This window comes from Mobula hypostoma, chromosome 4, assembly GCF_963921235.1.
Source record: "Mobula hypostoma chromosome 4, sMobHyp1.1, whole genome shotgun sequence".
In the NCBI taxonomy this organism is placed as follows: Eukaryota; Metazoa; Chordata; class Chondrichthyes; order Myliobatiformes; family Myliobatidae; genus Mobula; species Mobula hypostoma.
The window spans coordinates 75335389-75449685 of record NC_086100.1 but is presented as its reverse complement, the minus strand read 5'-3'; the positions used below and the strand labels follow the sequence as shown (position 1 = coordinate 75449685).

At 39.2% G+C, this 114297-nt stretch overlaps 2 protein-coding genes across 3 annotated transcripts; one reads left to right on the top strand and one right to left on the bottom strand.

Annotated features, from left to right (window-relative positions):
- Nucleotides 1–9367: 9367 nt before the first annotated feature.
- Nucleotides 9368–21400, bottom strand: LOC134345411 (E3 ubiquitin-protein ligase MSL2-like). The gene is made up of 2 exons (XM_063046033.1): nt 21124–21400; nt 9368–13189 (listed from the first exon to the last, which is right to left on the bottom strand). Exons 1-2 carry the CDS (start codon nt 21395–21397, stop codon nt 11571–11573), a joined length of 1893 nt encoding a protein of 630 aa, XP_062902103.1. The 5' UTR covers nt 21398–21400; the 3' UTR covers nt 9368–11570.
- A 534-nt stretch (nt 21401–21934) lies between these two features.
- pccb (propionyl-CoA carboxylase subunit beta) lies at nt 21935–112979 on the top strand. Of its 2 annotated transcripts, none has more exons than XM_063046035.1 (15): nt 21935–22055; nt 57172–57291; nt 58372–58440; nt 62617–62673; nt 64110–64223; nt 67100–67210; nt 76391–76499; nt 89714–89834; nt 100808–100889; nt 104309–104432; nt 105342–105449; nt 107019–107119; nt 110248–110346; nt 111215–111314; nt 112699–112979. In XM_063046035.1, exons 2-15 carry the CDS (start codon nt 57271–57273, stop codon nt 112818–112820), a joined length of 1338 nt encoding a protein of 445 aa, XP_062902105.1. In that variant the 5' UTR covers nt 21935–22055; nt 57172–57270; the 3' UTR covers nt 112821–112979. The 2 variants fall into 2 exon arrangements, with proteins under 2 accessions (XP_062902105.1, XP_062902104.1); XM_063046034.1 differs by lacking the exon at nt 21935–22055 and adding an exon at nt 22560–22909.
- The last annotated feature ends 1318 nt before the right edge of the window (nt 112980–114297 follow it).

The following is a 114297-nucleotide window of genomic DNA, read 5'->3' as shown; positions in this document are numbered from 1 at the left end:
AAAGATTGAGCATTACATGCTTCTGGCATCTGTTTGTGGGAGGAGGTCTTTCTTCGTTTGAACAATTGTCAACTAAATGTAGTTTACCAAAAACCCATTTTTTTCAGTATCAACAAATTCGATTTTCTATGATCTCAATTATATACATTTCCTAATAGTCCTGATAAGAACGTATTAGATAAAATTCTTAATATGAAATCATTCTATAATGGTTCAATATCCAATATTTATGATGTTGTTGGGAATGAGAAATGATTCTTTAGACAAAATTAAAAATCTTTGGGAACAAGATTTACAGACCTCAATTCTAAAGAAACTTGGAATGCTCGTCATTCCCTTCAACAATTTAAAGTGGTTCATAGGGCTTATATGAACCAAGGAGAAGTTATCTCATTTTTATAGGGATATATCTCCCTACTGTGATAGGTGTAACAATGGAGAAGCTTCACTTATTCATATGTTTTGGATGTGCCCAATTCTTGGAAAATATTGGAAGTATTCCAAACTTTTTCTGTACTCTTAAATTTTTAAATTTTAAGCCTAATCCTTTGACTGCCCTATTTGGTATTGTTGGAAGGAAAGATATCATTTTGAAGACATCTGATCTGCACATTCTGGCTTTTATCTTTCTTTTGGCTAGAAGGACACTTTTGTTTAAATAGAAGGATGCTGTTCCGCCTAATCATGTTCAGTGGTTACGGGATGTTACGGCATGCCTAAATTTAGAAAAGATTCATTGTTCAATTTCTGAATCTAACCAAGATTTTCAAAATGTGTGGGGGCTGTTTTTAATTATTTTCATAATCTTTGACTTCTTAAAGTACAGAAGTTGGTTGATAGTATATATTTTTTATGTTTTCCCCCTTTTCTCCCCTCAGATTCAACTTTGGTAGTGGGTGTAGATTTTTTTTAATAAAATTGTTTATATTCTAATATACAAATTAATCTAATCCATATGAATATAGAGTAAGGAGTTCATTAATGTGATTCAATATACTGTATCTGGTATTATTATATTTTCTTTTGTTTTATAATATGTATTCTCTTGAACTCTGTATTCTTCTATACAGAAATCAATAAAAAATATTGGAAAAGATGTACTTCTCCTTGTGGGACAAGTCTTCAACTAATCCTCATTATCTAGAAAAAACAAGTATCTGTAATAGGGACTATAAAACATGCCTATTTACAGGGAGAAATACATTGCTTTTGCACTGTTAGGCTTATGTGTGACTGGTTTTGAAGGGATATAAAGCCTTGACATCAACCTCCATTCTGTGACAAAACAATAAAACTCTAGGCCATTCAGGGCGACTAGTAATTCAGTAAGGATGACATGCAACAGCTTCAGTTCAACAGTTGGTCTGATCAGAGGGCATTTTGTGGTATCAAAAGCCACTGAATATGACAAATCTCTGCAAACGCGTGTAATGAGAGGACAAAACTTCATATTTCATGCTCTGAAGAAAGAACTGAAAGCACTTACACATTTGTAAGCGTAGTGACCGCAAATCAACCAGCTATCCTAAAGAATGGAGTTTTTTTAAAAACATCATGCAAGTCTGAAGGGGCATTTTGAGAAATGCAATATACTAGGGAAGTTACAACTCCTAGTCAGTTACCACAGATATTTCAGTTCACTTTCCTAGGTTGACCATATATATTCTCTGATGTCAACAAATCATTAAGATGTATTATTATGAACATTAATTTATCAGAATTTTATAGAGAAAATTGTTAGCTTAGTAAGTTGCATCAACTAATGATTCAACTAATTTACTCTATTAAAGTTCCTGGGGAAATATCATTTAAAGGACTACAATTTCAAACAGTCCACAGCACTATTACTTCCAAACAACCAACAGCTGCACAAGATGTTTGTCACCCTTAGTTACTATACATACCATCTGAAAAACGATCAAAAGCTTACAAACAGCTTAATAAAACTGCTCAAAACCAAAATAGAACACAGACCCTACTTAGCAGATTGCAACATGTAATGAAGTAGTACTTCATTTGCATCGGAGCGAACAAAAATAAATGCACAGAATTCTGAAGTGACATAAAATGGACATTATGCAGTTTCAGAGGAAGGCAATACAAAAAATCCACAAAACACAGACATTTTTAGAAACAGCAGACTAATTTTAACTACATTTCACAATTGATATTCAGTCTCTCTTCTCACTACTCCCTTCAGGAAATGAGGTACAGGAGCCTTAAGTCATACGCCACCAGGTTCAGGAACGGTTATTAGCCTTCAACCATCAGGCTCTCACTCACCTCAACACTGAACTGATTCCACAACCTATGGAATCCCTTTCAAGGACACTACAACATGTGTTCTCAATATTATTAATTACTCCCGCACCACCCCGCCCCCCATATTTGCAGTTTGTTTTCTTTTGCACATTGGTTGTCTCTGTGCCGCTTTTCATTGATTTATTGTATTTGTTCTACTGTAAATGCTCACGAGAAAATGAAATGCAAGATAGTATATGGTGACATATACGTACTTTGATAATAAAATTTTAACATTGATATAAAAACAAATCACCAATAAGATCGTTATTTTCTTTGAGTGCTTTCACTCCAATTACTTTTGCAGTCATCTGTAATTTGGAGAAATTTCCATATACAATCTTTCTTTAATCAACAATATCAGTCCAACCTTACATTTTTTCCACATCACCCAACTAAATTAAATCTGGTATTTTTCTGTCCTGCCAACTCTTGTTATCGAATATTAACGTTAGGAACAGGATTCCAAACATGTGGTACTCTTACCATTAAACAAAATTATGGCTGATCAGGGCGTTCCATTTGCATTCTATCCCCTCTCAGTCTCAGTGTTAACCCACCTATCCATGCATTAGTCTAATAAATCTTCTCTGAGCTACTTCAGATGCATTAACCTTCTATTAACAAGGAGACTAGGCATACTAAGGTAGAGGGTAAAATGAATGCAGCAAAATACAAGGAAATCTTGGAGGAAAACATGATGCGGTCTGCAAGAGAACTGCGATTTGGAAGATTTGTTTTTCAGCAAGACAATGAGCCCAAGCATAAAGCCAAAGCCACACAGGAATGGCTTTAAAACCACAAAGTTAATGTCCTGGAGTGGCCAAGTCAGAGTCAAGACTTCAATTTGTGGCTGGAATTGAAAAGGTCTGTTCTCTCATGATACCCGTGCAATCTGACAGAGCTTGAGCAGTTTTGTAAATAAGAATGGGAAAAAATTGCAGTGCCCAGATAGAGACCTGTCCACACAGACTCAAAGCTGCAATTGCTGCCAAAGGTGCATCTACTAAAGACGGACCTGAAAGGGGCGGGTAATTATGTAACCAATTATTTTGTGTTTAATAATGAATTAACTTGGATCACTTGGTAGAGGTGTTTTCACATCGATCAACAGAAACTTTCATGTCAGTGTCAAAAAAAGCAAAATTAAATCCATTGTGATTCAATGTTGTAAAACACTAAAACATGAAAACTTCCAAGGGAGATGAATACACTTTATTGGTCCTGTAGACTGCTTGCTACTTATAACTGAAGCATAATTTCATACTTTTGTGTTCAATTCTCCTACAAATTAGTATTCAAAATTACTTACTGTATTTGCATACTAAGCTTTTGCACCAATATAACCAATTCTCTGCATCTTAGAATATATTTAATTTTCCCTTCATGATGGACAATCTTCCACTCTTGCTAGCATTTTATTCTATCCAATCAATACCGGCACTCTCCTTTCAAGCACCACGTATCTGTCCTACCTCACACGCTGCCCACAGCCTCACTTCAACATCGCTATGTATTGATGTTCAATTTCTGACCAAAGTCTGATTGCAAAAACTGGGTTAGACATTCCTTAATGGCATTCCTCATCCAGGCAAGATCTCCCACCAAATTATTGTCATTGGAACAAAAAACAGCCAAGTCAGATAACAGGTCCTGTTTACAGCTAAACTCAAGATGAAACATAGCTAAGGATAGCAAGGTCAATTTCACCTTTGCATGCATTTATTTGCAGTAATGCAAAAGCCAATGAGTTGCGGGTAAGGCAAGCGTATTGCACAGCGATGTTGACTTACTCAAAAGCTGTTTGACGAAGTAAAAGCTGAAACCACAGCAATTTCTCCCAAACCATTCTTCAGGAAAACATGCATGAAAGATTGTAATAAATTGTTGTTGTGTGCCAGCGAGTCATTGACGACTCACGACAACCCTATGGACAGTGTACTTGTCCATAGGGTTTTCATGACAAGATACAGAAGTAGATTGCGAGGTCTTTCTTCTTGTGAGTTTGGGACTCGGCCAGATTCAAACTCAGGACCACGTGCTGCAAAGTCCAGTGCAGACACCACATCACCAACCAGCCCAAAAAATGATGTTCGCATAAAAGGTTACTACATTATCTGCTTTGAATTATCCAATTTCCTCCACTCTAGATGGCTGTAATAAATATCAGTCATGTATAAAAGACACATTGCCATTGTAGTGAAACACTGATGGAGAGAATATACTTTATAATAAAGATTTATAAATGTTTCATTCTGGATGTCAAGCTTTGACAAGTCTGAAGCTATTCATATTGATGTAAGAAATGCTAGTTCTCATTTCATTTCCTCCAAGCTATTAAATTTTGTGCAACATTGCTGAAAAGCCTAGAACCCTAACCCTAAATTAGATTCAACATCCATTGCACCAATTTCTGTAAACATGTAACAACTATTCTTATATGACTGCTCCACGTCACTGGATTTATCATCCTTGCCCATGTGAGAGAAACTTGATTCATCCAGTAGTCTTCATAGAACATAGAAAACCTAAAGCACAATACAGGCCCTTCGGCCCACTAAGTTGTACCCAACACGTCCCTACCTAAAAATTACTAGGGTTACCTATAGACCTCTATTTTTCTAAGCTCCATGTACCTATCCAAAAGTCTCTTAAAAGACCCTATCGTATCCGCCTCCACCACCATTACCATGCAGCCCATTCCACGCACTCACCACTCTCTGCGTAAAAAACTGACCCCACATCTCCTCTGTACCTATTCCTAAGCAACTGAAACCTGTGCTCTCTTGTGGCAGCCATTTCAGCCCTGGGAAAAAGCCTCTAACTATCCACATGGTCAATGCCTCTCATCATCTTATACACCTTTATCAGGTCACCTCTCATCCTCCGTTGCTCCAAGGAGAAAAGGCCGGGTTCACTCAACCTGTTTTCATAAAGCGTGCTCCCCAATCCAGGCAACGTCCTTGTAAATCTCCTCCACACCTCTTCTATGGCTTCCACATCCTTCCTGTAGTGAGGCAACCAGAACTGAGCACAATACACCAAGTGGGGTCTGACCACAGTCCTATATAGCTGCAACATTACCTCTTGGCTCCTAAATTCAATTCCATGATTGATGATGGCCAATACACCGTATGCCTTTCTAACCACAGTCAACCTGCACAGCTGCTTTCAGCATCCTATGGACTCAGACTCCAAGATCCCTCTGATCCTCCACACTGTCAACATTAATACTGTATTCTGCCATCAAATTTGACCTACCAAAATGAACCACTTCAAACTTAACTGGGTTGAACTCCATCTGCCACTTCTCAGCCCAGTTTGGCATCCTATCAATGTCCCACTCTAACCTCTGACAGCCCTCCACACTATCCACAACACCCCCAACCTTTGCGTCATCAGCAAACTTACTAACCCATCCCTCCACTTCCTCATCCAGGTCATTTATAAAAATCACGAACAGTAGGGGTCCCAGAACAAATCCCTGAGGCACACCACTGGTCATCAACCTCCATGCAGATTATGACCCGTCTACAACCACTCTTTGCCTTCTGTGCGCAAGCCAATTCTGGATCCATAAAGCAACGTCCCTTTGGATCCCATGCCTCCTTACTTTCTCAATAAGCCTTGCATGGGGTACCTTTTCAAATGCCTTGCTGAAATCCACATACACTACATCTACTGCTCTTCCTTCATCCATGTGTTTAGTCACATCCTCAAAAAATTCAATCAGGCTCATAAGGCATGACCTGCCCTTGACAAAACCATGCTGACTATTCTTAATCATATTATACCTCTCCAAATGTTCATAAATCCTGCCTCTCAGTATCTTCTCCATCAACTTACCAACCACTTAAGTAAGATTCACTGGTCTATAATTTCCTGGGCTATCTCTACTCCCGTTCTTGAACAAGGAAACAACATTCACAACCCTCCAATTCCCCGGAACCTCTCCCGTCCCCATTGATGATGCAAAGATCATCGTCAGAGGCTCAGCAGTCTCCTCCCTCCCCTCCTATGGTAGCCTGGGGTAATTTCATCCGGTCCTGGCGACTTATCCAACTTGATGCTTTCCAAAAGCTCCAGCTCATCCTCTCTACATGCTCAAGCTTTTCAGTCCGCTGCAAGTCATCACTACAATCACCAAGATCCTTTTCCGTAGTGAATACTGAAGTATTCATTAAGTACCTCTATTTCCTCCGGTTCCATACACGCTTTCCCACTGTCACACTTGATAGGTCCTATTCTTTCATGTCTTATCCTCTTACTCTTCATATACTTGTAGAATGCCTTGGGGTTTACCTTAATCCTGCCCACCAAGGCCTTCTCATGGCCCCTTCTGGCTCTTCCAATTTTCTTCTTAAGCTCCTTCCTGTTAGCCTTATAATCTTCTAGATCTCTAACATTACCTAGCTCTCTGAACCTTTTGTAAGCTTTTCTTTTCTTCTTGACTAGATTTACTGCAGACTTTGTACACCACAGTTCCTGTATCCTACCATAACTTCCGTATCATTGGAATGTATCTATGCAGAACTCCACACAAATATCCCTTGAACATTTGCCACATTTCTTCCCTACTTTTCCCTGAGAACATCTGTTCCCAATTTAAGCTTCCAAGTTCCTGCGTCATAGCCTCATAATTCCCATTACTCCAATTAAACACTTTTCTAACTTGTCTGTCCTATCTCTCTCCAATGCTATTGTAAAGGAGATAAAATTATGATCACTATCTCCAAAATGTTCTCCCAGAGAGATCTGACACCTGACCATAACCATTGATTTAAGAATATTGTTTGCCACAGGAATAATTCATTGATAGCATTCACAATCATGTATAAAAGTTATGGGCATGTCTTACCTGGAGACATGAGTATTGTTCAAAGTCCTGCTTTTCAAATATGCCACTATACTGCTGCCCCTTAAATTCACAGATGCAAAATTTCCCAATAGTTATAAAACCCTGAACAATATTCACCCTGAATGAACACCGTTAAAACCATGGATAGCTGGTTATCAGATTACTATTTATGGAAACTTGTTATGTGCAAATAGTCTATTTCCTATTTTATAGCTACTTAATAAGCAGTAAATCTGTTCAGAATATCCATGTTTATGAAAGGAAATTGATTAATCTTAACAACAAAATCTTCAATAGATGTTATTGCATTTTGTCTATTAAGGTGAGCAATCAAGCACACACAGCTATTAATAGACTTATTCATGCAGATATTTTACAAAGGAGAGAGAAACTAAATACAGAAGACTGATAGGCAGATGCTGCCGGAAGAGTATATAGTACAACAGAAGGAACTTGCATTTCCTTAGGGTGACCCAAACAATTAGCTGGTCAGTTACTGTAATTGTTTTTGTAAATGAAGTTGCCAATTATCTTTTCTGTAAATGGTGGAGGGAACTTCATCTACCAGCACATGATAGAAATGTAGATTATCCATTGACAATCCAAAAGCAGAATCTCCTGTAGAGAAACACTAGTAAAATGAACTTAAGAGCTTCCAGACCACTACAGTTAAGTACATTTAACAATCTTAACTTACGTTCTGAAGTCTACAATAATTTATAGCATATGGTTCATTTTAAAAAGTACCAGTTCATTAAATGTAGGATTTTAAGAGGTAACTTAATATAAGCAATTGCAAAAGTAAACTGCAGCTTTCAAAATAAAAGTACGTTATTAAGTGGGAATTGTTGCATCTGACTTGGTATATATTATTCAACATAACTCAGAATAGTGAAGTCTTGTTACAGAATATAAATGAAAAATTTCTCCCCTTTTTAAAAATTATAAATTTTATAAATGAGCACACGGTTAAAAATGCAGAAGGCAAAGCTGGTTGTGGAGGATAGAAGCTTTATCTGGTTGATGGTACTCCATCCCATTTGCATTTTTTCTTTACTTCCTATTCTTTCTTTTCCTAGCATCTAAAAGTCAAGGTAAATGTAACCAAATTGCTGGCACTTCAATAAAGTTGTACTTATTTAACTAAAACAGTACAGAATACAAGTTATCTTTAAAATTGCAGAAAATTCTACTTACCAGCAACTTACCTTTGGCCATGTTGGGACAGGTGACTGTTGTTCTAAACATCAGAGTTATTTGCTTTTGATCTACACACCCAAGTATTCTTTTAAAAAAAATACCCCAAGCAAACTTTAGGGGCTTTAAGCTCTTCCAACAGTTCAAAAAACAAAAAGGCCACTAAACTTAGGGTATGCAAAAACTAGCTCAGCTGAGATAGTAGCTGTGAAGACACACCTAAGCTTTTTCCCTAGGGTACTGAAGAATGAAAAATACTTTTATCCATCCTTTCTAGAACACTGAAAGACTACACATACTAGATTCAGTTACAATGCCTGCCATTATCAAATAGAATTTTGGAGAAGACCCACTTGTGTGTATATACCAAAATTAGCATCAGAAAAGAAGTGCAACATGCTACTAAGATGCAGGTAATCAAGAAAAACTACTAAAGATTAATGGAACAATAATTATCCTCTAAAGAGAAGTAACTTGTAACCCATGTGGAAATTGAGAGAGTTAATCTACTCTCCCCATGCACTGATGCACCAGACTAATGATCTTGTGTGCCCTTAATATTTTATATTTTGAGATGAGCCTTACTATCAAGACCACACAAAAAAGTATATAGGGTTCATTAAGGATCTATTTGATATCACAAGGGAAATAAATTGATGTGACTCAACTGAGCCCTCAATTAAGCATATTTATCAAATTGTTAAGAATTCTTAAGTGTTATTCCCTGCTGCTCACAAATTTGGATAATTTACAAAAACAAGTAATTTTCAGAAACAGTAAAGTTGATAGTGGTAATTGACTTTTAAAGAATTTCTATCCTGTTATGCTAGTTCTTTATCAACTACAGTTTGTTTCCCACCGATTCAAAGTACAAATTTGTTGTTCAATTTTGTTCAGATTTGAACAGTCTTGTCAAAGCCCATAAGAAAATTAAATTGATTAGGTATACTATAATACAAATAATTTGCACCTTTTTCCCAATAAAGTATTGCACCTGAATATAGCTAAACCAGAGTAGTATAAAACTAATGCATTTATTCATTACTTTCTCATACATGTTCCGGAAAACGGCATGAATATACCATCATTTAGAAAAGAAATTAAGGATATTTTTTTCTAGGTTCCTCAATGGAATCTGGACCAACTTTTACCACGGATAACAGGAAAACAACAGTGTTAATACAGCTTCACAGCTTTGCAAAAATGTCATGAAATGAATCCACGGACTTCTTGTGGCTACATACCAGAATCTGTTTTCAATGCTCGAACAGCAAGCGTAAAGTTCATGCGAGAGTTAGGATCAACCACCTACTCGATTAATGGAATTTTTGGTCAGCATACAGAAATCACATTACACAAATACAAAAACATAGCTTCGCTATGACATTAATTTACCACGGATGTCAAAAAAATTAAAAAATGTAGGTGCCTTAGGTGCCAAAAAAAGACAAGAAAACTGAAGAAGCATTTTCCACCATTTACTCTCATTATCAAAAATAGTTTCAATTCTTCTTGCAAAACAAAAAAGAAAAAAAAAACAAAATAAAAATACAGACTGGACACAAAACATCACATTATTCCTATGGCTTCAAAACGCTACTTGACCACATTCACAGGAAATGACACCAGCTACACTATAAAAACAAAAAGGTGCCATTCAAACTCTTTCTGTATGTGAAAATTTTCCTGCACATTTACACTATGTGAGTAACCATTGTTGTGCATGCTATGTGCCAAACCATAAGTGAGGCTGAGGAGTAATTTCATATACATCATTACAATGGTGGACAGTGGTACAAGCAGTTCAGCCACATTGACACATGTAATAGAGTTATGAGATATTAATAAATGGTAAAATATTGTTTTGCTTTTAATGAAAGGAACACCAGAGGGAGATGAGCACATGCACTAGCCCTCGTTTTTGAACTGCCTGAGTGAATGTTATTGTACATATTTATTTTAACTTTATGTGAAGTATGCAACAAATTGCACATTAAGTCACAGGTGCCATCTGTTTGGTTACTCAATTGGATTTATATCAATGTAAAACCTGAATTTGCCAGTGTGGTTAAAATGTTTTATGTTTGTTTATTTTGGTCAGGCATGCTGATAATCAACTATTACCTGCAGTACTATCTGTCACTATAAGGTACAGGTGCACTTTGTAAATACAGGATTATTCAGTAAGTGCTATACTACCCAATGGCAGACAAGTAATGCAGAGGCACTGCTGAAATATGCACATTTGGGTTAAATGTTAAATTTTCACCACTTTGCATCCTGTATCATCAAATGGAGATGGTGGCAAATTGCAGCACAAATCCAGCGCATTATCAAATTATTGTACACCTCTAAGTTTGTAAAATGAGTCCTTCACATACCTTAGACAAACACTTGCACAAAACACCTCTGGCTAGATTAGCAAGCATTTGTGCACAACTTAACTAACTCAATAACCTTCATCTGTACATACTGTTGTTAACATGGATCCAATGCTCTCTCCAATTGTAAGCATTTAAGTGCATGTGTACAGTGGGTAGGGGTCTTCCAGCAACCACCATTCATGACAAAAATTACACATTTAGCACTGCATGGTTCTAATAATACAGCAAGCAAACCTGAGGGAAGAAAGCATATATCATGTGTGCCTAAAGTATCATCCCCATTTCTACTTGAAACTAACTACACAGGTGTAATGGGAGTGTTTTGCTTTGTGCAACTGATCCATGCTAATGCAGACACTAGAAAATAATGAGGCATTTTGTTTTAAATATATTCTTGGGTCATCTAATGACATTACCAAAATAAAACAAAACCAATGTTTTTTTTTTGATTTAGAGAACACAAAAATAATCTGCATATAAAAAGTGACATTATATTCTACATGTTTTTGTTAAACTGTTCGTACTGTAGTTCACCATTTTCTTTTTTTAAATTACACCTTAACCTTTTGCGATTATGCACAATGCATAAGCAGCAACAATGAGGTCAAATTTCTCTTGCCAAAGATCATTCAGTATAAACCACTTGCATATTCCCCTTTTCTAGAGGCAAACCTGATGACTTACATTTACTTCAAGTGATCTATACCCAAAGCACTACGGCAAGTTCAACTAAGTTTCTTTTTCCCCAAATATAGAACTATAGCTGCCTTAAAGTTGTAGTCATCCCCATTAACAGGGACATGCCTAAGGTTTACCAGATCGATTCCAATCTAACAGTCATATCGATAGTCAATAGTTTCATCCAGGCTTTTGTCGTCATGTGGACTGGCAGCTAGGAAAGTAGGTATTGGCGACCCAGTTGTCACATTGATGACACTTGCGCTCGTGCTTGCATTCCGCACCGCATTGCTGATGCTGGTTAGACTGATGCCCACTGTAAGCCTGGTCTGTTCCAAGGCCTTCTCTGGCACGGCAAAAGCCTCCAATTTTTTCTCACCATTGGCCATATACGAGTTCTGGCATCCACGACAAATGCAGTCCAAACAGGCCTTGCGATTTGAGTAACAAGGGCAACGTTGCCCACGACAAGTAAGAACACTTGGGTTTTGTGTAGCACGTCCACACTTGCACCCCTTCTTCTCGGGGGGCTTTTTGTATGCTATTTTTGATGGGCTACCAGGCATTATAGCACTGCTATGAACCTTCTCCTTGGTTTTAGATTTGGTTGCTCCCTGCTTTACTTTTGAGTGTGATTTCTTTGTTCCATATTCTGAATGTTTTTTAACATTTTTACTAGTTGCAAGCAAGGATTTGCCCACTTTTAACGTGCCCCCATTTGGCACCGTGACTACAGTTTCGGTGGACATTTTGGTCTCTCGTTTGGCAGGAATAGGAGCAGCTGCCCCTAATGCCGGACCATGTATAATTCTGGAAATAGGTAGGGGCTGAATTTTTTCACTGTCACTCTCTGACCGGGATCGCTTCCGATTCATCCGTACAATTTTGGGCGTTGCTGCTACACAGGGAATACCATGAGGGGGTGCATTGCTAGAAACAAAAATACTGCTTTTAGAAGGCAAGGAGATAGGTTTGGCATCTAAGTGAGGTCCATTGGGTGTAATAGCCTCAGATATCGATTGTGAATAGTTGCTACAAGCATCTAGATCATTTGCAACATTTTCTAAGTCTTGAAATACATGTCCACCAGTAAGTAACAATGGCTTTATGTCCTCACCATAACTGCAAATGTCAACACCCACTACATCAACATTACTACAAGAAACTACTTCGTTGACTGCCTGCAAATTGTCAGAAATGTCCCTATTTTTGAAATCCTCTCCCGTACAGGATGTATTGAGCCTTTCTGAACTTTCAGAAGAAATATTTACAGTAAATTCGCCAACAGAAAGTCCATTGCAACCAGGCAATCCATTGAAACTAGAGCATGTTAATTCAGTATTACTGGAAACCTGCTCACGATCTTGAATATTTTCAATGATTTGTGGTGTTGATGCCATTTCCAGGTCACTGGTGCATTCCGAGGTTGACGGGGTTGGGGAATTTGATAAGTTTAAAGCATTTGCTGAAGCAGCGGTCCCTTGCCTCTCTTCATCCAATGAGAGGCCCTCCTGCAGCAGGTTTAAGATGTCAGGAGCACCATCCATAACTGTAGTGAGGTGCTGTGAAATTGGGGATTCCGCTACATATTCACATAGTTTTTTGTAGCAACGCACCAGAATGCTCAACTGTTTATTTTCCTCAAACTGTTCATAATCTTTGCACCAACTACAAGAAGGCTTCATCATCATTTTTTTGCCTTTACACATTTTGCAGACATAATGCTGGCAAGTGGAGTTTGTAGGAGCAATTGGATCTTTCAGTAGGTTTCCTGCAAAAGAAAATATTATTATTATATAAGTAATGTTCATAAATGTTAAGTACAATTTTAAAGAAGTTTCTGTAAAAAGTATAATAATCTCCTATATTATTTCTCATCTATTTTCTGGGAAATCCTTTCAATTTTACTTTTTAAAAAATTGTTCATGTGTGTAGACTTTGAGAAACAATGTCCTTCTCTTCCATTTCATAGATCTACTTTCCATCAAGGAACAAGGAGAAAAGATACCTTGTAACTTCAACTGAAATGCATTAAAGTATTAAAGTTTGTGGTTGTAAGAAAAATAATATTCTGTTATTCAAGCATTTGTGTTATTTTCTAAATTAGAGACTAGTGTAAACAAAAATTTAAAGACCCTAGAATACCATTTGTTAGTATGTATGACTCCAGTGGAACAGACTGAAGAAAATGTTGCTCAGGTAATTATCTGTAAAATAGAGATTTCTTAAGAATGATTGTACAGCTACCATTACATTGTAAAACTGGATTCCTCCATTTTTGCAATGCCTGTCCTATCCTGCATCTTGCTCCTTTAATTTTTCAGCCATATTCTGCCTTCACTGACTGTGAATCAAGATCTTATTGTTGTTTGATATGACAAGAAGAAAAAAATTGAACTGGAAGCTTGTTGCCACTTTGGTCTCAATAGCACAACTGTTATATAGGTTTTTACTTTCGGAACAGCGTTCTAAGAGAGGAAATTAGTACAAGTTCATGATCAAAACAATATCAAAGTATCAAACAGTTAATCCACATTTCATCTTTCATCAATCACGTGAGAACAGACTAGCCAATTTAAAATGTGGAAGAACAGCAAAGAAAAAGAAAACAGATGGGTTATTTGAATATATTAATAATTCTTTGACAAATAAAACACTTTAAAGTAAACATTTTCCTTTGTTCACTTTAAGAGGACTGTCTTGTGCATTTTTCAGTATCAACTTTAAAAGACACTCTCCCAACAGTTTGTGATTCGACAGGTTCGCGTGGGACCTGGATAGCAACTTGCGGTTGCTGCTCATGAGCGCAGTAGTTATACTTGCCTTGTGTGACTGTATACTTCTCAGTACACTGCCAGCATTGTTGGTGAGGCCTTCCCACAAAGTGGAGTGCTTTCCAAGTGGCAACAGGGCCACATGCAGTGGAACCCAAGATAATGCCAGCAGACTGTCTTGATAATCTTTTGTAAGTACAAGCTATTAGAATACCTTCTCACTGCTTCCAACTGAGACACTTAGAAACAACCAATTTTTAAAAAAAATTTACAAATCAAAAATAAGTTCAGAACACTTGAAAAGTCAGTATGCATTTTAGTGAACTAGATTAATGAATGGGGTCATACTAGATATACCAACTATAGCTGGCACATCACTGAGAGTGGGACCAGATACAAGATATATCCAGCCCTGCAGCTCAGTGAGTTATGGAATGACCCTGTACTTGGTCCAAAGGTAATTTGCCTTTGACCTCTAGCACGTTTTGTAGTTCTGTGCATGTAATGAAATCTGGAAATCCCTGAAGCTTCAATGGTTCTTTAATGAGTTACCAGCTAACCATGAATATGATCTAACCTTGCAGATTTCTTTAACTGTACTCAAAAACAAATCTCAGTAAGAAGAAATATGAATTGGTTGATAAGTATTGCATCCATTAACATTACTATTCCAACTTGGTTGGGACTGGTATTTTATTTGCAATTGTTTCTATTTACACTTAAAATTAACTTCAAATTCGCAAAAAAAATTACACAAATTGTTAAACATACTTGATGTGAAAAATTAAGTCCAAAACCCAGTGACTGCAGTATTATACAAAAAGATGAAAATACTAAATTTGAAAGAAAAATTCTTTTAAAAGCAATTTTCCTCAAGGGACAGAAACGAGCTATTGCTTGTTGGCCTGGTGAGGGCAAGCCAAAACACTCTGGGACTTTCGTATCAGTTGCTTGAGTAAACACACCACAGACGAATTAATCAATGTCTGATCATAGTACAAGGGCTCATATCATGTTAAAAAAGTTATTGTTGCAATTTTAAAGGATAAATTTAGAAGCTAACACAGTGAAACTACTGTAATGGGTTCTTGCTGCTGGACATAGCAGATCAACTTCTAAAAAGACATTTACAAGTTCTTTTCTTGTTTAATAAAAGAACAAAACTGCTTGACATTTGCCTTCTAAAATGAGTAGTTCTATTAAACATATCAGATAAGTCATTTATTTCTTCTTCATCTGATGAAAAGCCAAGGCATTTTAAATAACAGGATACTTCTTTTAATACATATTAAAAAGGAAAATGCATGGCAAAATAGCATTTTACACTGCAGTAGTCTACAATAAAATCCTACAGGGTATGAAATATATTTTCAAGGAAATCTTTCCAGGGTTTTTTTTATGCCATGGACCTCTATCATTAACCAAGGGTTCCATGGACCTCTGGTCTAGACCATTTCCTTAATGATGTAAAGCCACATAATGCTCATCTTTTAACCTCATCTAATATCACTATCCACTCATCAATGAACACCTTCCAAAAACTATCAGAACGTACCTTGCAATAAAATTAAATGCGCACTATAAACAACTTTACTCACACCTGATAATATTCCACTATTACACAGTGAAAAGATCGCCATTGAGTCTGAAGTACAATTCTTTATTAAACAAGAAAAGAACTTGTAACTTACACTCGAAGTGCTTTCATCTATGATTTGCCCTTCCACTCAGGTCAGAGATAAAATGTAATAATGTCAATTCCCTGGGTATTCCTACCTACCTGGATTCCTTATTGAAAGAAATCTGAAAACGAACAGTGCAGAAAATAGGTTCTGCGCAAGTTAAATACAATATACATTTTCTTTAAAAAATATACTACACCTAACAATTGTTGAACATTTAAATTTTCAGCTGTCAGTTAAATTTGACAGAATAATCACCCAACTGTGGACTAACGAAATTTGCATCCATAGATGGTGCCCAACCTGCTGAATTCCTCCAGCATTATGTATGTATTACTCAAAAATTTACTTTACTCTGACCCACTCAGATTTTAAAAAAATCACACATTAGAAAAGCAGTAAGACCTTGTGTTGAGTTATGAGCAATGAGACTCAGTGAAGATATATTTGCATTAGAGTTGTAGCATGGCTCATCAGAATGTTATTGGTCTTAAAAGCTCGAAACACACTTAAAATTAAAGACGCAAACAACAGGAATTCTGCAGATGCTGGAAATTCAAGCAACACACATCGAAGGGTCTCGGTCTGAAACGTCAACTGTACCTCTTCCTAGAGATGCTGCCTGGCCTGCTGCATTCACCGGTAACTTTGATGTGTGTTGCTTAAAATTAAAGATTTAAGATTCACATTTATTATCAAAGAATGTATAAATTATATAACCTTGAGATTGTATGCTTACAGGTAGCCACAAAGCAAGAAACCGGAAAGAACCCAATTAACAAATAAAAATTAAAGACCAATACAATGTGCAAAGTACAAGTTATTTTACATTTCCTCAATTCCAGAAAGTTTAATGGAGATCCAGTATTCATCCCATAAATTAAGAGTACATGCACAGAATGATTTTAAACAAGAAATCCAGAACACAAGCTCTACTCTTAATATTAGCATTTTGATAAAGCATCATTGACCTGAAATATAAAGTCTGCTTCTTTCTCCAAAGATGCTGATAAGTATATAAACTCAATCCCCTCCATAAATTCTGTTTGACCTGCTGAGTTCTTACAGCTTTCTCTGTGTATGTTGGTCAAGTATTTAAACTTTTTTATTTTACTTAAAATTTACTTTAAGTGATGCAAAGTAAGCATCAGGTCATGTAAAAGTTTCAATTTCAATTAAGCTCAATCTAATCCACTGGTAAATCTTACAGGACTGTTTAACCAATGTATTATGGCAATTGTAACCAAATCAATACTAGTCATTATTAAATCAAAGGTTTATTTAACGTCTTAGGTTCTGCTCTAGACTCTATACCAAATGCACCTGAAGTTTTCTTTGATTAGAAAAATCAAAAACATATCAAATTCTTAAACTTGTATCAAAAACTCACATTTATTTAGATAACACTAAATCTGTTTATGATATCCAACAACTAAAGTGCGTATGAAAATTATTGGGCAAATCAGAACGATTTGTCATAGGCTATTTAACTCTCATCTGAATACTAAGTCTTTGAAAAATCTATCCAATTAGAATACTGGAAAATGTAATAAGCTTGTTTTTTTAACAAAATACTGACATGACAGCAGAGTGTAAATCTGGATACATTTTCCCTTTTGATTTTGTCTCAGTGCATACACATTTTCCAGATTATCCCTGCTATTTTCTGTAATGCATACTAAATGATCTGACTCTTGGCACTCTGCCCAGAGCTCAGCACCCAAACAATGAGGCAGAATCACAAACCATATCAAGAAACAACCAACTGCCCATCTTTTACAAAACTACTTTTTCAACAGAAAAGGTGGGAATACTCTCCCAGAATTATATTTAAAAAATGGAATTTCCAACTTTTACACTTTCTCATCCTGAACAAGATATCATACCAAGGAGATGAAGTTTCTCAACCCAACTTAATGTTAAAGAAAACAAGCATCCCCCCCCTCCACCGAAATAAACTGCTAAAATGCAAAGGATTCTGCTTTGCAATATGAACTTCTTTCTTTTAGAGCACCATCTCTTCATCTCATTCTTCAATTCAGAAATCTAGCTCATTTCTGCATAATTCATCCTTAAATCTAGGGAAGCTACCTCTTGATAGGAAGGGAAATTAAATATTTCAAATGGGAAAGGCTCTCTCTCCTGCGCCTTTAAAAAGATGACTACCTTTCAATCAAACTTTACCCGAGAATTGGACACAGCAGCCTGAACTTTTCAAAATCTACTTGCATTCCACCAACAACTGATCTTGATAATGCCATGAATTCAGGAAGTTATGGTCAAAGAATTGCAATACATGTTGTTGTATGAAGTGTTATGTCAGATACTGTAATATATACAAGCCAGGTGATTAGCGGTAAAGCCACTCTTTACCAGAGTAAATTTAAAAGGGGAAAGTAAATGATTAAAATAGATAATATTGGCTTTATTCAAGATCGTAACATATACCAGAAGTATGCAAAACTATTTACATAGAAACACAGGAAACATACCTGAACTCAGAAACACAATAACATTTAACGCCTGAGCAAGTTCAGTCAATGAGACTTCACCCAATACACTGGCCCCTTGCTCCAAGCACAACTACTTATATTAAAAAAGATTTTCTTTAATGCCATTTATATTCCCCAATCTGAGTTTCATTATTTTGATAAGTTATCTCTAACACACATACACACACCTGGACATCCATTCACCTTTGCCATTTATCTATACTATGGTTTATGTATTACAATAACAATTTCTCCGGTGAAACAAATACCTAGGCTTCTGTTTTCCAGGTCTAGAAAACAATTTAAATGCTGGGAAGTATTTATAATAAATACGCATATACAGTAATTAAAAACATTTCACTATTGGAAATGTTAATGCAAATATTCCACAGAGAAATCAACCTTACAGGCAACTTCATCACATTAAAATATGCTGAAATATTTACAAGACAAAAGCCATAATGCAAGATATCTATGCCAAAAAGAATTCAAAACAGCCATTGGTATAAGGGTTTTATTTATTTTTAAAGGATATCCTGCCTTGACATTAAAAAAATAATGCAGTAGAGGTCGCCATATAAGACCCAATCAGTTTGGAATAACCATTCAGCAAATTGTTTTAGTTAAAAAAAATCAGAGAAACAGCTAATGACAATCAGAGATAAAAGGCAGAAAATGTTGAAAATACTCAACATGTTTGGCTGCAATCTGTGGACAGAGAAACATGAATAACTCATGAATCTGAGAAATTAACTTTGAACTTCTGCATAGATGCAGCTTGTTTTGCCGATTTCCAGCAAGGGCAGTAGTGCAGGTTTTTTTTTAACCATTTAGTGAGACTGCAAAGGTTCAGATGAACAGCAAAAGTACCCACAAAACCACCTTGTAAAGAGGAGTGAAAATGTTTTAAGCACAAGACCTGAGACAGTACGCCTTGATGGAAACAAAATCATGGGAAAAGAACAGTGAAAGACGGAGAGATCTCAATACAAAAGGATTTCACGGAAAATAGCATATGTACGTGTAAAATAAATGTTGAAGGACGATCACGTTATGTTCAATCTATTCAAATATGAGTAAACACACCGTCTTGAGAGGTTGCTGTTTAACAACCATTCGTAAAGTATCTAAAACCATTCCACGCAATGTCATTCAGACCTTATACAGCGGTAGTTAGTACTGTATACTCTTCAGAATATATCAAAATTATAATGGACAGTGTCTGAACCTTACTGCAATCGAGTTCCTCACAAGGTAAACTTGCTTCATTGCAGGCCGAAGTTTCATGAGAAACACGTGTGCGTGTTTACTTTTAGGAAGAATGCACCAGCGACCGGGGATTGTGAGACAACTAAAAGGAATCTGCAACTTTCTGCAAGTTAGCTCACAGAATGTAGTGAATTACAATTTCTATATCTTTAAACTGGTTATAAAAATAACTTCCTCTCGCCGACGCAATGGGCCAAGGGTTTAAAATCAATTTATGCAACAATAGTTGGTCAATGCAAAAGGGAGAAAAGCAATATTATGCTCATCGTTCACTCATTAATCTCCAAAAAATGCAGCACCACTTTTTAAAAAAAAGTTGAGTAAATGAACTACAATGACCTATAAGGAAACTGTTACACTGCGATGAAACCATTCCCTTCTCCAAACACGTGGCGACTTTTGTTTTCAAACCACAGAACGGCAAAGCGCAAACCTACAACCTTATTTCTCCAGATCTCAAATTGCAAAGAAAAGTACAAAGAAAGTGCAAAATAAATTGGGCGTTCGGCGAAAAAAGGACATTCAAGTAATGTTATCTTTGTACTTACAGGCTTGTAGGAAAATTACAAATTGTGTTTGTGATCGATACTATAAAAAGCAGAGACCTGTTGCAACGAAAAACAATCAATCAGTACAGTCATTGCTTACGCCGTACTGAAGCCTTGCAATAAAAACGATTTCGTATGGTAAAGCTGTGGGTGAAAAGCTCCACAGTTTTGACAACACTACAGGCCTTGACTGCAAATTCAGAAAGCACATTGCACAATACTGCAATTAATAAATACAACCCACATGTTATTCTCAATATAATCAAATCATTTAAATTGCTTCACTGTAATAATAGCTAAAACCAGAGACTTCGACAATTAAATCACACAAGGCTGGTCTGGTAGTACAGGCCTCTGCTGCAGTGCAAAATTAATCTTACCCAACTCGGGAAGGAAAAACTGTTTACCCTAAACATTAGTATCCAATTGAACAACAACTTTGCTCTAACTGTTGCTCGCAAAGATTGCTCGACCAGATTTTTACAAAGCATACTGATTCTAGTTTTACTTCATAGCATTGTAAACGGTGATCGATCTTAACCGCACTGGAAAGGATACATGAGCGCAAGCGAAAGGCGGGGGAAGGGGCGACTACGCCACTTGCACTTGATCAAAAGCAAAACAAACACACGCACACATTTACAACTGAACTTGCACCATCCGCATCGGCAAGGTATTAAAGAACCAAATTCTGACGGACTTCTGATGGCAAACACAACAGGCCTCTGGTGCAATGCACAACCCTTTCCTTGAAGTGTTCACATGCACTGAAAATAGAGAAGGGAGAAAAACAGGCTTAAAATAACAGAAAAGCGCGTAGCTGCTTATATAATTGTACAGAATGTTTCGGTTCCCCGTTTCTGAAATAAGAAATTAAAAAAAGGCCTTCATCGTTTCAATTTTCTGGCCTGGTTTTTCTTTTGCATCGTTGAGCACTCACCGCAGACACAGCAGGAGAGGGACTGGCGTAGGTAAGGCAGCAGTTTGTAGATCTCGGGGAAGGAGCCGGGTTCCTGCGGCTCGCACTGCATGATGTAGCGGCAGGTCGACACGTACAGGCTGGTGGCGTTCACCGGATTCATGGCGGCGTCGGAGCGGCCCGGGAGGCCGCTGTGCTGCTGCTGCTGCTCCTGTTGCTGCTGCCGCCGCCGCCGAGCGCGTTTCCGATCGTTTTTTCTCCGACGCCCAGTTTCCGCGGCGTTGCCAATGTCCATTTAACAGAGCGAGGTGTGAGCGGCGCTACCGCTGCCGCGACCTAGTCTCCGGTAGATCGGCTCCTCGCCCACAGCCATAACAACACGGCGGCGGTGCTGCGCTGGAGCCGACTAACCGTGAGCTGCGTCTCCATCCGAGCCGCGCCGACTCGGGGCTCCGCGTCCCTCTCGCGATCCGGTTGGCTCGAGCGCGGGGGGCCTTTGGCGCGCGCCTCTCGCCATTCGCGAGAACTCGCCTCCGCTCAGCCCCCGGCTTCCCTCTCCCTCCTTCCCAGCGACGGCGAGGGCAGCCTGCTTCTCTCCGAGGGAGGGAAAAGAGGGGGAAGGGAGAGAGAGAGAGTGAAGGGGAGTGGAGGGTGGGGTAGGGGGGAAAAGGAATGAGCGTGCCAACCACACACAGCTCAGTCCTTCGCAACCCGCCCCGACATTGCCACCATTACCCTCGCTGCGACGGCTATACGACTCTCCTTGCCTCGCGGGCTGCCCGCTGACGGTTATATCCCGCCCCCTGTTTAAATTCTGCCCAGATTCGAATAAGGGCGCGGGGGTCGACGGCGATGGGCTGCAAAAAAAAATTTAAATGGTGGAAACGTTCGTTTAAAGAGGAAAAAACGGAAAGTGCTCGAGCGCCGGTCACGTGACTGGAAGAAAAAAGAAGGTAATGCGAAGCGCCTTTCCAATTGCCTGATCCGATTCATTTCTTGTTTCTCCCCCGCTAATATCCTCTTTTTTATGACGATGCTTACAAAATAAATATCATCGATTGTAGTTTTATTTGCGTACAATGGCTCTAATAAAAAAGCTATAACTTAGAATAATTTCCTGTTAAGTGTTCACACTGCTTTTTGCATGGTGCATATCTAAGTAAAAATACAAGTGGTTCCTTTTTATAGGGAGGTTGGTAGGGCGGGCACCATCACGGAACCAATAACGAGCATCCGTGGAGGTCCTTCGCCAACGAGCTTGGTATCGCTATTGTGGGGCATGCTGGGATTGTAGTCTTGTGCGAGCAATGTCGGCGGGAAATGTCACTGCAACGCTTCGCATAGAACTACAACTCCTGTTGGACTCGCAGCATTCTTTTTAAATTATAGTATGCGCATGTACCATCTGCTAACTTTAACATGCGTGCCAATATATGTGAACCCGCCTTTCTTCTATTTTATTGGTTGAAATTATCGGCACCTTTGCAGTGTAGAAACCAAATTGTTGCTACGACCGTCAACCAAGTGACGTAACGAGACTAGAGCTAAATCTGGTTTGCTAGGAGCTGGAGCCCCATTCCCGATCATGGCGGCGGGGTTGTCTGGTTTGGGTTGCTCCCGCTCGCTGACACGCGTATTGCGGTTTAGGACCTACACGTTACCTGTTTCCAGTATGGTCGGAACTGCCAAGGAGCACAGGCGGTGGTACTCAGTTAGCAATTTGACCGTACAGGAGAGAATCGAAAGGAAATCACAAAGGGCGATGCTTGGAGGAGGTCAACATAGGATAGATGCCCAACACAAGAGGGTATGTTTGACACATCGGCATTAACGTGAAGTCCTCGTGGGGACATATGTTTGAATATTCCTTTATAAACGTTCCGTTTATTTGCGCGTATGTCCTTAGTCTGCTAGGCAATCTTTCTAATGTCAGAGGCTGAGTGGTATTAATTGATTATATTAATCGCTAATGTTAAGTTAGCTGTATTTGCTAAGTATGGTGGTAGTTGCTTATCTTTTCCTGTATAAGAATTTATCCGTGTTTGCATTGCTTGAAAGGCATCTTTGTGACAATTGTGTAAGAGTTGCACATAAAAATAGAAAGCACTAGAAATTCTCAGCCAGTCAGGTAGCATTTGTAGAGAATGGAAAAAAAGTTAACTTTAGGTCGATCACCCTTCACCAGTATTCCGCCACTGCTTTACTTTTGCACACGTCATTTATTGTACCGGCATGTTTATAATGCTGTAAAAAAGTGCTTTTGTGATTTTCTGTGTGCTTCTGCTCTTTAGCATTTAGTTACCACTTGAATTCGAAGGTTTCACCAACAATAGGCCAGTGCTTCCTTCATGAGGTGATTATGCACCTAATCGATAATTTTACTTTTATTTGTTGGCGACTGAACCAGACGTTAACTGCTATTTGTGTACATGTGCAGTTTTTAAAAGTGTAAAGTATTATTCTTCCTATGGTCAGCCATGGAATCAGCAATAATGTGTAATGCTGAATAGAGGGGATTGCAGTTAATTGGGGCACCCAGTTGTGGCTGCCCCAATTACCTGTGTAGCCAAGTGGTCAGGGCATTGGACTAGCGATCTGGTTATGGGTTCGAGCCTCGGCCGGGGCAGAGTGTGTGTCCTTAAGCAAGGCACTCAACCACACAATGCTCCAGTCTACCCAGCTGAGAATGGGTACCGGCAAAAATGCTGGGGATTAACCTTGCGATAGACTGGCGTCCTATCCTGGGGGGAGTCTCGTACTCTTAGTCGCTTCACGCCACGGAAACCAGCATAAGCACCAGCCTGATGAGCCACAAGGCTCGTGACAGACTTTAATCTTTTAATCAATTACCTGTAGTTAAAAGGGTATAACTGAATAACAAATTATGCTTTTAAATGAAATGTGGAACAAATTAGAACACTACCAATGCTACTACAGTACTATAAAACCATGTATTAGTTCCTAATAGTTATTGACGGAGGAATTCATCCAGTGTACGTTGCCGTGTATGGGGTGTCCATGGAGGGAGTGTGCCTCTGGTGAAGGGGCTTGTCATGTCCATTCTGGGGCAGCTCACTCACCTTTGGTCTCCACCAGACATTCAGCTCTCACCTTTGGCTCTATGTAGCCATTTGCATTCAACGGCGGCTGTGGTAAACCATGTATATATGTTGTAACTTGGTTACTTGTCTGGACACACCCCTCTGCTGACTGCCCCTGTGGCTCCTCCCACAGAGTCCTGTATAAAGGTGTTCGCCTTGCCCCTCCCCCTCAGTCTGGGGGCAGACACTCACCATGGAGGTCGTATTGTACAGCGAATGAAAGCCTTTCAGTATTTTACCAAACCTCAGTCTTTTGGAGTAATTGAAAGTGCTTCAATTTTATTCGCTGTACATTTTAAAACATGGAACAGGCTCTGAGACCAGAAAAATTAGACCTCGATCCGCAAATGCCTGACGCTGGAAACGCTTTCGAACTCTGGCTGGCCTGCTTCGAAGCGTATCTAGAGGAGCAATAAATACTCCCTGATAGTCGAGAGGGTTCACTTACTTCATGCGAACCCTCAGTATGCCTACGTGGTTTTACCTGATGGGCGGGAGGACACGGTCTCCATCCGCGACCTGGCGCCTGCAGGAGCTCCGGGCCCCTACCCTGAACACTCCGTGGTGACTATTGACCCCGTACCCACCAATGTATGTACCTACGAGACACCGTGCACCCCAAACCCTATACAGACACCACACGACACTCCCATACCGGGCGCGACGCACATGCACGAGGGATTACCGACGCCTAACGTGCCGACACCTGAAGTCAGGCCGGAGCCAGCACAACCGCCGTCGCCAGTGCTACGTAGATCACAGCGACGGACTCGACCGCCTGATAGACTTAACCTGTAAATATACTTCTTGTAAATATTGTCAGTCACTTCACCCCGCGGGACTCTTTTTAAAAAAAAAAGGAGGGGTGAATGTGGTAAACCAGGTATATATGTTGTAACTCGGTTACCTGTCTGGACACACCCCTCTGCTGACTGTCCCTGTGGCTCCTCCCACAGAGTCCTGTATAAAGGTGTTCGCCTTGCCCCTCCCCCTCAGTCCGGGGGCAGACACTCACTGTGGAGGTCGTATTGTACAGCGAATAAAAGCCTTTCAGTATTTTACCAAACCTCAGTCTTTTGGAGTAATTGAAGGTGCTTCAGCGGCCACACCCTGGTACACTGTTTCGACAACGGGCTAAACCAGGTGAGGATAACTGGCGAGTCTCATACCCCGATGAAATAGGGACATGCATGTCCTAGCATGTGAAGTCAGCTCCAGTGGAGTGGACGGTTAAGATCAGCAGTGAGATCCAGCAGCAAGAAGGTGGTTCTGCAGTGCTTTGTGAAGAATGAAGGATAAGACATATAATACATGGTTATCCACTGCAACCAAGGAAGACCCCAGTTAGTGATGATTACTCGTACCATGGATCTGGACTTCCAAGGTCAAGAGTCTTTATACAATGTCTTCGACAACTGTATCCTCCAAATCTTTATCTTCATTGTAACATTCAAGCTGATTACCAGTATCTTTAAATTCTTCGTAGTTCCTAACTTGCTGGAAGTAGTGAAATCGTTTTTTTTAACCCCCTTCTCCCATCAACCCAGGTTTTGTATATTCTGTAAAGATGTCTTATGCCCATTATCCCACAAGTCTTGCCATAATCCCCTAATTCTTAACCCCCATCAACCTCTTAGATTCTGATTTGCTAAGTGGAAGGTGTTTATTTAGTTGAACTTTTAACAGCTTTTTGAGTTAAACAATCAACCTCATTCCTCTCAACATCTCTATGTGCAGGAACCCATAAGAAGAGACATGTAAACTGATGCATTGACTATGAAGTAAAGTTTGACGAGCTTCCAACAGTAAATCTGACCTCCTGCTTGAATGACCAATTTCAAGACTCTTAACAAAACCGAAAAAGAATCTCAACAAACTACCACGTTGCAAGGACAATTTTCTCCACCCACTGTAACCCAAAATGATGGCAACCAATTCTGTATATACTGACAAATGATTAGTAAGACTTTTTTTATTATTACCTGTAATTCAAGCATAAAACATCCACACCATCATTCCCAATTAATTATCTTTTGATCCATCAGTAAAAATGATTAACATATCATAATAATTTTCCTTAACATATTGATGAACCAACAGACTCTCAGGCATATCAGAATTCTTAGACTTCATTAAATCATGTAACCTAAAATCAACTAAAGTAATTGGCAAAAACCAAGGTGGGGTGCTGAGATAATTACAGTGGGGCACATTGCATAATCCAGCAAACCCATATTCCTAGCATGGTAAGAACCCAGCCACCCAAATCTTTTTAAAAAAAAAAGTCTTCTTGTGATGTTCCCAACAGTCGTCCAACACACCTTTAACAGGGCAGTTCTTTGCCCCCTCAAATTAATCCAATATGTTAACATCAACTTCAGCCTCCCCAACTGTAGGGGTAATTGTCCCATTTCAACCAGTAAAGCCAAAATGGGGGACAACGTTACTGCACCATGACACAATCTTAAAGCCTTTGCTTGAATGGCATCCAAACATTTGAAAGTTGAAGGTGAAGCTGATCCATTAGCCACACAGCCAGAATCAAGCACATATCTAGTTAAACAAATATAAATGTCCAACAAAGATTTTCATGTAGTGCCCAAGAATACTCGCATAGACACCTGAGAATATTTAATGCTCTTTTACATTTATCAATTATTTTACTGGTATGGTGCTTCAATGTCAGCTTATTATCCATCCACATGCCTAGAAATCTTACCACTGACACTTCAAGAGTTTGACCATATAATTTCAAATCAATTTCAAAAAAATACTGCTATTACAACTTCTTTATATACCTGTGCTTTCCTAATATCATCTTCCAAACGCAAAATTGAAGCCAATGTCATTCTATCCTTCTGAAATCCGCTCTAATAAAATACTATATCACCTCCCTTTTCGAAAATATCATTCAATTACCATATGTTCCATAAGTTTACACAAATGGGACATTAATGATATTGGTCTATAACTAGAAGGATCCGATGGGGGTTTCCCAGGTTTTAGAATAGGCACTACTACTGCCATTTTTCATGAGGAAGCGTAGTGGCCCAACCTCCAAATATGATTTTAAAACTTTAATATTTCAAGGGAGTTGTAGTTTTATATATATGTTTAAATATAGATATCATCCTTTCCTAGAAACGTCTGACCTGCACCATTAATGGCCACCTTAGATTTACACAAAGAAAACTCTACATCACTAGTACTATCATTGCTACAGTTGGCTTCCAACACATCAGGGTATTCACTTAAAACCTTATACCTACGTTGTTTAACCTCTTCACTTAAATTATCTTGATTATGAATTGTAGCAAATGACCTAGCCAGTAATGCAACCTTCTCTGTATTAGTAACAATCATATTATCTTCTTTAATCAATATTGGAATGTTATTATGCCTATGAGTCTCTCCATTTACTTAATCATTCCCAAATGTCTCCGTTTCATGTCCCTTCCAGTGCTTTCATAAAATGACCTCCAGTAAATCTTTTTCACCCTTAACCACTTTCCTCGCCACATCCTTTTATACTTAATAAGGTCACAGAGAGTAATACTTCTTAACTTTCCTAAACACCTTATTTTCCTCCTAATTGTGTCTGCACACTCCTCAGTGCACCTTAAACTTCTCCCAATTTGCTTCACCAAAATTCCACCTCCTAAATGTGCCTCATATGCTTCATTCACATCCACACCTCTACATCCTATCCCTTTTCATATAAAACTGGCAACACCACCACTTCTACCAACTAACCTATCATGCCTAATTACAATATAATCCTGCGAAGAAAAACTCAAATGTAACAACCAGGTTTCCTGAATACATATAATATCTGGAGGATTTGACAGATCAGAAATAAACTTTTTAAAGTCATAATCATTAGAAATCAGGCTTCTCACATTCCATTGCAATATTATTAATCTCATTGTGTCTACCTTCACAAGTAGACTATATTATAGATATATCAGAGCTTCATTTACAGCTTCCCACATAACACCAGTTATATTAAGATACTTTTCAGCAGCTTTCACAATAATTTTAATTTTCTTAGTATGACTATATGTCTGAGCAGTACAATTCACCACATCCATTATAAATAGCACAAACTTCATTTTATCAGCTAGTATCTTTAGTAAGAGAACTGTGATGCCAACATGTATTTACTTACTTCACTGTCTGCTTTCTGACTGGTAATACTTTATCAACATTCAGTTTAACTTTTTGCAAGGCCTCTGTATTAGACGCACCTAACTGTACTTTAACCTATTGAACTTCAGCTGCCTTCATAAGCATTTCACATCCTCTATAAGCTGCAGTATGTTCTCCTCCACAGTGACAACAGTTAAACTTCACGCCTTCTCCACAATCTTCATACTTGTGTTCCCCGTCACACTTACTGAACCTTAGTTTCCCACAACATACTGCCGCAACATGCTCTTGTTATCGTATCAATGAAGTCACTGGAGAAAAGTACTGATAAATACAAAGCAGCTTTTTTATTCGACAAAACAAGGTACAGTAGGCATCATACGGAGATGCTAGTAGTCAAAAGGTCTCTCTGGCCCAATATGAGGCTCGGTATTTTATGTGTTAAACATCAAAGGACAATTCCATATTTACAAAGTATGGATAATGCTTTCTTTGAAACTACACAGAAACTTCACGGACTTTTGGTAAGATGGCGATAGTTTAATCGCTTAAAACTGTGGCTCCATTTCATTTCTTACCTCTGCACTTCTTATCTTTTTTTAACCCCAGACTGCTAATTTTTTTTTGTTCTCCTACCTGCCTGCGAATACGCCTGTCCTACAATGGCTTTTAAGCCCTCCAGATCTGGGGAAAAAAGAAGTCTCTGCAACTGTCTCCGGCGCTTCTGCCGAGGTTATCGCTGTTTTGGAACAGCATCAAGAAAAGATTATATCTGAACTTAAGTCCAAATATACGTCTTCTTTCAGTTAGTTGGAGTCAAAATTGGATCAAATTAATTCCAAAGTGGAGGATCATGCCGTGTGTCTCTCTCATCTTGACTTAGAGACCGAAGATTTAAAATGTCATGTTCGGCGGCTGGAAGCCGTTTGTTCTAATTTGAGTGAGTATAACACCAAGTTATCATCTAAAATAGCTGATCTTGAAGGTCGGAGCAGAAGGCATAATCTATGAATCCTGGGTGTGCCAGAGGCTATCAAAAGCGGATCTTCTGTTGAATTTTTTTCTCCTTTACTTTGTGAGATTTTTGGGAAAGATACTCTGTCAACTCCACCTGAGTTAGACGGAGCTCATCATACATTTCCGTACGGCTCTAGGCCACACCCAGTTATACTCTGTTTTCATCGATTTCAGGTGAAAAACCTTCTGTTTATGGAAGCATGTCGGAGAGGAAAATTGCATTATAAGGGTCATTCTATTCATATTGTTGAAGATTATGCTCCTCAAGTTCTGAAGCTGCGCGCCGAGTACAAAGTCGTTATGAAAGAGTTTTACAACCATGGATTCAGGCCCTCTCTGCGTTATCCTGCCCATCTCCGAATAACTCTTAGTACAAAAAATGTACTAAAAAATGGTTTAACTCTGTTACAGAAGCTCAGAAATTTATCAGAAGTCTCCCTACCATTGCCATTCAGGCTCGATCTGATTATTTAAAATGGCTGATTAGTACTTCTGTTTTTCTCCCTTTAGTTTTTTTCCCTGTTTTCTTTTTAAATTTAATTTTTTAATTACTGAATTCTTTTTCATAGTTTTTCATGGGTATGGCACTCTGCATTATTACTTTAAGTCTTAACACTTTTTGCTGGAATTGTTTCATTTTTCTATATGTACAATTTTAATTCGCAGTGCATAAAATCTCTTTTTTTTGAACTGTTAATTAAATGGAGCTTATGAAGATATTCAGAAACTGGAAGTTGGCTTTCAGGGTAGTTTTTTTTCCTGAAGAGCTTGCCGCTGTTCTTTGGTAGCTTTCTTGTTTTGGGATGGGGGGGGGAGGGTTCCCTAGTGCCAATACTATTTATACAACCTCCAGTTATTCTTTGTTACTCAGGACTTTTTTTTTGTCCTGATTCTCTCGTCTTATACTTTTGCCCCAGATCTGTTATTTGAGTGTTTGTTCTTGTCTATGCCTACTACCCTTTATGTTTTTTTTAAAGGACAATGGTTAGTCCGTTGAACTTTATAAGCTGGAATGTTAAGGGATTTAATCATCCTGTTAAGAGAAGGAAGGTATTTTCACATCTTAAGCAGCTCAAAGCTGACATTGCTTTTTTGCAAGAAACACATTCGTAGTTTCGATAACTCTCGCCTTATGTCTAGGTGGGTGGGACAGCACTTCCATTCTGCCTTTCCGGCTAAAGCCGGGGGGGTGGGGGGGCGCACGGGGGGGATGTTTCAATCCTTATCAATCAGAATGTTCCCTTTGAGCTTCACAACAAAGTGTCTTGACACAAATGGTTGTTTTATTATTGTCTCTGGGAAATTGTATAATACTAGGGTAGTCTTGGCTAACCTCTATGCTCCCAATTCAGATGATGTGGACTTTTTTGATCATTTTTTCTCTTTATTGCCTGACTTGAGTTTATATTCCCTCATATTGGGTGGTGATTTTGTTTCTTTTCCAATATTTTTTATTGATCTCTATATAGAAGAATACAGAGTTCAAGAGAATACATATTATAAAACAAAAGAAAGAATATAATAATACCAGATGCAGTATACTGAATCACAGTAATGAACTCCTTACTGTATATTCATGTAGATTAGATTAATTGCTGTATTAGAATATAAACAATTTTATTAAAAAAAAGATCTATACCCACTACCAAAGTCGAAGCTGTTTGGGGAAAAAAAAAGAAACAAAACTTATCAGATAAAATATACTATTAACCAACTTCTGTACTTTAACAAGAAGTCAAAGATTATGAAAATAATTTAAAAACGGCCCCCACAAATTTTGAAAATCTTGGTTAGATTCAGAAATTGAACAACGAATGTTTTCTATATTTAGGTATGCCATAACATCCCGTAACCACTGAGCATGATTAGGCGGAACAGCATCCTTCCATTTAAACAAAAGCGCCCTCCTAGCCATAATAGAGATAAAAGCCAGAATGTGCAGATCAGATGTCTTCAAAATGGTATCTTTCCTTCTAACAGTACCAAATAGGGCAGTCAAAGGATTAGGCTTAAAATTTACTTTAAAGAGTACAGAAAAAGTTTGGAATACTTCCTTCCAATATTTTCCAAGACTTGGGCATGTCCAAAACATATGAATAAATGAAGCTTCTCCATTGTTACACCTATCACAGTAGGGGGATATATCCCTATAAAAACGAGGTAATTAGCAGTCTGGGGTTTTAAAAAAAGAATATAAGCCCTATACACTTTAAATTGTAGGAGGGAATGACGAGCATATAACGATAAGGTATTAACCAATTTAAAAATCTCATTCCAAGTTTCTTCAGAAATTGAGGTCTGTAAATTTTGTTCCCAAAGATTTTTAATTTTGTCTAAAGAATCATTTCTCATTCCCAACAACATATCATAAATATTGGATATTGAACCATTATAGAATGATTTCATATAAAGAATTTCATCTGATGCGTTCTTATGAGGACTATTAGGGAATGTACATAATTGAGATCGCAGAAAATCTCTAATTTGTAAGTACTGAAAAAAATGGGTTTTTGGTAAACTATATTTAGTTGACAATTGTTCAAACGAAGAAAGACCTCCTCCCACAAACAGATCCCGGAAACATGTAATGCCCAATCTTTCCCATTGTTTAAAAACTACATCAGTCATAGAAGGCTTAAAAAAATAATTTTAAAAAATGGGACTAGAAAGGGAGAATGTCAATAAACCAAAGTGTTTTCTAAATTGTATCCAAATCCTCGAAGTATGTTTGACTACCACATTATCAGTTATCTTACTTAAGGATAAAGGAAGTGAAGATCCCAAAAGGGAGATAATAGAAAATTTATTAACCGAGTTAGCTTCTAAAGAAACCCACCCGAGACAGTCCTCATGATTAATATAGTATAACCAAAATGTGAGATTCTATATATTAGCTGCCCAGTAATGAAACCTAAAATTTGGTAAAGCTAAACCTCCATTCTTTTTAACTTTCAGGAGATGGACTTTATTCAATCGAGGACATTTACCTTTCCATATGTAGGATAAAATAGAGTCCAGAGAGTCAAAAAAGGATTTAGGAATAAAAACAGGTAACGCTTTAAAGAGGTATATAAATTTAGGTAAAACATTCATTTTAATAGAATTAATTCGGCCAATCAATGATGACGAAAGGGGTGACCAATTTGATAATGTTCTTTTTATATGATTTAATAAAGTAAGAAAATTCTCTTTAAATAAGTATTTATAATTCTTAGTAATTGTTACACCCAAATAAGTGAATTGGTTTCTTACAGTTTTGAAAGGAAGGTTAATATCAGTTAGTGGCAAAATATTCAAAGGAAAAAGTTCACTGTTGTGTAGGTTCAGTTTATATCCAGAAAACTGACTAAAACAAGATAGTAAAGAAAGTACAGAAGGTGATGAAGTTTCAACATTAGAAATGTAAAGCAATAAATCATCTGCATAAAGTGAAACTTTGTGGATAGTACCCTTCCGTAAAATACCAGTGATCTCATTTGATTCTCGAAAAGCAATAGCTAAAGGTTCTAAAGCCAGGTCAAAGAGCAAAGGACTCAAAGGGCAACCTTGTCTGGTTCCACGTTGAAGTTTAAATGGTTTAGAATTCTGGGAATTAGTAAGAACCCGAGCAAAAGGGGATAAATACAGTAATTTAATCCGTTGAATAAAGTTGAACCCAAAATTAGATTTTTCTAAGATTTTAAATAAATAATGCCATTCAACCCGATCAAAAGCCTTCTCAGCGTCTAAGGATATCACACACTCCGATATCTCCTTAGAAGGAGAATAAATAGCATTTAATAATCGACAAATATTAGAATAAGCATATCGATTTTGAATAAAACCAGTCTGATCGTCAGAAATGATAGATGGTAAGATATTTTCCATCCTACAGGCCAGAATTTTAGATAAAATTTTAGCATCAACATTAAGTAAGGAAATTGGTCTATATGAAGAACATTCAATTGGGTTCTTATTTTTTTTTTAAGGATAAACGAAACAGAAGCTTCGTAAAAAAAGATTGCGGCAACCTACCTGATTTAAAAGAATCTGAAAAAACTGAACATAAATGGGGTATGAGCAAAGAAGAAAAAACCTTATAAAATTCTCCAGGAAATCCGTCAGGACCTGGAGCTGTCCCTGAATGCAGTGAACGTACAGGCTGAGCAATTTCTTTGTGAGAAATACATTGATCCAACTGTTTTCGGTCATCAACAGAAAGCGTAGGGATATTTATTTGGACTAAACAATTATCCGTTACAGTATTATCTTTCAGAAGATCAGAACTATAAAGTTTGGAATAATATTCTCTAAAAGTATCATTTATTTCTAGATGATCAGTTGCCCTAATATCGTTAGCTTTATGAATTTCTTTAATCTGTCCTTTAGCACTAGAAGTTTTAATTTGTTTAGCCAATAATTTACCTGTTTTATCTCCATGAATATAAAATTAACTTAAATCCTTTAGGAGTTGAGTTTCAATAGGGTATGTTAATAAAAAGATCATATTTAGTTTTAATTTCAACCCCTCTTTTATATAAAACGGGATCTGAAGTCAAAGCATATTCTTCATCTAATTGTTTCGGCTAATTGGCTAAATTAATTCTCTCTGTATTAGCTTTTTTTCTTAATACTTGCAGTATAAGAAATTATTTGTCCTCTAATATATGCTTTAAAGGCATCCCATATGACAAGGTTAGATGTCTCCTCCACCGTATTCTCTTCAAAAAAAAAAGTGATTTGCCTCTCCAAAAACTTCAAGAAATCCTTGTCAGATAACAAAGTTAAATTAAAACGCCAGAATCTATTGGTCTGAGGAAAACCAGGAAGATTTATGGATAAAAGCACAGGAGCATGGTCAGAGATAGCAATCTCTTTATATTCACACAATTGAACTAATGGAATCATTTGGTTATCAATAAAAAATTGTCAATTCTGGAACACGTATGATGAACATGAGAGAAAAACGAGTATTCTCTATCTGCTGCATTTAAGAAAGGTCGTATATCAACAATACCACATTTCATTAAAAATGAATGGATAAATGAAGCTGATTTATTAAGTGTCGCTGGTTTAGAAGAGGACCGATCTAAAACTGGATCTAACCAGTAATTAAAGTCTCCTGCCATCACCAATGAATACAAACCCAGATCAGGCAAAAAGAAAAAAAATCGCTCAAAGAATCCTGGATCATCTATATTTGGGGTATAAACATTAGCAAATACCAACAATTTATTCACTAACTTCCCTGGTACTATAACAAATCGCCCATTGGTATCAGAAGCAACCTTGCGTTCAACAAAAGGAACTGTATTTTCTATAAAAATTGAAACACCTCTAGCTTTGGCCTGAAAACTTGCATGAACCTCTCCATCGGCTGAAAAGGCGTGAGTTATCAGAATTGCATATGTGTGTTTCTTGTTAAAAAAAATAATTGGGACCTTAAATTTTTTAAGATAGGACAAAATCTTACTTCGTTTCAGAGGATAATTTAATCCTTTCACATTAATACCAAGTAATTTAATACCATAATCCATTTTATTATTATTTTTAAAAAAGTAAAAGGATAATCCTTAAGAAGAATAATAAAACTAAACAATTACCTATGAGATAAGAAAACCAAACAACAGGTTTGGCTAAAGATCCCAAACAGCTTCCAAGAAAGAAAACCCAAACACCCTCTCCCCTCCCAAAGAGAGAAAGTCGACCAAAGAAAGTTGAAGCCTGCAACTAATAACGACATCCCCCTAAAAATCCTGCTGGCTTAGCTCCAAATAAATTACAAGGTTAGAATATTCCAACCTAGTCAAAACAACAGATAATAAAGAGGCAGTTAATTCTGGTAACAAAAAAACTCTAGAAAAGTAAGTATAATATAAAATAATGTGGACACACAGAATATTGGCTCATTAAAATCTTAATCTCAAAGTAAAACCTTAAGAGGTTCTGAAAGAAAATTGTCTACAAGATTCACCAGAGGCAAAATACACAATTATTCATGTAAGTTTTTGTTAAACAGCTCTAACATGACACTTTTAAAGTTAGCAGACAAAGTAATAGCACATTGAAGTCTTGTTCTCAAAATAAATCCTTAAAAAGCTCAAAAAAAGAGTTAAGTACAAAGTTTAGCACAGGTAAAATAAACAGTTATTCATGTAACAAATAATAAGCAATCACTTTACTGACTCTAAATATTCCTGAGCCTAGAGACTCGAAAAGAACAATCCGTCCTGCAGTGTTTGCCGGATACCGTAAAGGTTTCAGATCTTTTTTGTAGAACTCTGACATGATGCTATTGAACTTAGCACGTTCCCTCATAATCTCTGCTGAGAAATCTTCAATGATTCTAATCTTTTTTCCGTTAAAATCAACCATACCTTTCTGACGAGATTCATGAATTATACGGTCCTTTGTTTGAAACTCATGAAAAGCAATTACCACTGAACGAGGTTTGCTTGTAAACATTCTGTTCCCAGGTATTCTGTGCACTCGGTTGATCATTGGTGTCGATTTTAAAATATCAGGAAATAACTGAACCAGAAAGTTTGCAAAAAATTCCGTAGGATGATCACCTTCAGTTAACTCTTCAAGACCAAGAATTTGTACGTTATTCCTTCTACTTCTGTTTTCTAAATCAATAATCTTCTGTCTTAGTTCGTCGTTAACCTTGGATTGTTTTTCATAACACTTTTGCAGGTCGTCCATTTTCTCATCCAGAATCAACAAGATTTCTTCATTCTCTTTTATACGTTTATCGTGCTCAGATAGGATTTCTTGAATAGAATCCAGTTTTGTATTTAATTGTTTAATTTCAGAGCCAAGTTGTTGAAACTCTTCGGAGGGCTCCTTTCTGAATCACTGAAGTTCGTTGGAGGATTCTTTTCTGAATTGCTGCAATTCCTCAGACGCTTCCTTTCTGTGCTTTTGCATCAATTCAATAATAGAATCCAAAGATGTAGAAGAATTTTCTTTTTTACATTTAGCAGTTCTTGCAGTCGTGGTGTCAGATCAGGTTGGAAAGTAAGAAAAGTAAAGTAAACTAGGAGAGGCTGTAAAATGCTGCTATTCCATCCACCGCCAACAGGAAGTCAACAGGTCACCGCCAACAGGTGGTGATTTTAACTGTTGGTTAGATCCAGTATTGGATCGATCCTCCTCTGTTCCTAGACTTCCTAGTAAATCTGCTTTATCTATTCACTCTTTCCTTTCTAATTATCTCTGATGTGTGGCATTTTTTCCATCCTACTGAGAGAGATTACTCCTTTTTTTCACATGTCCATCATACTTTTACTAGAATTTATTTTTTTTTTAATGGATAACCAGCTGATTCCATCTGTTCACTCTTCTGATTATCAGAGTTTGATTTTGGATCATGCCCCAGTTACCCTGTCCATAAACTTCCCTGGTTTCCCTCAAATGAATAAACATTGGCGTTTTAACCCGACCTTGTTGTCGGATATTGATTTTGTAAAATTTATGAAGGACCAGATAACTTTAAAGTACTAACATGTCATCTGAAATCTCGTCCCAGGTTGTCTGGGATGCTATAAAAGCATATTTGAGGGGTCAAATTATTTCATATATAGTGAATCTAATATGAAAGACCTATTTAGAGCGATTAGACTTGATTAGTCAAATTAAAGCAATAGTCCAATTATATGCCCAGACCAAAAATCCTGAACTGTATAAAAAGCGAGTAGAACTTCAAACTAAGTTTGACCTTATTTCCACTCAGCCAGTTGAACGCCAACTTCTTGAAAGTAAGAGTCGATTTTATATTCATGGTGATAAATCCGGTAAATTTTTAGTTAACCGACTAAGACGCTCTAAAGCTAAACAACAAATTACAAAAATTACAAATGGGAAATGGGAACATTACTTCAAATCATTCTAAAATTAATGATACATTTAAGAACTATTATTCTCGACTTTATACCCCTGAATCTTTAAATGATGGTATCTCTGTTGAGCATTTTTTAAACAGTTTAAGTATTCCTTTGCTGTCTTCCAACTTTAAAGCAAAACTCAATGAGCCATTATCATTAGAGGAAATATCATCTGCCATCTCTGCATTGCAGTCAGGTAAATGTCCTGCACCTGATGGATTTTCTGCAGAATTTTATATATCATTTTCTTCACTGCTTTTGTCTCAATTATTATTAGTTCTATGTTATTTGTTTAAACATGGTAAATTGCCAGCATCATTTAACGCAGCATGTATCATTCTTTAGCCAGAAAAGGTAAAGATCCAACAGAGTGTTCTTCGTATAGGCCGATTTCTTTGTTAAATGTCGATGTTAAAATTTTGGCTAAAGTTTTGGTTCGTAGATTAGAGAACATTGTACCTTCTATTATTTTTGAAGATCAAACTCATTTTATTAAAAATCGCCTTCACTTTTTTAATATAGGGCGCTTATTTAATATCTTATATTCACCCTCAATTGGGACTGCTGACTATGTTATTTCTCTTAATGCGGAGAAAGCGTTTGATTGTGTGGAATGGAATTACCTTTTTGAGATTTTAGGAATATTTGATTTTGGACAAAGTTTTATTACATGGATTAAATTGTTATATTCATGTCCGACTGCTTCTGTTTTGACCAACTCTCGGCAATCCCAGTCTTTTAGCCTTAAATGTGGCATCTGTCAAGGATGCCCTTTAAGTCCCTTACTTTTTGATTTGGCTATAGAGCCACTGGCGATTGCGTTTCGTAGCTGTGCTGAATTGATGAGGATTTGGAGGGGAGGTGTTGAGCATGAAATTTCCCTTTATGATCTTTTACTTTTTATATCAAACCCGACCACCTCCTTACCCCCAATGTTTTTACTTCTTAATAAATTCAGTCAGCTTTCCAGTTATAAACTTAATTTACATAAGAGCGAACTCTTTCCAATTAATAGAGAAGCACAATCATTAGTATTTCATGACCTCCCTTTTAAAATAGCTAATAATCAATTCACTTACCTTGGTATTACAGTAGCAAGAAACTTAAAGAGTCTTTTTCAAGAAAATTTTGCCAATCTTCTAAATTCTACAAAACAGAATCTGACACAGCGGTCACCCTTGTCCATGTCTCTGCTAGGTCAAATTAATGTTATTAAAATGTATATCCTTCCTAAATTTTTGTATTTATTTCAACCGTTACCGATTTTTATTTCTAAAGCTTTTTTTGATGTGTTAGATTCTATTATTTCGTCTTATCTATGGAAGGGCAAATATTCCAGACTTAATAAATCTTAATAAATCTTCAAAAATCTGAAAAAGGAAGGTGGTATGGCCTTGCCTAATATTCATTTATATTATTGGGCAGCCAATATTCGTTGTCTTATTTTTTGGTCTGTCTTCCATAATCAGTCTGACTGCCCAAGATGGGTGGCAATGGTGTTGAATTCTAGTAAGGATCTTTCTGTTTCTGCACTTCTTGGATCCGCACTTCCTTGTCATTTGCCTAGACTAATTAAATTGTTAATCCTCTTGTTAGACATACTCTGAGAATATGGGCTTAGTTCAGAAAATATAATGGCCTTTATGGTTTCTCTCTCTCTAGCCCTATTTTACAGTATCATCTTTATCTACCTTCTATGCGGGATTCAACATTTCATGATTGGTATAGAAAGGGTATTAGGCGCTTTGAAGATCTTTTCATAGGTAATTGTTCTGCAACTTTTCGACAACTGTCTGTAAAGTTTAATCTACCTAATACTCACTTCCTTAGATATCTTCAAATTAGACATTTCATTAACCCTTTAATATCAAACTTTCCTCAGATGCCTGAGAAAAACGTCGTGGACCTGTTTCTTTGTATTAATCCATTGTGTAAAGGTTTAATATCTGCTATTCGGGATAGATTAGTGACCTTGAGGCGTGCCTCCTTTGATAAAATTAGAACTGCCTGGGAGCATGTTTTAAATATTTCCTTATCTGATGCAGTTTGGGATTCAATTCTTAAGTCAGTCAACCCAACCTCTCCATGTGCTCGCCACGGCCTTTTGCAGTTTAAGGTTGTACACGGCTCACATGTCTAAAACTAAATTATTGCGGTTTTACCCTGACATTAGTCCTGTCTGTGTAAAGGGGGCGAAGCTTCTCTTATCCATACATACTGGGCCTGCCCGAGTCTAGAGGAAGTCTGGAGAGAAGCTTTTTCAACTCTATCCCATATTCTTGATTGCCACTTAAATCTAAGCCTCTGATTGCTCTTTTTGGCACCTTGGGTGAAGCAGACATGCACTTGAGTCCGACTAAATGTCGAACATTATCTTTTGCCTCTCTCTTGGCTACACGGTTAGTTCTTGGGTGGAGAGATGCTGCCCCACCCACTCATGCTCAATGGCTTAATGATATTATGTCCTGCTTAGACCTTGAAAAGATTCACTATTCATTTCTTAATTCGGACATAAAGTTTCATAAGGTGTGGGGACCTTTTCTTGAATACTTTCATGGCTCCTCTTTAGATTAAGTTTATCCTTTTTTTCATATTACAATCCCATACTTTCAGCTTTTTTTCTGTAAGTTTTACAGTTTTTTTGATGTGAATTACATTATAGTTTGGGTAGTCATCATTATATTTTCTTTTCATATATATATCTACAGCTCTGTGGGGTTGAATGCTCCGATTAACTTTTCTTTTATACATAGAAATGGTTGGCCTGGGGTTTTATAGTGGGAGGGTGAGGAGGACACTAATTTTATGCAAATTTATTTTGGGTGCTCTTTCCTTATTGTTATGAATTATATATTGGACACGTTTGTTTCACACTGTATAAATCTCCATTTTTTTTTTGTCGCTGTATTGTAGGAACACAAAAAATCTTTAAAAAATTTTTTAAAAATAAATTTCACACCTCCATATTCGCACGCACACCACAGATATCCAAATGAACTTTAATCGCCATTGTCTAGTCTGAGATTCACAGCTTTTAGGAACCCATTGTTCAGAGCTGCACGCCTAGTTAAATCCACAATACATATTCAGATGTGATGACTGGCAGCCAAAGTCATTTGCTAAATATAAATGTGCTAAACCTAAAAATTGTTCTAACGGTCCGAATCTCTGACATTTATAACATCTAAGTGGAGGTGGAAAATAAGCTCGTACATTATAACTAACATACCCTAAACTAACTTTATCAGGGCACTTTGCCTCATCAAAATAAATCAATACAGATAAACTATCCATCCTTTTCCCCCCATTTCTAACTACTTGTAATTTCTTTTCTTCCTTAACCTTGCCTCTCAATAAATGAGATTTAACCTCTTCTGTTGAAATCCCACAGGAACACCCATTACATCACCTCCTAATACCTCTATTTTCATAAGGCAACATAGATACTATCTTTTTGCCAAGCAAAGTCTTCAAACGTAATGCCTTCTTGCGCTTTCTTAACTTTACAGACAGTTAACACATTACCTCCTCTCAAAGTGCAAGCATAATCTATATCTCTTTTAGCAGATTTCAACTCTAGTTAATTTAATGGGATTGACAGAAGAAGACTGATCCGGGTCACATTTAAACAATATCTTAATCTTTTTTTCCAAAATATCCTGCCCTTCCTCTCCATTACTTCAAATCACTCCAATATTATGTTTCTTTTTCCATTTTCCAAATCTAGATTCAACTTCATTCCAACCTCTTCCCACCTACCCGCACTCTCCCTGAGCCTCCATTTCCAGTTCCTTTTGCAGATCCTCCCCACCACCTGAACTTAAACTATTTCCCAACATCCCCACACCATTCACAGTCCAGCGCCACCAACTGCCACTCCTTTGCACCGGAGCCTCGGAAATTGAGCAACCCATGCTCTCCAGTCAACTTGTTCCCCTGTTTTTGTTCCTTAAGAGGTGTCCCAAATAAGTAGCTTCCCCAATTTACCGGAATCCACTGTATTGCTAAATCTTAACACTTGTAAAGCCAATTAACATTTAGCTAGCTTGTCTTGCAAAAATCAAAATGCATTCTTCCCTCATCAAAAGGGACTTAGTTTCTACTTCATTTGTTTTTTGTATATTGCCATTTTCCTGCATGACATTTCCTTAATGCGAGATGTATTGCATTAAATTCATTAAAACATTTCTTTTGAATTCTGCAATATTTCGTTTTCCTTAATTGGTTGAAATGACGTCAACTTTCGAAAATACATTTACAATTCTGTTCAAAGTAAACTTATTATCAAAGAACGTATATCACCATATACAACCCTGAGATTCATTTTCTTTCAAGCATACACAGTAAATCCAAGAAACACAATAGAATCAATGAAAGACCATACCCAACAGAATGGACAAACAACCAATGTCCAAAAGGTAACAAACTGTGTAAATACTAAAGAAAAAAGAAGCAATAAATATCAAGAACATGAGATGAAGAGCCCTTAAATGTGAATCCATAGGTTGTGGGAAAAGTTCAGTGATGGGTGAGTGAAATTGTCCGCTCTGGTTCTAGAGCATGTCAGTTGAGGGGTAATGACTGTTTCTGAACCTGGTGGTGTGGGTCTTGAGGTTTCTGTACCAGCTTCCTGATGGCAGCAGTGAGAAGAGAGCATGGCCTGCTGGATGGTGGGGGTCCTTGATAATGGATATTGCTTTCCTATGACAGCACTCCATGTGGATGTGTTCAGTGGTGGTGAGGGCTTTACCAATGATGGACTAGACCATATCCATTACTTTTTGTAGGATTTTTTTCATTCAAGGGCATTAGTTTTTCCATACCAGGTTGTGATGCAATCAGTCAATATGCTGTCCATCACACATCTATAGAAATTTGTCGGAGTTTTAGATGACATGCTGAATTGTTACAAACTTCAAAGGAAGTAGAGATGTTGTGCTTTCTTCATAATGGCTTTTACGTGCTGGACCCAGGATAGATCCTCTGAAATAATAACACCAAGGAATTTAAAGTTGCTGACCCTCTCCAACTCTGATCCCCTGATGAGGACTGGTCCACAGACCTCCGGTTTCCTCCAACTGAAGTTAATAATCAGTTCCTTTGTCTTGCTGACATTGACTGAGAGGTTGTTATGGCACCATTCAGCCAGATTTTTCAATATCCTTCCTATATGCTGATTTGTGACCACCTTAGATTTAGCCAACGACAGTGGTGTCTTCAGCAAAGTTGAATATTGCATTGGAGCTTGTTTAGCCTCACAGTCAGAAGTATAAAGCGAGTAGGATAGGGGCTAAGCACACAACCTTGTGTTGCACCTTGTGGTAAAAATGGCATTTTCTTTGTATTATGTTAAAATTAAACGTTTAGCCACAAGCTATTTTTAATTACTTATTCGAAAAAAGCTTGATGACCAGGTATTTGGGTGGGAAAAAACAACTTTTATGTCTTAGGCAAATGGGATTTGCTAAAATTTCTGTGTTTTGATATTCTGTAGGGGTTTATATGAAATTAAAATAATATTAATTTTCTCAAAGCTTAATTTTTTGTATGCTTTTAACTCTTTATGTATCTTCAATTTGAAGAGGACAGAAAAGTTATAGCATTGCCATGATGTTATAGTGACTTGCAGAATTTAAAAGCAACTCTAATTATCATTGAAAGTAACCTATGCAGTGTTTTATATTAAAGTTGCAATACTTCTCACTGATTTTAATATTATGCAACTTTTCCCCATGAAACAATAGATTCAGAAAAAAAATTATTGTTTGGCCAAATGCTGACAGCTTGCATGACTGAAATGAAGTATTCGCATTTTAATTTTTAAAAATCCTGCCATTCTTAATTTTTCAAATCATGGTCTCTGATTCAATAGCTGTTTTTGTTATACTATTCCCCTTTTCTAGATTTGCTTCTGGGAAACAAAAACAACAAATTGTGATTGTTAGAAATCTTGAAATAAAATCAGAAAAATTTGAAAGTACTTGGGTCATGTAACCTCTGCGGCAATGAAAACATAGACGTCAGTCTGATGAAAAATCAGCAACCTGGAACAGTGTTCTTATGAACGGTCATTGACATGAAATATTAATTCTTTTGCACTCTTCATAGATGTTGCATGATTTGCTTAGTACTTCCAGGACACTCAGTTTTTATACTTCAGATTGTTTGTTTTATTCTTAAAACAATTTAACTTACTTTTATTATGAGACTTAATTGGCTGAATGTCAACCTTAAAGTGTAGTCTGGTAGGTATTGATCTGAGAGAATAAATAATGTAAAATAAAAGCATGTTGTTCAGCCTTATTTGTTTATACTTGTACAAGTAGACTTTAGGTAGGAATGCAGTATTTTAAAGAATAACCAGTTCACCTTGTGCATATGCTTATGGCTCTAGGTTGATTTTGTTTTACTAACAACTAACAGTCTTTTGTGGCAAAAGAATTAAATGACTGTCACTTTTGTGACTTATTTATTTATTTAGCGATACAACATGGAGTAGGCCCTTCCGGCTGCTTGAGCCACACAACCCTACGACCCCAATTAACCCCCACCTAATCAGGGGACAGTTTACAATGACAAATAAACCTACCTGGTATGTCTTTGGTTTGTGGGAGGAAGCTGGAGCACCCAGGGAAAATCCACACATTCCACAGAGAGGAAGTACAGATTTTATTACAACTACAAAAGTTATGCACTTTGCAATAATCTGCCAATTTTGCATTTTCTCTGTGAACTAGTACTGCATAGAAATTTGTTTCAGCTTAATGTTTAACAAGTTAGTATACCGTATAATGACTACATATTATCAACTGCATATTTAATGTTTACATTGTAATCCTTTTCATCATAGTTGTGTGACTATTTTTACCTCATTGCACAGTGTATGAAGAGTTAAGTGTATTACATCAGTAATTTGAATGAGAAATTCATTTATTGCCGCCTTGGGCCCAAGATATTGATGCAGTTACAAAGAAGGCATGGCAGGGGCGATATTTCATTATGAGTTTGAGGAGAATTGGTATGTCATCAAACTCACTTGCAAATCTCTACAGATGAACACTCACAATGCTCTGGAGGAACTCAGCAGGTCAGTCAGTATCAGTTGAAAAGATTAGACGATGTTTCGGGCCGAAACCCTTCGTCAGGACTGAAGGAAGAACTTTGGGGAGGGTTTGAAGAATGCCGGTAGTTGAAAAAAACAGTCATTTGAAAGACAAAGGGGTGGGGGAGGGGAAGCAGGGAGGTGATTGGCAGGAGAACAATGCGCAGTAGTAGAAGGAGGTGGAACTATGAGAGAGGTGATGTGAAATAGGGATAGAGGAAGGGAGGGGGAGGGAATTACTGGAAGTTGGGGAATTCTGTGTTCATTCCAAGGGGCTGGAGACTACCTAGACGGTATATGAGGTGTTGCTCCTGCAACCTGAGTTTAGCCTCATCATGGCAGTAGAGGAGGCCATGTATGGACATATCTGAATGGGAATGGGAAGCAGAGTTGAAGTGGGTGGCTACCGGGAGATTCTGTCTGTTGTGGCGGACGGAGTGGAGGTGCTCGACGAAGCGGTCCCCCAGTCTGCGTCGGGTTTCACTGATGTAGAGGAGGCCGCACCGGGAGCACCGGATGCAATAGATGACCCCAACAGATTCGCAAGTGAAGTGTTGCCTTGCCTGGAAGGACTGTTTGGGGCCCTGAATGGTGGCAAGAGAGGAGGTGTAGGGATAAGTGCCGGGTGGGAGATCCGTGGGGATGGACGTGCGGATAAGTGAGTCGCGGAGGGATCGATCCCTGGGGAAAGCGGAGAGGGGTGGAGAGGGAAAGATGTGCTTAGTGGTGGGGTCCTGTTGAAAGTGGCGGAAGTTGCGGAGGATAATGTGCTGGATCCGGAGGCTGGTGGGGTGGTAGGTGAAGACAAGGGGAACTCTGTCCCTGTTGTGGTGGCAGGAAGATGGGGTGAGGGCCAAAGTACGGGAAATGGAGGAGGTGCGGGTGAGGGCATCACTGATCACCGTAGAAGGGAAACCACGATCCTTAAAGAAAGAGGATATTTGAGATGTCCTGGAATGGAAAGCCTCATCCTGGGAGCAGACGCGGCGGAGACTGAGGAACTGGGAATAGGGAATGGCATTTTTGCATGTGGCGGGGTGGAGTGGTTTTCCTTCTACGGTGATTGACCCCTCCGCAACTCACTTATCCGCACGTCCATCCCCACGGATCTCCCACCCGGCACTTATCCCTACACCTGTCCCTACACCTCCTCTCTTGCCACCATTCAGGGCCCCAAACAGTCCTTCCAGGTGAGGCAACACTTCACTTGCAAATCTGTTGGGCTCATCTATTGCATCCGGTGCTCCCATTGCGGCCTCCTCTACGTCGGTGAAACCCGACACAGATTGGGGGACCGCTTCGTCGAGCACCTCCACTCCATCCGCCACAACAGACAGGATCTCCCGGTAGCCACCCACTTCAACTCTGCTTCCCATTCCCATTCAGATATGTCCGTACATGGCCTCCTCTACTGCCATGATGAGGCTAAACTCAGGTTGGAGGAGCAACACCTCATATACCGTCTAGGTAGTCTCCAGCCTCTTGGTATGAACATAGAATTCTCCAACTTCCAGTAATTCCCTCCCCCTCCCTTCCTCTATCCCTATTTCACATCACCTCCCTCATAGTTCCACCTCCTTCTACTACTGCACATTGTTCTCCTGCCAATCACCTCCCTGCTTCCCCTCCCCCACCCCTTTGTCTTTCAAATGACTGTTTTTTTCAACTACCGGCATTCTTCAAACCCTCCTCAAAGTTCTTCCTTCAGTCCTGACGAAGAGTTTCGGCCCGAAACATCGTCTAATCTTTTCAACTGATACTGACTGACCTGCTAAGTTCCTCCAGTGCATTGTGAGTGTTCCTTTGACAACAGTATCTGCAGATTATTTTGTGTTTACAATTTCTACAGATGCACTGTGGAGAGCATTCTAACTGGCTGTACCACAACCTGGTATGGATCAGCCACCACACAGGATTGGAAGAAGCTGCAGAAAGTTGTAAACTCAGCCAGCTCCATCATGGGCACCAGCCTCCCCAGCATCGAACACACCCTCAAAAAGGAGGCATCGATCATTAAGAACCTGTATCACCCATACATGCCATCTTCTCATTGCTACCATCAAGGAGGAGGTGCAGGAGTCTGAAGATTCGTGCTCAACATTTCAGGAACAGCATTTTTCCCCTCCACCATCAGATTTCTGAATGGACAATGAATCCATGAACGCTACCTCACTATTTTCCCCTCTCTTTTTGCACTACTTATTTATTTTTTAATATATACTTAGTTTTTTTTTAATTATTATGTATTGTAATACATTGCTGACACAAAACAACAAGTTTCGCAACGTACGCCAGTGATATTAAACCTGATTCTGGTAATGAGTGTAGGTGGACCTGCAACACAGTACAGGTTTCCCCCGCCATCCGAAGGTAGAGCGTTCCTGTGAAACGGCTCGTAAGCCGAAATGTCGTAAAGTGAAGAAGCAGTTACCATTTATTTATATGGGAAAATTTTGTGAGCGTTCGCAGACCCAAAAATAACCTACCAAATCATGCCAAATAACACATAAAACCTAAAATAACAGTAACATATAGTAAAAGCAGGAATGATATGATAAATACACAGCCTATATAAAGTAGAAATACTTTTCCACAATCATTACTGAACTGTTCTCCATAGCGAAAATCTCACGCAAGCGGCATCGGCAGAAAATCTCATGCAAGCGCTGTTGGCAAGAACACTCTCTCCAGTAACCTTTAAGCTATGAAGCTGCCAAATCATACCAAATAACACGTAAAAATACACAGCTGATATAAAATAGAAATAATGTATGTACAGTGTAGTATCACTTACCAGAAATTGGACAGCGTCCAGCACACTGATGATGGTGTGTTAGGCTGAGTCGGAGTTTGGGTGGTGCAGTGGCCCCCACCCTCTGGGCCACCAACCGATACATTCCTGTGAAGCACGCAGGGGTCCAGCGGTAGCTGGGAGGCACACAGCACATCTTTAAGAGAAAAGCCGAAATAAACAAGCTAATTAATTAGGTGCCGCCCGACACGTAATTGTCGGCCCAGATCAGTGCCGATTTCCGATTGTGTCGGCTCTGATCTGAGCCAACGATTACGTGTCGGCGGCACCTAATTAATTAGCTTGTTTATTTCGGCTTTTTTCTTAAAGAGGTGCTGTGTGCGTCCCGGCTACCGTTGCATTCTCCGCAAATTGGTATCTGTCCGTGGCCGGGGTGTTGGGGTGGTGGGACACTGGTGTGTCATCTCGTCGTCTCTTTCCATTAGAGCAGGCAGCTCATCTTCTTCTATCTCTGCCCGCCTCAATGTCGAAGGTCGAGGTTCGTCGTCTGCTGTGGCTGATGTGGAAGGCTTGCTTGACTGCTGAGCCTCACGCATTTTTCTATCACACAGTTCTTTAATAAGGACTCAAACTATCCTGCAAATATCTCCTAAACTGACATACCCTTTCAAAATTAAAGTCTTGCTTTATCATTACTCATTTGGTTTCGATTGTTTTCCTTTTTTCTTCCAATTGCATCAGCTGTTCATCTGTCAGTTCTTGGTGATGGGATGCCAAAACCTCTTCAACATCATGTTCGTCAGCTTCCACAAGCCAAACTCACGTTGTCCTTACTTCATTCACCACGATCAAAACACTTAGTTATGTCTAGTTTTACCGTAAGTGTAACACCCTTATGAACTCTTTCAGGCTTTTCCGATACCATAAAACTCATCTTGCAAATGGCTGCTCACAGGCACGTGTTAAAGCAAAGCAGTTCCCAATCCGGGGGAGAGCGGCTGCTCGGGCCGCGCTGCCTTTTATCGCGCGCTGAATTTTTTTTCGTAACAGTGAAAACACCTTCTGAAAGCAAAAACAGGGTACTAATGTAGGTCTTTCGTAACAGTGAGGTTTCGTAAAGCGAACGTTCGAAACGCGGGGGACACCTGTAAGTGAAGAAATATTATTTGAGCTCCCCTGCCCTGATTGGTGATATTTACTGTTGTTGGTAACCCTTGAAATGTGTGTATCAGCCTTGCTCAACCTTTTATCCCTGGAGGAACCCTTGAAAAAATTTTCAGGTCTCAGGGTCTCAGGTCTAGAGCTCACAGTACATTAGCATGATCAATAAGTTGTAGAAATAATACTCAAAAATAATTGTCAATGCTCTTTTGAGTAGAGAATGAATTTTTAGCCAACCTTTCTTGAAAAAAAACAGGTAGTTAAGCTTCGCTTACCTTTTTTTGAAATTAATCTCTTCCTTTCTCTTTCATAAATTCTAAAAACTCATAAGGCAAACATAATACATTTCTCAATTCTGAGTCAAACTTGAGATAAGCAGATATGGATTTCACCTTCAACTGAAATGAGACGATCTCTGTCCTTGCCCCTGATGCTTGTTAAAAAAAGAAAAAGCTTGCTTGCGCATGTAAGAAGTTGAAAACTGCTGCAAAATGTTCTTTGCTTTCCTATGAATGGCAAGATACTCTTTCACAGAAATCCAGAACTTGTCCAGGGGCAGATCAGTAAATCTCATCATGAGTGCATGATCAGAGTGCAGCTTACAAAGTTCTTCTTCTTCTCTCAAAGTCAAGTTCTCAGACTGAGTAGTAGATTGAGAGAAAGGGTCTCTCACCCAGTCATACACTTGTGTTGAAAGGCAGGAAAAATACTGTACAGTTTCGTTCTGCAGTTCTTCCAGACGGTTTTCAATAAGACTCAAGACTTTCTGATACCCTTCCTCACTCTCAAGCCCAAGCAGCAGTGGAAACATTTCAAGATTTCTTTTTGCAGCATGGTTTTTCCCACGAATCAGTTTCTTTTTAAATCCAGGAATCTCGTCATTGAAGTCAAAACATTTTTCTCCAGGCCCTTGCAGAGACTTGTTGAACTGGTTCATATGATGAAAAATGTCTGTTTAGTAGGCTGGTTTCTGCAGCCATTCTTCATCTCCAAAGGATTTAGCAAAATCTGGCCTACTATTTTCTTGAAAGTACTCCTGCGATTTACCTTTCAGCTCAAGCACCCTATTGAGCAATCTTTCTATGCTAAGCCATTGGATTTCTATATATGTAGCAGGAGATTGGTGTGCTCTTTGTCCAGGTTTTCACACAGTTTTTTTAAACATTCTTGAATGAACTGGTCTTCAAGCTACTAAGTGACTTGCTTCCTGGATCTCTTTACTGACTGTGACTTTATTTTCAAAAGCTTTAATCTGTTTGTTTTGAGATTCCAATAGTCGTTTAAAATAATCGGCACTTTTACGTGGCTGTGATTTGCGGTTAAGTGTCTGTTCAACTTTGCTGGAGCTATTGCTACATTTGTAAGTTGCTTGCCACAGACGAGGCACAATGGAATAGGAAAATTTGGTTCACCAGTCCATGTAAAATCCATTGATAAGTATCTTTGATTGTAAAGGTATGGTACCAGCTGATTAATTTAGTCTTGCCCACTGCTTTTGTATCCAGGACCCAGAAGGGGCCTGTGGAATTCTTCTGGGGCAACAGGAGGCATTGGGTCTCTGCTGCGGTCCTGAGTTTTCCATTGCAGAGGTCAGTCATTGGTGCATGTGCTGGCGGCTCTCTGCCTCAGGTCCCTGCAGGGATACCTATATACTGACCACCCTCCAAAATGGCATGCGCCGGTGACACACTTTCTCCACCGGGGACACTGCCTGCAGGAGGACACATAGCTTCCAGTGGACAGCATCAACTGCACTGTTCTGAGGGAACTGCCTCACTTTCATGGAGAGTTGTTGAGGGTATGGGTCTAGTCTCATCCAGACAAGGTGCTCCTGTACCGAGGGGAACTGCGCCACATCCTATCCCGGTGGGTTTCGAGGGGACTCAGGGAAGTGAAGGGGTTCCAGCTGCACCACCACCAGGAGTACTCGTCAGACCCAGGCTTTGGGATACCACATGGGAGAGGGTCCCACACAACGTGTGCCATCTTGCAGTGATGCCCATCATGCCCTTCCATGACACTCCAAAGCATTTCTTGTGCAGGCTGCTGTAGCGCACCTTTAACTTCCTTGCCTTCGTCTGTCGACCAGACTCACCTTGTTGATCTCTGTTACCATCCGAAAACAGAGGAGGTCCCCAGTGGAAATCTCTTTATGCAGCTGTCTTTCCCTTGTACATTGGGACCTGGGATGGAAGGTGTTGTACAGGACTGTACCAGGCAACAGGTTTTTAAGCAGGTTCACCGACACCTGCCTATCTATTCTGTGGCCGGGAGGAGTCAGTGTACCATGCTTATACGGAGTGTAAGAGGTTGTAGCCCCTGTGTGAGTATCTGAAGGGGCTGCTGCTCAGGTTCTGGTTTCATTTCAGCCCTGCGCACCGTATATACGGGCACCCAGTGCGGAAGGTGGCGGATTGCAAGTAGGATTTACTGGTGGGCTTGCTCCTGGGCTTGGCCAAAATAGCTATTCATGGGTCTAGGCAGCAGAAAGTCAAGGACTCTGCCTGGGCTGACTGCAAGCCCCTCTTCCAAGGATACGTTCATGCCTGGCTGCCCTTGGAGAGGGAGCCCGTGGTCATTGTGGGTACAGCTGGGGTTTCTGAGAGTGGTGGGCCCCCCAGGGAATTGACTGTTTTATAGACGGTAGTAATCATATTTTAATTTGAATTTATTCACTGTCTTATAAATAATGTTTGTAATTATTGTGTAAACAAACTGTTACAGTTTTGTAAAAAAAAAAGGACTTTTTTTGTGTCCAATGTAACACTGCTATAGTGAAATGACTCAGAAGATTAATTCTTCATCATTAACCTTATCAGAATTATCTGTAGGCCTAGGCCTAGAATCCCCCTCTTCCACCTCACACCTCTTCAAAAATTACCATACTAGACTGTCTTTAGAATGAAAATTTCCCAACAATTTTCTGCTACACTGGTAGAGTTTGGGCGCTCCTGTAAGTCAGGCGGTGGCACGTAAGGGGAAGTTGGGGGAGGTAATTCGGGAGGGAGAGGCTGATGTCATAGCCCAAATTGGGTAAGTCCATTCAATGCTTGGAAAATGCACCACACTCCTCATCAGCTTAGCGTCCTTCCCTCCGTGCAATACAGCACTCATCATCAGCCTACTGTCATACCCTCCGTGCAATACAATGCTCACCAATTATCAGCCTACCGTCCTCCCCTCCATGCAATACAGCGCTCACCACTGGCTTACTGTCCTCCCCTCGTGTAATACAGCACTCACCATCAGCCTACCAGCCTCCCCTCGTGTAATACAACACTCACCATCAGTCAACCAGCTTTCCCTCCATGCAATACAGTGCGCAGCAATTAACAGCCTGTCATCATCCCCCTCCGTGCAATACAGCGCTCACCAATTATCAACGGCCTCCCCTGTCTCATGTTAAAAATTGAGAATAAACACAGTCCTATTGTGCATTGCCATACTGGGCTAAGAGACCTCAAACGAGATTGCTAACGCGACAGCTTGGTCACTAACCACCACTGCAAGGCTAGCGTGGCGTGTTGCAGGAAGTTCAAAAAACGATGCTTTTTTTTAATCACGATCTCTCACGGAACCCCAGTTGAAAAACCCTGGTGTAGACTGCTATTGGGTTTGCTTTGGGAATTCTAATTTTGTAGTTCATTTTTTAGAAATTACTTACAAGGGAAACCTCGTATCATGTCGGACCACTTATTTCAGCTGGAATATGATGTGGATGCTAGTAGTCAAAACTGCTGCTTTTTTTTTGTTGCTATTCTTTAGGCTTTTTCTCATGAGTTTTTGACTCGAGATCTTCTTTACATTTGTTCCGGTGCTGGGTCATGCAGCCACTTGCGCATACGATGGGGTATGTACAACTGATGTAAGCAATGGAATCTCTTTTTTTCAACGATGATCCTAGTGTTTCATCAACCTCATGATATCTATGCTCATCCTCCTGTACTAGTGAGAGGAAGCAATGAAGTCCAGAGTAACCACAATTCCACCAAGTTCAATTTTGGGGGGTTGTTCTGGCCACCGAAAACACTTGGGAGTCTAATCTACTTCGATGGTGAAGGAGAAGTATCGCCTGAACATTAGATAATTGGAGACTTTTTTTTGTTGATAAAAAGGTCATATTCATTTGATTCCTTTAGAGACTTGTGAATACATTCAGTTGCTTTTTGGACTTGTAGCAAGATAGAAATGGTGGCCAAGCTGTGGTGACAAATGTTCCACCCATGAAATAATTTCTTTGTAAATATTTGATTGAGCCCCTCTGAGGCAGTGATAAGCAGCAGATTGAGGGAGATCACAGAGATTCTGCTGCAGTTACTTGGCAGGGAAGTTAAATCAGTGCAATCTTAATCACAATGCATTTCAGAGTGTATATTGTATACATTTCTCTGACATTAAATTTGACCTTTGAACAATAGAAAGGGTAATCAAGGCACATGGCTGCTACACTTCTCACAGAATTTCACAGACATCAACAATGCAAGCCTTCAAGTATGTACATGGATTGTTCTATCAGAGGAACAGGTACTACAAAAATGGTGGTGTTGGGTAGCACACTAGTGAGGCAGTTGGCCCGCTTTATAGCAGTGGCCATTGGGGTTTGATTCCTACCACAGTAATGAGTTTGTATATTCTCCCCATGACCATATAGTTTCCTCTATGTTCTTGTTTCTTCACAGATTACAAAGACATACTGATTAGTGTTAGTAAGTTGACGGTATTCTATGTTGGCACCAGAAACATGATAATACTTGCAGGCTTCCCCCAGCACATCCTTGGACTGTGTTGATCATTGACGCAAGTGATTCATTTCATTGTACAAACTGATGTTTCGATATACATGTGACAAATAAAGCTAATCTGTATTATTGGACTAGTTACCCAGAAGATGGACTAACAATTCAGAGATTTGACTTCAAATTTTACCCTAGCTGCTGTGAAATTTAAATTTGGTAAATAATCGAAAATTTGGAGAAACTGTCAACTGGATTTAGTGACCAGAAACTACTGGATTGTTACTTAACAAAAAAAAAATCTGGTTCTACAATTATAAACACAAAATAATCTGCAGATGCTGGGGTCAAAGCAACACTCACAACACGCTGGAGGAACTCAGCAGGTCGGGCAGCATCCGTGGAAAAGATCGGTCGATGTTTCGGGCCGGAACCCTTCGTCAGGACTGTAGAGGGAAGGGCCAGAGGCCCTATAAAGAAGGTGGGGGGAGGGTGGGAAGGAGAAGGCTGGTAGGTTCCAGGTGAAAAACCAGTAAGGGGAAAGATAAGGGGGTGGGGGAGGGGAGGCAGGGAGGTGACCTACCACCCCACCGGCCTCCGGATCTAGCACATTATCCTCCGCAACTTCAGCCACCTTCAACAGGACCCCACCACTAAACACATCTTTCCCTTTCCACCCCTCTCCGCCTTCCGCAGGGATCGGTCCCTCCGCGACTCCCTGGTCTACACGTCCCTCCCCACGGATCTCCTACCTGGCACTTATCCCTGTAAGCGCAAGTGCTACACCTGTCCCTACACCTTCTCTCTTGCCACTATTCAGGGCCCCAAACAGTCCTTCCAAGTGACGCAACATTTCACCTGTGAGTCTGTTGGGGTCATCTATTGCATTCGGTGCTCCCGGTGCGGCCTCCTCTACATTGGTGAAACCCAACGCAGATTGGGGGACCGCTTTGTCGAGCACCTCCGCTCCGTCCGCCAAAACAAACAGGATCTCCCAGTAGCCACCCACTTCAACTCTGCTTCCCACTCCCATTCAAGTATGTCCATACATGGCCTCCTCTACTGCCATGATGAGGCTAAACTCAGGTTGGAGGAGCAACACCTCATATACCATCTAGGTAGTCTCCAGCCCCTTGGAATGAACACAGAATTCCCCAACTTCCAGTAATTCCCTCCCCCTCCCTTCCCCTATCCCTATGTCACTCTGCCCCCTCCCCCAGCTGCCAGTCGCCTCCCTCATGGTTCTGCCTCCTTCTACCACCCATTGTGTTTTCCCCTATTCTTTCTTCACCTTTCCTGCCTATCACCTCCCTGCTTCCCCTCCCCCACCCCTTTAGCTTTCCCCTTACTGGTTTTTCACCTGGAACCTACCAGCCTTCTCCTTCCCACCTTCTTTATAGGACCTCTGCCCCTTCCCCCTACAGTCCTGACAAAGGGTTCCGGCCCGAAACGTCGACCAATCTTCTCCACGGATGCTGCCCGACCTGCTGAGTTCCTCCAGCGTGTTGTGAGTGTTGCAGGTTGCATCTGTTTTTTTTTAAATCTTTCAATTTCAAATGAAACTTCAGTCATTTTTGCTTTACAATTCTTTCTTTCCTGTTTTGATTAGATGTTTCTTATGTAGCATATTAGGCTGGATACATGATAGCTAGTGGTTCTTGGGGAAAAGTTCTAGCTTGCTGCAATTTGATGACTGTTTGTATCTGACTTTCATGCCTGCACAACATGGAAATTGAGAACAAATTGGAGGTTGGAGTGTAACACCACACATGTGCTGATTTGAGGGGCTGAATGCACAGTATATCGGCCCCTCAGTTTCATAGCAGTCTTGGCTGGCATTTGTAGTGGTGACCTGGATTGAAGAATGCTAAGTGATTTGCTTTCTTTCCCTTACTGAATGATTTTAATTTTATTATTTTAATTTATTAAAGCATATAGTTATTACTGGCTTAAAATTATTTTGAGATATTTTAACAACTTTAAGTACTCCTGATTAGCAGAAACATTTATGAACTGCTTACAAAGGTTTTTAATAACACACTACTTATCAACAAGCCTTTGCGGCAGTCTAGAGGCAGGGCCTAGGGATCAGCCCACCAAAGCCTATCCCCACACTTCATAAGCTAGTGGTAACAACAAGCTCTGAAAGTGACTTGGAGTTGTGAAATTGCAAAATGGTAAATATGGTCACAGGAACAGTGTAGACAGTGAGCATGAGGAGATGACCAGTTTAACCATGATCCAGCTATTGAATCTGCTTACTCTGAGTCTGATGTTATTCAGTACATATTCTGGATTTTAATTCCTGCAGTTGTAGTGACCATTGTCTCCGATAATATAGTTTCTATACTTCAATGGCCTCTACGTATTTATTTTTCTTTGTCTGAAATCTGTATGCGTGGCTTTATACGTAATATTACATTAATCTACATTTCCGGCCCTCTGCCCTCTATCCTACATTTATCTCTCCCACAGGTGATTATCAGTAAATAAAACAAATCCAGCTGCTGTAATCATTCACAGCAAGTAGAATACGTCAAATTCCTTGCAGAGATTCTATGCATCATAAAGAATCCTTAGAATATAGTAAGAAGCAATTTTCTTTCGGGTATACAAAATGTTCAAATGCTCATTTCTTACTGACATTACTATTTAAAAATCTTGTATTCTTACCGCAACAAATGCTGTTTCCCATTGCTGTGATCCCATTTTAAGAATAGTAAGTTCTAATTATAAATGACTATTGTATTATTAACCAGCTTCACTGCTAACTCAGTCATATAAATCCTTCAATACAGGTGGCTTAACATTTTTTTCACCACCTTCTGGAGCCTTTTATTCAGCTGCAGACTTGCATTGTTCATATAGAATTAAACTTCCATTCAAATAAATTTCTAATACATTTAACTATACAGTGGCATTTTAACTTTGTACATGTAAAAGATAAAAAATGGAAGAACATAAAAATGAAAAGCAGGTGTAGGCCATTCAACCCCCATTCAGTAAAATTGCAGTTCATTATTCAAGCAATACACATAAAAGTTGCTGGTGAACGCAGCAGGCCAGGCAGCACCTCTTCCTAGAGATGCTGCCTGGCCTGCTGCGTTCAACAGCAACTTTTATGTGTGTTGCTTGAATTTCCAGCATCTGCAGAATTCCTGTTGTTTGAGTTCATTATTCAACTTGCTTTTATACCATAAAGCTTGATTCCCTTAATATATATATTTTTAAAAACTGTCATTCTGTCATGAATGTACTCTGAACCTCTACAGCCCTCATTTCCCGAGTGACAAAGATTCATTCCCTTTTGGGTGAAGAAATTTCTTCTCGTATTTGACCAAATAACTAACTCACTTTGAGGCCGTGACCTATAGTTTTGGGCACCCTAGCCAGGAAAATATAACTGTGAAGTTCTTACAGGAGTTGACAGGCTACAAACAATGAGATTCTTATTTTTCTAAACTCTAGTGAATACATGTCGAGTCCATTTAATCTCTCCTTAGACTACAGATCATTCATCCTTAGAGTACAGATCATTCATTCCATGGATCAATCAGGTGAGCCTTCACTGAACTCTAGTGCATTTTCTTGTGGTTATCTTTTTGAAGTAGGTGAAACCAGATCTGTACAAAAAACTTGCTGGCAGAAACTTTCAGTGTCTCAATTGGAGCAACATGTCTCTGCATTTGTGCTCAAATCTGTTTAGAATGAATGCCAATGTAAAATGTGTTGTTCTGTTTTTGATGTTAAGTTTCAGTGATTTATCAATTTCCAGTTATCAATTTACCTTCCAACATCTCTTTTGGACTTGGAAGGAAACTGGGAGCAGGCCAGCAGAAACTTCCACAGTCACATGAACAATATGCAAACTTTACATTGACCAGGATTGAACCCATAAAAGTTGCAACATTATCTGAGTGAGGAGTAGAAGAAAAAGACTTCAGGAGTAACCCTTGTTTAGCGGCTGTACCATAGTGAGAATAAGTAGATTTCTTTTTTATTTCCTGGTTGAGTACTGGTGCTATATTTGTGACTGTGTATACAATGCACATGTAACTTCAGTTTTTCGTGTAAAAATGCATTGATAATCTTCATACTTGTTTCTATTTAATCCATTTATGTCTCTAGTAAAATAAAATGTAATATAATCTAGATACGTGACATTGTAATTATGATCTTCTGTACCTAGGGGAAGCTGACTGCCAGGGAACGTATTCAGCTACTCCTGGATCCTGACTCCTTTGTAGAATATGATAAATTCGTTGAACACAGGTGCTCAGATTTTGGTATGGGCACGGAAGACAATAAGGTAATGTTGCAGTGTCTGGATAAGGCATGACCCATTCTCAATCTGATTGTGTTCTCATTACAAAAAGCAACAGTCTGTCTATCTTTAAATTTTGGTTTTAGGGTTAAGGAGCAATTCTTTTCAACATCTGGTCAATTGTGGTTAATGAGTATTTTAAACTGACCAGAATGTTTGTCCTGGAGTTGGCTGGTCCTGGAAAATCTTGTTGGAGGTGTGGATTTTTTTTTAAAGTCTGGTCTCCATGACTTCAGAAAAAGATTTTAGAAATAATTTCCATGACTTGAGTATAAATCAGTAGAAATTTGAAGTACTATAAAGAACCTTTTCTCCATCTGATTGTCTTTACTCTAAATTTGTTGACTTGGAGTACGTTTTTTTTGGCATCTTTGGAGTGCATGGTAGAATGAAGTGCTAAGGTAGTTCCTATAAAATGAGCAGAAGTGATTCTGTGAATCATAGCTACCCCTTTGTGGAATATGCTTGAAAGGAAATTATAGCTTAGCCTTCTGATCAGACTGTTTATGGTTCGGTGTATTCCTGACTTGGGTAGGTATCAGTAAATGATGAACAATGCTGATTGTTATGCTGATTATTTCTAGATGCACAGCAGGAAAGGAAACTTTATAAAGCGCATGTTCTTCAGATTGAACTGATTTATTTTGATGTAGGATGTGCATTTCTTTAATGAGGCAGCTAGAGAAAGAAAATAGTATTCTATAGGTTGAGTTCAAAAATACTGTGAAGGTCAATAGCAATTAAAGAATCCATCACGCTGCAAATACTGTGACAGTTGTTATTTTCTTTATCCATTCAAATGCTGAAACAGAATCTGGAGGGCTGAAGAAATGGAGTACTAAGGGCCATGGGGAGAAGGCGGGAGAATGGGGTTGATGAGGAATAAAGTCCATGATTGAATAATGGAACAGATAGAATAGCCTAATTCTGCTGTTACGTCTAAAGGTCACAATTTCTTAATGTGTTACGAGAGAGATATTGGCAACTAAACTAACTTTTCCATGTCTTGCAGTATTTAAAATGATTTTTTACTAATTAGTTTATTCTTATTTATGAATCTTTCAGTTTCCTGGTGACAGTGTGGTGACTGGTCAGGGCCAAATTAATGGGCGACTTGTTTATGTCTTCAGCCAGGTAATAATATGCATGCTTTAACTTGATATTCTTCCTAAATAGATTAAGAATCGCTAGCACTACTACTACTTTAAGAGTTCAGAACACTCGAGGGTGGATTTGATCTGGAATTCTGGTTCCTGTCAAGTTAAACATGCAGGAAGTAGTCTGTATATACCAGGTGCCTGATGGTTCTATCAGAGGAATAGTATTTTGGGAAATTGGTGTATTTACATTAGGTTGCAGATGGAAACAAGGGTACTCATTAGTTAATTTTTACGTTAATTTGTCTAATGGATATGGGAAAAAATACAATTGTTGTCACCCAATTACTCTTCTGTAGTCCAGAATGGAGTAGGTTGGCAAAGTTGCATTAATGCAAAACAACAAATGGTAATGTTTTTCTTTTTAGCTCAAATGAAGGAAGCATGAAACCTGATCAAAAGAATAGAAATGAAAACTAAAATAAATGCTCTCATTGGTATCTGTCTTTCTTATTTGGAAGTACAACAAAGGTGACTACCTTTTTGAGAATTTGCAAGCTTAGACTTAATTTTTTTTCTCCTTTTTATCTGACAGTAACCTACACATTCAAATTCAGGTCCCTCTCCAGGTTTCAACAGGGCTCTGTTTCTAAGAACTGTTTGTAAATGGAAATCAAAATAAAAATATTGGCTAACCAAAGGCAAGGTGTAGTTAAACCAGGGCATTTTAATCACTTGTTTGGATATTGCTGCAAACTGAGTTCCCATACACCAGAAGATTCCTGCGGCAGCTGGCAAATCTATCCCACTGGTGTAACAAATGCTTGTTCATATGCACAGTAGCTATGTAAGTTGAGTGTTTGTAATTTGAGGAATTCCTGTATCCAAATGGTTTTGCACATTATGGCTGAGGGTTAAGGGTGGGGGAGCTGGGGTCCCCAAAAAAAAGATTTTGTACTGTAAACTCCTGTCCTGCCCAAGAGCTTGTCATGACATAAGTGCATTTTTAGACTAATGCTGTTTTTTGTTGGAAGAATGAAGGATTGAGATTTGTATTGATGAAATTTGATGGCAGAGTGTGCCATGTGCCTTTTTTTTTGAGGGGATAGAAGGTTTTCAGTGGTAAAGGAAGGCATTGAGCTTGTGGCTAGGCATGAAAGCAAATTTAAATTTATCGTGTCTGGTTACATAAGCTTCCTACCAGTGCAATTGTATTGCCAGCATAGCTTTGAATACATCCTTAATGATATAACATGCCAGTCTGTAGCTCTTGAGTTTCATCTTTGCTGTATGTTGATGTGTAATGATTGTCATGAGATGAAAAAGGATTGGAGCTTTTGCCTTGGGTCAGGGTATTTCCTTGGGTTATGGAGACTGGGGGAAAGGAGAAAGCATCAGAAAGTGTTTGCAAATGGAGATGAAAAATTCTGGTCATTGAGAATGTTGTATTGATAAGGTACAAGCCATGGATTTTGGTTCAGAATGGTTCTGCATTAGATGCCAAAAAGTTGCAAGATAAGTAAGGCAATTATCTATTTTCTAACTATGCTCCCAAGCCTTGGAAGTTCTGAACTTACATGGAAGAGCAAGTGAATATCTACATATATGTCCACTGCAGCATTAAAATTCGTTTCCCTGAAACGAATGGAAATGAGACCCTCTCCAATCGATTAAAAAGGCATGAATTGTCACACTTACGTACATGGGTTTCTTGAAGAAAAACAATTGGTATCCTAAATTTTTTAATATAGGCAAAAATCTTATTTTTTTCATGGGGTGATTTAGCCCTTTCATGTTAAAACTAAGTAAACTAATACTTTGATCCATTTTAAAACTATTTATAAGAAAGTTTAAAATAGCAATCAGAGAAATGTATATTAAACCCTAATAATTAACCTTGAGATATATTAGCTAAACTACATAATTGACTAGATTCCCAAATCAGCTTCAAGAAAAAAGAACTCCCCATCCTCCTCCCTCCTGCCAAAGAGAGAAAATCGGTCAAAGAACAACCACTATCTACCCCCACTGAAAACATCCCCTTAGAAAGCCTGTTGGAACCACTCCAAAGAATTCAAGGTTATTTACTGTTCCAACCAAGACTAAATAATACACAGTAAAAAAAAAACAAGCTTAGACAGGTTTATCAAACAGAGCGATTATTCATATTGAAAAATATTAAACAGTCATTTTAATATATAGTATTTCTGTTTTTGCAAGATTTTTAATCTATTCAATATATGTATACAGTCATTTTTTTGAGTCTAAAAATTCTTGCGCCTGCTCCTTCGTACAAAACCATTTAAATAATCCATCTTCCATTGTGATTCTCAGTCGAGCCGGAAAACAAAGAGAAGGCTTAAAATTCTGGCTGTATAGCTCCGCCATAACTTTTTTAAACTTAACCACGTTCTGCCATAACTTCTGATGAAAAATCTTCAAAAATACGAATCTTCTGACCTTGGTAGTCAATCATACCTTTTCCACGGGCATCATGAATCAGACGGTCCTTTATTCGAAATTCATGGAAACATATAATGACTGATCTTAGTTTTGATTTTGAAGTCGATCCGTAGATAAGCGATCTGTGAGCACGATCAATCAAAGGCAGAGACTTTATAATATCAGGGAATAATTCCATCAAAAGGTTTGCAAAGAATTCTTTAGGATTATCTCGTTCCATTTGCTCTTTAAGTCCCAAGATTCGTGAGTTGTTTCTCCTACTTCTGTTTTCCAAATCAATAATCTTCTGTCTCAGTATTTCGTTGGACTTGAATTGTTTTTCATACAGCTTTTGCAACTCATCCATTCTCTCGTCCAGTATAGTAATAACCTCTTCATGTTCATTTATCTTCTTATCGTGCTCGGTTAGAGTTGCTTGAATATCGTCTAATTTCACCTATTTGTTTAATTTCAGCGCTGATTTGTTGCAAATCAGCCGACACTTCTTTTCTGAGCTGTTGAAACTCCTCAGTAAGCTTTTGAATTGAGCCTGTAATAGCTTCCAAAGCTGCTTTGGTAGTCATAGTAATATAATAACCCGTCTAACAGTAGTATTTCAAAAGGTTGGAGACAAAAGTAAGTAAGTTAGGAGCACCAGCAGAGAGCTGTTACTCCATTAGCGGCCACCAGGCAAATCCCATGTTCCAGTTCTTAAACTACACAACTATCTGTATTGAACCTGTTAGCTTTTCTGAATTGTAGGACAGTTAGTACCAGTTGAGCAAAAATTTATTTCTACTATTGTGGATTAAATATTTAAAAAACCACTTTATTCTGTTTGTAACAAACTCTATTCACTAGCACTCCAGTTTTCACCCTGGTAATTGTTTGCAATTAAATCAGAGTGTTTACACTCTGACCTCATGACTTTTGGACCCTGAATATGCCATCACCAGGACAATCTTTTACCCCTCTGAATCATTTCCATGCTGAGGGTTACCTGATGAATCCTACATCTTTGCTATATCTACCTCTGGACATTATTACTCCATTGTTCCTCTGGCCATCTTCCTTTGTTTCATACTCCATTAGCCAAGGTGATGCAATACTCTGCCTTATTCTGTTGTTTACCATGTATCTACACCCATGTAGTCTTCTCTACAATTTAAAATTCATCTTTTATTTTTAAACCTTGTGGATATGCCTTTCCTAATTTCTAACCTGTTCCAGTCCCCATTATTTTCAGATATCTGTGCTCTTTTAATTCTATTGTTTTGCCTATTTCCAAATGTAATTGCTCTGTGGCAGCTGTGCTTTCAGCTACCAAGACTCTTTGTGCTTTCAGCTACTAAGACTCTTAAGGTCCATTACTCCTGACTCCACACCACCCCAAACCGCCAAACATATCTGGCTCACTATATCTCTTAAGAGCTCCTCAAAACCTACCCTTTTGTTCAAACAATGTAATCTGATATTAATTTTTGTCTCTGAGTGATATCTATTTTTTAAGATACTTTGTTAAAAGTGCTACTTTGAAACAAATTGTCGCAGTTAATCCCTGCTTACAAAACTTATTTTTTGACATTCTTGTTCATACACTAAGGCAAATATTTCTTTTAAAAGTTTTTAAATATAGGTGAAATTGCATCAGTATCTAAACTTTGTACAACATTAAAAGCAAATTAATTTCACCTTTTATGAAAACCAATGTATTTTCCATTTATCCAATGCATTTACAATACTTACAATAATTTTATTTACTTTTTGCCAGGACTTTACAGTCTTTGGAGGAAGTTTGTCAGGAGCTCATGCACAAAAAATTTGTAAGGTAAAGTGATAAGTGTGTAGAAGTTGTATTCTGAATTGTTAACGCCCTTAAGTAAAGAAACTGCTCTTACGACTGCAAGTAAGATGAGCTACACAGATAGTTATTCCCATAACTGAGCAATGAACATGTTCAAGTTATTTATGATCTAAAATTCAGTTAAGTCAAGGCAGTATATGATAAGTGATAATTTAGGTCTTACTCTGTTTTGCTTTCCTTGTTCCCAACCACAACTCCAAGATTGCTTAGATTCACTTTCTGCAAGTAGGTGCTGCATGTTTTCATACATAATTTATAAATTGGGAAAATCTAACTACACAAAATCTTTCAAAAAGCAAAGAACCATAAGAGTCTGGGCAGAGTCTGCTCACCATTCAATCATGGCTGATTTATTTTCCCCTCTTAACCCGCTTCTCCTGTAACCCTTGACACCACGACTAAACAAGAACCTGTCAACTTCTTCTCTTAATATACCCAGTGACTTGACGTCTACAACCATCTGTGGGAATCGTCTGACTCACTGCTCTCTGCCTAAAAAAAAAAGTCCTCATTTCTGTTCATTTTTGTTTCCCTGTATTTTGAATCTGACTGCTCCACTGTTGGAAGCATCCTGTCCATGTCCTTTCTATCTAGACCTATCAATGTTCAATAGGTTTCAATGAGATCCTCATTCTTCTTAACTCTAGTGAGTACAAGCCTGGAACCATTAAGTACTCCTCATACATTAACCCTTTCATTCCTGGGATCATTCTCATGAACCTCCTCTGGACCCTATCCAATGCCAGCACATCCTTTCCTCGATATGAGTCCGAAAATAGCTCGCAATACTCCAGATGTGGTTTTCCCAATGTATTATAAAGCCTCAGCATTATATCCATGCTTTTACTGTATATTCTAGTTCTCTCAAAATGACTGCTAATATTCCATTTGTCTTCCTTACTAGTGACTCAATCTGCAAGTTAACCTTTAGGGAATCCCTAATTTGTGCCCCTTTAGAAAACAGTCTACGCCTTTATTCCTTCTATCAAAGTGCCTGGCCATACACTTCCCTATACTGTATTCCATTTGTCACATTGTCCGTTTTTCTAATCCGTTTTAAGTCCTTCTGCAGACACCCTGCTTCCTTATCACTACCTCTGCCTCAACCTATCTTTGTATCATCGCATACTTGGCCAGAGAGCCATCAATTCTGTCATGTAGTTCATTAACATATAACATGAAAAGTAGTGGACCTAACACCAACCCCTGTGGAACACCCCTAGTCACTATCAGCCAACCAGAAAAGGGCCCACTGTTTGCCAGGAGAGGTCTGCAGGAAATATCTGCTACTGAGATTACATGCATCCATAATAAATAAGAGGGCAGATGTAACCTTTAAATGTAAACGTTGGACCATCAGTTTTAACACAGATTGATAAATCAATATGCTTACTTTCTAGATTATGGATCAGGCTCTCTTGGTGGGAGCTCCAGTTATAGGTCTGAATGACTCTGGAGGGGCACGTATTCAGGAGGGTGTCGAGTCCTTGGCTGGCTATGCTGATATTTTCCTGGTGAGACTAGCAATGTGCAATAAAAAAACTCAAAAGATGATAGCATTCATTTTTGTTTACTTTTGTGTTTTAATTGGATTTTAATTTGAATGCCGACAGAATGGAAGAAAAAAAGAGATGATACTTGTTTCATTTCCAATACGATAAGACAATATTTTTATTCTGTACACAGATTTTACCTGCAATTATTAGGTGAATCATTTGTAAATTCAAGGATAATTGTCCTTATCAATAAAAGATCCATGGATTACTTGCTCTCAAATGATACATGATTTAGTCAGGATAAAAGTTTTATAATACAATATAGAGGTTTTGCTGATAATATGGATCTATATTGCAATGAACTGCAAAGAATAAGCTTTGTTTAGTCAGGAAATTTTTTGTTTTATATTTGTTTGCCACTTTTGTAATCCAGGTGAGAAGCGTAGACTCCTTTAACATAGTTTAATTTGTTTTCAACATAATGTGATACTTGCATATTTCCAAAATTACTCAATTCTCATATATAACATTATCCTGCCACTATTGCCCCACCCCAGAAAAAAAACTGAAGGATTGGAATGCCATAGCAGTTCACTGGAATTTTCAGAATCGGGGTTTGTTATCACTGACCTATATAGTGAAATCTGTTCTACAGTGTAAGGCATAATAATTATTCTAAGTGCCAAAGAGAAATAGCGAGGTTGTCAATAAAGGTTGACTTACACGAAAAGGAATTTTCTTGTGACTTTTGGTTTCCCTTTAGTTCACTGCTGGGTTTTGGAAGCCAACTATATAGTCATGTTTCTATCATACTTTGGCTTTGAGTTTTTGGCTATACCATGATCTCTTTCAAAATACATTTAAAGATCAAAGTACAGGTCGACTTTCACTAATCCGACTACCTGTAATCTGATTCCTTCGATAATCCGCACTGGTTTCAAATTTTCCATGCAACTGTAATTTCAAATTTTCCGGGCCACTCTACCAATCTGTTGTGCATTGTTTTAGTTGCGCTAGATCTGTTCACATGTTAGCACGCTCTTGTAAGCATAGACAGGCGATTCCTGCTTGTTTTCCTGCATTTATTACTGTAATATCATTTGCATGAGGCGCGGCCGCCTGGCACCCGCCCGTTTCACCCACCAGCGGCGGGGAGCTGGTGTGCACTGGGCCGGTCCACCTTCTGGCCCGCCTGCCGGCAGTCGCGCACTGCCAACCGGCATCGCCCGGCCGGCGCTCCGTTCTCTTCTGCCTACGACCTCAGATCAGACGTGGTGACCCGCTGAATTTAAGCATATTACAAAGCGGAGAAAAAGAAACTAACGAGGATGCCCTCAGTAACTGCGAGTGCAATGTAGTCTTTGCTATCGCTTAGCTCACGCTTGAGTGCTGGTAGTGGGTGCACTTTATTTTTTGCCGGTGGGGAGGGGGGATTGTTGTTTGCTGCCACTTACACGCGGGAAGGAGGGGAGCGGTGGGGGGAACTTAGGGGTACTAACATTTAACTGTCGTTCATTCTTTGGGGCACTCCTCTGTTTTCATAGATGGTTGTGAAGAAAAAGCATTTCAGGATGTATATTGTATACATTTCTCTGACATTAAATGAACCTTTGAATCCTTTGATATCTTAAAGCTATGATGAGGCGGTTAGCTATTGCTTAATGTGATCCTTCTGTAATTCGGCATTTTCACTAATCCGGCACTCCTCAGGTCCCAATGGTGCCGGATTATAGAAGGTCAACCTGTACATTTACATTTATTATCAAAATATGTATCATATACATTGTACAACCTTGATATTCGGCTTCTTCAGGCAGGCACAAAGCAAAGAAACGCCTATAGAACCCATTTAAAGAAATACCCCGCGTAACAAAACCTCAAATGTGCAAAAAAAATCAAATCATGCAGACAACAAAAAGCAAACAGATAACACATGGAATGTTAAACATCAAACAGCAGCGTCTCCTAAAGTGAATCTACAGCCACGAGGCACTGAGGCAAATGACGCCAGTCAAGGAGCCAATAGCCGCGGCCTCAGCCACTGAGTTAGTCAGTTCAGCACTCTTGTCAACGGCTGCAGATTCAGCTCCGTGCTGAAGCACCTTGATTAAATTGCACAAATAGTAAAGCATTTGCACAAATGTCCAGCACTGAGGACATTAAACATAAAACCGTAGCGGAAATTGAGTCCACGGCACGAGCTACAGAGATGATCGAACCTTGTAGCATGGGAACCAGGACTCTGGCACCTTCTGCTGACAGCAGCAAGAGGGAGACTGGTCAAACACGGGTAGATGGCATTGGACACCCATTTGTTTCCCACTCTGGTCCTCTTCAATTTTAATCTCGCTTGATACTTTACATAGCCTCCCCCAGCAATGGCTGGAGCTGCACTCAATCCCCAAGGAGATCGCAGAAGCGTCATATCGTGTAGTTGGCTCAAAAATACATTCTTAAAACGGAAATTGCAGGCTGCAATCAACTACAGTTTAGAAGAATAAGAAGAAGTATATTTAGCAGAAGAAGAGTATCCAGTAGTTTTGTAAGCTCCCTGCACAATGTCGCCTTTCATCACTGGCGCCATCTTACCTGATGTTATGAAAATAACATTTTTGTTATTAATCTATGAAATGTATAATGTATTAACTAAAAATGCCAGTTTTATAGCATTAAGCTAGCTATTCCAATATGCCTTCTTTTTTTGTATGCTGCCAGTTGTGTAATGTTTTTAGATTGATACAGTAAATCAGCTTGTCTGTGAAATATTCTTTATGTAAGCATTAATGGCTACTTAGCTGAACAATATTTGAATTATCTTGCTTGATGAACAGCTGCCTTATAGACTGTATTCCAGAAGTAATGCAATAACAAACTGTGTTTTTGATATTTTGCAGAGAAATGTATTGACCTCTGGAGTCATTCCCCAGATCTCCCTTATTATGGGTCCTTGTGCAGGAGGCGCTGTCTATTCACCTGCCTTAACTGACTTTACATTTATGGTGAAGGTAATTGCATTAATTAGTGATTCAATTGCAGAAATCCTTTGTTTTGTATTCTGCCAAGAAATCCTCTCAACTGCTTGGAATTAGCTCAATGCTGCAATATATTTTCTGGATAGGCTTAAGTAAACAAAAGTTATTCTGAGAGAAGGAACGAAAAACTATGCACATAATACTGGATGTGCAGCTCAGTAGCCCAAAGAACAGTTACATCTGGCTGCTGTTTTCTGCAATCTGGTTCCTTTGAATGCCCATGAACATGTTTTAATTCAAGGAAAAGTATGCCTTTTGAAAGGAAAACTCCAGTTCTGTTTCAGTTTGTAATGGTGGAAATCATTGAGCAGCAGAAGAAGCACTTAAAAATAATTGATGGCTAATGTGTAATTTTGGAAATTCCTACTTTCCTTCCCCCACCATCCTGTTGTGAAAGTTACATTAACAAACAAAATTGATTTGTCAATGTCCACTTTTCAGAGTTAGTGTTATTTCATTTTTAAAAAAATCATACATCCACAGGTCATGCTTTTATATCAGGCAGTTATATAGTGCTATATATAACTATAGTCATATAGTTAAATAGTGTGGTAGTTAACACTATTTTTATAGTGCTAGCGAATGGGGTTCAGTTCCCACTGCTGTCTGTGAGGTGTTTTTATGTTCTCCCTGTGACTGCATGGGTTTTCGCTGGTTACTCCAGTTTCTTACCACATTCCAAAATGGGTTAGTTGTGCCCGTGCTATGTTGGCACTGGACATGTGATGACACTTGGAGGCTGCCTCAGCACATCTTCGGACTATGTTGGTCGTTATGCAAACAATGCACTTCACAAAATGTTTCAATGTACATGTGACAAATAAAGCTAATCTTTAAACCTTTGTAAATCATTATATTTAAAATCAATATATCCATAAGCTGCAGTCATTTCTGTGGTATATAAAATCAAATTTGTTTTCTAAATGTACCACATTTGCAAAACAGTTTTAGTGAGGAGGCATTAGATTGTAGTCCCTCATCCCAACTCCAAACATCAACCAGGATCTCTGAGAAAGCGTCATGTTGTCTTGAATATATCTCTCAAAATCTACCTTGGATGATACAGCTCAAGGTCTTGGATAGTTCCTTATGTCACAAATCAGAGCAGATTTTGGAAAGACCACAGGACTGCTTTCACTGAGTTGAAAGACTTCCATCAGAAATTGATGTTTGTTCTGTTATGTATCACTGGAAACAACCTGTAGGACAGAAAGACCAACATGTTCTGTTGCAGCTCCTTGCATGTAAAGGGTACTGCAGAAGGACACGGGTGATGATCTCATAACTTTTGCAGGCTTGTGGGCTGCTTATAGTGAATGCTGTAATACTTGGTGGTGTTCCGTAGGGGTTGGTGTTGGGGCCACTTCTTTTTATGCTGTACATCAATGATTTAGATGATGGAATAGATGGCTTTGTTGCCAAGTTTGCAAATGATATGAAGATTGGTGGAGGGTCATGTAGTGTTGAGGAAACAGGTAGGCTGCAGAAGGACTTGGACAGATTATAAGAATGGGCAAGAAAGTGGAAAATGAAATACAATGTTGGAAAATGCGTGGTTATGCACTTCAGTAGAAGAAATAAATGTGCAGACTATTTCCTAAATGAGGAGAAAATCCAGAAATCTGAAATGCAAAGGGGTTTGGGAGTCCTTGTGCAGAACATCCTAAAGGCTAACTTGCAGTTGAGTCGGTGGTGAGGAAGGCAAATGCAATGTTAGCATTCATTTCAAGAGGTCTAGAATACAAGAGCAGGAATGTGATGCTGAGGCTTTGCAAAGCACAGGTGAGGCCTCACCTGGAGTATTGTGAACAGTTCTGGGCTCCTCATCTAAGAAAAGATGTGCTGGCATTGGAGAGGGTTCAGAGGAGGTTCATAAGGATGATTCCGGGAATGTAAGAGTTATCTTGCGCTGGAATTTAGAAGGTTGAGGGGGGATCTCATTGAAGCTGTTTGAATGTTGAAAGGCCTAGACAGATGTGGCCCATGGTGGAAGAGTCTAGGGTAAGAGGGCACAGCCTCAGTATAGAGGGGCGTTCATTTAAAACAGAGATACAGAGGACTTTCTTTGGCCAGAGGGTGGTGAATTTGTGGCTGGTGAATTACCACAGACAGCTGTGGCGGCCAGGTCATTGGGTGTATTTAGGAGAGAGCTTGAATGGTTCTTGATTTGACACAGCATAAAAGGTTATGGGGTGAAGGCCAGGGAGTGGGGCTGAGGCAGGGAAAAAAGAATCAGCCATGATTGAATGGTGGAGCAAACTTGATGGGCCAAATGGCCTAATTCTGCTCCTATGTCTTATGGGCATATGAACAGAGAATTTAGCAAGTTCTAGAGATTTTTGTCAGTCTTTTGCTGTTACCTTTGTGTTCTTTTTCACCTCCTTCAAAATTGTATGTTGTGATCTTTGCAGGACCCCCACTCCTAGAGAGAACAACAAAAGTAGTGAATTTCCTCCATTTGTAGACTATTTCTCCTACTGTGGACTGATGAACACTCAGGTCTTTAGAAATACTTTTGTAGCCTTTTCCAGCTTCATGCATCTCTGCAATTCTTCTAAGGTCTAATAAAAGTTGTTTCGATCGAGGTATGGTGCATATAAACAGTTCTTTCTTGAGAAGTTCTGGCTCTGTCAGTTACCTGACTTTGTAATTCTTTTTGCTAGGGCAGGGTACCTCTGCAACCCACACCATCAATCTCATATCATTGATTGGAACAGCCGACTCCAATTAGCTTTTGTAGAAGACATCACCCCAGAGGTTCACATACTTCTTTGAACCTGCGCTGTGATTGTTTAAATGGTTACTCTGTATTGATGAGAAGTACAATTGTTTGTATTATTATGTACCCTGTGACAGGTTAATGAACCAGCAGAAATGAAAAACACTTTGGAGTCTGGTATTGCTATTAACTAATGGTATTTATTAGTAACTACACAATACTGTAAAAAAAAAAAATCAGATATATCAAACAGGTTAGCAATGATTATATATACGTGAAAATATAAAAACCAAGATTCTTCAAGCTTAGGGGTGAATGGATACAGTCTTACGGTGATGAGTAAAGTTCAGTTCAGTTCGTGGTATTGAGTTGAGTAGTGATGGAGCAAGAGAGAGGTGTTTAGTTCTTCAGGTGAGCTGATACCATCGATCTTCCCATTGTCCTCCGAAACTTCCAAGTTAGCCAGACTTGACCAACTTAAGAGCACCGTCTTCAGGCGTGGGTTAGACACTCTAGTGTCACATGATCAGCAACAATGAATTATGAATTGAGGCAGGTTTTATAAACAAACATAAACATTTATTAAACTCTGCTCAATAATAGCAAGAAGTATTTAAACGACTAACATAACCAGAAGTTAACTGCTATATGGCAACTCTGGAACAGTTCTTAAAAGGGTAAATGCGAAAACAGTTCTTAAAATGGTAAATTCAAACCCAGTCTTAAAATGGTAAATTCGAAAGTCCCAGTGAGTTACACAGTAAATAAGAAGAGACTTCTCTGGAAACAGATTTCTTCGAAGACATGACGTTACTGCTGATTCTCCAAAGGTTCGCGACGAAGGAAATAATATGGCTTAAAGGAACTGACCTTTTCCTGGCGCGTGAACACTGCACAACTTCCCCGCTCTTGCATACAGGTCTGTATCTCAGATGCAGGCCACTATATTATGAACAAATTCTCAATAAGGTTGATACTTTATAAAGCCGCTGAACGACTCCAACTTTATTCCGATCCTTCAGGTTCCCATCCTTTAATAAAGGGAAAATTACAGATACACCAACAAAGCTGACAGCGATTAGTGAAACTGCCGGCACAACAATTCTACCTTACAAAAGGAAGTAAAACTCCGTTTTAAAACGAAACTGCATCATAAAACGAATACGCAGCATAACGGAGTAACTAACGAAGCAAACAACTCAACTGAAACTAACTGTGTCACCGGGGTTTCCCTTCATATACCTATTGAGAACAGGTCATCATGTGACCTCACACTGGCAGAAAAATGACATCATGTGACCTCCGCAAGACCATTACATTATGCTCATAAGACAGTCACAAGATACCCACGGGGTATGTAACACCAGTGTACTCCACAAGGCCGCTCTTTCATGCACTAATAATCACTGATCGATCTCTCGGAATCGATCCTCAGTCCCGCACTCATGGGCACCTAAAAAGGATAGTGGTAACTTCACCACACCTTAGTGCATCTGCATGTCCCCTGTGAAACAAGCAATTACGCTGGTTTAAATACTGTTGTGCTGAACAGCAGCTGTCCATCAAGTAGCTCCTCCCTTCTCTCTGTGTAGGATCTCAAAAGCTGACAGTGTCCTTGCAGAAATACCAATCAAACTCTGAGCAGTCTCTCTCCCTCCCCCTCCCCCCCCCAGGATCCCGTCACACCTTCCTCCTTTTAGGAAAAATTTTGATGTAGGCAAAATTTTTAGTTTAACTGTAGATTACAAGGTTTGAAACAATACATGTATAATTATCAGATAACAGAACAAAACGTGTACAACCTCTTAACATAACATCTGGATAAACAATCAGCTATAATGTTGTCAGTACCTTTCACATGTTTTATTTTCAGGTCATATTCTTGCAAGATCAGACTCCAGTTTAATAACCTATTCTTATCTTTCATCTTAGAAACACTAACGGATTGTGATCCATGTAAACCACAAGTGGTTTCTCGAAATTTCAAAACATAACCCAACACACTGACACACATTTTCAGATCAGACCACTGTTCTCTGAGCAAGGTCAAAGGTCCTTTGGGCCTGTGACCAAAAAGAAGCTCAAACAGATTAAACCCCAGTGTTTCTTAAATTCAATCCCTAACAGCAAATAAGAGTAGGGGGACCCCCTCATCCCAGTTTTTTCCATTTTCTACACAATATGTTTTAATCATGGTCTTAAGAGTGGAATTGAACCGTTCCAAGGCTCCCTCAGACTCTGGGTGATATACAGATGACACAATGTGCTTAGCTCCCAGCTCAGAAACTATTTGCTGGAATGTTCTCGAAGTAAAGTTACTACCCTGGTCAAATTGAATTTCTTTGGGCAGACCTACCAGTGTGAAAAACTTACTGAGTGCTTTTACCACAGTCTTGGCCTGGATGTTTCCAAGAGACACAGCTTCAAGGAACCGAGACGCAGCACACATAATTGTTAACAAGTATTGATGACCAGCTGCAGTCTTTGGCAGTGGGCCTACACAATCCACTATGACTTGGGAAAATGGTTCACCAAAAACAGGTATCGGTTTAAGTGGTGCTACTTGAATAAACTGGTTAGGTTTCCCCTCAACCTGGCAGGTATGGCAAGTCCTTCAAAAATTCACAACATCCTTTCTTAAATTAGGCCAGTAGAATTCCTTCATAATCCTGTTCACTGTCTTTCTCACTCCAAAATGTCCACCTAAAGGCATACTATCAGCCATGTTTAAAAACTCAGCCCTGTAAACTTCCAGAACCACTACCTGGTGTTCAATAGCCCAATCCTCACTTGCAGGCACAGTGGCCGGTTTCTACTTCATCATTGACACCCCATCCTTTAGATAATATCCCATTCTCTCTGAACCTCCTCTTCTGTGAGAGCTGCCTCCTTTAAAGCCACCATTTCAGAATCTCGATTCTGTTCCTCTATAAATTCCTTCCTCGATAAGGACAAACCTTTCTCATCAACCTTACTCTACAAATCCTGTTGTAACATGGAAGGTAGAGAAGTCTGTGACAAATCATCATGATTTAAACCCCCGGTTTTGCTATCATGGACCTCAGCAGACTTTCTGTGTGGATCATTAGCAGCAGCTTTGCTCGTTAGCTGAACTGCTGAATAAACATCACCTTGAATAGGTGTCAACCTCCCCCCAATGTTTACTAAACTCAGCACTATCACCAGACTTACAAAAACCATGTGTATATTGTGAAAAATGCCAAACAATCCATTTATTTTATTCCTACAACCTTTATCTCATACTGTCTCCATAGTAATCTCTTTAAGCGGCCTATCAAAACCAAAACAATCCCTCTTCTCCACATCACAATCGTGAAAAGCAACATCACAACCTTGAAGGTGTTTACATCCAAATTTTAAAACAAAAATTCAACAGAGTGGCACATACTTCTTCAGCAGGCCCTTGTCCTGCAAGCAGGGTCAAAGGTCACAAAACCAATCCAACCTTCTCAACTACTTTATTCAAAAGTCCAGAAACAACACTTGCCTCAATATCTTCAGTAACATTCACCTCACCAATTTTAATCCCATCACTAACTTTTAGAACACTGTCTAATACAAGTCACTGAGAATCCTCAGTTTCCACTGGTACCAAGGTTAACCCCTTATTCACTGAACCAAGACCATCTGACACAAAAGGAATGCATTCCTTTTCAACCAAGTCCTACACCTCAGACCGTAACTGAGCTTCAACATAAGGTTCAGTACCCTGTGGAATCCACAGGTACTTAAACAACCTGAACACAGGCAATCGGGACAGCTGCCTCTTCTGGGCTTTCATCACTTCCCCAGTTTCAAATTCAAGGTCACCTCGAACGTCCCAGCTACTCTCTGGGAAACTCATCTGGAGTAAACTCATCCTCGTGGGTTAAAACAATCTCTTCTGCTGTCTTAGCAGACCCCCGCAGGGTAGCGGCATCCTCTTCATCTTAGTATGCCCTTATGTCATCGGGAACACAACTTTTTAATTCTTCAATCAACACAAGCTCTTTCGAGCTGTATAAATCATCAGGGTCCAACACTGGACCTCCCAGCTGCCACATCTCCCTCTCAAACTCTCTGTCTTTCTGCCTGTTCTCTCTATCTGTCTGCCTCTCTACCCTCATGGACCCTCTGCTTTTCTGCTTCATCAGCCTCAGTAAGTACTTTGCCTTCAGCAAACATTTCCAACACCACCTCCTCAAATGTTCCTTTGGATACATAATGCTGTGCTATTAACATCTGCATCTGAGCTCTCTTCATTCTAGTAGTCACCTTAACTTTTAACTTATGAGCAATTCCCAACAACTCATCCCTCTTAGCATCATCCAACGCCTCGGGTTGGTTCTGCCACAAACTTATTAACCTCAAACTCCATTTCTGCTGATATTCCACACAACCAAATCAAAAGGGATTTTCCCCAATCACTTCAAATAAGCCCCCAACCAATTTGTTCAAATCCCGGACGAGCCCCCAATTTTGTTACGTACCCTGTGACAGGTTAAAGAACCAGCAGAAATGGAAAACACTTTGGAGTCTGGTATTGCTATTAACTAATAGTATTTATTAGCAACTACGCGATACAGTAATAAAATTCAGATATATCAAACAGGTTCGCAATGATTTTATATAAACCAAGCTTCTTCAAGCCTCGGGGTAAATGGACACAGTCTTACAGTGATGAGTAAAGTTTAGTTCAGTTCTTGGTATTGAATTGAGTAGTGATGGAGCGAGAGAGGTGTTTAGTTCTTCAGGTGAGCTTATGCCATCAATCTTCCTGTTGTCCTCCGAAACTTCCAAGTTAGCCAAACTTTACCAACTTAAGAGCACCGTCTTCAAGTGATAGTCTACCACCCCAGTCAAGGGTTAGACACATGAGTAGACTCCACAAGTTTACTCTTTCACGCACTAATAATCACAGATCGATCCTCAGTCCCACACTCATGGGCACCTAAAAAGGGTAGTGGTAACTTCACCACACCTTAGTGTGTCTGCATGTCCCCTGTGAAACAAGCAATTACGCTGGTTTAAATACTGTTGTGCTGAACACCAGTTGTCTGTCAAGTAGCTCCTCCCTTCTCTCTCTGTGTAGGATTTCAAAAGCGGACAGTATCCTTGCAGAAATTCGAAACAAACTCTGAGCAGTCTTCGTCTCTCTCCCCTCCCCTCCTCTCTAAAAGCATAGTTCATAAGGGATCATTTAGGATCCCATCACAGTATGCTGTTAGTTTAGGCAGATTGTGTTTGTCTATTATTGTGACTTAGATGAAGATCAGACCTCATTTTGTGAGTAATTAATGCAGAAAATCAGGTAATTGCAAAGGGTTCACAAACTTTTGCTTGCAACTGTAGTCACTAACTGACATGGCAATGAGCTTAATAAAGCAATTAAGTAAAGATTGGAGGGGAGGAGGGAACTCTTGATTTGATTGCGTTGGATCCCAACATTTTAATTGCAGCAGTTCACCTCCTCTTGCAGCTCTGCACCCATTGTAGATGGTCTTAGTCTAACCTTTCTTGACTTCAGCAAAATAATGGGTTGTATTTCTGATACTTGTACATTTTCCTTTCTTTGTTTTGTAGATTGGGTTGATGATACATTTGTAGATTGACATTCTTCTTGCCAAGACCTTACCTTCAAGCATTTCTGAAAGATCAGAGCCTACCTAGTCAGATGGGCTGAGTATAGTTTCACCTTAAGTCAATGCTTTTGGGACTACTACCCTTAAAGGGACTGGATGGCCTAAAGTCACTGTTTCTTAATCTAGAAGTTACCATAGATCCTCAGCATGACAGACTGTGAAAATGTCACAGAGCCTTCTTCCTCCTTTGGCCAGTTGGTCACAGAACTTCCCCAAGCATCTTCTGGAAGGAGAAATGAAGTTCCTTGTCTTGCACCAAGGTGTAGGCTGGAATGGAGGATCATCTTGGAAGTGTGTTCTTGGTCCTTCACCTCATTAACATGAAACCCTATACCAACTGCAATTAGAGAAATTCTTGCATAATTTTCTGTACTTGTTACCTTTCTTTCTGTCTCTGTGCCACTGTCTCATGAATTCAAAGGTAACATTTTGGGAATTGGGAATTTTGTGAAAAACAACAGAAAATTTATTTCCTTTTGAATTATGGCTTAGAATTTGATTTGGAGTTTCTGGCTCCAATCTATTAATGAAGTTGTCCACCCAGCTCTTTATTTTTAAACACCTTTCTTCATGCTTTGTGGTTCAGTCACACTGAGTTCTTGGTTTTTAGAAGTACTTTGTATTGTCAAGTGAGTATACGGCTTTAAAAGAAAGTGAAATATCTGATATTAAGTAGAAAATTCTGTTTGTACCAGGTCTTTTTCTTAAACAAAAACATACACGTACAGAATTTATGCTGCTCATTTCTTTATCAGAATTGACTCCCATTAGAGCAGTGTTGTGGTTTTGCAGGGCACCTCTTACTTATTCATTACTGGCCCAGATGTGGTAAAATCTGTTACAAACGAAGATGTAACTCAGGAAGACCTTGGTGGTGCAAAAACCCACACTGCAGTTTCAGGTGAGATGATTTTTAGAAAGTAGAATGTGTATTGAATGATCAATATTTTGCATTTGAAATGTGCTGGTTGAATTTGTTTAATTTCTGCATTGGGATTGTTATTTATTTACCCCTTTGAGTATTGATCATTTTAAAGGAAATTTGTGTTTCAAGAATCTGTTCAAATTTTACTTCAATTGAATTTATATGCTGATTATGAGTTAGTGCATCGTTATTCATTTTAGGAATTAACTGCTGCGGCACAAAATAACTTGCTCTAGAATTTGCAAGAGGAAGATGTAACTCTGTTTCAATTATGTTCTATCACTTACAAACGGTATTTTCAGGAAGGGGGTAAATTCAACTACTGATGACTGAGTTCAGAGTGGGGTTCTTGAATTCTAGGATTGAGGATGAAATATTTATAAAGATGTCAAATAGAACATAGAAAAGTACAGCACAGTACAGGCCCTTCGGCCCACATTGTTGTGCCGACCCTCAAACCTTGCCTCCCATATAACCTCCCACCTTAAATTCCTCCATATACCTGTCTAGTAGTCTCTTAAATTTCACTAGTGTATCTGCCTCCACCACTGACTCAGGCAGTGCATTCCACGCACCAACCACTCTCTGAGTAAAAAACCTTCCTCTAAAATCCCCCTTGAACTTCCCATCCCTTACCTTAAAGCCATGTCCCCTTGTACTGAGCAGTGGTGCCCTGGGAAGAGGCGCTGACTATCCACTCTTATCTATTCCTCTTAATATCTTGTATACCTCTATCATGTCTCCTCTCATCCTCCTTCTCTCCAAAGAGTGAAGCCTTAGCTCCCTTAATCTCTGATCATAATCCGTACTCTCTAAACCAGGCAGCATCCTGGTAAATCTCCTCTGTACCCTTTCCAATGCTTCCACATCCTTCCTATAGTGAGGCGACCAGAACTGGACACAGTACTCCAAGTGTGGCCTAACCAGAGTATTATAGAGCTACATCATTACCTCACGACTCTTAAACTCTATCCCTCGACTTATGAAAGCCAGCACCCCATAAGCTTTCTTAACTACCCTATCTACCTGTGAAGCAACTTTCAGGGATCTGTGGACATGTACCCCCAGATCCCTCTGCTCCTCCACGCTACCAAGTATCCTGCCATTTACTTTGTACTCTGCCTTGGAGTTTGTCCTTCCAAAGTGTACCACCTCACACTTCTCTGGGTTGAACTCCATCTGCCACTTTTCAGCCCACTTCTGCATCCTATCAATGTCTCTCTGCAATCTTTGACAATCCTGTACACTATCTACAACACCACCAACCTTTGTGTCATCTGCAAACTTGCCAACCCACCCTTCTACCCCCACATCCAGGTCGTTAATAAAAATCACGAAAAGTAGAGGTCCCAGAACTGATCCTTGTGGGACACCACTAGTCACAACCCTCCAATCCGAATGTACTCCCTCCACCATGACCTTCTGCCTTCTGACTTTCTGAATAAGCCTACCATGTGGAACCTTGTCAAATATTTGGTGTGTTTGCACAATACTGCATATCAATGTTTTCTACTCTCATTTTCTAATGTAAAAATGCAATTTTCTTTTGGAACTTGGGGAGTGAATTAAAGGTATGTGACTTATTTGTAGGGTGCTGTATAAGGGGTTTTTCAATCATACCCAATAACAGTATCTATTAATCATGTTAGAAAACATTTCAGTAAGGGAAAGCAGGCTGTTCTCTTCAGTCCATGTCATACTGTCATATAGAACATTATAGCACAGTACAGGCCCTTGGGCTCACGATATTGTGTCAGCCTTTTGTCCTGCTCTAAGATCATTCAAAACCTTTCCCTCCAACATTGCCCTCCACTTTTCTATCATCCCTTCTGCCTGAGTTTTCTAAATGTCCCTAATATATCTGCCTCAACCACCATCCTTAGCATTGAGTTCCACTCACTCACTCAACACTTTTTTTTAAAAAAAGCTTACCTAGGTATACTTTCCTCCCATCACCTTAAAATTATTCTCCCTTGTATTAGCCATTTCCACCCTGGGAAAATGTCTCTCGCTATTCACTTGATCTATTTTTCTCATCATTTTGTATACCCCTAGCAAGTTGTCTGTCATCATTTTTCATTCCAGAGAGAAAAACCCTGGCTCACTCAACCTATCCTCACAAGATACGCCCTCTAATCCAGGCAGCATCTTGGTAAATCTGTATACCCTGTCTAAAGATTTCACATTCTTCCTATTGTATAATGATGCAACCAGGACTGAACACAATATTCACAACATGCTGGAGGAACTCAGCAGTTCGGGCAGCATCCATGGAAACTATGAGTCGACGTTTCGGGCTGGAACCCTTCATCAGGACTGAAGAGGGAAGGGGCAGAGGCCCTATAAAGAAGGTGGAGGAGGGTGAGAAGGAGAAGGCTGGTAGGCCTTTTACAACTGGACCTACCAGCCTTCTCCTTCCCACCCTCCCCCACCTTCTTTATAGGGCCTCTGCCCCTTCCCTCTTCAGTCCTGACGAAGGGTTCTGGCACGAAATGTCGACTCATAGTTTCCATGGATGCTGCCCGACCTGCTGAGTTCCTCCAGCGTGTTGTGAGTATTGCTTTGATCTCAGCATCTGCAGATTATTTTGTGTTTACTGAACACAATATTCCAGGTTCTGAGCACGGTTATTATCAAAGTACATGTATGTCACCATATACAACCCTGAGATTCATTTTCTTGCAGGCATATTCAATAACTCCAATAACTATAATAGAATCAATGAACGACCACGCCCAACAGAGTAGACAGTGTGTGCAAATACAAAAGAAAAAAAATGAAAAAAATTAAATAAATAAGCAATAAGTATCGAGAACATGAGATGAAGAGTCCTAGAAAGTGAGCCCATAGGTTGTGGAAACAGATCAGTGATGGGGCATGTAGGTTGAGTGAAATTATCTCTTTGGTTCAAGAACTTGATGGTTGAGGGGTAATAGCTGTTCCTGAACCTGGTGATGAGTCCTGAGGTGCCTGTGCCTTCTGCTGGTGGCAGCAGCAAGAAGAGAGCATGACCTGAATTGCAGGGGTCCTGATGATAGATGTTGCTTTCCTGTGACAGTGCTCCATGTCGATATGTTCAATGGTGGGGAGAGCTTTACCTATGATGGATTTGGCCATCTCCACTACTTTTTGTGGGATTTTCTGTTCAAGGGCATTCCTTATGGTTTTTGAACTCAGTCCCCTGACTAATGAAGGCCAACACACCATTGTCTTCTTATTAACCCTTTTCATCTTGCATGGCAACTTTGAGAGATCTATGGACCGGGGACTCCAAAATCCCTCTGTCCCTCCCTGCACATTGCTTAGAATCCTGCCGTAACCCTATGTTTTGCCTTCAAATTTGACCTTGCAAAGTGAATCACTTCATATTTTTCCAGGTTGAACTCCATCTGCCAGTTCTCAGCCCAGTTCTGCATCCTTTCAATAACTTACAACATCTTTTTACACTATCCACAACTCCACCAACTTTCATGTCATCTACAAACTTATTAACCCACTCTTCCACTTCCTCATCCAAGTCATTTATAATTATCTCAAAAAGCAGGGGACTCAGGACAGATCCGTGCAGAACACCACTGGTCACTGAGCTCCAGGCAGAATATGCTCCATTTTGAATGACCCTCTGCCTTCTAATGGCATATAAGTACTGTATCCACACAGCCATGTTTTCCTGGTTCCCATGCCTCCTGACTTTTAAATCAGCCTACCTTGGAGAGCCTTATCAAATGCCTTACTAAAATCCATATGCACCACATCCACTGCTTTGTCAATGTGCTCTGTGGCGTCCTCAGGGAATTCATTCAAGCTCGCGAGGCATGAACTGCCACTCACAAAGCCATGTGGACTGTTCCTAATCAGACTATGATTCCTCAAGTGCTCATAAATCCTGTCCAAGAATCTTTTCCAATAATTTGCCCACCACTAAAGTAAGACTCATTAGTCTATAATTCCTGGGGTTATCCCTACTGCTTTTCTTGAACAAAGGAGTAACATTTGCCACCCTCCAATCATTTGTTAGTACTTCTGCATTCATTGGGGATGCTATGATCATTGCCAACAGTTCTTTCCTTGTTTCTTGTGGTATCCTGTCTGGCCCCAGGGTCTTATCTATCCTAATGTTTTTCAGAAGTTTCAATACATCCACTTAATGTTGATATGTTACAACATATTAGCCTCTTTTATGTTGTTCTCACAAATGTTAAAGCCCCTCTCATTGGTGAATACCGAAGAAAAGTATTAATTATGTATTCTCACCTACATCCTCCAACTCTAGACACATTTTTTCTCTTCTATCCCTGATTGGTCCTACCCTCATTCTAGTCGTCCTACTGTTTTTCACATGCGTGTAGAAAACCTTAAGAGTTTTCCTTAATCCTACTCGCAAAAGCCTACTCATGCCCCTTTGTAGCTCTAAGTCCATTCTTCAGCTCTTTCCTCACTACCTTGTAACTCTCTAAGCCTTTCTTAATCTTTTTGCCGTGGAGGAACCCTTGAAATAATTTTCAGATCTCAGGGAATCCATGCATAAAAATTATCATATCTACAGCTCATGGTATATTAGCATGATCAGCAAGTTGTAGGTATAATAATCCAAAAATAATTGTTAATGCTCTTTTGAGTAGAGAATGAATTCTAGCCAACCTTTCTTGACTTTATTAAGAAAAGCTTTACTCTGTTTTGAGATTCTATTAGCCGCTTAAAATAATTAGCTCTTTTACATGTCACGTGGCTGTGATTTGTAGTTAAGTGTCTTTTCAATTTTGCTGGAGCTATTGCTGCATTTGTAAGTTGTTTGCCACAGACTAGGCACAATGGAATAGGACAACTTGGATCACCAGTCCATGTAAAACCCATTGATAAGTAGCTTTCATTGTAAAAGTGGAGTTTTTTGTGTCTGTTGTTGCACTGATGCATTGAAATGACTCAGAAGAAATAAACACTGTCTATTATGCACTGCCATACTAGGATGGGAGGATTAACGAGATTGCTAATGGGGGTGCTTGATTACTACCCACCACTGCACACGTTAGCATCGTGTGATGCACGAAGTTCAAGAAACCATGTTTCATTTTTCATCACAATCTCTTGCAGAACGCTAGGGTTCCATTGAACCCCATGTAAGAATCCCTCCTATAGAGCCTTGTCCTGATTCTTGCTTCCTTAACCTTAAGTAAGCTTCTTGCTTCCACTTGACTAGATGTTCTACATCTCTTGTCAACCATTGTTCCTTCAGTCTACTGTCCTTTCCCTGCCTAAATGAGACAAACCTATTGATAACCCCCATGCAAGTACTCCCTAAACAACCTCCTCATTTCCGTTGTGCATTCCACACAGTACATCTGCTCCAGTTTATGCTCCCACATTCTTTCCTAATAGCATAATTCCCCCACCCCTAATTAAATACTTTCCCATGCTTTCTGCTCCAATCCCTTTCCAAGGCAATGGTAAGACAGGGAGTTGTGCTAATTGTCTCTGAAATGCTCACTCATCAAAATATCTGACACTTAATCTGATTCGTTACATAGCACCAGATGGCCTCTCCTCTAGTCGGTCTGTCTATGTATTGTATCAGAAATTCTTCCTGGACACATCTATCACATTCCACCCTTGTTGCAGGAATTCTTGACCTAATGTCTTGGTGAAAAGGCAGATGTAAAAAAAATATGGGTAGAAATCTGGAAAATTGCTTTCTAACTCTCAAAGTTGGTGAAACTTTTCAGGATTGCTTTTAAATATCAATGTGTAGTGGCAAAAGTAAAAACGAAATGAGAGAAGCAAAAATATGGTACTGGTAAGCTAACATCAAAGAAAGCCTAAACACCATTTGTAAATATCTAGAGAGGGAAACGGTAAAATTTAATTATAAATCCAAAGGATTAATGTTTGTGGAGGTAGAAAGATAGGGTATGGTTGTTAATGTATAATTCTGTCACCACAAAGAACCGTGAGTAATCCAGATATTGTAGATTAGGAGTTACAAAAAATGGTGCAGGTAATAAACAGTGAAAAATAATGTTAGACACACGAGCTTCTTTCTCTGTTTTCTTAATAACAGACCCAACTTGTTCTCCTTTATCACCACTCTCCTCCACCTGCAAGAACTGGTACTCTTTCAGCTCCTTCCATTTCCTCCAGATCAAAGTTGTGGCCACAGGTACTTGTATAAGTGCCAGCTATGCCTACCTTTTGTTGGCTATGATGAACAATCCATGTTCTAAACCTACACCAAACAGTCCCAATCCCCCACTGATTTCCCCTTCACGCATTTATCCCAGTGACTATGCTAAGTGTTAGACCTCCTTCAACACTACCTCCCCTCACTACTATTCAGGCTCTCAACAGACTTTCCAGGGAAGGCAGAATTTTACTGCTCTGGGTTGTTGATTGTAGCCACTGCTCCCATTGTGGCCTCCTCCAGATCAGTGAGATCTGACACAGATTGAGGGATCACTTTATTAAGCACCTTTGCTCTGTCTGTGATAACAAACAGCATCTCCTAGTATCCAACCATTTTAATTCCATTTCCTATTCCCACACTGATGGGAAGTGGAATTGAAGCCAGACATAAATTGGAGGAGCAATACCTTGTACATGAAATGCTGTCACAAGAAAGCAGCATCCATCATCAGGAACATGTCTCCCTCTGCCCCTGCCCTCTCAGGACATGATCTCTTCTTGCTGAAGGTACAAGAGCCACAGGACTCACATCACCAGGTCAGAAACAGTTATTACCCCTCAACCATCAGGCTCTTGAACCAAAGGAGGTAACTTCACTCAACTTCACTTGCCCCATTACTGAACTGTTCCCACAACCTATGTACCCACTTTTAGGGACTCTTCATCTCATGTTCTTGATATTTATTGCTTATTTATTGTTTTTTTTTGTATATGCACATTGTTGCTTTCTGTACTCTGGTTGAATGCCCTAGTTAGGTAGTCTTTCATTGATTCTGTTCTGGTTATTATTCTATAAATTTATTGAGTATGTCCACAAGAAAATGAATCTTAGGGGGTAAATGGTGACATATGTACTTTGATAATTAAAATTTATTTTAAACTTTATTTTTTCTTCATAGCCTCCAATTTGACAGTATCAACATTGATTTATCTAACTTCTAGTAACAACTCTTGTCTGTCCCCACCCTCTCCTTATCTTTCCCCTCCCTTCCTTCACAATCTGCCCATCACCTACCTTCCTCCCTGTTTTCCACCCCCTTCCTTTTATTTCATAGTCTACTGTCCTCTCCTATCAGATTCCTTCTTCAGTGTTTTGCCTCTTCCACCCATAACCTCTCAGTTTCTCTTAATCATTCCCTTTTCTCCCCCTCACCTGCATTCACCTATCACCTGCCAACTCGTGCCCCTCCTCCTCCCAGCTTTTTATACTGGGTATTCCCTGCTTTCTTTCCTGGTGTCAATCCAAAACTTCGACTGTTCATTACCCTCCGTAGATGCTGCCTGACCTGAGATTCTCCCGCATTTTGTATTAGTTGCGAGAAATAATATTAAGCAATTCAGCATCTTTAAAAGTAGATAAAGCAATAAGATCAGATGAAATGTTAATGAAAAGCAAGGAAAGAAAATGGCTAAGACACTGACCATCTTTTTGCAGTCTAGTCTGGCTAGGGCACTGGATGTCTGTTATTGTTTTGTTTTTCAAAAAAAAGTGAAAGCAAGCAAGTATGGCAGCATAGTGGTTAGCGTAACAGTATCACAGTGCCGGCAACCTGGATTCAATTCCCACCACTGTCTATAAGGAGTTTGTATGTTTTCCCCATGACCACTTGTGTTTACTCTGGGTGCTCCAGTTTCCTCCCATGTACCAAAGACTTGCAGGTTGGTAGGTTAATTTGTCACATTGGTATAATTGGGTGACACAAGCTCGTTGGGCTGGAAAGGCTGTATCTCTAAATAAAATAAAATTACAAAATCAGCCAACTTAATCTCAGTAATGGGCACTTATTGGGAGAAAAACTGAGGGGAAAGTATAAAGTAGATACACACTTGTAATTATCTTTCCCAAGGCCTACACTTACATCAGCAAAGAAGATAGTAAAGGGTAAAGAAAATGATACTGGTAGTTGTTTGCCAAACAGATGAAAATCCATTGACAATTTATTGCCTGGGGACATTCAAATCAATTTTTATTGTGCTGTAAGCGCTGAGCTACTGAATCCATCTTCTGTCATACAGAATAACTGAGGTATTTTATAAAAAAGGACTCTGAAGGAACATTACTTTAAATAATTTGATTAAATTAGTAAAGCATTGCATTTTCTAGGAAAAGAATCTGCAGATGCTGAAAATTTAAAATGAAAACACAAAATGCTGCACATAATGCATGTCAGAGCATCTATAGAGAGAGAAACATGACAGTTCATTGACCTGAAATGTTAACTTTGTTTCACAATCTGCAGATGCTGCCTGACTTGAGTATCTCCAGCATTTTCTGTGTTGTCTAGAAAACATCTTGATGGTGCTCCTGAAGATACACTTTCTAAGTGAGCACAGTAGTTTCCCAATATTTCATCTTAATCATTACTTATATTTAAAACATGGCCCCACTTTTTCCTGGAATTGTTTTTCAATGATTTTAAAAAATCAGAACGATATTACCATCTATTGAGTTAGCCCATAACAGGAAACAGCAAATAAACAAATGAACCAAAGACTTACATTGTTCATGTTGAAGGATCTTCAGGTTGGTACCCTTTAGTCCTTCAGTCTAGTCTTTCAACATTTTTTATATACAGTTGTAAGAAAAAGTTTGTGAACCCTTTGCACTTAACCTGGTTTTCTGCATTAATTACCCATAAAATGTGGTCTGATCTTCATCTAAGTAACAATAATAGACTAAAACAATCTGCCTAAACTGATAACACACAAACAATTATACTTTGCATGTCTTTATTGCATGTTTAATCATTCACAGTCCAGGCTGGAAAAAGTATGTGAACACTTGTATTTAATAACTGGTAGAACCTCCTTTAGCAGCAATAATCTCCACCAACATTTCCTGTAGCTGCTGATCAGACTTTCACAATGGCGAGGAGGAATTTTAGACCTTTCCTCCATACAAAACTGTTTCAGTTCATCAATATTTCTGGGATTCCTTGCAAGAACAGCCTCTTCAGGTCATGCCACAGCATCTCAATTGGGTTAAGGTCTGGGTTCTGACTTGACCATTCCAAAACACACATTTTCTTCTTTTTAAACCATTCTGTTGCTGATTTACTCTTGTGATTTCGATCATTGTCTTGATGCATCATCCAACTTCAATTAAGCTTCAGGTGATGGACTGCTGTCTTGACATTCTCCAGTAAAATGTCTTGATACAATTTTGAACTCATTGTTCCCTGTACAATTGTAAGCTGTCCAGGCCCTGAGGCAACAATGTGGCCCCAAACCATGATGCTCCTTCACATTTGGGATGAGGTTGAGGTTTTGGTGTTGGTGTGGAATGCCCTTTTTCCTCCAAAGATAGCAGTGTGCATTTCTGCCAGAAAGATCAACTTTTGTCTCATTTGTCCACAGAACATTGGCCCAGAAGTGTTGTGGAACATCTAGGTGGTACAGTATTTTGCTTTTTTGGAGAGCAGTGGCTTTTTCTGTGGTATTCTTCAATGAACACCATGAAAGGAGTACTTTTCTTACAGTGGACACATGAACAGAGACTTTAGCAAGTTCTAGAGATTTATACAGGTCTCTTGCTATTGCCCTTGGGTTATTTTTCACCTCCTTCAGTGTTACACGTTGTACTCTTGGTGTGATCTTTTCAGGTCACCCACCCCTAGGGAAAGTAGCAACAGTAGTGAATTTCCTCCATTTGTAGGCAATTTCTCCTACTGTGGACTGATGTACATAGGTCTTTAGAAATGCTTTTGTAGCCTTTTCCAGCTTCATGCGTCTCTACAATTCTTCTTCTAAGGTGCTCTGAAAGTTGTTTTGATTGAGGCATGGGGCACATAATCAGATCACCTCTGCAACCCACACCTCCAATCTTATCACATTGATTGGAACACCTGGCTCCAAATAGCTTTTGTTGAAGACATTACCCCAGAGGTTCACATTTTTTTGAACCTAGCCTATGAGTGTTTAAATTGTGTACTCAGTATTGCTGAGAAGAAGTACAATTAAATGTTTGTGTGTTATTAGTTTAGGCAGCTGTGTTTGTCTATTATTGGATAAAGATCAGACCACATTTTATGAATAATTAATGCAGAAAAACAGATAATTGAAAAGGATTCACAAACTTTTTCTGGCAACTGTATAAGAGTGATAATATTTAATATTAAATTGTCTCATCGGTTAAACAGTTAAAATCTTTGAGCTTAAAAACACCTAAACTTTAAAACTGCTTCTACATAACTAAAAGCATTTAAGCAAACATTATAGTAGGGAAAATTGAATTTTACTTTGTTTTGAATCTCTCACAGCAGTTTCGTGCCTTTCAAGAAAAATAGACTGTTGTTCCTGGTCTAGATCTGGAATGGTACAAGTTTTTTTTTCTGACAGGATCCTGAGAAACAAAGGTGAAGGAATATATAGATCAGGAGGCTCGTATTAGTCCAGAGATGGGGAATTTTACTAGAAGTAGTAGCAAAAGTTAATGAGGGAGAAAATTGATCATAAGGAAAAATAGGTAAACATATTAAAACAACCAGCAAGATCTGCTGTGGATTTATAAAAGGAAAGGGGCAGCTAAGGTGTAACTGGGGACCTGAGGAAGCAAGACTGGGACATAATAATGGGCAACAAGAAAATGGCTGATGAGCTTATATCAATTCCTACATCAGTCTTCATTAGGAACACTATGTCACAGCTCAAAGATTTCTTATAGGCTAGTTTGATAGTATGGAAGAACATATTAATAGCATTTGTAATAAGACTGAAGGCAGACAAGTCTCCACGTCCTGATAGTCTGCATCTAAAGGTCTTACAGAATGCGATTGCAGCAATGCTGGTGCCATTGTTTGCAGTTTTTCAAAACCTCACCAAGTAGAATGGAGAGCCACAAAAGCTATTCCATAGTTCCACTGTTTACTAATAAAAAGGGTAATTATAGGCCTCTTAGCTTCTGTTGTTGGCAAGACACTGGACTTTATAATCAAGGAAGAAATAGCTTGTCATTGAGAGAACCTTACTGTAAACAAGTCACATCATTGTATGAAAGGTGAATTGTGTTTGATCATTGAGGACGTAACAAACAGAGATGATGAGAGGAACCAGTAGATGTAATGTATTTGAAATTTTTGAAGGCATTTGATAGGGGCTTACAATATGGGGGTGGGGTATTAGCATGGATTGAATATTAGCAATCACATAGCAGATATTGAGATAAGCAGATCTTTTGTAGGTAGGAAATTCCTGGGCCACCAATTATACTGTATTATGATCTGGAGAAGGATGAAGGGTAAAAATTTGCTGATGAAATGAAACGAAACTAGCAGGAAGGACGTGTGGCAATTAAGGGTATTAGGACTCTGCAATAGGATATAAATGGGCTGACTGAGTAGTAAAAGCTTTGTTAATGGAGTAATTTGGGGAAAAAATTAAAATAGACAATTATCTGTAGTCTTTCTCCAGGTACAAAAATTGGGTAGGAAGTCAAATGGTATGTTGGCCTTTATTGAAAGGCGGTAAGAGTCTTAAAAATGGAGAAATACTGTTACAATTGTACTGGATACTGGTGAGGCCATATCTGGAATATTATGCAGTTTTTGCCCCTTAATTTAAGAATTGATGCACTGGCATTTCAAAAGAGCTTCAGCCGTCCAGTTCCTGAGATCAGTGGGTTATCCTATTATGAATAGGTAAAGAAACTAAACTGAAAATAATGGAGATTTAAAGGATAAAGGATTATCTAATTGAAACATGCAAGATTCTGACAGGAAATGGCAGAGTAGATGTTGATTATTCCATGAGTGGGAGAATCTTGAGTGAGAGGACATAAATGCAAAATTAAGATAGTGTAGTCTAAAATTGAGGTGTGCAGGGATTTGTTCTTAAGGGGTTACAAATCTCTCTAATCCTCTGTGCCAGAGATTATGAAGGCTAGATCATTTGAGATATTTAAAGAGGAAGTAGATACATTTTTGAAAGAGTGGGCGTTTGAGGGTGATGGGAAACTATCATTGAAGAAAAGTTGAGGCATAGAGCAGATCATCTGTAATCCTATTGAATGATGAGCAGGTTTGAAGGCCCAAATAACCAGCTCCTGTTCTAATGTCCTTGAGCTGCACGATCATGCTCTTGCTGCCACAGAGGTTCAAACATTCAACTGTGGATGAAGCATCACTGCCTTAGGTTAATCAGCAAGTTCTGATTTCTTGTCTATATTGTGCATATATGTTGACATTCAGTGTTATTACTACAGATATAATTTGGACTTTGAATTGGTCATCATTATTCCAAATCAATGAGATAGAGGAGGTTTTAAACGAGAGTTGTTTAATAATTTACTTAGGGGCTGGCTTTAATATAGAAAGGAAAAAATGTGCAAAATAAAATATGAATAACTTCACAGATGTTAAACCCAGTTTGGATGCACCACCCCACTTGTAATTGCCAATAGTGACATAGAATGGCAAATTTTAGTTCATGAATTGTAAACTATCTCTGATCAGTTTTTCGATTAAAAAGTTTAAAAAGTGCTGATATTTAAATAGAAAATATAATCAAAATGTCACCATTATTCACTAATAAATACTGTGAAATTGAAAGTGCCTTTTCCAATCTTTGATGCTTCATCACTGCTTCTTGAGGCAGTCCGCCTTCAAACCCAGAAACTATTTATATGTTGTGGTTTATTATGTCAGCTATAAAAGCAAAAGTATTCTTTTGTATAAACTCAGGGTTACATTTGAACTGATCTAGAAGATGCATTGACAAATTGAACTGATGAAACATTTTGACATGCTGATCATGGGAATTTTCTGTGACAGAATGTCAAACAGCCTCTCAACATGAGATGGTGATTTAAACCTGTACATTAGAATTCATGCAGTATCCACCTTTACTGCTTTGTTGTAATTGGTTAGATTAAAAAATATTGTAACAGTAAAACTTCAGTAACTGTGTATTAACTTGATGCAATAATAACCGGTTTTGAAATATCATTTAAAGTATTATACATCTTTGACCAATTTTAAGCAGTATATTTTAGTAATGCTGTGTTGTTCATACTGCAGGTGTTGCACACAGGGCTTTTGAAAATGATATTGATGCCTTATTGAATTTAAGAGAGTTTTTTAATTATATACCACTGAATAACAAAGATCCAGCTCCAGTAAGAGAATGTCAAGATCCATGGTAAGTAGAACTCCGCTTTGCACTCGATTCTACTCTTTAGATGTGACTTTACAGGCAAGGTACTGCTAGCATGAATTGGGTGACTAGCAGGAGGCAATGAGTGGGATTGAAGGGGGCCTTTTCTGGTTGGCTGCTGGCGACTAGTGGTGTTCCGCAGGGGTCAGTGTTGGGACCACTTTTCATCTGATATTTTAATGATTTGGATCATGGAATTGATGGCTTTGTGGCCAAGTTCGAGTACAATACGAAGACAGGTGGAGAGGCTGGTAGTGTTGAGGAAGCAGGGAGTCTGCAGAAGGACTTGACAGATTGGGAGAATAGGCAAAGAAGTTCCAGATGAAATGTAGTGTAGGGAAATGTATGGTCATGTACTTTGCAAGAAGGAACAAAGGCATAGACAATTTTTAAAACAGTGAGAAAATTGAAAAATCTGAGGTGCAGAGGGACTTGGGAGTCCTTGTGCAGGATTCCCTAAAGGTTGACTTTCAGATTGAGTTGATAGTGAGGAAGGCAAATGCAATGTTAGCATTCATTTCAAGAGAACTAGAATATAAAAGCAAGGATGTAATGCTGAACCTTTATAAGGTATTGGTTAGACCACACTTTGAAGTATTGTGAGCAGTACTTGGTGGGTATATGGAAGGAACAGCCAGGGTAAATGGTGGAGGCAGGTGCAGTTACTGCTTTTAAAAGACATTTGGACAAATACATGGATCGAAAAAAGAAATATGGGCAAAGTACTGGCTATAAGGGCTAGCGCAGATAGGCACTGTGGTTGTATGACAAGTTGGAACAAAGGGCTTGCTTACTTGTTGTATAACTCTTGACAATGCATCATTCTGATCGCAAGATCAGCAATCTGTACTTCCTCAGTGCTGTTGATCTGCTTCGCAAAAATGGATCTTGGAGCTATTTCTTGTGCCATTCTTTTGTATGAAATAAAGTATATATAATTGGCCTTAGCATTAAAGTAGTTAAATATAGTTGAGCTATTTTATATGCATAGTATTTTCCCAATAAGCAATATTATGGGGTGATCTTCCACTATGTTAATATTTGGCAGTGTTGGAAGATGTTTGAGATGGTGCGTGCAGTGAGAATTGAATAAGAGCAGCACTCAGGTGCCTAGCTTATCACTGTATTTCACTTTGTCCATAAATAAATTACATGATAGACCAAGTAGACAAAATGAACTTTATGAAAGTATTTAAAATAGTTGTCAAGTTATCATCTATACACCATCAGGATAGATCTATAGAGTCTCTCAAAAGCAGAGGTGGGGGAGTATGCCTCATGATCAACTCCTCGGTGCACAAATATATCAGTGCTGTCCCAATTCTGCTTGCCAGACCTGAAATATCTCGCAGCTCATTTTACCTACCATGGGAAATTTCCGTGATCATTTTGGTAGCGGTATACATTCCACCTCAGGCCAATGTCAATCAGGCTTTAGATCAGGCATATCAAACTCATTTTAGGTCATGGGCCAGATTGGGCAAAATGCGATTTCATGTGGGCCGGATCAGTTGTGCACGCGCGTGTGCTCCCACAGCTTTCATTGCCTTCAGTTTTTCAACCTGCTCTCGTGTCTCAGTCTCTGCTATAACCACAGAGTGTTTCACTTTACGAATTTCTTTTCTTATGAAGAAGATTGCCTAGCAAGCATTATTTTTATGATTAGTATTAACTTACAGCCATAGGCTGCAAGAAAGTTGTGATGAGAGAGAGAAAAAACGATGCTATTTTGGCTAAGATTGTTTTGGGAGCCACACCCTTTCCATTAATAAACCATTTGAAATTAAACATTAGCAGACACAAATGTAGACCTAACCAAACAAATTGTAAATGTAAGCTACACAACTGCACCGAATTTTTATTAGCCCGCTTCCAGCAATCAAACTTAGACAATGAACACAGTTAGTCTCTAATTTTTATTGAAGTGACATTTACAATAATAGAAGTCAGAAAATGAATGAATCACAATATTATGACACTCAGTATTTCATAATGCATTTTGCTTAAATGTCGCAGTGCATCGAACAGTGTCACTCATTTTTCACTTGCTGCTTCCAGGCACCTGACATCTCTCGGCTTTAACCAGCCTGTCAACATCTGGGACCAGTTTCTGGGCAGTTGTGATTTTCATAATGCCGTTTAGATGTCTGTGTGTCAGCTGTGAGCGCAGTTTGGATTTGTTAATATTCATTATGGAGAAAGCCTGCTCACAGAGATATGTTGTCCCAAACATGCAAAGGATCTTTGAGGCAAAGTCTGTCATCTTGGGGTACATCGGTCCCACGTATTGATAGAATGAGTCCAGACCCACAGCCTCAAATTTATATTTCAAAGCCGAGTTACACTGAATTTCAATTAGTGCCATTTGGAGTTCCTCCGGCACATCTGATCCTGCTTGGACGGCAAACGGCGAGCAAAATAGTGAGAATTCCTTCTCGAACTGAGTGAAGACTTGGAAACGATTCTGAAACTCACTTTTCAGCTGTGATATTTTGTCCTTGTACCTGTCCATGCTGTCATTACTCCCATGAGCGACACGCACAGACTGCAAAGAGGGGGAATGAGCTGGGTTGCTCCGGGACAGTTGCATCTCCCACAGGCTTAATTTAATTTGAAAGGCACGGATGCTGTCGTAGTATTCCGTAACAAGTTTGTTGCGGCCTTGCATGTTAATATTAAGCACATTTAAGTGCTCTGTTATATCCACCAAAAATGCAAGATCATGAAGCCAGTCTGGATCATCCAACTCTGCCACTGGCTTCCCTTTCTCGTTCATGAATAGTCCAATTTCCGCACGTAATTGAAAAAAACATTTGAACACAACCCCTCTGCTCAACCAGCGGACTTCAGTGTGGTAGGGTAGGCTGTGTCCAATATTATTTTCGGACAAAAGAGTGTCAAATTGCCGATGGTTGAGTTCCTTGGCTCTAATAAAATTAATCGTTTTGATTACTACATCCATGACGTTGTCCATTTTCAGGCTCCTGCTACATAATGCCTCCTGGTGTATAATACAATGAAAATTCCAGAATTCCTGCTCAGGATTCTCTGAACTTTCTCTCTGAGTTTCATAACAACATCTGCCTTTTTCCCGACCATGGACAGTACGCCATCTGTTGCCACGCTGACAGCGTGACTCCAGTCAACCCCCAGTCTGTCCAAGGCCTCAACGAGGCTGGAGAAAACGTCATTCGCCATTGTGGTGTTTGTCATTGGCGCCATCTCCACAAACTCCTCGGTGATGGTCAAAGATGCATCAGCACCACGAATAAATATTCCCAGTTGAGCTACATCAGTCACGTCGGTGCTCTCATCAATTGCAATAGAGAAGGCAATAAATGACTTCACTTTGTCTTTTAGTTGACCGTTCAAATCTCCTGCAAGGTCCCCGATTCTCTCTGCCACAGTATTTCTTGACAAGCTGATATTACCAAAAGCCTGTCTCTTCTCAGAGCACATCAGCTCAGCCGCCGCCAGCATGCATGCTTTGATGAATTCCCCCTCTGAGTATGGCTTCGATGCAGCAGCTATTTTGTTGGCAATAATATAGCTGGCCTTGACCGCTCCATCATAAGTCTCTCGACTTTTGGTGAACACTGATTGCTGTTTTTTCAGAGCTGCTTCAAGCTTGTTTACCTTTTGCGTTCTGAGTCGTCCTACGTACTTGTCATATTTTTTTCCGTGTGACATCTCATAGGGTTGTTTGATACTGTACTCTTTTGCTAGAGCCACTTGTTGCGAGCATATCAGACACATAGGTTTGCCGTTGACCTCACAGAAGAAAAAACAATCTTTCCAATTAACGTTAAATATTCGACCTTCGATGTCAACTTTTTGTTTCTTGGAAAGCATTTTGAACCACAGCAGCAAACAGTCTCAGCCTTGCTACAGGTGTTACTTACCTGAGTATTCTGTGTGTTTATACTGTGTCTGACGACGTAAGTGGGGCCCTAGTGGTCTTCAGTACAGGGTGGTGGGTGCTTATGCACAGCGGGTGGTTAATTGCCGCCTATTCTTTTCTAAGTGCACACAACAAGCTGCCGGTGCAGCAGGCGGCCCAGACAGTGGTGGGAGAGAGAGAGTGGCGAGGGGGAGAGAGAGCGGCTGCCGTACAGATACATAATAAATGGTCATGAATGTACTTTTTTTCCCCCAAGTCATCCCGCGGGCCGGTAGTTTGACACCCCTGCTTTAGATGATCTGAGCAATGGGATCAACACGCACGAAACAGTGCACTCTAATGCCTTCACCATTATTTTTGGGGCATTTTAACCAGGCCAATCTGAGTAAAATCACTAAACAATTACCATCAACAGATCACTTGCAATACCAGAGGAAACACACTGGACCGTTGCTATACCACCATCAAGAATGCCCGTGTGATTCCACGTCCTCACTTCAGGAAGTCTGATCACCTGTTTGTGCTTCCACTCCCTGAGTATAGACAGAGACTGAAGACTGCAGTACAAGTAGTGAGGACCAAGAAGGTATGGACAAGGGAAGCAGAGGAGCATATGGGACTGCTTTGAATCGGTGGTCTGGACCGTATTCAGGGATTCGTCTTCGAATCTGGATGAGTATGCTGCAGTTATTACCAACTTCATTAAAACCTGTTTGGACGAGTGTGTGCCTACAAAGACTTGCTGTACATTCCCAAACCAAAAGCCGTAGATGAACCAAGAGGTACATCATCTGCTGAAGGCTAGATCTGTGGCATTTCAAGGCTGGCGACCCAGGTCTGTACTAGAAAACCAGGTATGACTTGCGGAGGGTTATTTCAAGGGCGAAGAGACAATTTCGAACAAGGTTGGAGGCAATATCGGATGTACGACAACTCTTGCAGGGTTTGCAAGACATTACTTACTACAAAGTGAAACCCAATAGCATGAATGCCAGCAATACTTCACTACCAGATGAACTCAAAGCTTTCCATGCCCACTTTGAAAGGGAGAATATAACTACAGCTGTGAAGATCCCTGCTGCACTCGGTGACCCTGTGATCTCTGTCTCGGGGGCCAATGTTAAGTTATCTTTAAAGAGAGTGAACCCTCGCAAGGAGGGAGGCCCCGACGGAGTACCTGGTAAGGCTCTGAAAACTTGTGCCAACCAGCTGGCAGGAGTATTCAAGGACATTTTCAGCCTCTCACTGCGACGGGCCAAAGTTCCAACTTGCTTCAAAAGGGCAACAATTATACCAGTGCCTAAGAAGAATAATGTGAGCTGCCCTAATGACTTTCGCCCAGTAGCACTCACATCTACAGTGATGAAATGCTTTGAGAGGTTGGTCATGACCAGACTGAATTCTTGCCTCAACAAGAACCTGGACCCACTGCCATTTGTCTATTACCGCAATAGGTCAACGGCAGACACAATCTCAATGGCTCTTCACATGGCCTAAGACTACCTGGACAATACAAACACCTATGTCAGGATGCTGTTCATTGACTATGGCTCAGCATTTAATACCATCATTCCCACAATCCTGATTGATAAGTTAGAGAACCTGGACCTCTGTACAATTGGATCCTCAGCTTCCTAACCAGAAGACCACAATCTGTGCGAATTGGTGATAATATCTCCTCCTCACTAACAATCAACTCTGGTGCATCTTGGGCATGTGCTTAGCCCACTGCTCTACTCTCTCTGTACCCTTGACTGTGGCTAGGTATAGCTCAGATACCATCTGTAAAGTTGTTGATGATACAACCATTGTTGGTAGAATCTCAGATGGCAACAAGAGGGTGTACAGGAGTGAGATAAACTAACTAGTGGAATGGTGCCGCAGCAACAACCTGGCACTCAACGTCAGTAAGACGAAAGAACTGATTGTGGACTTCAGGAAGGGTAAAACAAAGGAGCAGATACCAATCCTCATAGAGGGGTCAGAAGTGAGAAGAGTGAGCAGTTTCATGTTCCTAGATGTCAAGATCTCTGAGGACCTAACCTGGTCTCAACATAGCAATGCAGCTATAAAGAAGGTAAGATAGCGACTATACTTCATTAGGAGTTTGAAGAGATTTAGTATGTCAACAAAAACACTCAAAAACATCTATAGCTATACTGTGGAGAGCATTCTGACAGGCTGCATCACTCTGGTATGCTGGGGTGGGGGGCACGACTGCATAGGAGTGAAAGAAGCTGCGGAGGGTCGTAAATTTAGTCTGCTCTATCTTTGGTACAAGTCTACAAAGTACCCAGGACATCTTCAAGGAGTAGTGTCTGAGAAAGGCAGCATCCATCATTAAGGACCCCCAGCACCCAAGGCATGCCCTTTTCTCATTGTTGCCATCAGGTAGGAGGTACAGAAGCCCGAAGATACACATACTGCGATTTAGGAAAAGCTTCTTCCCCTCTGCCATCCAATTCCTAAGTGGGACATTGAACCCGTAAATACTACCTCACTTTTTTAATGCATATTATTTCTGATTTTGCACAATTTTTAATCTATTCAATATGCATATACTTTAATCTTCTATATTATGTATTGCATTGAACTGCTGCTGCTAAGTTAACAAATTTCTTGACACATCCCGGTGATAGTAAACCTAATTCTGATTCTAAGCTGCCTGCAGAGGCCATTATATGCAACTCTGTTGTGGGCAAGTATAGACTTAAGCAGTGGCTGGATCTTTACAACAGGCTATTTAAAAGAATCAGATTTTTTTTTAAATAAGAGAAATGGGAAAAATGCTAGATAATATTGTTCTGGGTAATGGTTAGCCAGGATACAACTGATAGCAGATACAACTTGAGGAGTCAGTTACTGTTTGTTGGCACATTGTGCAAAAGAATGCTGGTATTTAGATATATTTCTCTTACTAAATAGTCTGAATAGAAATATCATGGCTGACAGTGGAATTACAGTATCTTCCATTGTACAAAAATGAAACTGTGTGCCTGGAAGATTAAGGAACGTTTCATCTCCATCTGAAGAGCTGCTTCTATGTTGAGTTTACTGCTACCTCTTTAAATGTCCAACTCTGCCCTCACGTGGCTGCAGGGAGATTTCTCCAATTGATGGAATGGTGCTTTCTTTCCTCTCCAGTTACAAATGAAAGACTGTCATCTAGTGGCTGTATTGAATTATGCACCAGATCTCAAATTTTTGCAAAGAACCCATTTTTATTTATTTCAAAAATGAATATTTTTTCTAAAATTGTAAGTTTATAAACGCATTATTCAGTTATTTTAGCTGTAATTTAGCTTTATGCAATACCAGTCACATTTTTATTTGGCAAATAAATAAACTTTGGACAAACTCCTGAACCCACACAATTTCATGTGTCTCTTGGATCTGAAATTTTGCATTCAAAGTGTCAACTACAGAACACTAAACCCAAGTGTGCTCTATATTTTCTGCAAGGTGTTAACTATTATAAGAATTATACTACTGAAAACGATTTACAGCACTGTAAATTACAAGGTGATGGCCTTGTGATTGACTAAGAAGTTGGAATTAGATTTGATATCTGCTCTCTTTTAATTGTTTTACGTATATTAGAAATTGATATTGTCTAGAAGTAATCTGAAGCTCTTAAATCTTAAAAGGAGAGTACCTGTTTAGTTGGTATTTCAAGTAATTGTTGCTCATGTATGCTGCCTATGTTGCAGTATGTCCTTACATCCTGTAAGATATTTGGACTTATTTTTCCCTTTATGGCTGAATTTAATGATTTTGGAGGTGAAATTAATTGTTTCAGAGTCATAGAGTATTTGTTTTATTGAACTAATGTAGAATGAATTGGAAAAGACTATCATTATGTTGTCGTCTCCTTGACCATTTTTAAAGACTCAAAAATATGCTTTTGATTTTGAACAGAGCAGAATTGTTGAAGCAGATATATTGGGTTTCCATTGTTAAATATAAATTCATGAAACTGTAGGAATGCATGGATCTGTTGAGGACAGCAACCATGAATGTGTTAAGTTTAACCAATCTAATACAATTTTATTTGAAGTACTCAATTTATAGATAAAGCTCATCAATGTTCAGAAGGAAGTTATTTTTAAAAACAGTGTGGCAGAATAATTTTGATAATGCAGTGCAGTGTGAAATTGAACTTTGTAGCTAGTCCTGGCCCTTATCTACCACTCTATTAGCCTCTACATCCAAATCATCGTTCTCTGCAACTTCTGTCATCTCCAAAGGGATCCTAGCATCAAACATGTCTTGCTTCTCCCCCACCACAGGGATCGGTTCCCCCATAGTTCCCTTGTCCATTTGTCCCCCCGGCACTTATCCTTGCAAGTAGCCAAAGTGCTACACCTGCCCTCACCTCCATTCAGGGCCATAAACTATTCTTCTAGGTGAGGCAACAGTATACCTGTGAATCTGCTGGGATTGTCTATTGTGTCCAATGCTCCTGATGGAGTCTCTTCTACATTGGTGAGATCCGTCGTAAATTAGGGACCACTTCGTTGACCACCTATGCTCCATCCATCAAAAGTGGAACATCCTGATGGCCAAGCATTTGAATTCCGGTTCCCATTCCAGTTCTGACATGTCAGTCCATGGCCTCCTCTTGTGCAACATCTTGTATACCATCTAGGATCCTCCAACCTGATGGCATGAATATCAATTTCACCTTGTGGTTTTAAAAAAAAATTCCTCCCCCTCCCCACTTCTTCTATACCTTAGTCTTGCCTCTTCCTATTTGCCTATCACCTCCCCTTGGGTACCCTCCTCCGTCCCTTTCTCCTATCGTCTGGTCCACTCTCCTATCAGATTCCTTCCTCTCCAGCTCTTTACCATTCCTACTCAACTGGCTTCACCTATCTCCTTGTAGCTATCCTCCTTCCCCTTCCCTCTTTCCCCCCTCCCCCCCCCACCTTTTTTACTCTGGCATCTTTCCTCCTCTTCCTTTCCAGTCCTGAAGAAGGGTCTTGGCATGAAACATTAGCTGTTTATTCATTTCCATAGATGCTGCCTGACATGCTGACTTCCTCCTGCATTTTGTATGTGTTTCTATGGCAAGTAGTTTCTGGTATGATGAGCAGTTCTGCACTTTCAAAAATAAAACGTTGGGCGCACTTTTAGTTTGGGTATAGATACCATTTGTTTCCAGGTTTGCTGTTAATGCAAATAGGAAATGGGAAAAAAAATGGGTTGGAGAAAGTCACATCAAGCAGCATTTTCCGTCGATTTCTCTTTCCACAGTCAGTTGCTGAATGCTTCTGGCATCTTTTGCTTTATTTCAGATTTCTAGTATCTTCAATATATTATTTCAGTACAAACATAGGAAGTTGGATGAACAACAGTGAGAACATTCAGAAACTTATCTGAAAGCTATAAAGATGTTCTTGTGTGGATGATGATGTGTGAAAAACATGTTTTAAAGAATGAAGAAAAGAGTCTTAGAAATGTCTTAGAAACAGAGATCTTGGGTTTGTGGACAATTCTCTTAATGTGCCAGTCTAGGTAGATGGGCTTTCTTCTTGTCAAAGCTATATTGAGTTTTATATAGTATAAAGATTAATAGAATGGCTAAATTGTGAGATAATGTTGCAGCTCTATAAAGCCCTGGTTAGACCACACTTGGAATATTGTGCTCGATTCTGGTCGCCTCACTCCAGGAAGGATGTGAAAGCAGAGCAGATTTATCAGGGTCCATCTGTATAAGAAAGCTTGTTTTATGATAGTTTGAGTGAGCTAGGGCTTTCCTGTTGGGAACAAAGGAAGGTGAGAGGTAACTTGATAGAGGTGCACAAGATGAGAGGTGTAGATTGAGTGGATAGCCAGACTTTTTCCAAGGGTGGAAATAGTTAATACGAGGGGCATAATTTTAATGTAATTGGAGGAAATTATAAGGGCACTGTTAGAGGTAAGTTATTTTTACACAGTGGTGAGTGCATGGAATGGCCTGCAAGGGATGATGGTAGAGGCCGATATGTTAGGGACATTTAAGAAAATCTGAGATCAGCACACAGATATCAGAAAAATGGAGGGTTACGGAGGAGGGAAAGGTTAGATTGATCTTGGAGGAGGTTATAATGTCAACGTAACACCAAAGGTCCTTACTGAGCTGTAGTGTTCTATCCTTGCAAGTGGAACAAGTGTCACACCTGCCTCTATACCACCTTCCTTACTACCATTCAGGGCCTCAAACAGTCCTTCCAGGTGAGGCAATACTTCACCTGTGAGTCTGTTGGGGTCTTATACTGTGTCCGGTGCTTCTGGTGTGGCCTCCTGTATGTCAGTGATACCTGACCTAGATTGAGAGACCACCTCACGGAGCTCCATCCACCAGAAAAAGCAGGATCTCCTGGTGGCCACCCATTTTAATTCTACTTCCCATTCTGACATGTCAGTCCATGGCCTCCTCTACTGCCGCAGTGAGGCCACACTCAGGTTGGGGGAGCACCACCTTGAATTCCGTCTGGTTAGCCTCCAACCTGGTGGTATGAACATGGATTTCTCGAACTTCTGGTAATGCCCCCTCCCCCACTTCACCATTTTCCCCTCTCACCTTAACTTCTTACCTGCTCATCATCTCCCTCTGGTGCTCTTCCCCCTTTGGGCCATGGCCTTCTCTCCTCCTATCAAATTTCCCCTTTTCCAGCCCTTTATTTCTTTCACCAATCGACTTCTTAGCTCTTTACTTCACCCCTCCCTCCTCTTTCCCCCTCCCCACCTTCTTACTCTGACTTCTCATTTTTTTCGCCAGTCCTGATGAAGGGTTTCATCCCGAAACATCAACTATTCACGCTTTTCCGTAGATGTTGTCTGTGCTAAGTTCCTCCAGCACTTTGTATGTGTTGTTTAGACTTTCAGTATCTGCAGGTTTTCTCTTGTGTTCTTATGTTCCATTAGTAGCCCACAATCAAAACCTTGTGCAAAACTTTACATGCTTATCCACAACTGTCATTGATGATTGAAGTCCAAATTTACCACCATATATGCTGTAAATAATTGGTTGACAAATCTTTTTTTTAAACTTTTGCTCTTTCTGTTTATAAAGTGACAGGTTGGTACCAAGCTTGGATACATTGGTTCCCCTTGAATCCACAAAGGCATATGATATGTTGGATATTGTCCATGCGGTGAGTGTTTTTAGGTTTAACTTCGTATTGCTGGATACAGTATTCACACTTGCAAAACAGCATGTGGCCATACTTCCTTTACATCACAATAGATGAGAAAGCCCAGTCTCTACCTTGTCATCACATTGATCCAGCCTCAGCATACTTGTGTTTGGTTATTCCATCCTCTTAAAGAATGGGATGCTTTCTAGCTTAACCTTAGTGGTCTAGTTCTAACTTAAAATTGTCACCTATGGTACCATCAACAACGCTGTAATTTCAGAGTTCAATTATCCCGCACAGACTTGAAACAAAAACCTTGATTAACATGGAGAAGGATGTAAAGTAATTTAAGTACAGTCGGCCCTCCTTATCCGTGAGTTCAGCATGCACGAATTCAACCAACATTTTAGAGAATTATTATGGAACATCATTGGACTGGGAAAACATTAAACTTAGCACATTTTTAAGGGCAAACTGTATTTGGTTAACCTAGGGTTAATTTAGCGATTGAAGCTGATATATAAATGCACTTCTAAAAGGAACCTCACTCTTTAATACAACAGATTGGAATATAAAACTAAAACTCCATGAGGTCAATGTAAGAGGCACGTTTAAATTAACCGGGGGTGGGGGGGGAGAACAAAGTCATGCAGCATATTATCTGGATTCCACAACCCAAAATGTGGTAGAAGCAGACTCTACCACATTTAAAAAAAATGTTTAAAGTGAAATTTAAACATTTGCAGGGTTCTCAGACAGAGCTGGAAAAGACACTTGATTAGATATCTTGTTTCAAGAACCAAGAGAAGCACAAGATCAGTTACTACCTCTGTTATCTCATTCTTATGAAACTACTGTATGCTCCTCTCAAATAAGATATCCTGAGGTTCAGTATTCAGCACTAAATGTATGAGGCCTTGTAGGATCAGATTTATTCTTTAATTTTGTTTGTGTATTTGTCCCCTAGTTTTGTGCTTACAATTCTTGAAGAACAGATAAATATAATGATTTATCAATTTTAAAAAAAAATTTAAACATATGGAGCTAGTAGTCACTATTTGCCGGATTTGTTAGTTCATGTTTATCATAGTGGGTTTCCTTCCTGAATCCTGGAAGAACATTGGACATAAAATGGAAGTTTAGCCAGACCCTAATAATCTAATTTCCCTATAATCACTTGTATAAGATTGTCTAGCAGGTTTACAGTCATAGAAAAGTAGAGCACAGAAACAGGCCTTTTGGCCCATCTAGTCCTTGCTGAACCATTTAAACTGTCTGATCCCATCGACCTGCGCCCAGAGCATTGGTTAATCATGACCTACACCACACAAAGCCATGCTGACTATCCCTAGTCAATCCCTGTCGTATCCAAATACTCATTAGAATACCTTCCAGTAACTTTCCCACTACTTATGTCAGGGTCACCGGCCTATAATTTCTACCTTTCTACCCGGTGTAATATTTTTAGAACCTTTCTTAAATGGTGGAACAACGTTCCCTGCAATTTCTGCACTTGCCTCCCACAGGGTCTGAGGAAACACCTTGTCAGGCCTTGGGGATTTATCCACTCTAATTTGCCTCAAGATAGCTAACACCTCCTCCTCTTGAGTCCATGACCTCACTGCTGCTTTGCCTCACTCTTTTGTTCTTACCTGCTATGCACCTCCTTTTTTATTCTTTACCAGGGCCTCAATTATCTCTTGAAAACCAAGGCTCCATAAACCTATTATCTTTACCTTTTATTCTGACAGGCACACACAAGCTATGTACTCTCTAAATTTCACTTTTGAAGGCCTCCCACTTACCAAGTATGCCTTTGCCAGAAAACCGTGGGTCCTAATCCACACTTCCCAGACCCTTTCTGATGCCATCAAAATTAGCTTTTCTCCAATTTAGAATCTCAACCTGCGGACAAAACCTATCTTTTTGCATACTTACTTTGAAACTGATGGCATTATGATCACTAGATGCAACATATTCCCCTACACAATTCCTATCTCATTCCCTAATAGGAGATAAAGTATCGCACACACTCTTCTTGGAACTTCTACGTACTGATTAAGTAAACTTACCTGAAAGCATTTGACAAACTCTATCCCATCTAGTCCTTTTACAGGTTGAGAATTCCAGCTAATATATGGAAAGTTAAAATTACCTACTATAATAGTCTTGTTTCTTGCAACGGTCTGCGATCGCTCTACAAATTTGTTCTTCTAAATCCCGCAAACTGTTAGGTGGTCTATAGTATAGCTTCATTAACATGGTCATACATTTCTTATTACTCAGTTCCACTCATTAGCCTCCCTAGACATCTGTCCAGACTAAGAGTTACTGTGACAATTTCCTTGACTAGTAACACCACCCCTTCCTCTCACTCTGTCACATCTAAAATAATAGAACCCCAGAATAATTGATTTACCCACCCTGCAACCAAGTCTCACTCATATCATAATTCCAGGTGTTGATCCATGCCCTGAGTTCATCTGCCTTTCCTGCAATACTTCTTGCATTGAAACATAGGCAGCTCAGAACATTAGTCGCACCATGCTCAACCTTTTGATTTCTGACTTTGTCTGAGGTCTTAACAACATTTGTCTCTGCAACCTCTCCACTATTTGTTCAGGCACACTGGTTCCCATCCCCCTGCAACTCTAGTTTAACACCCCCACCAGTAGCACTAGCAAACCTTCCCGCTAGGATATTGGACCCCTCCAATTCAGGCAAAAACCACTCTTCTGTACAGGTCCCACCTTCCCTGGAAGAGAACCCAATGATCCAAAAATCTTATGCCCTTTTTTCTACAGCAATTCCTTAGCCACATGTTAAAGTGTATTATTTTCATATTTCTGGCCTCTCTAAGCACATGACATGGGTAGCAAACCTGAGATCAAAGCCCTGGTGGTCCTCTCCTTTAACTTGGCACCTAACTCCCTATGCAGAACCTTATCGCTTGTCCTATCCATGTCATTGGTACCTAAATGGACCACGACCTCTGGCTGTTAACCTTTCCACTTAAGAAGACTGAAGACTTGATCCAGGATGTCCTGGACCCTGGCACCCGGAAGGCAACATATCATCTGAGAATCTTGTTCTCAACCACAAAACTAACTTGCTGTTACCCTAACTAATGAATCCCCATCACCATGGCTCGCCACTTCTCTTACCCCCGCCCCCCCGCCCACCTTCCCTTCTGAGTCACAGGACCAGACTCCGTGCCAGTGACCTGATTGCTGTGACTTAAAACTCTGTTACTTCATCTCTCCAACAGTATCCAAAGTGGTTTAATATAATTCCTATGAGGACCATACTGTTCAATACACAGCTTTGTTTGATCATAGTTTGAAGTTGTGAAAGTATTTTACGACAAGCAAACTAGTATTGAATTAACTTTAATATAAACCACAGTTTAATAAGCTCTTTTTGAAATTCTGTTTTAGATTGTGGATGAAAGAGAATTTTTTGAGCTCATGCCTAATTATGCAAAGAATATTATTATTGGATTTGCCAGAATGAATGGAAGCACAGTAGGAATTGTGGGTAATCAGCCTAAAGTGGCTTCAGGTGAGTATGTGATGTAGAGAATACATAGCTTAATGCTATTAGCACACCATCATCTCTTCCCATATTGCACAGGAACTCAAATACTCATTGCTGTGAACTGGCAATTTGTCTCTTCCAATTTGTGCGGTTGCATGGGCTCGTCATTTGAGAAACTAAATGCAACTGGAGTAATTATTTTGCAAAGTCTCTATTCAGTCCACTAGGGTGACTCTGAACTTTGTTTTGTCACTTCAGTTCTGCATCCCAGTCTCACCCCCATTTCTGCCATCTCTGTACTTTTCATTGAAATTCCATGTAGCTCAAGGAACAACATATGTCTTCTGCTATTGTGGCTGTCTTCCTATGGTTCCAGTGGACTTCTCTTGAATTTCATTGACACACCATGGTTTTCCAGCTCTCAGTTTAGGGAACCTACACTGAAGTGCCCAATCAAATAAATGGGAACATCAAATTTTTAGGAATTAAGTCATAACTTTTTTTGTATAATTTATTATGAAACACTGTCTTAATTGTTTCTAAGGCTATACTCCCTAATTCTAGATTCCATGAGAGAAATCACCCTCTCCGTATCTACCTGGTTAATTGATCTGAGAATCTTGTATTGATAATATCACTTTTAACAACTCTTTCATCCCAGGAGTGGAAAATACTGAAAATCTTCTGAACAGGCATTTTGATTTTTAAGTAATAACTTGCACTTCCAAAGAATCTTTAAGTTTGGTGTCTGTTTCTGTACCTCGTACCTTTACTAGACTTCAAATTCTAAGTTTCATGCTATCTAGTGATTTGCTTTCTGTTGCCCTTTAGTCAACTTTATTCCTGTTGTGGATTCAATTTCAAGTGAAGGAGAGAATATCAATAACGAGAATTATATCCTATATAGCCTATATCATAATTTTATTTTTTTAGGTTGTCTGGACATTAATGCATCCGTTAAAGGAGCTCGGTTTGTCAGATTCTGTGATGCATTTAACATCCCTATCATTACATTTGTGGATGTGCCTGGATTCTTGCCAGGTAAAAACTAAAAAATAACGTAAGCCATTAGAATGTTTCATTTTCGTGTTCAACGATTGCTCAAATTGATCAAACTTCCACTGTGTTCTACAAATGCATATTTGTGCTACACTATGTCTTGTCTAATTTGTGGATTTACATACTTGTTAGGTTGATTCACAGCATTATTTCTGCACTTGATGAACACAGTGGCCCAGATTTTAATGATCTAACTTAAAGTTCCAGCTCATCATTTCTTTGTTTTAATATATTTAGAAACAATTCTCTATTGGTAACTCATTTTATTTATCAGCCTGTTGGATAATTTGGACACAGTGTAATGTTGTAGTGCAGTTCCTGTCTGCTGTTACTGCACTTCGATGCACTGCTTTCAAATTGTATACAGCAATTGTCCAAAGCTTATTTCCTTTTTAAAGGAAAAAGCACTTTTCTCTTCAGATTGCATAGCAGCTGTTGCCAACTGGTACAAGAGTTCACTTAATTCGAAACTTGGCCACAAGCAATTTTTAAACTGAATCTAAGGGCTTATATTATGATGGCAGTACTGTCACTCTTGTGATGTCAATCCTTTTGCATTTGTGCTGAACAGTCTACAAAATAAAGCCCCTTCTACCATATCGCTTCCTCCTATTAAAGTGGAAATGCCCGGCCTGCACATCAGCATCAGAATTAGAATAAAGAACATTAGTAATTCTTGGGTAACCTCAGAAAGTCCTTTACATAAAGTATTGATCTGGATTTTATAGTGAAAAATAAGTACGGCTTATTTTTAAAGTAATTTGGGGTATAACAGGATGTCTGCATGTTTTTAACATGCAATTCAGGAGTTTGATGTAAATTTCCCTATATCTCAGTTAAGCTCTGTTCTCTAGAAGCTGAGATACCAGTTCTTTGAGAAATGATTTGGTATTAAAGCTCTTGGATTGCTTCAAGATGCAATACTTAACCACTTATTATTAACTCTACCTGAAAGTAAAAACAGGCTAAGATATTGTGGCTCAAGTCAAACTGTTCCTAAAATTAAATGTAATTTGTGTTCTCTGTACCTTAATCCCATTTTCCATTTACTGTCAATTATTTTATCTTGAATTGAAGTATTTTAACTTGCACTTTATTCTTCAAATTTTATAAGATTTTAAAAATCATTCACCATCATTTCGGGAAGGTGATAAGTCAGTTCTAGGGGCTTGTGGAAATACAATTTTATACAAATCCTTTCGTACACTTATAAAGCATTATTTCAGGCTCATGATGTTTCATTTGCTACAGTCTATTCCGTTAGCTTAATTATAGATAGTGATAGCATAATGAAACACAATTATGGCAAATGCATGGATAAGGATTACTAGAAAACCTTTAGGAAAACCGACTTCCAGGCAGTTCTCAGGAACAGAAACATTGCATAACCTGTAAAGGACACTATGTCAAAATGCATCTTTAATCATATGCTCCCATGCAAAGCCCATAGAAAACAGCAAGTACTGTCCATTCTCAAAATCTTATACCAAAATCTAGTATATTGGAATGTCTACTGTAAGTATTTTATTTATAACAATTGTTTACATGCAGGAACCAGTCAGGAATATGGTGGAATAATCAGACATGGTGCCAAGTTGCTTTATGCCTTTGCTGAGGCAACAGTTCCCAAAATTACAGTAATCACTCGAAAGGTAAGGTGGAAGTCTGCAGTAAATCTGCCTGATTAGTTTGAGTTCTACACGGTCTACTTCAAAACCATCTAAGAAAGATGTTTTTCAACCTGGACCAGTGTCACTTTCTTAGGCCAAGCTCATCAATGACAAGTCCGAGAATTCTTAGAGGCTTTGTCCTCCACACAGAATTCTATCAACAAGCACGTTGAAATAAACCCAGTTTACATCCCACTTCAGCGTCAAGTCATAGTTCAGAGCCAAGAGCTATTTCACACCTGATTACACGCGTCAATCAATGAGGATGATGTTAATCCTACATAACAGTTGACTAACACAGGCTGGACAACAATTATCACCTAATCGGATTTTATTGAACCAATCGCAGATTATATAATCGGCAACCAATAAAAATGGCACATGTACGTGTGTACACACACACACACACACACACACACACACACAACGCTTAAAAGACGAACAATGTAGATCACCAACATTTCATCTGAAGTTGCACTAATGTTGCCTAGCTGGGTAACGAAACATCTGCAAGCTAACAAGCCAGCTTGGTGAGCTACTCAACAACAACATCTGAAAAACTTTGATTTGGGAGTGCTGGAAAGCTAATTCTTTAAATTTATGTAGTAATATAAGATACTGAACAGAAATGCTTTGGCCAAAGAATTTCTGTGCTGCTGGGTACATAGTGAATGCTACTACAATTATGTGGACTGGCCACAACATTGGAAATGTCCCAACCATAACATGAATATTTTTCTCTAAATTTTGGGTTTAGTGTTAAAACTTGACTCAGCTAATCGAAATGCAACCTTTTTCCCCCAAAAGAATACTTTTACTGTTGCAATTATGTAATAGTGTATTCAAAAAATAAATTCATTGGTACATTTAGAACTCTATTTAACATGTGCAACATCTGCCATTCCATGTCTGTCCAATTTGCATACAGACTTGAAAGTAAACCAGCATTTATTTTCTTTGCTAAATCCCCCAGATTGATAATACTTAGATTAGATTAGATTAGATTCAACTTTATTGTCATTGTGCGGAGTACAGATACAAAGCCAATGAAATGAAATTAGCGTCTGACCAGAAGAGCAAAAGAATAGTATTATTTATAAAATAACTGCGATTTAAAAAGTAAGTACTACAGCATACAAATATAAAAGTACTGAGACAGTCCAATATGGGTGCAATACTGCTTAGCGCTGTGATGTGAGGTTCAGCAGGGTCACAGCCTCAGGGAAGAAGCTCCTCCTGTGCCTGCTGGTGCGGGAGCGGAAGCTCCTGTAGCGCCTACCGGATGGGAGGAGAGTAAAAAGTCCGTGGTTAGGGTGAGATGCATCCTTGATAATGCTTTTCGCCCTGCCCAGGCGGCGTTTATGGAGGATATTCTTAATGGTGGGCAATTGGGTGCCGATAATCCGCTGGGCAGTTTTCAGCACCCGCTGGAGTGCTTTGCAGTCTGATACGGGACAATTGCCATACCACACTGAGATGCAATTGGTGAGTATGCTCTCAATGGTACGGCGGTAAAAGTCCATCAGTATCCTGGGACAGAGGTGAGCTTTCTTGATGCTCCACAGGAAATAAAGGCGCTATTGTGCCTTTTTGATCAGGATGGAGGAGTTCAGGGACCAGGTGAGATCATCGGAAATGTGGACACCAAGGTATTTGAAGCTTGATACACGCTGCACTACAGCTCCGTTGATGTAGATGGGGACATGTGTTTGGCTCCTAGCGTGCCTGAAGTCCACAATAATCTCCTTGGTCTTCTGGGTGTTAAGGGCCAGGTTGTTATCAGCACACCACACGGCCAGGTGTTGGACCTCATTCCTGTAGGCCGTCTTGTCATCCCCTCTGATCAGGCCAACCACTGTGGTGTCGTCTGCAAACTTGATTATGGAGTTAGAACCGTGTACAGGAACACAGTCATAGGTGAAAAGGTAGTACAGAAGAGGGCTCAGCTCTTCTTGAGGCACGCCGGTATTCAGGGTGAGAATGGAGGGGAAGAGGTTGTCTAACTTAATACTTGTGACTAAATAAGCTCTAGACCGATAGTGGGATAGCCTTAACCTGTCATCTTATTTACTCTGAACAGTGCTTTTGCGTAAGACGGTTTAAATGCATCCCTCAGTTTGTGATCTTCACCTTGAAATGTCAGTCTACAACATTTACTTGTGGACTGGAAAAAATAAGTCTTGGGCAGATGAAATTATTTTTTGCATGACGAACAGGGTTTTACTTCCTTATACTGATGCTGCTTGCCCCACTGAGTTACTCCAGCCCAAATTGTTGTAGCTTCTGATTCTCCTTTCTCCACCACTCTATTGAAGCTTGTAAACCAGAATTTTGCATAAAGTAGTTGTTTAAAAGGAAATATAACATTGACCACTACACTGTTTTACAGAGCTCCTTCTGTGGAAATAAAATGAATGGCTGGCTCTTGAGCAGTGTACAGTAGATCTGATGGGTGGGCCATTCCCACCACCAAGTAACACTTTAAGAGCTTGGTTCAAATCCTGGAGAAGAGGCATTCCATAAACTTTGGCAATTTCCTTCAGAAACCACAATCCAATATCTCTTTCCATACAGCCTTCAACATATTCTGTACAGACTACCACCTGACTAACTTGATGTTACTGGTGTTTCTCAATACAGAGATGCAAGTGACTAGGCTGTTCCAAGTAAATGGACTGTTCTGCAGTGGGAACAAACTTTATCCCTCTAGCTAAAGAACTTCATGCATCAATCAAATGCTGCATTTTGCTGAATACTCATTCTTTCCAAAAATTGGATATATGTGGATTATGTCCCATTTAAGCTGGACATATGTATGTATGTGAGGTAGATTTTGTGAATTTCTATTTTGTAATTTGCATCTTAAACATCAATACCAGAGAGAAGAGAGAAACATTTAAAGAAATACAATAAAAATATTGATCACCTGTCTGCCCATTTCTATTGGAAATTATACCAGTCCATAAACAACATTCACCAAGATCCCCATGACCTTTTACCTATTGGTCATCTCCTGTTAGTATTAATGTAATAATAAATTAGCACTGCTGTATACTGCACATTATTTTTTTGAATGGTGCACTGCATGTTTGATGTGTTTTCCTTGACAGGCTTATGGAGGTGCTTATGATGTGATGAGCTCCAAGCACTTAAGAGGAGACATGAACTATGCTTGGCCAACAGCTGAGGTCGCAGTAATGGGGGCAAAGGCAAGTCACATCACTGCATATTCATGCTTTAAAGCTATAGATAGGTATAGTCCAGATCTATTCATTGGATAATTAGTCACAATAAAATCAGTCGCAGAGTTGGAGATCTAATTTGTAAAAGTTGATCCAATTAAATGTAAATTTCCTGCTTGGACAAACACATTACACGTTAATAACATCCTTTCAGACTTTTACTAAAAATGATGAATATCCTCTTCTTTCCTTCTGAACAAATTATCAACATTTGAAAAATTTGAAGGGCCAAAGAAGCTCCAATAGACAGTTGTAGTTCTATTGCAACTTAAATAGCAATTATTAACTTACCTGCAAAAAAAAATAGAATGAATGGAGGGAAGTAAAGGCTTCATTCCTCATTTCCCTCTGTTACCGTTTCAAAATGTAACAGCTAAATTGATAGTCCAAATCTGATTCGAAGTTATTGTCTTTTAATTTTTATAATATTGTCCAAATAAAATGTAAAAGTTAGTAGTGAGTTGTGCACCTTGCACTATACCCACTGGGACAATTGTACCCACTGTGACCTTTCATGCATTGGTTAGGAAATAGTCTATAAATGAGTAACAGAACAAAATGAGTTGATTTGAGCTCCTATAGTTAGCATAATCTACTATTTTTGTGTCAGGAATGAATAAATTGTTGTGCGACTTACCCAAAATCAGAGATTTCCTTGGTACATTATGGGAGGATAATTAGCTGAAAGGAATTAGTTATTGACTTGAATATTTGAGTTTGAGGCTGTTAAAAGATTGATTATGTCAATGGTACAAAATTCTATTGTTGAATCTAATTTCCTTAATGCCTACTATTACTATTGGAAATTTTGATCTTTTACATCTTTCTTTCAAAGGGTGCTGTGCAGATTATCTTCAAAGGAAAGGGAAATGAGGAGAAAGCAGAGGCAGAATATGTGGAGACTTTTGCAAATCCATTCCCTGCAGCTGTTAGAGGCAAGTACCCTGGAGAGGGTATAGTAATTTTCTAAGTTTATTTGACCTAGAATTTCTGCTTACTTTTTCTTCGTTACAATTTAACTAAATTTGTATGGTCACGTACTTGTAAAATTTAAGTCCAACAACAGCTATTTTTAAAAAGTTATTTTACTGGTCCTGGCCAAAGACAGCCCATACCCCTGATGTAAAATAAATATCTATTGGAATTTCTGCTGTTAATTGAACTCAGAAGCTTTAAAAAATGAGACTTTTTCCTTTCGTTTCATTCTTGAAATCTTTTTTTACAATAGGCTTCTTAAGTGGATTTACTGTAATTAGAATATTTTCAACTTCATCTGCTTAAATAGTGACTGGGTAAATTGATTTTGTTTTAAAGCTCCTCCATTACACTAGTTTACAAATTGTTGCTTTTGGTGATTTGCAAATATGTTTGGCAACTGAGAAGGCATTTATTTCATAACAGGTGCTCAAATCAGCAATACCTTAAGACTCTGGAGTATCTTGCAAATTATTTGAAGATTTATAGCATATAATTATTTAAAACATAAGATCTCAAATAGAATAGAGGAACAGTGTGCTGCTTGATTTACCATGATTTGGTGGGGGGGGGGGTAATTAATCTTATCTCCAGAGTAGGACATAGGACAAATGTCTACTATCCTACCTTCCTCTTTTTGTGATTAGCTGAACTCTGTTTTCAGGGTGTAATGTGACTCAGTAAATGGAAGAAAGTTATTGTTATTGAATTCTGTTATGCACTTTCCTACGGCAAAACTTAACTGTGCAGAATGAGAAGAGCATGCCTGACCTTTCAAGCAAGAGGCTGAACTTGGTCTGTTATCTGAACGCTTCTAAAAAGATAAAAGAAAAATGCATAACATTAATCTTTAAACATTGCCACTGTAAAATTTCAAAAGAATACTTTTTGGGGAGATTTCTCCCTGTATTCTAGTGCAATGGTGCAGTAGTTAGCTTGCTGCCACATGGCTCCAGCAACCCGCGTTCAATTCTGACCTTAGATGCTCCTGTGCAGAACGCACATTTTCCCAGGGTGCGTCTGCTTCCCAATGATGTACCAGTAGATTTTATCTATTGTAAATTGCCACTAATATGTTTGTGGGGGGATGGTGTAGGTGGGGGAAGGAGGTCAAGAGAGGTAGAGGCTAATGGGCATGAGAGGAGAATAGGTTACAGGGAATGACACTGATGGAACATGGATTTGTCTTCTCGGAAGTGTCTTTGATTTCCTCACTGTAAAAAGTTAGTAATCTTTGGATTCTAATATTCCTGAACTGGGAAGGAGAAAATGACAACTGCATGAAAAACATGTTTTGATATTAATTAAGTGACAATTGACTCTATGTGCTTATGTTCTCTGCAGGTTTTGTTGATGATATAATTCAACCAGCAACCACTCGAAAGCGTATTTGTCAAGACCTAGAGATGCTATCAAACAAGAAACTGACCAACCCTTGGAAAAAGCATGGCAATATTCCATTGTAAAGCAAAAACCTTCAGTGTTACAGGACAATGGGATGGAGAAGTTTTCCATTCAAAAGGACTGAATTATTTTAATAGATTAAAAAAAAATACAATTTGTTCAGCAGGAACTAAGTTTTTTAGTAATAACTTTAGAATGAATAAAATAAATAGTTCTTGTGACGCCTATTCTCTGTGCCTTTATTGATAAAGTAGTAAGCAGCATAATGTTTGGGCTAAAAAGTGTCCACTATCATCAGATGAGTAGATGACAATGCAATAAATGAGTTGAACCTCAACTTTAACCACTTGACAAGAACTGGATTGCTTTGGATCATGCACTTATTTCATGCCTGATATATTACATTTTGATGTCAAAAGTGGAAAAACCCCACTACTGACTTCTGACCCCAGATTTCTTTTTGATACTAGAAAATATAGGATACGTTTAGGAAATCATTATTAATTTTGACAATTAAATACATGTTCGTAGTAGGTTAAAACCAATGGGAATTTAGATTTAAATTGTCAGTCATATTTTTATGACCAGCAAACTTTCAGCTTGGTAAAGGAAAATCAAATTGCTGTACTATAGGCATCTAATAGATACACAGTAGCTTTAAGGTTCAATAGTTTTAATTGTAAATAGGCTGAATATTAATTTGATTTGCTATACAGTATCTTCCTAATATATTTCAATTTCATTTCTCTTATGTTTCCAAGGTAGAAAACATAAAGCAGTCGTAAGGGTGCAAGGGAATATAGATGGGTTACATGAGCAAATATCAAGTACATTGAGTACGACAGAAATCTTAAACTCTGTAAATGGGAGATTGCAGAGCCGTGAGATGCAGAGGGATCAGGGTATCTGTTCATTATCTGCAAAATCTTAGCAGTAAAGCAAGCAAACAGGACAATGTTATTGTTTGGGTTACTGAATACAAAAGGAGGTTATACTATAGGGCATTGGTGAGACCACATCTAGAATACTGTGTACAATCTTGACTCCTTATTAAAGGAAGGACATTAATGCATGGGAAACAGTTCAGTTAATTTAAGAAACTAATACTTGGAATGGATGGATGGATATTCTATGAGGGATTCTCCAGGAGGCGCTCATGGAGTGAGGTTGATTCTGGCTTCGCTCCATTACTGTTATTCTTTTCAACCTACGATCACCCTTATTTAACTTATTTTTACCTACACTTAAAGATTTAAACTATATTTTTGATTTTTCCTTGAATTGTGACTGTGAAATTTGAAGAAATGAGTAAAGAAATACCTACAATATCTAAAACCCAGGATCCTAAAGATAGGAAAGACTCTGATGGAAACGGGAGGAAGAAACCTGAAGCCAAGCAACCCATAAGAGTAACTTATGATACTCTGCTGAATCTCCTAGATGAAAAATTCGCACAACAACGTCAAAGTTTTAAAGAAGATTTAAAGTCAATTACGGACTCTTTGGAATCACTGGGCTCCGAAGCGAAACAGCAACAAA

Coding starts and splice junctions, on each gene's coding strand:
- LOC134345411 (XM_063046033.1), bottom strand. CDS start 21,397: ATGGACATTGGCAACGCCGCGGAAACTGGGCGTCGGAGAAAAAACGAT. Junction 13,190..21,123: donor CCTCTCCTGCTGTGTCTGCG/GTGAGTGCTCAA, acceptor TTTCTTTTGCAG/GAAACCTACTGAAAGATCCA.
- pccb (XM_063046034.1), top strand. CDS start 22,688: ATGGCGGCGGGGTTGTCTGGTTTGGGTTGCTCCCGCTCGCTGACACGC. Junction 58,441..62,616: donor TTGTTTATGTCTTCAGCCAG/GTAATAATATGC, acceptor ACTTTTTGCCAG/GACTTTACAGTCTTTGGAGG. Junction 100,890..104,308: donor TGTTGGATATTGTCCATGCG/GTGAGTGTTTTT, acceptor ATTCTGTTTTAG/ATTGTGGATGAAAGAGAATT.